This window comes from Dryobates pubescens, chromosome 20, assembly GCF_014839835.1.
Source record: "Dryobates pubescens isolate bDryPub1 chromosome 20, bDryPub1.pri, whole genome shotgun sequence".
Classification (NCBI taxonomy): domain Eukaryota; kingdom Metazoa; phylum Chordata; class Aves; order Piciformes; family Picidae; genus Dryobates; species Dryobates pubescens.
In genome coordinates, this window is record NC_071631.1 from 5,244,626 (window position 1) to 5,384,243 (window position 139,618).

A 139,618-nucleotide genomic window follows, 5' to 3' on the forward strand; every position below is an offset into this window, starting at 1 on the left:
ACTCCCCTGCTAAAACAGGGCACCCACAGCAGCTTACCCAGGATCACAATGGCCATAGGGATTTGGAATCTCTCCACAACCTCTCTGCCTGCTCCAGGGCTCCAGCACCCTCACACCAAAGACGTTTTCCCTCCTGTTCGAATGGAACCTCCTGAGTTCCAGTTTGTGCCCATTGCCTCTTGTCCTATCACTGGGCCCCATTGAAGAGTCTGGCCCCAGCCTCTTGCCCCTCACCCTTTAGCTCCTGCTGAGCATTGCTCAGATCCCTTCTGGGGCTGCTCTTCTCCAGACCAAATAGCCCCAAGGCTCTCAGCCTTTCCTCATCACTGAGATGCTCCAGGCCCCTCAGCATCTCTGTAGCCTCTCCTGGACCCTCTCCAGTAGTTCCCTGTCTGTCTTGAACTAGGGAGCCCAGAGCTGGACTCCAGATGTTGCCTCCCCAGGTCAGAGTAGAGGGGGTGGAGAACCTCCCTGGACCTGCTGGCCACACTGTTCTTCATCCACCCCAGAAGACCTCTGGCCTTCTTGGCCACAAGGGCACATTGCTAGCTCATGGAGAACCTTTACCCCAACACTCCCAAGTCCTTCTCTGTAAAGCTGCTTTCCACCAGGTCAAGGCCTCACCTGTACAAGTGCAGGGGGTTATTCCTCCCCAGGTGCATGGACCCTACATTTGCCTTTGAAGAACTTTATGAGGTTCCTCTCAGCCCAACTCTCCAGCCTGGCCAGGTTTGCAGGTGGAAGGATGCAGAGGATAGAGTGGTGCTGTGGCTGCTGGGTTTTGTACTCACCAAGAGCATTGGTGGCTGGGATGACCCAGTCCCCAGGTTTCAGCGCTGCCACACGACGCCCGACCTCCAGCACTTCCCCAACACCTTCATTCCCTCCTACTGCTGGCAGTGGGGGCAGGGTGGCGTAGGTCCCTGCCAGAATGTCAGAGGTGAGCTGCAGACTTCACCCTACCCCAGACCTCCCCATCCCAGGAGCCAGCTCCAAACCCTCTGAGACATCCCAGCAGGCGATTCCCATTGAAAATTAACACACACAAAGATGCCCCTGGTGCCTTACCTTGGATCATATTGATGTCAGCAGGATTGATGGGGGCTGCCAGCATCTTGACATGGACATCAGAGTCCCCCAGCTTGGCCAACTCAATGTCCTTTAATCTGAACATGGAGACACAAACTGCATTAATGGATTTGGCTGATGTCTGCTGCCCCTTGGCTGAAGCTGCAGAGGTGTCTGTGGCTCCTCCACACAGTCATAAGCACCAAATGAACTTCACCATGTGCCCCATCTCAGCTTCTTGCTGCAGCCTGGTCTCCTCCAATGAAACAGCACAATCACAGAATTAACCTTGCAAAAGACCTTAAGGATCATCCGGTCCAACCTATCACCCAACACCATCTAATCACCTAAACCATGGCACTAAATGCCTCATCCAGGCTCTTGTTAAACGCTTCCAGGGACAGTGACTCCACCACCTCCTTGGGCAGCCCATTCCAATGGCCAATCTATTTCTGTGAAGAATTTCCTCCTAACATCCAGCCTAAACTGCAAAACTGTTTTAGAATCATAGAATTGTCAGGGTTGGAAGGGACCTCAAGGATCTGCCAGTTCCAACCCCCCTGACAGGGTCACCTCACACTACAACAGGTTGCTCACAGCCACATCCAGCCTGGCCTTAAAACCCTCCAGGGATGAGGCTTCCACCACCTCCCTGGACAACCTGTGCCAGTCTCTCACCATCCTCATGGGGAAGAACTTCTTCCTAACATCCAATCTGAATCTACCCATTTCCATTTTTTTCCATTCCCCCTAGTCCTATCATTACCTGACACCCTAAAAGTCCCTCACCTGACCCATTTTCCCCCTTTTTCCCCTCAAACCCAGAGCACCTGGGCACTGTTGGAGTGTCCTCCTACCCCAGGTGTGGCCACTTGGCCCTCCCCACCCACTCCCCTATTTAATCCCCCCCTCAGGAAAGGCAGAAGCCCTAAGCTGAGCCCATCTGGGCTGGAGGATCCTCCTCTCATTGCTGGTGAGTGCCCATGGTGCACACTGGGTGATGGTGGTGGTGACAACAAAGGCCGGGGGGCCTGGTGGCCCCCTGGTTAGGTAGGAAGAGTGTTGCTGGCCACTCCAATATCATCCATGGGTTTTGGTTGGGCTTCCTTACTGGGACTGAGCTCCTCTGTGTGGTATCTTGGCTGGTTGAGAGTCTTGCCCCTGGCTCTGGGATGGCTGCAAAAATGGGGGTGGTAACTTCATCTTGGGGAGTTTTAATGTCTTATCTGTTCTCCAGATCTTTGATTTCTCCTTCAATCTATCTGGGTGAGATAGATTCCTCCCCTGGCACAATCTCAGGCCATGTCCTCTCCTTCTGTCACCTGATATGAGGGAGAAGAGACCAATCCCCACCTCACTGCAACCTCCTTTCAGGGAGTTGTGAGAGAGTCAGAAGGTCTCTTCTCCAGGATGAACAGCCCCAGTTCCCTCAGCTGCTCCTCCCCAGCCCTGTTCTCCAGATCCTTCCCCAGCTTTGTTGCACTTCTCTGAACCTGCCCCAGCACCTCAATGTTTTTCTTGTGGCGAGGAGCCCACTGATGAAGGAGTGACGCTAAAACCCAACCACCCAACGAAACCCTGGGTCACCACACAGACCACTGCCTGCAAATCTTAACAAATTCAGCAGGCTGTGCAAAAGAGATCCACTGATTCAGCTGCTGGTGGTGGGGGAGGGCAGGGTTTGTCCTGCCCTGCTTTGGTGTTATGGGAACTTGGGGTATTTTCAGAGAACTGCAAAAAGGAGAAATGCTGAAGCTCAAGACTGGTATTGCACAAGCAGAGGGGTGAGGGCAGCAAAGCTCAGGAGCCCTCAGAGGTGACAAGCACCACTGCACAATTAAACAGTCATAAGGAAAAACAACTCTCCACTCATACACACACACCCCACACACCCCTGTGGGGGTCTCTGGATGCCCCCAGATGATGGACTGCAACCTTCTGCATTTCCAGGGATGATCTGAGTTGGTGTCCCCACAACAGCAGTTCTCAACATCTCCTCACTTGAACTTCCCTCAATCCGACCTGGGGGTCATTGTTTCAAATGGGACATAAGGAACTATTTCTTCCTCAAAAGGGTTATGAAAGCCTGAAACTGTCTGCCCAGGGCAGTGGTGGAGTTCCCACTCCTGGAGTCAGAAAAGCCAGGGAGATGTGGTGCTGAGGGACAGGGTTTGGGGGTGACCCGGCAGTGCTGGGTTGGACTGGATTACCTTAAACGTCTCTTGCAACCAAAACGACTCTACGGTTGTCATTCCAGAAGCCAAACAACCCACCAACAGGGGACCTTGCCCTTGGAAACCTTTTTGGCTGTTTTAGATCCCCCGTTCTTGCTCCCCCTGCAATGCATCCCAGTATAGCCCTCGCAATGTTCCTCTCCGCACCAGCACCCCCAGTGTGCCCCCTTCCTGCCCCACCTCAATGCCCCACTCTGCACCAGTATCCTCCATTCCCGCAGCCCCCGCAATGTTGCTCTCCCCACCAGTACCCCCAGTATCCCCCATTCCCGCAGCCCCCGCAATGTTGCTCTCCCCACCAGTACCCCCAGTATCCCCCATTCCCGCAGCCCCCGCAATGTTGCTCTCCCCACCAGTACCCCCAGTATCCCCCATTCCCGCAGCCCCCGCAATGTTGCTCTCCCCACCAGTACCCCCCAGTATTCCCCATTCCCGCAGCCCCCGCAATGTTGCTCTCCCCACCAGTACCCCCAGTATCCCCCATTCCCGCAGCCCCCGCAATGTTGCTCTCCCCACCAGTACCCCCAGTATTCCCCATTCCCGCAGCCCCCGCAATGTTGCTCTCCCCACCAGTACCCCCAGTATCCCCCATTCCCGCAGCCCCTGCAATGTCCCCCTCCACACCAGCCCCCGCAGCGTCCCCCCTCTTACTGCACGACGCCCGCGGGCTCCCCGTGCCGCTCGTACACCAGCCCCAGAACGGGGCCCGGCGCCGAGCCCGAGCGTGCCCGCGCCGGGGGGGTCCGCGCCCCGCGCAGCACCCGCGCTGCCGCCCGCAGCATTTGGCTCCGCTCGGCCCAGTCCGGTCCCGCTCGGCGCTACCCGCTGAGCCCGCGCGGCCGCCGGCGGCGTCACGAGGGCAGCCCCGCCCCTTACCGGGTCGGTCCCGCCCCCCGCCACGTTGGCTCCGCCCCCCGCCCGTCTTAAGGCGGCTCCGGCACAGTGCGCACAGCTGCTGGGCGGAGTCTCTGCGCGGTGCGACCTGGTGGGGGTGTCTCGGCAGTACCGGAGTCTCGCTGCGGGGCTGGGCTATAGAATCATTGAATTGTTTCGTCTGGAAAAGACCTCCCAAGGACATTGAGTGCAGCCATCAAGCCAGCACCATGCCGTAAACCCATGTCCCCAGGCGCGATGGCCACACGTTTCTTGAACACCTCTAGGGATGGGGACTCCGCTGCCTTCCCGGGCAGCCTGTTCCAATCCCTGACCACTCTTGCAGCAAAGAAATTCATCCCAAGGCACTCAAAAGGGCATGGACCGTGCCTGTGTGATTATAGCAAAGGCAGCAGCAGCAGCAGCTCCGTGCCCACCTCTGCCAGACCAGACACCTCCGTGATGGGCACTGCAGCATCCTGTAGAGCCCAGGCAGCTGGGTCCTGGGATCCTGAGGCATCGTGGGGAGAACAACCCCAACTGATTTAGCCACCTCTCGAAGGCACTATGTGTGTGCTGTGGGCAGGGACAGCTCCACTGCAAACGTCCGCCGGAGGAGTGTTCAAAACAGCGCATCATGGAATCTGGGAATCCCAGCATGGTGTGGGTTGGAAGGAATCTCTGGAGATGATCCAGACCACCCCCCCCCGCTAAAGCAGGGCACCCACAGCAGCTTGCTCAGGAGCACAATGGCCAGGGGCGTTTGGAATCCCTCCAAACAAGGAGACTCCACAACCTCTCCGGGCAGCCTGCTTCAGGGCTCCAGCACCCTCACACCAAAAAAGTTTCTCCTCCTGTTCAGATGCAGCCTTCAGTCTGTGCCCACTGCCCTTTGTCCTGTCACTGGGCACCACTGACAAAAGTCTGGCCCCATCCTCTTGCTCCCCACCCTTCAGCTCTTGCTAAGCATTGATCAGATCCCCTCTGGGGCTGCTCTTCTCCAGGCTCAACAGCCCCAGGGCTCTCAGCCTTTCCTGCTCACAGAGATGCTCTAGGCCCCTCAGCATCTTCGCAGCCTCTCCTGGACTCTCTACAGCAGTTCTCTGTCTTTCTTGAACTGGGGAGCCCAGAACTGAGCCCAGTTCTGCAGCTGTGGCCTCCCTAGGTCAGAGTAGAGGGGGAGGAGAACCTCCCTGGACTTGCTGGCCACACTCTTAATGAGCCCTAGGAGTGCATTTGCCTTCTTGGCTGCAAGGGCACATTGCTGGCTTATGGGCAACTTTCTGTCCCCTAGCACTCCCAGATCCTTTTCCTCAGAGCTGCTTTCCAGCAGGTGCCTGTCATGAATGGTGAGAAAAAAATTCCTATTAGTAATTTAATTCAATGTTTTGTATAATTATCTTGAAGGAAAGGTCTCATTTATTCTTCCAATTAAGACTGATTAGATCAGAGGGAAAGAAGGGAGCGGAGATTCCTGCCTTACTGATCGACCTGTCACAGCAGAACAAACAGCAGCTTCTCCAAATCATTTCTTCTTTCATGTAGAGATCAGACCTCTCCAAATAGGTGGTGGGAGCAGCTCAATAAATCCTGCCTTGCTCATCACATCCATTTCTACATGCAATTAGCAGATTCCTTTCTTAAAGCCACCCCTCCCCTCACCAGCCTGGGAGCTTTTCTGGTCCCAAGGACCAGAGCACCAAGATTCTCAAGGGGAGAACCCTGCAGTGGTGCTGCTGCTGCTGCTGCTTGTGGGGTGGCCTCAGGGTGCACCAGGGAAGGTTTAGGTTGAACATGAGAAGAAATTTCTGCACAAAAGGCTTCTCAAACATTGGATTGACCTACTCAGGGATGTGGTTGAATCTCCCTCCCTGGGAGGGTTTAAAAGATGCAGAGATGTGGTGCTGAGGGACATGGTTTGTCATCAGTCTTGGTGGAATTAGATGGTGGCTAGTCTGGATGATCTTAAAAGTTGTTTTTCCAACTGAAACATTTCTGTGATTCTATGACAGGAGCCTGTGGCCAGATCCTGCACCTCCTGGAGACTTGGCTGTCCAGGGTTGGGATCAGGCTTCCTTACTTGCCTGCTCCCCAGCACTTGGCATTTTGGAGCCACTTGGTATTCAAAGGACAGACTAATTGGAGTGAGGCCATAGGAGGCCACAGCAATGCTGGGAGGGCTGGGACCTCTCTGCTGAGAGGCAAGACTGAGAGAGTTGGGGTTGCTCAGCCTGGAGAAGAGAAGGCTCCAGGGAGAACTGCTGGTGGGCTGTCAGGACTTCAAGAGGCCAATCAGAAAGCTGGGGACAGGCTTTTGAACAAGGCTTGTTGTGACAGGACAAGGGATGATGGTTTGAACTAAAAGAGGAAGATTCAGAGTAGAGAGAAGGAAGAGATTTTTAGCATTGAGGGTGATGAGAGCCTGTCCCAGGTTGCCCAGAGAGGAGGGAGATGCCCATCCCTGGAACCATTCCAGCTCAGGTCGTGTGGGGCTGTGAGCAGCCTGCTCTAGTTGCTGATGTCCCTGCTGACTGCAGAGGTCAAATTTCTCCCTGTGCTCCAGAGTTTTCACAGCGGGGGCAGCTGCAGGAGTGGGTTGGTTCTTGCTGGAGGATGCTCATGATGCTGGTGAGCCTGCATGCTGGAAGACAAGAGTGGGCACACTGCACTGTGTGACAAAGGGTTAATAACTCACCACAGCACCAAGCTGAGATGCTTTCCATACCCTTCCAAACGTATGCATCTGCAGAGCAGGGCTGGCAGACAATTTATGATTATTTTGTTAATGTTTCTCCTGTAACAAGCACAATTTCCTGGTGATTAATGACAGCTCCATATCCTGGAATTGCCTTTGTTGTTTTTTTTTTCTCCTTTTGGTTTGGAAGAGATGCATGAAAATTCACTTTGCAGTTGAAGGTTGAGGAGCAGGAGGGGAGAGGAGGAAGAAGAGACAGTTCCTCAGCACCTGGCGCCGTGATGGGTGCTGCAGCCAGGGGAAGGAGCGATGCTCCCCTCTGCTCCGAGCATCCCCGTTCTCGTTAAGGAGCTGTGATTTATCACAGCCATTGATTAAGTTGAGCTGTTCATACCTCCTTCATGGCTGGAAAGCAAAAGTGCTGCCAGTGAGGTGGGTTGGTTCTGGGAGGGAGGCTGGAGGGATCTGGGGCTGAGTGGGAGCAAGTACTCATGCCAACTGGGTGATAACAGGGTGACAGTTGCTGGGATTTTTGCCCCTAAAATACAGAATGCCAGAACAGTGGAGGTTGGAAGGGACCTCTGGAGATCATCCAGTCCAAACCCCCTGCAAAAGCACAGGCTGACCAGGATCTCAGCATCCAGGTGGGTTTGGAGTCTCTCCAGACAAGGAGACTCCACAACCTCTCTGGGCAGCCTGTTCCAGGGCTCCATCACCCTCACATCAAAAAAGTTTTCCCTCCTGTTCAGACAGAACCTCCTGGGTTCCAGTTTGTGCCCATTGCCCCTTGTCCAGTCACTGGGCACCACTGAAGAGTCTGGCCTCACCTTCTTGCCCCTCACCCTTTAACTCTTGCTGAGTATTGCTCAGATCCCCTCTCAGGCTGCTTTTCTCCCAGCTCAACATCCCCAGGGCTCTCAGCCTTTCCTCCTCACAGAGACACTCCAGGCCCCTCAGCAGCTTCATAGCCTCCACTGGACTCTCAAGAGCAGTTCCCTGTCTGTCTTGAACTGGGGAGCCCAGAGCTGGACCCAGTACTCCAGATGTGACCTCCCTAGGTCAGAGTAGAGGGAGAGGAGAACCTCCCTGGACCTGCTGGCCACACTCTTGATGCATCCCAGGAGGCTGGTTGCCTTATTGGCCACAAGGGCACACTGCTGGCTCATGGGCAACTTGCTGTCCCCCAGCACTCCCAGGTCCTTCTCTGTGGAGCAGGTCACCTCCTCACCTATACTGCTGCAGGGGTTGTTCCTCCCCAGGTGCAGGACCCTACACTATTCCTTACTGAGCTTCATGGAGTTCCTCTCAGCCCAACCTGGTCAGGTCAGAACCTCAAGCCCTGTTGAGGACAGAGAATTTATCCCTTGGCTTACAAGGATGAGTCAAGCCTGGTGGGTTCAGCCTGACCCCACAGCCTCCTGTGTGCTGCACTGCCTCCAGCTCTCCCAGCACTTAATCAAGTTAATGTGAAATTATTAATTAACTGCTTCTGAGATCGACAGGCTTTTTTAATTAAGGAGAATAATCATCTATTGCCTTTCCCCTTTTCGGGGGAGAAATTGAAGGTGTGTCTGCTTTGCTCTGCCATAATTAAGAAAGCTGAGGCTGGAGAGTTTGACTTGAAGGGGGGCTCCTTGGGGGAATCCTGGTGGTGGCATCTCAGTGTGGCACACAGATGTGGTTCAGGCTCTGCTAGATCTCCCAGAGACCCTGGGCTGGGATCCCAGGGCTTGGGATCCAACAGGACCAGGCTTGTAGAACGGTCTGCAAAAGAATTCCCTGTTTTCAGGCAGAGGCAAGGAAGTTTCAAAACACTCCGGGGAGGAAAGGTGGTCAATGGGCTGCACCATCCTACAGAGCACAGGGTTCTGGAGCTTTTCAGTGTTTGACCCCTCACTCCAAGGAGGAGATTGAGGGGCTGGAGCAGGTCCAGAGAAGGGCAATGAAGCTGGGGACGGGTCTGGAGAACAGGGATGGTGAGGAGCAGCTGAGGGAACTGGGGGTGTTGAGTGTGGAGAAGAAGATGCTGAGGGGAGACCTTATTGCTCTCTACAGCTCTCTGAAAGGAGGTTGGAGCCAGGTAGGGATTGGTCTCTTCTCTCAAAGAACAACTGACAGGACAAAAGGAAATGGCTTCAAGTTGCACCAGGGAAGGTTTAGATTGGACATGAGGAACAATTTCTTCCCCAGAAGGGTTGTCAAGCCCTGGAAGAGGCTGCCCAGGGCTGTGGTGGAGTCCCCATCCCTGGAGGGGTTTCAAAGCCATGGAGATGTGGTGCTGAGGGACATGGATGAGCACTGAGCTTGGTAGTTAGATAATGGTTGGGCTGGATGATCTTAAAAGTCTTTTCCAGCTTGAAACAATTCTATGATTCTGTGATTTAAATTGTTCCATTGTCAGGTAATTAAAAAGAAATAAATAGAAAGAAGCAGAACGTTGGGTGGCTGACGGGGAATGGATGAGTTCTGATCCTCTGCCAAGGAGATGAACAAGGAGGCTTCATCTTGAGCTGTAAATAAGGCAAGAGAGGGAGATGCTGAGAGGACCCAGCTGTGCTGCTGCCTGTGAGCTTGGCCATGAGCAGTGTAACCCCAGGACATCGACCTCACTTGGTCCTTGCTGGTGCTTTTCCCAGCAGTGCTTTCTCCTGTGCTGCTCCTCCGCGGGCTGTGCAATGGAGCTGGTCCATCCCTGGGCTCTCTGTGGGGATTAATGGAGGAAGCATCCTGCTTGGGGTATCTTTCTAGCTTGTGGGGCAGTGCAGCAGCTGGTCTCCCAGGCTCAAGTGTTTGGGGTTTGATGCTCATAGGATGGAGGAGGATTATGGCTGGGGGATGAGATGGCACTTCTGGGACTCATCGCTGTGACAGTGCCCAAAGGTGTCACTCCAGGGTGACTTGACAGGGAAGAGCTCTTGAAATATTGTGAAACCCAGGAGGTTCCATGCCAGGGTAAAGAAAAAAATTCTTCACTTTGAGGGTGCTGCAGCCCTGGGGCAGGCTGCCCAGAGAGGTTGTGGAGTTTCCTTGTCTGGAGAGATTCCAAACCCACCTGGCCATTGTGCTCCTGGGCAAGCTGCCCTGGGTGCCCTGCTTTAGCAGGGGGGATGGACTGGATGAGCCCCAGAGGCCCCTTCTAACCCTCACCATGCTGGGCTTTTGGGATTCTGTGCAATGATGCCCAAGTGAAAAAAAAAAAAAAAGGCACAGGACCAGCATCTTTTACCTTTTAAACTCTATTTTAACTTTTCTATTTCCCTCCTTGCATTTTCCCCTCTGCTGTGTTTCCATCCTGCTCCTGTTGGCTGCAGACCTGAAACGCTTCCAACATTGCAGGAAACCCTGAGCATGAACTGTCTTGTCTGGGGGAAGATCTGATCGATCTCTGGGGTTTGCCATTCAAAAGCTGGTTGGTTTTGTTTGTTCCTGTTCAGCTCAAAGGCTGACGAGCTCCTTTTGTTGGAAACTGCCGAGCAGGTCCTTTCTCCAACCGGCTTTGGAAAGCCACCAAACCGGAGCTGCTGATGCTCTGAGGAGGACAAACAAGTGGGGAAGGGGGGTGGGGAGGGGGGAGGAGAGATGACTCTTCCCCTGTGTATAAAATTGAATAAAACAAACCCAAACAAGCTGGAAAAACAAATGAATAATAATAATAAATAAATGCTAGATGCAATATTGTTCCCTCCTTTCCTTTCAGCTGGGTTTGAAAGAAAAGCTGCTCCATGCTCAGGCTCCAGCCTGTCAGCACCCAGAGATGATTATGAGAAATTTGAGCAATATCCAAACCCCAGGTCTGAAAAGAAATTACTTTTGCCATTTTGGTTGTGAGCAGAGACCCAACCCTCCTTCCCCCCTCCCCAGTCCCCCCCCCCTCCTTCCCTGGCTGATTTACATCCCTCCCTCAAACAAACAAACAAGCAAAACACCCTGGGGAAATACTGGAGGAGACAGCATGGAGAGTTTTGGTGTGGATCTGCTTGATTTTAATACATTCATTTTATTTGTTTGTTTATTTTTACCAAGGTCATTTTATTGCAAGGTTTAGGGATGGGCAAATCCATGCAGCTGGGATGGCCACTGCTCTGGGTTTAGCTCTGAGCTGATGGGCAGACAGGCAGTGGATGATGCTCTGGAATAAATTTTTGGCTTCAGAGCTATTTGTGAAAATCCCAGGAGCAAATATGGTGCTCCCAAGCAGCTCTGGAAGAGGGGAAGGGACAGATTCTGATTCTCATGTCCTCAGTAATGGGATTTTTACCCATTTTACATGGCACCACCAGGAGATGCTGGGTCTGGGACTACAGGGAAGCACAGTTATTTCCCCACTTCACCCCTAGCATCATGGAGGTCTTTCCAGGAATAAGAAAAGTGACAAAAGTGACCCAAAGTGAGATAAATAACCCAGAAAAGGTGCCACAGAGGAGACATTTGGGCTAAGCCTGCCTGGGTGTCAGCAAAGTGTTGTCCATAGGTGCAGCCCCAGGAGGATCTCAGTGTACCTGGAGGTGACGCCAATGGTGCTGGTTTCTGATGAGCCCCTGTAGATGTCACACTCCAGGTAGAACAGAAACAGGACGTTTTGGAAGGGAAGAATGACTCTGGGATGTGATTGGGGTCCCATCCCTGGAGATATTCAAAGTGAGGCTTGACAGGGCTCTGGGCAACCTGACCTAGTTGAGGATGCCCCTGCTGACTGCAGAGGGGGTTGGACTGGATGACCTTTGGAGGTCCCTTCCAAGCCAGACCATTCTATGATTCCATAATCTTGACAACACTGTTGGGATTTGACAGTTTGAAGTGGAGCTGCTGCCTCAGATCATTCCCTGACAGCCTGGGAGAGAGGATCCGGTGGTTTTGCATCCCTCTGATGAAATCCCTTTAAAATCCCTCTGAGGGGAATTTGTAGGCATGAAGAGGTCAATCTGAGCTGGCCAGGGCAGTGCTGCCCAGTGACAGGACAAGGGACAATGGGCACAAATTTGAACATAGGAAGTTCCATCTAAATATCTTTAATTTAAGGGTGACAGAGCACTGGAACAGGCTGCCCAGAGAGGTGGTGAAGTGTCCATCTCTGGGGCCATTCAGAATCTACCTGGGTGTGTTCCTGTGTGACCTTCTTTAGGTGATCCTGCCTTGGCAGAGGAACTGGATTCCATAATCTCCATAAGTCCCTTCCAGCCCCTACCATCCTGTGCTCCTGTGATCTGCAAGGCTGTGCCCTGCCAAAACATGCTGTTGAAGGAGCACCTGGGTGAGAATTTAGCTCCAGCCGCTGGGAATTGCTCCCTGGGCTTCCGAGTTCCCCACGGGAGAAACCCTAGCACCCTTTTGAGCACAAAGCAGGAAACGGGTTGGCAAAGAGGTCGGGGCTTAAATAACATCTCCTAACATTTTCCTGGCTATTTCCTCTGGGAGCTCTTGTTCTTTTCGTTGCATTGAGGAGGAATAGGGAGGTTTATTTGGACAGAAGACACAGAAGTTATTTCATCCTTTCAGGCTGTGATAACTCATCTAATAGCCCCATTATATCCGGCCACGGCACCGCGTCGGGCGTCTGACCGCTCGGGGCTGGAGGGACGGGGAGGAGAGCGTCGGGATGAGCTAATCTATTTTGTCTGTTAAGGAAGAAAAAGGGTTTCTGGCATCAGCAAAAGGCAGGTGATTTGAGAAAATAGCAGAGCCTCATTAGAGATGGAGGACTGGGTGGGGGTGTAATAGGTGGAGGCAAAGGAAAAGAAAGAGAGGAATGGAGGGGGAAGAGGGAGAGAGATTGGTGGAAAGGGAAAACGGGGAGGAGAGGGGGGAAATTCCAGAAGGTAAAAATGTAAGTAAGGAAATGGCTTCATTTGAATGTGGGCTGCTGGGGGTTGTGTCCCTGCAGCTCTGCAGGAGCCGTTTGCTCCCCGCCAGGCACTGCTGGGGGTGGTGCTCAGTGAGAGCGATGCCCGAGAAGATGCCAGCCCCACAGTCTGTGGGTTTAATGGGGGCAGTTAATGTGCTAGCAACAAAATGTGGTACTCTGAGAGTGAAGAGGTTTGATGTGGAAAGCCTTGGTCGGGGTGGAGGTGCTGGTTTAGGTGAGATCAGTGAGTGCTGCAGCTCCAGCCCGCAGGTGCTCCATCCCTCAATGCCTTTTTGCAGTGATAACCGAGAGAGAAAGACAAAACAAAATGCCAAAACCCCAATACAACCCCCAAAAAACCCTCTCCAAAGCACTGTTGACTCCTAAGAGCTTCAAAGCCCCAAGCCTCAGCCTGGAGGAACCCGAGAGATGTAGTGGGGCTGCAATGGCTGCGTTTGAAGCTGTTGTGACCAAACAGCCTGGAGCTGAAAACATTTATCCTTCGAATGGGAGGGACAGTTTCAGTCGAGACCATTTGCAATCATGGTGAGGTCTGTATTTTTCCTGCAAATGACTATACTTGAAGAGTGATTACTTCATTTTAACTCGATTGCTCCTGCAAGGAGCTCAGGGGCTGACGGCAGCAGGCAGACCGGGCAGGGGAAGGGCTGGCGGATTGTAGGTTCATCCTGCAGGGTGCTGAGCTACCTTTCAGCTGCTCAGGATGGAAGGAGATGCTTGAAGAATGATCAAGGATGGGATTTGCACCCTGGGAATGGGATGGAGCTTGGTCCTGATGGCTCCCTTCCCTTCCCTTCCCTTCCCTTCCCTTCCCTTCCCTTCCCTTCCCTTCCCTTCCCTTCCCTTCCCTTCCCTTCCCTTCCCTTCCCTTCCCTTCCCTTCCCTTCCCTTCCCTTCCCTTCCCTTCCCTTCCCTTCCCTTCCCTTCCCTTCCCTTCCCTTCCCCCTGCATCCTCTTCATGCATGCATACACCTCCTCCAACCATCCATGCCCACATTCCCTCCATGCATCCCCTCCCTGCAGACCACAGCTCAGCCATCCCAGGGCACTCCTCCAAGCCCCTTCCCCAGGGAAGGAGCCCCTGGGAGCTGGTAGCCACCCCACTCTGCCCTGGGCCAGTGCCAGCCCTTCTCTTGGAACAAGGCTCCTTTATGGAGCCCATGGCTCCTTCAGGTTCCTCTCATGCCAAATCCAAGCTGTGTCCCCAAGATGGGTGGCAGGGCAGGGGTGTCTTAATGATGCTCCTTAAGCAACAAAATGAATCCCAGAGCTCATGGGAGGAGGTTGCAGTTGGGATTTTCCCCCTTGTGGTTTGGGCTGTGGAGTGGTGGAGCAGGATGGGGACACACCAGGGCATTGAGGACGGTTTGGAGGCCATCTGCTGCCTGCCAAACCCCTCCTGTTAATTTTGATTTGCAGAGGTTGGTTTGGAAACATGATGTTGGAGTGTAAAGGCTGGTGGGAAGAGAGGTGTACCCATGAAAGGCTTGTAGGGCTAAAAAGCTCCATGTTTCCCCCCCACATCCAGGAAATACCTTGCTCCTGCTTGACCTCAGTGGATTTTTCACCCTAAACCAGGATGTTTCAGTTCAGCTGCTGGGAAAAAGCATCCCCATGTGCCCCACCCCTCTCGCCCCCTGTGCACAGCCTGCCTCCTGGGTGCTGCTTGACCTGGATCCTCTTGCCAGCAGGATTTTGGGGCTTTCTGGGGGGACCCTGCAGAGCCAGCCTGGTGCCAGCCCCCTCCTGCCTTTGCTGCCGCGTGGCTAAGCAGCTTAATTCCCTTACTGGGCTTTATTTTAACTGGATTGCAGGCCGCTGGGAGAGGATTTGTCAGGATCACTTCAGGCTTGGCGTGGGATAACACACTGCTGGTGCCAGCTACGGATGGGGACGCATCTGCACCCAGCTTGGGGCTGGCATGGATTGGAGGGAGGCGTCCATCACCTTCCTACTCCACCCCAAAATGGTCCTGGGTGCTGATCAGGGGTGTGTGACACATCCAGTTTGTCCCCAGAGCCTTGGGGATGCACACATCCCTGCCAGCAAGTACCACCATGGTGCTAACTTGGCTTGCTGGGAGTAACTGGAGTAGCACAGGGATGGGGGACACTGCCAGGGGCAGTGTTTGGGGCTGGCACTTTTAGGGTGATCCCAGTCCTGCTGAGGCCCTGCTCTGGGGACCTGCTGTGGCCTGGGAGGAGACAGAGAGGGGCTGTGCAGTGTCTCCAGGGCTGTGCTGTGTCCCTGGGTCAGTGCAGTGTCCCCAGGCTGTCCGCAGAGCCACCTGCCACCAGCAGATTCCTTCCCTCCAGTTTCACCAGTGCTGAAGCACTGGGTAGATGACACCTTACATGTGGAGCCACAAGGACAGGACTGTCCCTGGGGCAGGACCATGCTCTCGGGCTGGCCCAGACACAGACACCACCCAACATGACCATCACCCTGTGACCTTTTTCCCTTCCCTTCCTCCTCCCAGGAGTGGGGATGAAGGCCCTGTGAGCTGGGCTGTAACTTGCAGCTCTGATTCAGCCAGTGCCTCTGGGCTTTCCCAAGTGCCATTTCCAGCAAAGCCATTCCCATTCTGGGGAGCATCCACTGGGATTTACTCAGCAAAAAGCTCTTCCCCAGGACAAAACTCACCTCTGACATAGACTTTGAATGATCCCAGGGCTGGGATCCAAAGCAGTGACAGCCTTACTCCACCAATGGAAGCACTCTCGGTGTTCCCAGTCCTTCACCCATATGCCAAGAGCCAGAGCTGAGGTGGTTTGTCCTTCCTGGTATTCCCAACATGTTTCTTCAGGGCTGGATTTGATCTCCAATAAACAACTCAGCCTGATAGAACTGTTGAGGTTGGAAGAAACCTTTAAGATCCAACTGCTTGCCTGGAGCTCACAAACCCACCACTACTACTGAACCATGTCCCTCAGCACCACATCTACAGGGCTTTGAAACCCCTCCAGGGATGGGGACTCCACCACCTCCCTGGCCAGCCTGTTCCAGTGCCTGACAACCCTTGCTGGGAAGGAACTGTTCCTAATATCCAACCTGAGCCTCCTTCAGTGCAACTTGAGGCTGTTCCCTCTTGTCCTGCAGCTTGTGGCATGTGAGAAGAGACGAACCCCCACCTCACTCCAACCTCCTTTGAGGTAGCTGTAGAGAGCAATGAGGACTCCCCTCAGCCTCCTCTTCCTCCAGTTCCCTCAGCTGTTCCTCACAAGGCTCTTCACCAGCTTCACTGCTCTTCTCCAGACATGCTGCAGCACCTCAGTGTCCTTGGAGGGATGGGAAAAACCGCATGGCAGCATTCCTGGGATGAGGTGAAGCTGGAGGAAAGGTTTTGCCGCTGGCAGGTAGGTAGTGTCCCAGTTCCAGGGCTGGGAGCATCCCACTGGGTTCACAGGGCTCAGTGACAGCTGGGTGCTGTCCCTTGTACCCCTTTTCACCCCACTGGATGCTGCCTCGTCTGGCAGAAGAGATCTGCAGCATCCCAGGGTGCTGCTAATCCCAGAGCTGCTCATGACACGATTTGTGGTAAAGAAAATCCCAATATTCCCAGTGTCATTCCCTTCACCTCCCAACTTTTCCTTCATCCCCAGTATTCCCAGTATCATTTCCTCCACTTCCCACGTTTTCCTCCACCCAGGCAGTTTCCCAGCCCAGAGTGCAGCCGGGGCTGGGTGACCCAAGCACGGCTCACACCGGAAAGCTTCTAAGAAGCTCTCCCCACTCCCCTGTCTCCCCCTCCCTCGCCGCTCCTCAGCCCAAACCTTTGGGAAAACATTTTCCTTGCAGGAGCAGGGCCGGGGAGGATGTCGCTGAACAAGGCTCCTTTTCACGGCCGCTGGCACCGCCGCGGGGACACCAGCGGCTGCCAGCTCTTTGTGCCTCCTCCCTCCCCTGCGTCCTGCAATCCGCATGGGAAAAGGACGCAGCTTTTTCCTCCTTTTACACCCCTTTGGGTTTTTCCTCCCTTCGGCTTGCTCCCAGCTATGTCCTGCTCATCCCTCCCTCTGTCACCCCCTTCCCACCCCAGAGGACGCTGGCTTTGCTGGGTGTCACCAGGGTGCCACAGCCTTGTCCAGGTTTCCATCATCAACATCCTGCAGGAGAAGGCAACATGTCTCTGACCCTTGAGGACAACCACTGGGACACAGCAGCTCATGGCAGAAGACTTGGGGGGTCTTGGGGACTAAGGACCCCTCGGGATGGGCAGGATCCTCTTTCCCGAAGGGGTGGCAGAGCCTTTGTCCCCAGTGCCCAGCCCATGGGGACAACTGTATGCCCCCAGCTCTGGCCCACACAGCCCTCCATAAGGATGCTGGGGGGGCCTGGGTTGAGTTTCACACTCCCCCCTCCCCCCGGCCTCAGCTCTGTGAAGTGCTGCTGCAGCTCCACCCCTATTTCCCCCTCCCCATCTTCCTCCCAGTACCCACTCTGTAGCTGGGGAACACCCAGGCGTGGGGACCCCTCCTCCCAAACTGGGATCTCTGGGGAGGCCTCCTCCATAGCTGAGGACCCTTCTGCAGGCAGAGATTAACACACCACACCTCCCCTCCTCCCTGCCCCCTCCCAAATTCCTGCACCCGCTTGCAACTAGGGAGTCCTTCCCGCACCCTGGGACCCCCTTGCAACCCCTTGCAGCTGTGCCGCCCCCCCCCCCCCCCCCCCCCCGCAACCGGACACCACTGTGCAACACGGGGCTCCCCACTACAGCCGCACCTCCCCGTAAAACCGGAACCCCCGTTCAACCGGGGACCCCCTTGCAGCCGTGCCTCCCCTGTGCAACCGGGACGCCCCTCTAACCGAGGACCCTCCTGTAACAAGAGACCTCCATGCAGCCGCAGATCCCGGCGCAACCGGGACCGCTCTGCAACAGGACACCACTGTGTAACCGGGGACCCCCTTGCAGCCATGTACCCCCGCCGCAAACGGGAACTCTCCTACAGCCGCGCAACCGGGACGCCCGTACAACCCGGGACCCTTGTGCACCCGGGACCTCCCTGCAGCCAGCACCCTCTACCCCCGTGCAACCGGGACCCCCGTGCAAGCCACAACCCTCCTGTAACCCGGGCCCTCCGCGCAGCCGGAGACCACCGTACAACCAGGCACCCTACTGCACCCGTACACCCCACCTCCTCGCACCCTCCTCCTCACAACCCGGCCCCCGTTCCCTCGTCGCTAACCGCGCAGCCAGCACTCCTGAGCAGTCTCCCTCCACTCCCGCTTCTCCGGTCACCGGGAACCCCCTCCTATAGCCATACCCCCTCCTTCCCCGCACCCACCAGGACTCTTCCCCTCCCTCCTCCTCTTTCTTCTCACTTCACGACGGGAGGCGGGTGCAGGGGAAGGGGGGGCTAAAGATGCTTCAATGCTGCGTGTGCCGGCGGCGGCCGGCAGGGGGCGCCCTCGGCCTGCCCTCCGGTGTCCGGTGGCGGCGGCGGAGCCTCGCACGGCACTGACGTCAGGGCTGGAGCGGAGCTGCCGCTGCCGCGCGCTCGCCGCTTATTTGAGGCGCGGGGCGGGCGGGCGCGCGTGCCCCCGCCGCGCCGGAACCGCGGGCCCGCAGGCGGCGGCGGCCACGGCCCCGTCCCGGCCCCTCCCGCCGTTCCTTCCCCCCCACCCCGCCCCGCTCGCACCATGCGAAGCGCCCGGGCGCTGCTGCTCGCTCTCGCCCTCCGGGTTTACGCGTTGGATACCGAGACACCCGCCGGTAAGAACGGGAAAAGGAGAGGGAGTTGTGTGTGTGCTTGAGGCGAAGGGGTTTATTTCTTTGTGGGGTTTGCACCAGTGATGGGGCAAAGAGGGCTCCGGTAGTCCACGGTGTGTTTGGTGGCTCTTGCCTGTCCCGCCGCCGCCTCCGCGGTTTCCTCCGTTGAGACCGTCGAGTTCGGGACGCCGGTGGCCGGAGCTTACCGGAGCGCTCCACTGGATCCTCGTACCCCGAGTCTGCACGGCTGGAGCTCATCGCAGCCATGGCATCTCTCCCCGGTACCCAGTCTACCTTCGTTCTCCCCTCCCGCTGCATCCCCGGGAAGGAAAACTTAATCCCGGAGGTGGCGGCGGCGGCGACGACTTCGTTTGCAGAGAGAAGCCCTGCCCAGGGTTTAGTAGCTCGGGCGAGAAGCGACCGGGGGACCGGGTGCGCTGGGGAGCGGCAGACCGGGGAGCGCCGTCGGCAGCTCTGCCGTGCAGGAGGCGGTGCAGCCCTGCTGCAGCCCCGGGTGAGGACCGGCGGATCCGAGTTCTTGATTTACAAGCTCCCGTGTGTCCGGGCTGGAGGGGTTCGAGGACCCTTTGGGAGGAACAGGTGGTGACCGGGGCCGTTCTCCGGTTGCGGCGGCCCCCGTCACGGAGCTATAATTAGAGTTTCACCCACATCGATCCCGTCATATATATATATATATTTAACTTATTTTATTGATTTTTGAGCTTTTGTTCTGCTATTCCCTTGAGCACTTCAGCGCTAAGCTCTGTCCCTCCCTCACCCCCCCACCCCCCCGGGAAGGAGCATGGCCCCGACCCTGCAAGCAGGGGCTGAAGGCAGAAGGGAGGTTTGGGGGGGGGACAGCACACAACTCACTCCCCATTTCTTTCGGGAGAGGCAGGAGCAGGGTTTGAGTGCTGGGTGATTTGGGGGCTCTTGGGGGCTGCAAATGCCTTTTGCAAGGGAAACTGAGGCACAAAGGGAGGAAGGAGCTGGTGTTTTGCTCTGCGGGGGCCCCCAGTGCTGCAGCCCCCGGCTCCTGGGTGATGCTCTGGGCATTAACATTTTTTAAAATGTTGCTATAATTTTTTTTCCCTGGTTCTTGATTTTTTTTTTTTACCTGCACCTGGATGCAGTCCCTGTGTTGGTGCATTGATATTTTATTTTATTTTTCCCTGGGTAGTGGCTTCTCTCCAAAATTATAAATAGTGACACCCATCAGCAGAAAGCTCAATACAGCTGCCCCGGAGGGGGTGGGCGATAGATGGAGGGCTGGGTGGATGTGGGGATGCTGGATGGATGGATGGCTGGGGGGGAATATGAAGCAGCTGAGTCTCTCCATAGCTCATGTGAAGTGGGCTCGATGGGGAGGGAATGGGCTTGTATTCTACTGGCGTAACTGGAAGGGGCCGTACTGGGGTGGGGGCAATGCTGATCTGCGCCCCAAGCAGCCCTGTGCTTCAAGGCAGAGCAAGGAGGCAATGGGGAAACTGAGGCGCGCAGCCAGTTGAGGGGCTCTGAGTCCACACCTCCAGAGGAAGGAGATTGTGCACAGCCCCCCTCCCTCGCCTCGGGTGTCAGAGAAGGGGTCCTGAGCTGTGCTGCTCCCCAGTCCTCGGGTATCTGCCTTTCTCTGATGGCCATCAGGACTGAGCTGTCGCAGCCTGCGAGGGGCTAGAGGGGCACTGGTGGGGGTCCTGGTGCTGCTGCTGGTGCTGGGGTTGGGGGGACTTTTTGAGAAGACTCCCTCTTAAAAGCAAACCCTTTGCCTTCCATGGGCTTCCTTCCCTGCAAGATGACATTTGCAAGGAGCAGGATTGAGCCCACCGGGGTGTAAATCAGGGGTGTGTTTACTCCGGCGTTTGCCCGGGAGATGCAGAGCAGGCTCAGCTCCGTGATGCAGCCGCGGGGGCTGGATTTGGATGGAGACAAGGGGTCTGCTGCCAGCCCCCCCGGCTCCATTGCAGGCTGCTTTTTGGTTTTGTTTTTTTTGCATGAATCCTGCCGAGCGGATTTGCCTGGCTGTGGGGACATCACCCGGCTCGTCTCTGCCGGGCTCGGGGCTGTGCGGCAGCCGGGCTGTAAAAAAAGCTTTAAGCTGCTGCCTGTCACTGGAGACCCCGAAACCAGTGACAGGCAGGACCAGCTGCTTGTCTCGGTGGGTGTTTGGAGGATGAGCGGTTTTCTTGCTGCTCCTTGGCAAAGAAGGGTCCTAGTGTGATCCTTTCCATGAGTGGGAAAACTGAGGCACGGCATGGCTGGGACCACCAGACCTCGATGAGCTGGGAGTGAAGCTGGGAGCCCCAGTCGCAGCCTCCCCACCGGCTTGGGATACTCTTTGCTCTTTCCTGCAGCGGGCAAAGTTTTGCAGCTCATGAAGATTTCGCAGTGACTAAGCTGCTGGTGCCTGCCTGCGTTGGGCTTGTGAAGGAAGGTTCTTGCCGAGCCTTCAAGCTGAGCGGTTCCTTGTGCTCTTGTGGTGTCAGCTGGCTGTGATGGGGTCTTGCGAGTTGTCACCGGTGGGATTTGCCAACTCCATCTTTCCTCCTTGGGCTCTGCAATAAAGCACGGAGCCTTCCCCCTTGCTACAAGCCTGTGGCTGGGAGCGGGCTGGATCGTCGGGGGCTCCGGGCTGACTCATGGAGCCCCGGGCTTTGCAAACTCAGCTCTTTCCTCCTTCTTTTGCCTTCCCCTGCTACGACAAGGAGCAACTCTGCTCCTCTATTTTACCCACGCACCCCAAAACTGCAGCACTGAGTTGCTGTCCAGGTGCACCCCTGTGTCTCCGCCGCGCTCCGGGGCTGTTTTCCGGCAGTGGGGACCCCCGCGGCGGCAGCTGCCGGCGCTGCGTGGCACTCCTGCCATCATGATGCGGAAGCTGTTTGCGCTTGGGCTTGGCTGTCAGCAGCGATCCAGCAAAGAAAATATTTGGGTTTGCAGCTTCCACTTAGGAGCTTAGTGCCACCAAGGAGCCCCAGACGGCTTGGTGGCATCACTGATGGCGTCAGGATTGCTTTGGGGGGAGCTTTGCGAGGGGTCGTTGCTTGTTGTGTTGGCTGAACTCTTCGCCGGGGGCCAGGCAGGGAGGGCTGGGGCCACCCAAGGGACTTGTCACTCCGCCTCCCCCCTCGCAGGCTGGCAGGGGGTAGCACGGGTGACCCTGACCCCGCGGTGGCTGTGTTGTCTCGGGCGAGTGAATGGGAACCGCTGAGCAGACGCTGTCCCCAAGGCTGGGATTGGGGTCGGGGAGCGGAACAAAACCGCCTGGCGTCCCTCGGCCGTTAACCGCAGCGTCTCCTGGGGTCAGAGGGGGGATGCTCGGAGAAGGGGCAGGGAGAGAGGGATGCTGCATCTGTCATCCCAGTACAGGGCTTGGAGGGGGAGGGCAGGAGCTGAAGGCTGTCTTGGGGTGCTTCTGGGGACCAGGTCAGTGTTTTGTGCTGTCTGGGTGCTTGAGTGCCTGATCCTGCTCTTTGCCCGGGGTTATTTCCCTGCCTGTAGTGGCCGTGCCAGGGGATTTTTTTTCTACTCCTCACCCCACCTTCACCAAGCACATAACATGTTCAAGAGCTTTGCCTTTTCTTTGCCAGCTCGTTCCAGGCTCAGATTTTATTATTTCCCCCCTTGCCTGTTCTGTGGTGCCAAGGAAGGATCTTCCCCTTGCTTGCTCCTACCTGTGTGTTTTTAATGCCCTGGGAGTGCCATGTCCTTTCCCAGAGCTCCCAGACAGCGCAAACACCCCCCCCAGGCTCCTGTGCTGGGATGCTCCAGTAAATCCTGTTGATGTGCCCAAGCATGCTCAGGGCAGAGATTTCCTACTCCCAAGCCCTTGGCTATCCAGTGTGGCCTCTCCACGCACTGGAGCAGGGTGGATCTTCACCTTCTGCGGGGGTGAAGCAGAATTTAGGGATGCTCCAAGTGATGCTGATGCTCCTGGATGGACCTGTCCCTCCGGCTCTGGCTCCGCAGCTCTGCGGTGGAGGGTGGCAGTGCCTGTTTTTGCCCTCCACCAAGACTTGCAGTTGCATTGGTTTCATTTTACCCTCTTCTCCTTGCTCCAAAACTCCTGTTTCATGGTTGTTTGTTTTCCTCTGGGCGCTTGGACCTGCCCTGGCCTCGGGAACAGGGATCCTGGTGAGTCACCTCCTGGCCAGCGCCGTGCATTTTTCCTTTTGTTATCCAAACTGAGAGGAACCAGCCCCATTCCAGCTTCCCTGGGAGCTTTCCCAGAGCAGAGCCCGACACGAACAGGACCTCCAGGGGGAAGCAGGACGCCTCCTTGCAGACAAAGGCAGATGCTTGTTGGTGGCTTTGACCCCTGCCCTAGCTGTGACAGCATCCCTGCTCCCTAGTGATGTTGGTTTTTCCCCTGGTGCATCCGGGATGGAGCTTTTCCGTCGCATACAACCTCTGCAGAGGGGCCAAGAGTCTTGAGCGCCCCAAAACACCCTATAAAAATCCTCTCCTGGCTGCAATCTCCCCCGAGGGACTTGCTGCTGTGCTTTGGGCAAGTCGTGGAAGGGTTAAGATTGAGGGGTTGGTGAGGCAGAGGCAGGTAAATCCCTGCTGCATGCTCGGAGCTGGGAGGTAGCGCAGGCTCTGGAGAGCTTTATCAACACAGCCCTGCCATCTGCCTGCTTAAACCTCCATAAATAAGCTTTTTAATAATCTATTATTAACATGCACTATAATTGTCTTATTAGACATGTCTGGGAACCTTTAGTTACTGCGTGATTAAATGTCAAGATTCCCAAACCTCCTCCCCGACGACAGCTTGGGATTTGCTTTAGCTTTGCAGCATTCCCTGCATCCTGCTCTCCCGTTCCAGGCTGGAGACTTCTCACCTTGAACTTGGGGAAACTGAGGGTTCTGTTTTTTCCTCTCCAGACAAGGAGGGTTCCCAGCAATTAGCCCCTCCAGAGCTAATTGCCTCCTTGTTGGCAGCCTTAAAAATAAAGAAGTCCTGGCGATGGAGCTTTCGCTTTCCGCTGCAGGTGGCCTGGCAGAGGCTGCTGCTGCTGCTGCTGCTTTTCCCTGCGCCGGGCGGGATGCGGATGGGTGATGGGATGTGAGGGAGGGGGATGCCAGCTGGAGGGGTCCTGGGGACGTGGGACCTGCTCTTCCTCGCTGGATAAAGGGTGTTTTGGGGAGGAAGAGGAGGGCTGTGGAGCTGGTGGGTGCTGGAGGGACTTCCTAGCACGTTCTCAGGGCTGTTTTCTTTCCTGGGAGCAGCTTCTTCTACATCCTCTGCCTGGATCGAGAGCCAAAGTGCAGCTCTGCTCCAGCTGCTGGGAAGCAAAGGCGCTCGGAGCTTCTGCCTGTGGGGACAGCCCTGTCCCCACAAGCTGCTGCTGGCACTGAGGTGGAGGTGTCACACACCAGAGCTGGATCTGTGATTGTTTTTTTCAGTTGTGGGTGGTGTTGCTGTTGCTGGGCGGTTTTTAGCTGCAGCTCACCCCCTGGCCCCTTTCCTGCTTCTCCAGGTCCTGCCTGGAGTGTCACAGCCCTGGCCTGCTGGTCACAGCTCATCTTCTGTCCCCTTTTGTCGGACCTCAAACTCCAGTGCTGTGGCTCTGCTCACTGTGGAACGGCACAGCTCCTGCTCCCCCCTTGCTGGGGGCTGCAGGTATGTGTGGGGGCCACTTCTGTGAGGTGACCAACACCCCCCACCTCCCCCATCCCTGCTCTGTACCTGACAAACTTGCAGCTGGAAGGAGCCTCCTGACTGCCTTTGGCCATATATTTGTTGTTTCCTGACCTTTCTGTCCACAGAAGTGCTCCAGATGTTGAGGCAACAGGAGCTGGGTGAGGCTTGGTGGCTCCTGCACCTGGCTTCCCCTCCCCAGCATCCTGCACTGGGTCTGGGGGTCCCAGCTTGGCGGGGGGGGGGGGGCTGTGTGTGTGGTGTTACTGGATTGTTCCATTGCTGATACAGGGAGTGGGGACATGCTGCTTGCTCTGCATCCCACTGCACTCCCATTTACCTGCCCACCCTGGGGGGAGCTCTGCCCATGGGAAGAAGCCCCCACATCCCAGACAGGGGTGCAGTGGGGAGCAGAGCACTGCAGCCAGGGCTGTAGTTGTGTTGCAGCCAGAGCAGCTCTGACTATCTTGGTCATACACTGTTGGTTTTTTGGGGTTTGCTTTGACTTGCCTTGAAAAATCCTGGTGAATCACCCCAAACGGGGTCATTGTGCTGATGCAGCCCCTCCCTGGCTGTATGAAGCTGGCAGAGGGGCCATCCCTTCTCTCTCTGAGGCTGTGCTGAGTGCTGGGCTCTGCCCCAGTGTGGTACCCACTGGGTGCTGGGGACCCCCTCGCTGTGGGGAGCTTTGTGGATAAGCCAGCGAACTGCTTTGACTTGCTGGCCCTCTGCCATAGAGCAGAGCTTCTTGACATCGTTAAGTTGATCAGGATCATGGGATGCAGTGGCTGGCTGGGGATGCTCCAAGCTCTCCCAGGACAGGATGAGGGGACAGGGACACCGATGACCTGATGTGTCTTAACGAGGCCACTGTCCCCACGGCCACTCTGGATGTGGAGAGTGCCTTGGCAGCCCCTGGGCAGCTGAGCCTGGCGAGCGGCTTCCTGTGGAGACCTTCAGCCTAATTAACCCAATTAACCCAGCTGAGGATCAAGCACTGCTCTGGTCCAGCTAGCTTCACCCAGCAGTCAGACCATCAACTGCTGGATGGGTCACTGGGAAGAGGATGTCACCCAGAGGACAATGTCACCAGGAGGTCAGTGGCTAGTCTGGAAGAGGAGATGAAATGTTTCTGCTGCAGCTGAGCCCTCCCCCGGTGCCAGGGGCTCCTCTTTGGGGCACTGCCTGGGGGTCTTCCTGCTGTCCTACAGGAGCTGTGGAAGTGGCTTTTTCTCTGCTGGGCTGGAGGGGCTGGAGCATCGAGGCTGCTTGTGGAGAAATGGACTCTGGACAAGCTGCATTTCCTTGCTTGGATGGATTTGGAGGTGTCAGTGGAGCTGCTGGGGGTTTGGAGATACTCTGCAGGTCTCCTTGAGGGGCAGGCCCCTTCCTGACCTGTGCTGCATGGCCTTGGTGCCTCGATTCCCCCTTGAGCTGTGATGGTGGAGGCTTCAACAGCAAGATTTTGAAACCCAGGCAGCGAGTCCAGGCAGATCCACCAAAGGATGATGCCTCCTGAAGCCCTTTCCCTGCTGCTGGCAGCCCACCCATGAGGACAAGGACCTGTCATGGGGCAGGGCAGCCTCACACATCCTTGAGTGCCAGGTCCCAGGTCATGCAAAGCTCCAGCCCCCTTGGCAGGGGTTTGCTGCCCCACCAGCAGAGGCACTTCACACAGTGGTTAGCAGAGGAAGTATTCTTGGCATCATCCCTGGGCTGGTGGAATGAGCAGATCTGGGTGATCCCTGGTCACCACTGGGACATCTGGGGCTGTGCTTGCAGTGACAATGGCACACTTGCCTCCATACCTGATGGAGGTGGGTGCTGGAGCTTTCCAGTGGCCTTTTGGGGGAGGAGCAGCTCAGGGGTGACTTTTGAAGCCCTCCAGGTGTGGGGCAGGCTCTGCTCTCTCCTCACAGGGGTGGGGACATGGTGCAGGTTTGACCACTGCCCAGCCAGGTCTTTTCCCAAGGGCTCTCCAGTTTCTGCTTGGTTTTGGCTGTATTTTCAGCTGTCTGCTGAGTGATAACATCCATTGATTTTCTGCAGCCAGCAGTCAGCTGGCTTTCCATGGATTATAACAATATCAGCCTGAAGCAGCACACCTCCTCCTTGGGCTGGTTCTCTCCTCATTAGCTGAACTCTTTATTTAGTAGCTCACCTGGGCCCCTGTCTGGGGGGGTGCTGCTCACCATGCCCAGCTCCACACAGTGTTCTCAGTGCAAGGGGCCATCTCCTGCCTTTCTTCCTGTGGGATGGCTGAGCTCTGCTGCTTGGGGTGCTTTCAGGGATGGGAGCTGGGTCCTGACTGGGGCAGGAAGTGTGCAGGGAGGGGTTGCAGGGGTCTTGCAGAATCCCAGCATGGTGGGGTCTGGAAAGGACCTCTGAAGATCGAGTCCAGTCACCCAGCTAGAGTAGCTTCACCTAGAGACATCACACAGGGTCACAATGTTCAGGTGTGTTTGGAATCTCTCCACAGGAGGGGACTCCACAACCTCTCTGGGCAGCCTGCTCCAGGGCTCCAGCACCCTCACACCAAAGAAGTTTCTCCTCCTGGGTTCCAGTTTGTGCCCGTTGCACCTTGTCCTGTCACTGGGCATCACTGAGAGGAGTCTGGCCCCAGCCTCTTGCCCCTCACCCTTTAGCTCTTGCTGAGCATTGCTCAGATCCCCTCTGGGGCTGCTCTTCTCCAGGCTCAGCAGCCCCAAGGCTCTCAGCCTTTCCTCCTCACAGACATGCTCTGGGCCCCTGAGCATCTTAGTGGCCTCTGTTGGACTCCTTCCAGTAGTTCCATGTCCTTCTTAAACTGGGGAACCCACAACTGGACACAGTAGAGCCTGGAGCAGTGGGGTCTTCTGTGCTGAGAGCTGTTGGGGGGGGGTGTAATTTTGGGGGCTTCTGCAGGGGATGCTGCAGGTGAGTCCCTCTGCCCAGGGTGTGGCACTGCTCACTGCTTGGAAGCTGTTTTCCTTTTCCTGGAGCTGGATGGAGGGTCCTGAGCCTTCCTGTGGGGAATGTGTGGGTGGGTGCTGCATCCCAGGGGCCTGCTGAAAATCTAGCTTTGGAGGTGTGTGTTTCAGGCTCAGATGGAGGGCAACACCTGAATGGAGGGGGATGGATCCTAGACAGGGAGATTGGGGTGCTGCAGTGGGGCTGGGGAGCAGGTCCCCATGGGAACGACAAGGGAGGAGAGAAGGAAGGAGTTGGGATGCTTCATGGACTGTCTGTGAACCCATTCTGTACTCTGACTCTTATTGCTGGCTGTGAATCCATCCTGCATCCCTGCTGGCCAGCACCATCCACGGACCCATCCTGCATCCCTGCTGGCCAGCACCATCCACGGACCCATCCTGCATCCCTGCTGGCCAGCACCATCCACAGACCCATCCTGCATCCCTGCTGGCCAGCACCATCCACGGACCCATCCTGCATCCCTGCTGGCCAGCACCATCCACGGGTCCATCCTGCATCCCTGCTGGCCAGCACCATCCACGGACCCATCCTGCATCCCTGCTGGCCAGCACCATCCACGGACCCATCCTGCATCCCTGCTGGCCAGCACCATCAGTGTTTCTCATCCTGCATCCCTGTTGGCCAGCACTATCCATGGATCCATCCTGCATCCCTGATGCCAGCTGTGAGTTCATCCTGTGTGACCCAGCTCAGAGGTTTGGTGCTGGATGTGGCTTCAAACCCAGTGCTCCATGCACTGCCTCTGCCAGGTCTCAGCACCATGGTGCTCCTGCCTGCTCCCCTTTGGAGCTGGCGAGGGGCAGGGTGTGGGGGGGGAAGCTGCCTGCATCTCAGCTGAGGCTTTTATAGACCCTATGAAAATAGAGGCAGCAGGGAGGGACTTGGAGCAGCTTTGCAGAGAAAGAAAGGAAGTGTGCTGGGTTTCTTTGAGCGTTTGCAGAGCGAGCCCAGGGCCTCGCAGCCGGCGGCGGTGGAGGGCAGGTATTGAAAGCAATAAATAAGCTGTTGAGGAAAGGCAGCTGCAGGCTGCTGCTGGGACTCTGGATTTACAACCTGCCGTCCCCAAGTGCTGCCTGCTCTGAGACCTGCACCTGGGGACCTGAGGAAATGATCTCCCTGGTTAAATGAACCTCTGGGAGCGCTGGGGGGGTGCTGCTGGAGACCTTGAGAGGAGTTTGCTGGAGCTGCTGGATGTTGCAGGGGTGGATGGGAGGATGAATGTGGATGGATGCATGCACAGGCCAGCACTGGCCAGGAATGCTTGAGCCCAGCTGGGGGACAGGAAAAAACACATCTGCTGATGGATTTGTTTTTTCTGGGGGGGTTGTATCCTAAACTTTGCCTGGCTGAAGGGTGCCTGGCTTGGTCCAGCCCACTTTGCAGAACCATGATGTGGACCCCTTGTGCCCAGGACTCCTTTTTATTCCCCCCCAGAGGATTCTGGTGCCTTTAAACTCCTGGCTGATGCTGTTTCCCCACCATTTACCAGCAGAGGGTTTGGCTGAGCCCTTGCCTCTCAGTGCTGGCAGCGTGGTGATTGATTTGCCCACGTCACCACCTGAAAACCTCGCTGTCAGTCTTCCCACACTGCTTCTCCCGGCGCACCGGCAGGAGGATGACATCAACCTGGATTTTGCATTACACCCAGACGTGCTGCTGCTCTGCCCTGACCTTACTCCCTGCTCCTCTTCCTCCCACTCTGGTTTTTCCTGAGGGCTGGGAAGTGGATGCTGGGCACGGTGGGGACCTGTCACCAGCTGGTCTTGCCACGCGAGGGCTCTTAGGCGGCACAAGCAGCTCTGCTCTGTGCCTGGAAAGGCCATAAATAACCTGACTGAGCTGTGTCCCCGAGGCCACCAGTGCTGGCATGTGCTCCATCATGGGAGGGTGACCTCCAGGCACGCTTTGCTCCTGCATCCCTCACTCCTGAGAGGTGAGACCTGCAGGGAGAGAGCCTGGGGGAGACCGAAGGTTTCACCTGTCCTTATCCCCTGGTTTGGAAACTTGGCCATTCCCATGGCCCCCTTCCCCTGTGTCCTGGGGCAGCTTTCTCAGGCAAGGAGGCATCTCCATATCCTCAGGGATGCCCCAAAAGCAGCATTTCGCCCCCAAGGATCACAGTCCTGGTGTCTCTGTGTCCATGGGCATGCAGGGTGGATTGTCTTTAGCAGGGCCTTGGGGACCTGATGGTAATAAAGGAGCTGGGGGTGAGGGATGAGAAATGAGCTTTTTTCCCCTGCTCCTTTTTCCCCAATCTATTTCTGTCCCTTCCCCCTCCCCCCACCCCAAAGGAGCCAACTCCATAACCCAGGAGCTGTAATTGCACAGCGAGCGATCGATAGCAGCAGGGCAGAGGCTTCCAAAGACCTGCCTTGGTTTAGCTTCCTCTGGTGGCCAAGAGGCAGCCCTGACAATGTTGATTAAGTGCTGGCTGATTATTGAAACACTTGTGTTGCAGGTTAGTGGCCTCCTGGCCTGGGAGCTTGAGTCTGATCCTGTGCTGCAAGACCTCTCCCTGCCTAGATATAAAAAAAGGAGGAATGATGCTGGTCCTTCACCTGGGAGCACCATAGGCTGGATCCAGGCATTGTGCAGGGACAGGGCTTGGATGGGGTCTTAAATACACTCTGTTGTGGGGCTGAAACAACCCAGATTCTGCCCCACAGCATCACTGTAAAGCAGCTGGGGAACTGAAATGGTTGCACCCACTCTAGGGTGATGCAGCACCCTGGTCCCCTTTGGTGCTGATCCCCCACCAGGATCTGCTTTGGAGGGTGGGAGAGAAAGGGAGGTGCAGTTTGCAGCAGGATTTGCCCCAAGGAAGGACTTGGGCTGTCTGGATAGATTATTCCTCTTTTAAATACATCTTTGAATAGTGAGTTCAGTTTTGGGCCACTCACTGCAGGAAAGGGATTGAGTGTGTCCAGAGAAGGGCAATGAAGCTGGGGAAGGGTCTGGAGAACAGGGCTGGTGAGGAGCAGTTGAGGGAATTGGAGTTGTTTAGACTGGAGGAAAGGAGGCTGAGGAGAGACTTCATTGTTCTCTACAACTCCCTGAAAGGAGGTTGGAGCCAGGTGGGGGATGGTCTCCCTAGTAACAAGTGCTGGGATGAGAGGAAATGGCCTCAAGTTGCACCAGGGGAGGTTTAATTTGAACATCAGGAGACATTTCTTTTCCAAAAGGGTTGTCAAGGCCTGGCCCAGGCTGCCCAGGGCAGTGGTGGAGTCTCCATCCCTGGAGGTGTTGAAGAAATGTGTGGATATGGCCCTTTGGGAGATGGTTTAGTGGCCACGGTGGTGTTCATGGTGATGGTTGGACTTTTCCAACCAAAACCAATTCTCTGGAGACCTGCAGGTAAGAACCATAAAGAGCCTTTAACAGACCAAGTACAGACCCAACCCCAACAGAGACCTATTCCTACTGTAGCTGCTGGTAGATGCTTTTTGCTCTCTTAGTCCTGTGCTTTCCAAACACTGAGGTTATCAGACATAAGTGACTTATTATGCAAATCCTCTGTCTTAATATCTGGCTGCTCTCTCCCTGGAATTGCATTGGCCAAGCCCTGTGTGTTACTGGAGCTGCTAATGTTTACACATTAGCTTCTCTGGCTAATGTACAAGGCTTCAAGTTGCAAATTGATGTTTCTTACAGCTGAGCAAATTCTCTCTCTTTTTTTCCCCCCCCTCCCCCCTCCCCCCTTGCTATTAAATGCAATACTTAAAATGATTTGGGAGAAGCAAAAACAAATGACTGGTGAGAATTTTAATGGAGCTGCTTTCCATATTCTTCTAATCAGCTTTTATCAGGGCCAGGAAATCAAGGGATATTCTTTGGAAATTATTCTGTTTTGTAGAAGTGGGGAAATGGCAGGGAGCAGGGAAGGGGGGGTGAGGGGTGGGTTGTTGTCATCTCCAGTTTGTGATGTGCACAAAAACCTTGTAGGTGCCTCTTTGTGCTTGTGCCCTAACGTCAGCTGAGTGGGCAAAGTGAAGCTTGGGGATTTAGCTCCCCTTAGACAGGACTAGAAGAGGTTTTCCTGCTGTTGAGACTTAATTCCTGAGGTGTTTTGGCTTGGCTGTGGTGCTGCTGGTGTCCACTGGAGTGAGGTGGTTGGATGCTGTGATGCAGGGACCCACTCTGCTTCTTGCTTTTCCTGCTCAGTGCTTCGTCCCCCTGGACAAGTCCTGGACCCCTGTAGCATCATTCCCTGTGGAATCTGAGCTGCCCCCAATATAGCAATGGGATTTGTGATCCCTTATCCTTTAAAGACAGAATCCCAGATTGGTTTGGGTTCAAGAGACCTCTGAATCTCATCCAGTCCAATCCCCCTGCAGTCAGCAGGGACGTCTGCAACTAGAGCAGGTTGCTCAGAGCCTCTAACAGCCTGACCTGGAATGGTTCCAGGGATAGGGAATCTCCCATCCCTCTGAGCAGCCTGGCACAGGCTCTCCCCACCCTCAGTGTCAAACATTTCTTTCTGCCATCTACACTAAATCTCCCTCTTTTAGTTTTAAACCATCCCAGGGGACGATTCTGGGCTGTTGGTGTTATGGGACTGCAGCAGATTACCCCTGTGCCTCTGTTTCCTCATTTGCAGCAGTGCTGCCATTAACCAATTATCCTCTGGGAAGAACTTGATTCTTCAGTGCAGAAGAGGAGCATCTTTCCCATACATTGTAGAGGAGAGGTCTGGGGTCTGATAGTCCAGGCCTGTGTGACTGTGTGGCCTCTGGCTCCATCCCTGCTCCCAGGAAGCAGTGAAAACTCTGGATTTGGGAGAGAGGAATTCTGCTCACTGCCTTGCCCCATCTTGATGTGTTGGGATGTTGATGGTTATGGGTTGTAGCCCTCTTTTGCTGCACAGGGTGCTTGCATGCAACCACTTGGCTGCTGGGCTGAGGTAGCAGCATGTCCTAAGGGTACCTGAATCCTCATTTCCTGCTCATTACTTGGGATGAGGGGCAGGAGCTGCTGGAGGGGAAACAGAGATGAAAAATTCATCCTGAGTCCAGAAGGTCTCTTGTTTTAGCTTTCCTGCCCAGTTCCTGCAATGTGGGGCTGCTGACCCCAAGATACTGCACCCCACAGAGGACTGTGGGACTAATCCAGTCCTGGCTGAGCCAAGATGAGAGCAAAACGCTGTTTGTTTTTTTTCCCCCAACAATTTACTTTCTTTGTCCTGGGCACAGATTGCATGGGGTTGGAAGAGACCCTCAAAGGTCTTATCCAACCCTGCTGCAGTCAACTGGGACACCTCCAACTAGGGCCCCATTGAGTCTGATCTTTAATGTCTCCAGCACCCATCCTGAGTTCCATAGCTTGAGGAAGCCTGCACTTGGTAAATTTGGGTAGAAAGCCTTCATTTAGCAAGCCTTGCCACTTTTTGCTCTGTTGCTCTTGTGATATCCCCATCAGAGGCTGCCCTGCAGGGTCTGGGCTGTGTTGTTCCCCACCACGGGGTGCTGGAGTGGCCGATCGCATCCTGCGTGGTGCCTGGGTCACCCTTTAGCACTGAAACTTTTTCAAGGCTGCTCAATAAAAGAAGAGAGAAACCTGTGGAGCATGTCCCACGGTGCAGGAGGTTAAACAGCAAAGGTTTAAGTGTGTAATTAACTTTGAAGTGAGAGGAGCCCAGACGTGGCAGATGAAAGAGCGCTGGGCGGGCAGGCAGCCACATTCCTTGGTGACCATGGAGCTTTAATGAGCCAGCAGCCATTGTGCTGCCTTGGTTGGACTTTCTTTTCCTCCCTCTTCCTTGCAAATCTTTCATTCCCCTTCTCCCCTTTCCTCCTTTCCATCCCTGGGGATGAGGATGCTGGGTGGCAGCGGTACCCAGGAGGGATGCTGAGCAGAACTGGTGCTCATCTCCCTGGTGAAGCCCTGGTTGGTTAATCCAACTTCTCCCTTTCCTTTGTTTAGTAAGAAACATTTGGTCCACCTGATGTTTAACTCCACCTTGGTGCTCACCCCTCTGCCTGAGCATGTCCCAGTGCCACAGTGGTGCCCAGGAGGGATGCTGAGCAGCACTGGTGCCCAGCTCCCTGGCAAACTCCTCTGAACCACCTCAGCTTTTTATTTCTTCTGAAAAAATATCTTGGTCCACATGGTGTTTAACCCTTATGTTAGCACTTATCCCTTCTGCTTGGGCACACTGCAGAGCTGTGGAGGTGGCAGTGGTACCTGTGCTGGGGATACTGGGTGGCAGTGGTACCCAGGGAGGATGCTGAGCTGCTCTGGTCTCCCTGGGGAGCCTCTCAAACTGCTTTTTTTTTTTTGTTTTTCCTCTTTATTTTGAAACTCCTCCAGAGAGGAGGACTCCATCACTGCCCTGGGCAGCCTGGGCCAGGCCTTGACAACCCTTCTGGGGAAGAAATTGTTGCTCATGTCCAGCCTAAACCTCCCCATGTGCAGCTAGAGGCCATTTCCTCTCATCCTATCATTTGTTCCTTGGGAGAAGAGACCAACCCCCACCTGGCTCCAACCTCCTTTCAGGGAGTTGTAGAGAGCAAGAAGTTCTCCCCTCCGCTTCCTTTTCACCATCACTTCCCCAGCAGTATTTTTAGCTGCTCAAGCTCCAATCACACCTTCTGCACTCATCTCACTGCATGGAGCTGCTGTGACCCTGGCCTGAAGCCAGTGCAGGGCTGGGGGCTCCTTGATTCCATCTGCTGATTTTCAGGGCACACCCAGACCTGGAGCAGCCCCGGCTGACTCTGACAGCTCCCATCCTGCTGCTGTTAGCCTGCAGAATCGGTATAGCCATCCCTGTTGCTGCAGCTGAGTATTCCAGGTTGCAGTCTCCCTGCTCTCCTTTGTAAATATTTTGATGAAACACTAAGCTTTTGAGATCTGCTTTGGTTTTACCCCTTCTCACTTGCCACAGCTGCTGGGGCACCCACAGCCACCCACTCTGGAGCTGGGACCTTGGCATCTAAAAGCTCTGGTGTTCATTTTTATGCCACTATTGTGATGAGGAGGAAGAAGAACAAAGAACTGCTGGAGGAGAGTCCAGTGCAGGGCTGCTAAGATGCTACTGGAACATCTCTCATGTGAAAAGAGGCTGAGAGCTGGGGCTGGTTAGCCTGGAGAAGAGGCTCAGGGGGCATCTTATTAATGCTCACAAATATCTAAGGGGTGGGTGTCAGGAAGATGGGGCCAGACTCTTCTCTGTGGTCCTCAGGCAAACTTGAACATAGGAAGTTCCATCTAAACATGAGAAGGAACTTCTTTACTTTGAGGGTGGCAGAGCACTGGAACAGGCAGCTCACAGAGGTTGTGGAGTCTGTCTCTGAAGACTTTCAAGACCTGCCAGGCTGTGTTCCTGTGTGATCTGCCCTAGGTGATCCTGCTCTGGCAGGAGGGCTGGTCTTGATCTTCAGAGGTCCCTTCCAACCCCTACCATTCTGATTCTGTGAAGAAGAGGCTGGAGGTTGTTTCTCTCCAGCCCTACCCTTCAGTGAGGAGACATGGCACCAAAAGCATCCCAAAAGCTCCTGGAAACCAAAGCTCTGCAGAACTCTTGTTTTGTCCTCTCTACACAAATCACAGCCAGATCTGTTGGTGAGATGCAGCGACCTGTCGAGCCACCATCATTTCCTTCCCTGGATGGGAGGGAGGGAGGGAATGTTCAGGCTGGGAAAAGCCATAACAATAAACCTGTCCAAGGAGGCAGATGGATGGACTTGGCCAGCTGTGCCTCAGCCAGCAGAGTATCTACTCCACATAATTGCAATTTAAGCTTCTGGAGCCTGGGCATCATCTCAGAGGTGGACAAGGATCCAGCCTTGCTGTGCTGGAGCAGTGGGGAAAGTGAGGCACTGGACCAGTTGGTGCTGGGGATGGCAGTGGCATGTGGGTGGTAGAGATACAGCCCAGGAGGAGGAGGTGGTGGCAGTGATGTCTCTGCTGATGTTGTTAGTGGCTGGTAAGAGTTTATTCATAGGCTCAGAATGGTTTAGGTTGGAAGGGACCTTGAAGCTACTTAGTTCCAACCTACTGCCATGGGCAGGGACACCTCCCACCAGCCCAGGCTGTTCAAAGCCTCATCCAGCCTGGCCCCGAACACCTCCATGGATGGAGCAGCCACAGCCTCCCTGGACAACCTGTTCCAGCGTCTCCCCACCCTCACTGGAAAGAATTTCTTCCTCACCCCCCCCCGTCTCAATCCCCCCTCCTCAAGCCTCAATCCGTGCAGGAAAGGCTTTTCCTGGGGAAGCAGGGCTGTGCCAGCCTGAAATGCTGTTTGTCTCTGCTCTGGTTTCTCAGCCCCAGAAAGAGGGGGGGGGGGGGGGGGGGAACAAAAAAAAAGATCCCCAACACAGAACAAATTTCTTCTCCCAGAATATCCCATTTCAGCAGCTCTTGGAACGAAACACTTGGGCAAATCACTTGGCACTGGGGCCCTGACTGTGTTTTATTTGGAAATTCTCTCTCTCTCTTTTTTTTTTTTTCCCCCTTTGCCTTCCTGGAAATTTTTGACAGATTTGTGGTGGTGTTTTTTTTTTTTTTTTTTTCTTTTCTTGTCTTTTTTTTTTTCCCTCTCCTGTTAGGAAGCACAGCCAAATTTCAGACTCTAGAATCCAACATGTCCTGCGGTGGGAGCCAAGGCCCCGGGTCCGCCCGCGGGGGCCCAGCCGCACGTGGGCTGGGCAGGCTCCGCGCTTCGGGAAGGGCTTGAAGCAAGCTGTGAGGTCTCGCTGCCTCCAGGCGCCTGAACAGGAGGGGGATTTGCTTTGAGTTCCTTGAAAACGAGTTTCTGGTGATTCTGAGAGGGAACAAATGGAGCTGGGTGCACCCTCGTGCTGGAAAAATGAAGTGTAAAGGGGAGGAAGAGCCTCAAATAGCTTCTGACTTGTGAGGCGTTGGGGAGTGGAGAAGCACAGAGTCGTTTGGGTTGAGAAATGCTCCGAGAGCATTGAATCCGACCAGCCTCTAACTCTTACCAAGTCTGGGGCTAAACCATGGCCCTCAGCATCCCCTCTGCCTCTTTTAAACACCTCCAGGGATTCAGCTGCTCCCTGGGCAGCCTGTGCCAGTGGCTGAGAGCCCTGTCAGGGAAGGAGTTTCTTCTGATGTCCAGCCCAAACCTCCCCTGGTGCAATTTGAGGCTGCTCCTTCCTGTCCTGTCACTTGTTCCTTGGGAGAAGAGACCAACCCCCACTTGTTCCCAAACCTTTCAGGGAGTTGTGGAGAGCCAGAAGGTCTCCCCTTAGCCTCCTTTTCTTTAGCTGAACAACCCCAGGTCCCTCAGCTGCTCCTCTCCAGACCCTTCCTCAGCTTCATTGTCCTTCTCTGGACATGCTCCAGCACCTCAGTGTTCTTGGAGTGGCCAAAGCTGAAGGCAGTACTCGAGGTGTGGCCTCAGCAGTGCCCAGCCCATGGGGTCATTATTTTTCTGGGCATCTGAAGGGCTTTTTTTGCAGCCTTTGGACCCCTGCTTGCTGGAGCAAGGTCTTGGAGCATCCCCCAGCACAGAGCACAACTAGTGCCAGCAGCAGGCAGACCATTAACTGGCAAATCCCTGGGTGGCAGGGGAATTACTGGTGTAATTTGGGGATAACACAGGAAAAAATCCAGAGGGAATAATCCTCTGGCCCAGCTCTGCTTTCAGGCTGCTCCATTAGAGACCGGTTGCCTTTGTTGGTTCTGCTGGCTCAGGGTTTTGCCCTCCTCAGCCCAGGGGCTCCTGTTAATTAGCTTTGGTGGCCTGGCCCCTCTGATCCCCGGGCTTAAGGGAACAATGGGGCAGTGCTAATGAAGCATGGGCACAGGCAGGCCCTGAGCTGCTGGGGTGAGGGATGGTGGGGGCTGGCTGTGGGATGAGGGAGCTGGATGCAGGATTGGCTTGCTGGATGCAGGGTGGTTGTTGGGCTAATGATTTGACCTGATGATCTTAAAGGTTTTTTTTTCCAGCCTGAATGATCCTATGGGAGGGCTGGGAGGCAGGATGGAAGGGCTGGGTGTAGGATGAAGAGGCTGGCATATAGAATGAGGGAGCTGGATGCCGAATTGGGGGTCTGGATACAGGATGGTTGTTGGATTAATGGTTGGACTCAGTGATCTTAAAGGTCTTTTCCAGTCTAAACAATTCTGTGAGGGGGCTGGATGCAGGCTGGGGAGGTTGGATGTGAGACAGAGGGGCTGGATGTGGGATGAGAGGCTGGATGCGGGATAAGGGGAGCTGGATGCAGGATACAGTGCTGGATGTGGGTCTGGCTGGCATCTCAGTGTGCTGTCTCCATGTCACCTCTATGGGGACCAGTGACATCTTGCTCTTTATTCTGTGCTCAGCTAAGCACCTTGCTTCCACCCTTGCTCTTTGCAAAGGCTACAAACCAACTCCTGACCCCCAGGAGATAAATGAAAGGGCTCAGCAGTGCCATCCCACAGCTGGGGGGAGGGAGGGCAGTGATGCATTATTAGGGGGTGTGATTGCTGCAGGTTGTTGGAGGTCCTGGCTGAACCCTCTCTCTGCTGGGCCAGGCAGTGGATGGACCCCTGAGAGTTCAAAGTCAAACCAGGTGCAGGGCTGAGGGCAAAGCTGGATTTTTGCAGGAACCTTCTGGGGTCTTGCAGATCCCTCTTGTGTGATCACCTCAGCTGAGTACTTGTGTCTTGGGTGAAACCCCTGCTTTGGTGTCCAACCCCTGGGAAGCAAAGCTGGGAGCTGTATCCTGCTCCCATGGCTGAGACCTGCCACTGTGAGATGGGGGAGCTGAAGGAGAGAGCTGGGAGATTAGCAGCAGCCAGGACCGTGCCCTGCCTCACAGGTGCACATGGGGGGCTGCTGGAGGTCCCCTTGTGTTTGGGGGGACAGCACCCTATCCCAGCAGGGCCTGTCTGCAGGGTGTCAGTGGGGGCTCACTGGTCTCTCTCTATCTCCACAGCTGGCTGCACCTTCGAGGAGGACAGTGACCCCAACCAGTGTGAGTACAGCCAGGGGGAGGATGATGACTTCGAGTGGGAGCTCATCCGCAGCTACATGATGCCACACCTGACAGCTGACCTGCCCCACGGTGAGTCCTGCTCCTAAGGGGGCCCTGCCTGTCCCCTGCTGTCACAGAATTGTCAGGGTTGGAAGGAACCTCAAGGATCGTCCAGCTCCAACCCCCCTGCCATGGGCAGGGACACCTCACACTACAGCAGGTTGCTCACAGTCACATCCAGCCTGGCCTTAAAAGCATCCAGGGACGAGGCTTCCACCACCTCCCAGTCTCTCACCACCCTCATAGCTTCCCCTCTCCCATGGGACTGGCATGGCCACCATGCCTGGCTGGCATCTCAGGACTTTGCTCTCTCCTAGCTCCAGACCACGTTCTGCTGTGCCCACCTTGAGTTGTCCCTGTGCCTGTTTGCTCTGCAGGATGTTCCCGGCTCAGGGTGCTCCTTGTTTTTGGGACCACTGACTCTTGCCTGGCCCTGGGGCTCTGGCTCCTCCTGCCCACTGATAATGGGTGGATTCAGGAGAGCTGCTTTAGAGCTGGACAATAAAATGACTTAGTTTTGATTAAAACTTTATTAAAAGCTTTATAGCAAACTCTTTACTGCTCCATCAATCTGCCTCTGGCTGTTTGTCTTCTGCCTTGTTCGTGCCAGGGCTTAATTTGCCTTTTCCCCTCCACCAACTCTCCTCTTCTTTTACCTTCTGCCCCTTGCCATTGCCTTTTCCTTCCTTCCCCATCCCTGCTGGCATGTCCTGGGAACTGATAAGTGCAAAACAACCCTTAACCTGCTGACAGATCCCTGCTCCTCCCTTGATGACTTTCCAAATAATTGCTTTGAACTGAACTCTCCTAATTTGTGGGTCTCCTGGGGGGGGTGGGGGTTGCCTGGGGGCAGAGAGGAGAGAAGATGAGCTGGGGATTGAGGTGGCTCCTGATGGAGGGCTTTGAGCCTGTAATTACTTGGGTTTTCTGCTTAGTTTTCAGCTGTAATGTCAAAACTGATGGAGTTTGAAGCCTGGGGGCTTGCAGGGGGCTGAAGGGGTAGGGTGGAATGGGGCAGCTTGCTCTGCTTCAGGAAGGAATTGTAGACTTGGTGCAGCTGGAAGAGATCTTTAAGATCATGGAGTCCAACCTTCAACTGAAGACCACCATGGTCATTAAACCATGTCCCAAAGCACCCATCTACAAGATGGGGATTGAATGATGCAGAGCTGAAGAAACAAGCTCCAGAGATGCTGGGGAAGTGGATGTGGCCAGCTGAGATGGGATGCATCAACAGGACTCAGCCTCTGGGAAGAGCACCTGTCCCTAATGGTGACACCAAAGGGATGCTCATCCCCACGGATGCTCTGAGAGCAGGTCAGTGCTGTTGGTCTTGGGGCATCCAGCAGGTGCTGGGACCCCCTTTTTGTGCAGTTTTACCCTGATATGTGTGGGGAGCTGTGCAGAAAGCTCCTGCAGCCTTATCACCCCTCCTGGTCCCCCCCAGCAGCTCAGTGGATGAGGAGTATTTTGCAGCACCTCTCCAGGGAGCACTTTCCAAAGGAGTCTCGTGGTCTCAGATTAAAATGAGTTTTTGTTGGAGATCAGCCAGTTTCAGGGAGCGTAGGATTTATTGGAGCAGATGCTGGCTGCTGGCCACCCGCCTCTACCTTGCCATCCCTCTTTTCTTCTTGCTTTCTGTTCATTTTGTTTTCCTTTCTCACCTCTCTTCCTTTCTTGACTTGTCTCTTTTGCACCTAAAGGCGACGGGTGGGTCTCTCCCACCTTGCAGTCCTGATCTTTCCAGCTCTCTATTTCTGCAGGAGCTGTAGCAGGGAGGGAGCCAGGTAAGGCAGGCAGGAGGCTGCACCGTCCCTGTGTCTGCACCAGCATCATGGCATCACAGAATCACTAAGGCTGGAAAAGCCTTCTAAGGTCAGCAAGCTCAACCATCAACCCAGCACCACCATGGCCACTAAACCATAACCGGTGGTGGTGGCAGATCAGCTGTTGGTGATGGAACTCCTCGAGAAGGTTCTTGTCCTGGGGCTCGATGCAGAAGCAGGGAGTGGTTCCTCATTCCTGTACTGGCTCCATTGTGCCTGTTCCTGTCCAGCTTCTGCCCCCCTCAGCACCCCCAAGTCCTTCTCCTCAGAGGTGCTTTCTCTCCCCTCCTTCCCCAGCCTGCGCTGCCAGTGAGGATTGTTCCAGCCCAGGGGCAGGACCCTGCCCTCGCTCTTGTTGCACCTCATGAGGCTCCCCTGGGCACTGCCTCTGCAGCTTGTCCAGATGTTCAAATGTTCAGAAGATCCAGCAGAGGAGGAGGTGGAGGAGGCATCATCAGGGCTTCATCTTCCAGAGTGCTTTCCCAGAGGCAGATGCTGCTGTGCTCAGAGCTGGTCCCCTGGCACCTCTTGGCTGGCAGTGCCGCCTCCTCCTGTCATCCCTCCTTGTGCTGCCTTCTCACGCAGCTTCGATTGTTGGGTTGGGGTTTTTTTTTCCCTTAGTTTTATTTTTGTCTCTTGGTGGTTCTGTAGGAGGGAAAGACTTGGCGAGACAGAGAAGTGGAGGTGGGGGAGTGGGTGCTTCCCTCCTCGTCTTGCTGGGCTGTTTGGGGTTGTTCCCAGAGGGACGCAGGATTGGTGGGAAGGGCGTCGTGTGGGAAGAGCTGCTCCAAGCCAGGGAGAACATCCATGGGAGCTTGTTGCTGTCTAGTTCATGGCTAAGAAGGCTGTTGGAGTTATCCTGAAAGGCCTCACTGGAATCCCAAAGGAGGGCTGATGATCCCCAAAGTGGGAACATTTGGCTGGAGACCCCGCGTGAAGACTCTGCTGGGAGGGGTGTGAGGGTCTCTGTGCACAGCCCCCTCGGGCTGGTTCTGCAGCTCAACCCTCAGCTTCAGCTTTTGTGTAACAAAAGTGATGGAGAGCAGCTCTGTGGAAAAAGACCTGGGAGTCCTGGTAGACAACAGCATGACCATGAGCCAGCAATGTGCCCCTGGGGCCAAGCAGCCACTGGTGTCCTGGGGTACATCAAGAAGAGTGTGGCCAGCGGATCAAGGAAGGTTCTCCCCTTCCTCTACCCTGCCCGGATGAGGCCACATCTGAAGTATTTGGTCCAGTTTTGGGCTCCCCAGATAAAGAAGGACAGAGAACTGCTTGATAAGGTACATCAAAGGGCTACAAAGATGATTAGGGGACTGGAACATCTCTCTTACGATGAAAGGCTGAGGGGCTTGGGGCTGTGCAACCCCTTTGACCCTTGGCTGCACCCCTAAAGGATTGAAGGACCAGGGAGGAGCAAGTTGGTGACTTGTGGTGGGACTGTGGCCTGCAGGGTGGATGCAGGCTGCCACCCTTTTGTCACCAGCTGGCTCCAGGTGAGGTTGTGGTGCCACTGTGCTGGGGTGCATTAAAAAATAACAACCAAAAAAACCTGACTGAAACCCAAAAATGTCCTCTGCAAAAAAAGCCAAAACCAACAGAAGCTGCTGAGGGACTTGGTGTGGCTCTGGGCAGCCTGATCTAGTTGGAGGTGTCCTTGCTGACTGCAGGGAGGTTGGACAAGATGACCTTTGGGAGTCCCTTCTGACCCCATGCAATCTGTGAATCTGTGTTTAGAGGCTCCAGCCACCTCTGCAAGGAGCTGCCTGCTCCAGGACTGTGGGGATGCTTCAGTGTGGGATGCAGCAGCCCAGTGCAGGATGCAGCACCCCAACACGGAGACAAGTCCCTCCTGCATTAAAAATACCCCAACCTATACCCTGGGCTTGAAGCTGAAGCTGGGACCAGGCAGTTATGGGGGAGGAGGATATAATTAGCACACAAGCAAGTGGTGGGAGCTGCTTTTAACGATGCAGCAACACTGGGGAGAAAATTAAGGGGAGGGAAATAGCACATGGGGGAAGCCCTGCCAGAGGAGTGATACATGGGCACGTTGGCACCCGTTGGTGCCCGTGGGTCCCGGATGACCTTAGTGGATGTTCTCCATCTTCTAACACAACCCATCACAGGGGTAATTTTAGTCTTGCTCTTTTTATTCTGGTTCCCTGGCTTCTTGTTGTGACAAGGAAGGGAGGGAGAAGGAAAGGGCTGTGTTTGTCAGTGAGAGCCCAGCAGGTTGAGCAGGTGGAGGTGGCTTCTGGGAGGGTTGGTGTTTGCTCTCCCTGGCGTGGGGAGGGTTGGTATTTGCTCTCCGTGCCTCTGTCGCCTGGATCGAACGGAGCCCGTGATGTTAGAGCAGAAATGATTTTGCTGGGGGAAAAGAGAGGGGAAAAAAATAACAGAGAGAAGGAATATAGACGTGGTGCTATCCCCTCTGCCAATGAAATGTGCTCAACTCTGTGAAAATAAATTGTTATCCTTTTATTTCACCCCCAATATCTGCCTGGAGGCAGCATGGAGCAGCCACACGGTGACGATTCTGCTTTTTGGTGGTTTCTTTCTTCTCTCCCAGCTCCCACCCCTGAAGGATGCTCTGTGGTACCCTGCACTGCCTCCCCAGCTCATGCTGTGACCCCCTAGGTGTTTTTGGGGTCCTTTCAGGCCTTTTGGGGTCACCCCAGGTGCAGCTCCCAAATGCTGCTGCCTTCGTTAGGTTTTTCTCGGTGCTGAGAGTGGTGGGAGGGAGGTGCCTGGATTCCCTCAAATTAACCAGCGGTGAAAGCTATTAATAATTGAGTGCCTACTGTCAGGAAAACAAGGGGAGAGTGGGATGAATGGCCCAGCTTTCTTACTTACAGCTTCTGCTGTTATTAAAATGGAAGGGATATTAATGATCCCCTTGCCTTTGGAGATGGGGAAGATGCAGGAGGGAGGATGCAGGTTTGGTGGGGCAGCTTCCCACCCACCCACCCACCCTGTCTCTCTGGAGAAGCCCAGAACTGGACCCAGTATTGCAGATGTGACCTCTCTAGGGCAGAGTAGAGAGCTGACCACGCTCTTTCCTCTTCATGCACCCCAGAACACCATTCGCCTTCTTGCCCACAAGAGCTGGTTGCTGGCTCACAGACTGGTTGTTGCCCACCACCTGTGGAGCCAGGGGGGATTGTTCTCTGCTCTCTCTCCCCCCTGAATGTGAGCCAGCAGTGTGCCTAGGTGGCCAAGAAGGCCAATGGCATCCTGGCCTGGGGCAGAAATAGTGTGGCCATCAGGAGCAGCGAAGTCATTCTGCCCTGTACTCAGCACTGGTTAGACCACACCTTGAGTACTGTGTCCAGTTCTGGGCTCCTCGGTTTAAGAAGGTGAGATACTTGAACGTGTCCAGAGAAGGGCAACGAGGCTGGGAAGGGGTCTGCAGCACAAGGCTGGGGAGGGGTCTGGAGCAGAGCCCTGTGAGGAGAGGCTGAGGGAGCTGGGGTTGTTCAGTGTGGAGAAGAGGGGGCTTAGGGGAGACGTTATTTCTCCATACAACTACCTGAAGGGAGGTTGTAGCCAGGTGGGGGTTGGTTTCTTCTCCCAGGCAGCCAGTGTCAGAACAAGAGGACACGGTCTCAAACTGTGCCAGGGAAAGTTTAAGCTCAAGGTGAGGAGAAAGTTCTTCCCAGAAGGAGTAATTGGCCATTGGGATGTGCTGCCCAGGGAGGTGGAGATGTTCAAAAAAGGCTTGGATGTGGCCCTTGGAGCCATGGTCAGGAGGTGTTAGGTGATAGGTAATAGGTTGGACTTGATGATCTCTGAGGTCTTTTCCCACCGGGCTGATGCATTCTGTGGTTCCCCCTCGCGCCGCAGGCTCCTACCTGGTGGTGAACTCGTCGGCGCACGGCGCGGGGCAGCGAGCCCAGCTGCTGCTGGCGGCGCTGAGCGAGAACGACACTCACTGCCTGCAGTTCAGCTACTTCATGTACAGCCGCGACGGACACAGCCCCGGCACCCTCAGCGCCTACGTCCGCGTCACCGGCGCCCCGCTGGGCAGCGCCGTCTGGAATGCCTCCGGCTCCCACGGCCGCCAGTGGCACCAGGCTGAGCTGGCCGTCAGCTTGTTCTGGCCCAGCGAGTACCAGGTGAGTCGTGGAGTCAGCTCAGAGTGGTTTGGGTTGGAAGGGACCTCAGACATTGTCTGCTCCAACCTCCCCTCCATGGGCAAGGACACCTCCCAGCTAGGCTTGGCTGTTCGAGGTCTCATCCAGCCTGGCCATTGAGCACCCCGAGGGAGGAGGCATCCACAACGTCCCTGGGAAGCCAATTTCTGACTCTCACCACCCCTGTACTGAAGAACTTCTTCCTCAGCTCCAGTCTAACCCTGCTCTGCCTCAGCTTCAAACCATTCCCCCTTGTCCTATCTCTAGACATCCTCTTGGCAAGTCCCTTTGCAGCCTTCCTGGAGGAACCTTTCAGGCATCCCTTCAGGAAGGCTGTTCTAAGGTCCCCCTGGAGTCTTCTCTTCTCCAGGTTGAGTCCCAGCAGAGCCTCCCCTTGCCTGGCATAGATTTTCCTTTGGTCACCTGGACCCCCAGCAGTGGGTGACCCTCTGTTTGGTGCCACAGGTGCTCTTCGAGGCAGTGGTCTCCAGCGAGCGCAAAGGTTACCTTGGCTTGGATGACATTTTGCTGCTGAATTATCCCTGCTGTGAGTGTCAGGGGATGGGACCTGAGGCTGGGGGGTGGGCGGTGTGGGGGTGGGTGGTAATAGGTGCTGCTGAGTTGAGCTGAGCAGCAGGGTTTGGAGATGGTGTCCATTGGGATGGACCACTGGGGAGAGCTGATGGATCATAGAATTGTCAGGGTTGGAAGGGACCTCAAGGATCATCCAGCTCCAACCCCGCTGCCATGGGCAAGGACACCTCACACTACAGCGGGTTGCTCACAGCTACATCCAGCCTGGCCTTAAAAGCATCCAGGGATGAGGCTTCCACCACCTCCCTGGGCAACCTGTGCCAGTGTCTCACCACCCTCATAGTGAAGAACTTCTTCCTGATATCCAATCTCAATCTGCTCTTCTCTAGTTTGAAGCCATTGCCCCTCATCCTGTCACTGCAGGCCCCTGTAAACAGTCTCTCCCTGATTCTGGGCTCAGAATCCTGCTCAAGATGTTTGCTGTGGGCTTGCTGTGCAGGACAGGGATCCTGGCTAAGCCCTGAGGATGGGCACTGTACCCACCTGGAGCTCCGCTCCAGCACCTCAGCATCCCAGTGCAGCCTGGTGTCACCTGGGTGTCCTGTTGTCACTTGGGCTGGTGGAACTCCATCTCCTGGGTACTTTTGGGGCATCATCCCTGTGGGCTGTGGTAGGATGTTGACAGCAGTGCCCCTGTGTGTGTTCCCTGGCAGCCAAAGCACCACACTTCTCCCGCCTGGGCGATGTGGAGGTCAACGCAGGGCAGAATGCGACCTTCCAGTGCGTGGCTGCTGGCAAGGCTGCCGAGGCCGAGCGCTTCCTCATGCAGGTGAGCAGTGGCAGTGTGAAAGCAGCATCTCCCCCAGCAGCCCTGTGTGTCACTTTTGCAGTACCTCTGTGACTCTGTTTTGGGACAAAACCACAGTGGGCAGCAGGGAGAAGGGCAGCCCCTCCACGCTGCTATGCAGTTGCCGTTTGAGGACGTGTTTGGTAGATTTGGGTCATAGAGTCATAGAATTGTTTTGGTTGGAAGAGACCTTTCAGATGATCCAATCCAAAGGTTAACCCAGCACTGCCAGGTCACCACTGAACCGTGTCCTTCAACACCACCTCTCTGTGGCTTTGAAACCCCTCCAGGGATGGTGACTCCACCACTTCCCTGGGCAGCCTGGGCCAAGCCTTGACAACCCTCAAGGGGAAGAAATTGTTCCTCCTGTCCAACCTAAACCTCCCCTGGTGGAACTTGAGCCCATTTCCTGGCTTGGCCACAACTGGATTTAATTCCATTCCCTACCACTCTTTGGGGCCTACCAGCCAGCCAGTTTCTGACCCAGCAGAGTCCACACATCCAGTGCCATGCTGCGCCTGCTGGTGACATCTTCTCTCTCCCCACGGGGCAGAGGCAGAGTGGTGAGGTGGTCCCTGCTGCCTCTGTGAAGCACATCAGCCACCGGCGCTTCCTGGCCACCTTCCAGCTGGACGAGGTGTCCAAGGCGGAGCAGGACCTGTACCGCTGTGTCACTCAGTCCAGCCGGGGCTCAGGGGTCTCCAACTTTGCCGAGCTCATCGTGAAAGGTGGGTGACTTGCTGCTGCCTGCTGGGTTTCTGGGTTGGGCTATTTCTGCTCCCCTGTTTGCAGAGGAAGAGGAAGGTGAGGCCCTCGGGATGATGGGGTTGTAATGCATGGGTGGTTCAGCATAAAAGCAGGAGCCTGCCTTTCCTGGTGGCCTTTAGATCATTTGTGTTTGATTGCAGTAGGTGGGAGTTAATTAATGATGGTGAAACTGTGCAGCGCCATGCTGGGGCAGCCTCATACCTTACAAAGATAATTAAGGGTTGATCAGATGAAACCCTGCTGCAGCAGATAAAGCCTCAGTAAAAGAGATGGAGGGCATGGGCTGACCTGTAAAGGCTGAATGGTGCCCTCCATACTTTGGTGTCCATCCCCGTGTCCTCTGGGCAGGGCAGCTGAGTTTGTCCTGTGCTCTGCACTGGGAAACTGTTTGGTTTGGTTTGTTTGGAAGGAGATGTTGTGGTTGACTGCAGCTAGTGAAAACCAGAACAAAACACTGGGGAGCTGGGGATGTACCAGTGGCTCCAGGGCTGGGGATGCTGTGGAGCTGCTTCTGGAGGAGGATGCTCCACCTGCCCCCTCCTCTGCTCTCTTCCAGAGCCCCCCACACCCATTGCGCCCCCGCAGCTGCTCCGGGCTGGCTCCACCTACCTCATCATCCAGCTCAACACCAACTCCATCATCGGGGACGGCCCCATCGTGCGCAAGGAGATCGAGTACCGCATGACCTCGGGGCCCTGGTCGGAGGTGCACGCTGTCAACATGCAGACCTACAAGCTCTGGCACCTGGACCCCGACACGGAGTACGAGATCAGCGTCCTGCTCACCCGGCCTGGTGAGGGGGGCACCGGCAAACCAGGGCCTCCCCTCATCAGCCGCACCAAGTGTGCAGGTGAGTCACAGAGTCATGCAGCTCTTTGGGTTGGAAGGCAGATTGAAGGGCATCTGCTCCAGCTCCCCTGCATGGAGTCAGGATGGTGAGGGTTGGAGGGGACCTCTGGAAAGGTCCAACTCCCCCTGCTAAAGCAGGGCACCCACAGCAGCTTGCCCAGGAGCACAGTGGCCAGTTGGGCTTGGAATCTCTCCAGACAAGGAGACTCCAAAACCTCTCTGGGCAGCCTGCTCCAGGGCTCCAGCACCCTCACATCAAAGAATTTTCTACTCCTGTTCAGATGGAACCTCCTGGGTTCCATTCAGTGCCCAGTGCCCCTTATCCTGTCAGTGGGCACTGCTGACAAAGAGTCTGGACCTATCCTTTTGCCCTCCACCCTTTAGCTCTTGCCTCTGGGGCTGCTCTTCTCCAGGCTCAACAGCCCCAGGGCTCTCAGCCTTTCCTCCTCACAGAGATCCTCCAGGCCCCTCTCTGTGGCCTCCACTGCCCTCTCTCCAGTAGTTCTGTCTCACTTGAACTGGGAAGCCCAGAGCTTGACCCAATATTGTCTTTCCCAACCCCCCGAGACGCTGTGCTTCGTCACTCATCTCTCCTCACCTCTCTTCCCCCCGCAGAGCCCATGAGAGCCCCCAAGGGTTTGGCTTTCTCCGAAATCCAGTCCAGGCAGCTGACTCTGCAGTGGGAGCCTCTGGGCTACAACCTGACTCGCTGCCACACCTACAGCGTCTCGCTCTGCTACCGCTACCTGCTGGGCTCCGGCCACAACCAGACCTTCCGGGAGTGCGTCAAGATGGAGCGGAACGCCAACCACTACACCATCAAAAACCTCCTGCCCTACAAGAACATCCACGTCAAGCTCATCCTCTCCAACCCTGAGGGCCGCAAGGAAGGCAAGGAGGTGATATTCCAGACGGATGAGGATGGTGAGTCTCTGCAGGGAGCTGCTTTTGCCCTCCCCGCCCTGCCCCGTGCTGGTTTGAGCCTTAACTGGAGTTTAAAAACTCTAATGAGAGCAGATTGAGATTCCTTCCTCCTCCCTTTCCCTAGTAAGGAAAGGGGGAAAAAGGGGAAAAGCAAAAGAGGTAGGGAAAAGGGAAGGAGGTATGTCTATGAAAGAAATAGTTGAGCTCTGCACAACCCCTGAGCAGAAGCCTGCTATCAGATCTTCCTGAGTGGGACTCACCCCCATTTGGGACCCACTGCAGCATGCCACTCTTGTCCATGCACTGGGCATTGCTCCTGAGGCCTAGGCTGGAAAAAGCAAAACCTGCAGGGCTGGAGCAGAGCTTGGAGAGTCTTCAGGTCCAGCTTTCATCTCTGAAGCCTGAATTCAACACACTCTGCCCTGCACATCAGCCCTTGGAGCATCCCCAGATCTGAGCCTCCTGCCCTGGGGCAGGCAGCTTCATGCTCCTGGTGCTTTGTTCTCTAGCTGTAATGGTTCCAGCTGTTCTCACTCTGCTGGGGCTGCTCCAGCTGTTTTCTTAGGCAACATTAATACAGCAGCTCCAGATGTGGTTTTGCTGCACTCCTTCCAGCTCCTCTCCCCTGTGCTGTGATCTGCCAGGGCTTGTGGCTTCCCCTTGGGTTGAACTTGGGGCTGGATACATGTTTGGTCTTGGGTAGGATCAAGGACTGGGTATCTGCCTGTAGATATGTTGCAGGTCATGGAATCCCAGACTGGTTTGGGTGAGAAGAGTCCTTTAAAGGTTATCTTCTCCAACCCCCCCTGCAGTCAGCAGGGACATTGCAACTAGAGCAGGTTGCTCAGAGCCTCAACCAACCTGACCTGGGATAGTTCCAGGGATGTGGTATCTCCCACCTCTCTGGACCACCTGGGACAGGGTCTCACCACCCTCAGTGCTAAAAATTTCATTCTTCTCTGCAACCTAAATCTCCCTCTTTCAGTTTAAACCATCAGCTCCAGTCCTGTCACAACAGCCCCTGCTCAGAACTCTGCCCCAGCTTTCTTACAAGACCTTTTAAATGGTGAAAGGCCACCAGAAGATCTCCCTGAAGCCTTCTCTTCTCCAGGCTGAACAACCCCAGCTCTCTCAGCCTGGCCTCACAGCAGAGGGCTTCCAGCCCTCCCACTGTTACTGTGGCCTTGAGGACTGTTCCAACAGGTCCCTGTCTCTCCTGTGCTGAGGATTCCAGAGCTGGGTGCACACAGAGGTGTTCCTGCCCTAAAGGTTCCCCTGACTCTCCATGCATTTAATAAGTGCCTTGTGGGCACGTGTAGGACATGGTGCCTCTGATTGAATTAATTTGTAATCAAGTGGAAGTGGTGTCTGTGTGTGGTGGGAAGCATGCAGAAGGTGATCCCTCTCCCTCAGCCCCCTAATTAGAGCTGAACAGCATGCTGCTGGTGAGTCATGGTCTTTGCTGAGCCAACACCTCTTTTGTCTTTCTCATTGACCCCCTTGGGTCATGAAATCCGTGGTCAAGACATGAATATTGATCTGGGGGCCGTGGCTGGTTGTTACTGTTTGTGGTGATTATGGTTGCTGGTGTTAATTAGAGGGGAAGGTTGGGGCACATCAAGCCCATCTGCAGATGAGGATGGGATTGCTCTGCAGGGAGCACTGGCAGTGCCTCCTGAGGATGCTTCTGGCTCTGGGGGCCTTTGGGTTCTATGGGAAACTCAAATCTATTCCATTAGGGCAGAGTAGCTGGAAAGTTAACCAGCAGAAAAGGGCCTGGGGATGCTGGTTGACAGCTGTCTGAACACGAGCCAGCAGTGTGCCCAGGAGGCCAAAAAGGCCACCAGCATCCTGGCCTGGATCAGCAGGTTTGGCCAGCAGGAGTAGCAATGAGATTGTGCCTCTGCGTTGGGCACTGGTGAAGCCACACCTTGAATACTGGATTCAGTTTTGGGTGCTGGAGCAGGTCCAGAGAATGGCAACAAAGCTGGTGGAGGGTCTGGAGAACAGGGCTGGTGAGGAGCAGCTGAGGGAACTGGGCTTGTTCTACCTGGAGAAGAGGAGCGTGAGGAGAGACCTCACTGCTGTCTACAACTCCCTGGAAGGAGGTTGGAGTGAGGTGGGGATTGGCCTTTTCTCCCTAGTATCAGGTGACAGGATGAGAGGAGATGGTCTGAAATTGTGCCAGGAGAGGTTTAGGTTGGAGATTAGGAGAAATTTCTTTGCTGCAAGAGTGGTCAGGGATTGGAACAGGCTGCCAAGGGAGGTGGTGGACTCACTATGCCTGGAGGTGTTGAAGAAACACATGGACATGGCACTTGGGGACATGGTTTGATGGCCATGGTGGTGTTAGGTTGATGATTTGACTTTGTGAGTGCTTTTCCAAGCAAAACACTCCTATGATTCCATGAAAAGGGAATTGTTTTCTTTCCCCTCACTGGTGGATGCAGCTGTGCTTGGCCAGTGGTGGTACATGAGGACTTGCTGCTGTGCTTTCAGAAACTGGCTGCCACTTGTAGGCCCAGCAGCAACATCATCACCCTGGGAAGTGTCTTCCTGGGGTGCCACCAGCCCAGTCTGGTGGCATGTGCTGGAGCTGGATGACTTGATGGAGGGGACGTGGTGCCATGGTCACAGTGAAGAGCAGCTTCAGCCACCTGGAGTGGGTTCTTGGAGGGTCTCTCCTTCTAGCTGGGTTTCTTGGCTCATCCCAGCACATCCCCTTTCCTTCCCCAGTGCCTGGTGGCATTGCCTCAGAATCTCTCACCTTCACCCCTCTGGAGGACATGATATTCCTGAAGTGGGAGGAGCCAGTGGAGCCCAATGGCCTCATCACACAGTACGAGGTACACCCCGCTGTGGGGACAAGGGAGGGTCCCATCGAGGGGGATGCAGTGGGGGGGACCTTGGGCATCTGCTGCCCTCAAGCCTTTTGTTTGGAGCGTGGATCCAGCCTGTGTTCCTGCCCCTGCCAGCGGGGTCTGCCGCTGCTGGGAGTCCTGATTTTGGGTCACCAGTGTCATCCAGCAATGGCTTTTCCAATGACCCTTCTGCTTTGATGCACCCCAAAACCTGTCTGCCTTCCAGGCTTCACCACCGTCCTCTCCTCTGAAGCCATCCCTGTAACCCCTTCCTTGCCCAGATGCAGGCCCCGTCCCCTCTCCCGTGGCTGCTGGTGACGCTCTGCCCTGTCCCTGCAGATCAGCTACCAGAGCATCGAGTCCTCGGACCCGGCGGTCAACGTGCCCGGCCCGCGCCGCACCGTCTCCAAGCTGCGCAACGAGACCTACCACGTCTTCTCCAACCTCCACCCCGGCACCACCTACCTCTTCTCGGTCCGGGCCCGCACCGGCAAGGGCTTCGGCCAGACAGCCCTCACCGAGATCACCACCAACATCTCCGGTAGGCTCCTTCGGGCTCCCTGCCTGCTGCTCCCCTCTGCACAGCTTCCCTCTGGCAGTGCTGGAGTCTCTGGTGCTTTCCCGTGAGCTCTGGGGGCTGGACGCTGCTCTGGAAGGATGCTGGTGCTGGTGGCAGCCATGCCATCAGTGCCCCCAAATCTGGGAGGGAAAGAGGGTCCCATCAGTACACCCTGCTGTGGGGACAAGGGAGGGTCCCATCAGTACACCCTGCTGTGGGGACAAGGGAGGGTCCCATCAGTACACCCTGAGTCTGGGTCCCTGGCTGGGCAGTCTGACCAGCCCAGCACGTTGGGGTTGGTAATGAGTCTCCCTGCCAGTACTTGTGGCGGTTTGCCCTTGTCCATGGCTTTGCTGTTCACCACAGCAATGGGCTGAGATGAGCCTCGATGGGGCCACTGAAATGGCAAAGTCGCACAAGCCAGACCCCAGCGGCAGCTGGCAATGACTTGGGAACCACAGGGACATGCCAGGTGTGATGGGGATCCCCCACTTTGATATGGGGGTACTGCTGGGCTGCTTAGGGAGCGTTTCTGCCCTGGCTGTGGTGCTCATGCTCATTGTGAGAGGCAATTCAGAGTGGTGCTGTACCCAGGATGCATCTTGAGGCTGGAACATTTGGTCCTTCTGTGCCTGGATTCTGCTCTCATCTCCTCCCCTTGACCAGACCGGTGTTGACTGGTCAGGCACTGGAATAGGTTGCCCAAGGTGGTGGTGGAGTCACTGTCCACAGAGGTGTTTGAGAAACATGTGGCCATGGCCCTTGGGGACTTGGTTTGCTGGCCATCGTGGTCTTAGGTTGAAGGTTGGACTGGATCTTGGAGGTCTTTTCCAGCCAGGACAATTCTGTGGTTGCATGGTTGTGTGATGCCCCTCCTCAGCACACACCCAGGGGGCCTCTTTCTTCTATAGCTCTAACCCTTGCTCAAGACCTTGAGAGGGGTTTTGGTATTTGGAATGGTTTGCATGACACCCTCTGGTGATGCTTTGCCATGGGCAGGGCTGCTTGTTTCTCCCAGCAGAAAATGTGCAGCCCCAGGCAGATCCCCAGGGACCAGGACTCACCCCTGCTCCCTTTGCAGCTCCCACCTTTGACTACGGGGACATGCCCTCGCCGCTGGGCGAGTCGGAGAGCACCATCACCGTGCTGCTGCGGCCCGCGCAGGGCAGAGGGGCTCCCATCAGGTATGCTGGGGCTGAGTGAGGGTCAGACCCCTCCACAGGGCAGAGGGGCTCCCATCAGGTGGTGCTTGGGGCTGAGTGAGGAGCAGACCCCTCCACAGGGCAGAGGGGCTCCCATCAGGTGTGCTTGGGGCTGAGTGAGGAGCAGACCCCTCCACAGGGCAGAGGGGCTCCCATCAGGTGGTGCTTGGGGCTGAGTGAGGGTCAGACCCCTCCACAGGGCAGAGGGGCTCCCATCAGGTGTACTTGGGGCTGTGTGAAGAACTGCTCCCTCCCAGCTGGGGGGACACAGCATGGACGGTGGAGGTCAGGCACCCAGGGAAGGGCAGGACCATGCTGTTTCTAAAGCTAACCTGTGCCTGGCCCTCACCAGCACCTACCAGGTGATCGTGGAAGAGGAGCGGCCCCGGAAGCTGAAGCGGGAGCTGCCTGGCCAGGAGTGCTTCCCGGTGCCGCTCACCTTCGACGACGCCGTGTCCCGGGGCTCTGTCCACTACTTCGGGGCTGAGCTGCCTGCCAGCAGCCTCACTGAGGCCAAACCCTTCACTGTGGGGGACAACCAGACCTACAGTGGCTATTGGAACCCGCCTCTGGAGCCCAAGAAGGCCTATCTCATCTACTTCCAAGCCATGAGCAACCTCAAAGGGGTGAGTAGCTGGGGGACCCTGCTTCATCCGGTTGGGGGTTGTCTGGGGTCCCTGTTTGGACCAGGCTGGAGCCAGCTGGGGTCTTTTCTGGCAAGAAAAAGTGGGAGAACCCCTTGCTGGTGCTGAGGATGGAGGAGCCCAACATCCACCACTCACTGTGGTGCTGGCCAGGACTCTAACCAGCACCAGTGCTGGGGAGACCACCTTCCTGGGGCTGATCCTGGGGTGGAAAAGGACCATTTGGGCACAAGACCTGTCTCTGTGTTACTGAGAGCTGCTGCTGGCACAGAAGCTGCTGCAGGGAAGCTGCTGAGTTCCTTGGTTGTCCTCTCCCTGCCTGCTGCTCTCTATTCTCCTGGTGAACTGGGACAAGTGGTAGGACCACCAGGACCCCCTGAGGATGCTTCTCAGCTTCACCTGCTCCAACAGCTCCCATCCCATGCTGGGCAGGATGAGCTGTGAAGGTGAAGCAGCAGGACTGCTGCAGCATCCTCATCCTGCACAGCTCCATCTTTCCGGAAGGGTGCTGGGTTGTGAATTGGTTCCTCAGCTCTGGGATGGTTCACACCTCGCTGAGTTGTGATTAGAGCCCAGAGGGACAGGGAGGATCTGGGCTCTGGCCTCGCTTGGGCACTGCTGGATAATAGCTGGTGGTTTGAGGCTGGTTTAGAGCCTTCCTGCTGTGAGGCAATGGATTTGTCCTGGCTGCTGTCAGACATTGCAAGAAAGCTGGATGGTGGTTGTGCCAGATGGAGCGAGAAGCACAGGAAGCAAGAGCTGGTGACCTCGGGGAGAGCAGTGCTGGAGCTGGCTCTGCCCTGGGCAGGTTGCTGTCCAAGGGTGGATGGAGCAGCGTTGCCAGCCCAGTGTCCTGAGGGCCTGGAGGATGCTCAGGGAAGGAGGCAATCCAGCCAGAGCAGTGCTTTTTATTTTGCAACAGAAGTTGGATGCATGGAAAAATGGAAAATTTTAGCTGAACCCATCCCTAAAAATATGAATCCTTAAAACTGTTGGAAACCTGAGCTGGAAGGTCTTGTGGCAGCCTTGGCAGGGTGCACAGAGCATTGGAACTGGGGCTTGAAAACTTTGACTGATGAAAAATGACCTCATGAAGCTCTGAAGGATGACCTGGGAGTGTTTTGGCTGTATCTGGTGACCCACTGGTGACCTGCAGCTCTGCTGGGTCTCCTGGCTTCTTCCTTCGATGATGTTCAGCTTTACTATCTCCTCTGTGTCAGGAACCTTGGCTTAACCTGGTGGATGCTGGTTTGGGGCATGCTGGGGACAGTTCCTTCAGCAGCACCTCTAGGAACTCCTTCAGCTCAGCAGCACAAGTCATCTGCCAGCTCCTTCCGTGTGGGGGTCAAAGCATCAATGGACCAGCCTTGGGTCTGCCCAGCCTCTCTGGGAGCAGGGAACAGAGCCACAGGGATGTTCCTCCCACACTGATCCTCCTTTTTTCCCTCCGTAGGAGACTCGGCTGAACTGTGTCCGGATTGCTCGCAAAGGTGAGTCCTCCAGAACCCAGCTGGAGTGATCCCAAACAGGCTGAGGATCCCAGCCTGCAGCCACTCTGGTGGTCAGGGCCATGCTGGGGGGACATTGTTACCAGTGCTGCTGGTGGCTGGGGCAGGCATAATGGTTTCATAGACTCATAGAATTGCCTAGTTGGAAAAGATCTTAAGATCATTGATTCCAACCATAACCAGCCCCATCCCACCTCTTTATTCTTACTGTCCTTGACATCTAGGGATGGTGCTTAGGGATATGATATAGTAGTGGCCTTGGTAGGGTTGGATAATGGTTGGACTTGATGGTCTTAGAGGTCTTTTCCAGCCGTGGTGGTTCTGTGATTCTGTGTCTCCCATGGTTGAGTTTTTCCTCTATACTGTTGTGGCGGTGGTGGGAGGCTGGAGTTGGTGGTGCTGGAGGCTGAATCCAGGCATGGACAAGGTTAGGTTGGGCATGATGAAGGGTGGCACAAAGGGACCATCCTCCCTCATGGGACCTGAGAAAGAGACTTACCCATGGTTATAGCATGGCACTGGAGAGCCCTGTAACACCTCATCCCATGGGACAAATCCCGGTGTTTTCCTGCGTGGTGTTGCCAACCCCTTGGAGCTGTGCGTTGACCCTTCCTGCCTGTCCTTGTCCCCTGACAGCTGCCTGCAAAGAGACCAAACGTCCCTTGGAGGTGTCCCAGCACTCAGAGGAGATGGGCCTGATCCTGGGCATCTGTGCTGGAGGGCTCATCGTCCTGATCATCCTCCTGGGAGCCATCATCGTTGTCATTCGGAAGGGGTAAGGAGAGCTGCTGTCGGGGCTGGTGCCTCCCTCTGGCCCCTCCTCCCAGCTCAACGCTTCTCCACCACCCCAGTGCTAAGTGAGAGTTCCTGGTGCTGACACTGCTGTGCTGGGCAGGCTCCAAACCCCCCCTTGAGCTGTGCCTCTGTGTGCTTGTGCATCCCCCCAGGCATGGTGCCCTCCTCCTTCAGTGACACCAGGCATGGTCAGGAGGCACTGGGGATGCTGGGGACCAAGGAGCAAAGTCCAAGGGACATCCCTTTGCTGCTGGGGCTCTGGAACTTTGTGCTACTGTCCATCTCCCTTGCAGTTTTCAATCTTTTGCCTCTTCCTGCTGCTTCCTGGCTTTGTGCTGCTCTGTCAATACTTCATTGATGGAAATGCTTCTGACCAGGACCTCAGAGGGACCCTGGGCTGGTGCTGAGCCTGACAGTCTCCATCCTGTGAGCTTTCCCTCAGCTGGTGGACCTTGGGGTGTGCAGCCCTGATCCCCTCCGGATCAGAATTGCACAAATCAGCTTGATCATCACTGAGATGTTCTCTCTGGGCCTCCCTCCTGCATTGGCCAGCCCAGGGCTGGATCCAGCCACGTGAATGTTGCTGTCTGGGGTCTACTTGTGCTGGCAGCTACTGTTGGGATGGGTTGGGATGGGGCTGTGAGAGTTCCATTGCATCCTGCCAGCACTCCTGCAGACAGGGAGGAGGGAAAGGCATTTTCACTGTCACCCCTCTGCCAAGCCCTGCTGAGATGGCAGGGAGGGAGCAGACCCCTGGGAATGCTCAATTCTGGGGTGATGGTCAGAAAACAACTTCCATCTGTGGCTCTTGCCTGGAATGTGGTGCAGTGTGTCCTGCTGAAATACCTGGGCAGTCCAGCTGTTGTCCTGGGTCCAGGACTGGGCAGGGGGCTGCTGGTGGCTGCCCACCTTGGGGTGCAGGTGCTCAGACTGTCCTGCATCATCCTGAGCTTGTTTAAATGGGCAGCCACCAGTGACATGTGAGGGACCCCTGGCTGAGATTCTCCAGCCGACTCTCTGTGAGAGGCTGAAATTTGGGTGCACACTGGAGGGGAGGTTTTCCCAGGGCTGACAGTCTCTGGGGACCCCCTAAACTGCTCTCCCACCCTCTGCTTGCTGCCACAGCTGCAACCATGGCCATCAGGATGAGCTTTCACTCGGGCAGCTCAGTGGGGTGGGAGGGAGGAGGGTGAGGGCTTTTTGGGACACTCATCCCCAGGAGCGCTGGGGATGCGGCTGCTGCTTTTCAGTTGGACTCAGTGCCCTGGAAAGCTGCTTCTTACATGGGGCTGGAGGCTGTGTTGAGCTGAGCTGGGGGGGCTCTTAGAGCAGGGGAGAAAGGGCAGCCATTAAAAGCCTTCCCCATGCAGGGCTCAGGATGATGGGAGGAAAGAACGTGAATAGCTGGGGGGAGAGAAAAATAGCAGGGCACAGCCTCGGCCCTGTGTAAATCTGCAGAGCTCTTGATGGCTTTGTTCAGCCTGAAAGGTTCTTTGCTGCTGAACGCTGAGGAGTGAGGCTGGGAGATCCCTGCGAGGGCTGTGGCACTGCCTCGTGGCTGCCTGCCTGCTGCTGCCCAGCCATGTGGCATCAGATCTGTCCCTGACGTGATGTGGCCCTGGAGGTGTCCCTGCTGCCTGCAGGGCCGCTGGACAAGATAACCTTTGAGGGTCCCTTCCAACCTGATGCAGTCTGTGAACCTGGTGGAGCAAGGACCTGCAGTTCCTGGTGTGTTTTCAGAGTGGTGGTGTGGATGGGAAGCCACCAGCGTGGCTGCTCCATCCCCATTGCCAGTGCTGTGAGGCAGGAGGCAGAGCAGCTTGGCTTCAGCATCCCAGGCTGATCCTGCTGAAGGGCAAACCAGAGCCACAAATCAGAACCTGGTGTCAAGGGCCCTGAATTTGGGGCTGATGGGAAGCTGGGACAAGCTCATAAATCTCCTCTGGAGCGCTTTGCTGGTGGAAAAACACTGATGTGGTGGAGGGGAAATGCACCACCAGAATGTGCTCACCTCTTAAGAGCCGGTGCACTGCAAACGTGATGTCCTCACCCCATTTTCCACACTGGGCTTGCCTGGCCCCTGAGCAACTCCCTCCATTTTGGCCACATTTGCTCTTCAGGCTTTAACACCGTGCAATAACCTCTTGGATGAGGGTACCACGGCCACCAAGCTGGTTCTTGGGCTCTGCTGCTGGGACACCTGCTCCTGCCTGGAGTAAACAACCTCCAGATGTAAACAAGGACCCAGGTTTCCTTCTGGTGCATTTAATTGTCCAGCAGCTGAGCTATCCCTAATCCCCAACCAGCTCCCTCCATTTTAGCCACACTTACTCTGCAGGCTTTAGCACTGTGCAATAACCTCTTGGATGAGGGTACCACGGACAAACCACCCCCCGTGTGGGGACTCTGCGAGCTGGTGCTTTGGCTTGGGCACCCCGTGGGCAGCTCTGCTGCTGGGACACCAGCTCCTGCCTGGAGTAAACAACCTCCAGATGTAAACAAGGACCCAGGTTTCCTTCTGGTGCCTTTCATTTTCCAGCAGCTGAGTTGCCCCTAACCCCTCCCTGCGCTGGAGAAAAGCTGCTTATGCAATTTTTTGCTGTTCTCTTTGTTTGCACGCTGGCCAGGAGGAACTACTATTCTTATTCCTATTACCCGTAAGTAATTGTCATTCTCTGTCTCCTTCACCCTTCCTCCCCTCGCCCTGCTGCTCCAACAAGTCCTTTTCTCTGATGAGCACATTTTAAGGGCTTCTTTGGCTCGGGGATAATAAGGCTGCTGAGCCTGGGAGAGACTTAAAGGAGAAGGGTCGGTGACTCCGGGATGAATTCGGGATTTTGGCGGCAGCTCGCGGTGTCCTGGCCCCACTGAGATGCTGACATGGGCTCACATCTCCTCTTCAGCCTTCCTCTGGCTTAATCCCTGCTCAGGCTTCTGGGATGCTGCCTCAAAACCAAATCAGTCAGGGATTTTTTTTTTTTGGTCTAAATGTCTCGAATTTAGGGTGTGAGGTTCTGTCCCAGCAAGAGCTGCTGGGCTTTCCCTGCATCTTCGTTAGGTGCCTGGTGGGGGAGAAGCCCACCCTAGGTGCAGGGGGTGGGGAAAGCCTCCCTGGTGGGTGCTGAGCACATGTCAGTCAGGGGTCCAGCCTGTGCTTTGGGATGGATTTGGCTCCCAGGCGTGGGTTTAGAATCATGGAATGGTTTGGGTCGGAAGAGACCTTTAAGGGCATCCAGTCCAGCTCTCCTTGCCATCAGCAGGGATGTTGCAACTAGAGCAGGTTGCTCAGAGCCACAACCAACCTTCCCTGGGATGATTCCATGGATGGGGCCTCTCCCACCTCTCTGGAAAACCTGGGACAGAGTCTCACCACCCTCAGTGTCAACCATTTTTCCCTTCTCTCCAGTCTGAATCTGCCTCTTGTAGTTCAAACCATCACCACTTGTGCTGTCACAACAGGCCCTGCTCAAAAATCTGTCCCCAGTTTTCTGCTCAGCCTCTTTAAGCACTGAAAGGCTACCAGAAGGCCTCCCTGGCACCCTTCTGTTCTCCAGGCTGAACAAACCCAGCTCTCTTGACCTATTATCACAGCAGAGTCTATCTGGCCCTCTCATCCTTGCTGTGGCTTCTGGATCTGCTCCAAAGAAGGACAAAAATCTGATGAAGGTCTGGAGAACAAGTCTGATGAGTAGCTGAGGGAGCTGGGGTTGTTCAACCTGGAGAAAAAGAGGCTGAGAAGAGACCTTCTGGCTCTCTACAACTCCCTGAAAGGAGGTTGGAGCCAGGTAAGGGTTGGTATCTCCTCCCAAGGAACAAGGGAGAGGATTAGAGGAAGCGGTATCAAGCTGCCCCAGGGGAGGTTTAAGTTGAACATGAGGAATGATTTATTCCCCAAAAGGGTTCTCCAGCCCTAGCCCAGGCTGCCCAAGGCAGTGGTGCAATCCCCATCCCTGGAGGGGTTTCAAAGCCATGGAGATGTGGTTACAGATGTGGTGCTGAGGGCCATGTTTTAGTGGTGACCTGGCAGTGCTGGGTTAAGTCTTGGACTAGATGATCTGAAAGGTCTTTTCCAGCTTAAAGAATTCTGTGATTCCAACAGGTCCATGCCTTTCTTCTGCTTCTTGTACTGGTGCTGTACAGCACAGGGATGCTGGGGGGGTGTAGGAGGGTCAATGTTGCAGTGAGGAGGGATGGGGTGATAGGTGGGTAAGGCCTGAAGGAAAGGGAGTAGGGGGGAGCTGGGGCTGCCCTCTGCAGTGCCAGCTGGGCAGAGCCTCCACTTCCTCAAGGACCACTCCTGGATGTTCCTGGGCATTCTGGGGAGGGAACAGTGAAGATAAGCAGCTGGAGCTGCTGCAGCCAGCAAAGGCTGTGGGGCTGTGGCTGGCTTGGGGCACCAGAAAACCAAAGCTCAATATCAGAAATAATGCAACCTGCACCCCAGAATTATCCCAGCCTGGTAGCTCTGGGTGAGGGTTCTCACATCACTGTGAGGGCAGCCTTGCTTATGGCTGCTTCTTCCTCTTCCTCCCCTGCAGGAAGCCTGTCAACATGACCAAAGCCACCATTAACTACCGCCACGAGAAGACTCACATGATGAGTGCCATCGACAGGAGCTTCACCGACCAGAGCACGCTGCAGGAGGACGAGCGCCTGGGGCTGTCCTTCATGGACACCCACAACTACAGCCACAGGGGTAAGGCTGGGCAGCCCTGGCATCCTCCCCTCCCACCCAGAAGTACAGGATACAGAGTTAACCAGGTTGGAAAAGACCTTCAAGATCATCCAGTCCAACACCATCTAACCAACTATACCATGGCACTGAGCGCCTCATCCAGGCTCTTCTTAAATACCTCCAGGGATGGGGACTCCACCACCTCCCTGGGCAGCACATTCCAATGGCCAATCTCTCTTTCTGTGAAGAATTTCTTCCTACCATCTAGCCTAAACCTCCCCTGGCACAGCTTGAGTCTGGGTCCTCTCCTTCTGTCACTGGCTGCCTGGGAGAAGAGATCAACCCCCACCTGGCTACAACAGGTAGTTGTAGACCCAGCCACCACAAGCCCCCTCCCCCCCAATCCCTAAATATTCCAGAAACAGCAGAAATGCTTCTCCAAAGCTCAGGTGTTGCAGCTGTCATAACCTGGTGTGTGTGGCAGCTGCAGGGTTTTCCCTGTCCTGTCTGAACCTCCAAGGGCACTGAGCTCCTGAGTGTCTGTGGTAGCTTTATTGTCATCCAGGTTTAGCTGAAGGACAAATGCCTGTGGAGGCTTGAGCTGGGTCTTTGCACCTTGGCACTCAATGCAAAGATCTGAACTTGTGTCTGGGTGAGTCAAGGCCGTTTGTGGGCTCAAATGTTGGCTGCAGCCCCCCTGAAGCTGCTGGAACCCCAACTCTTCCTTATGCTGAGCTTGTGGCACGATGAATTGAGGCCATTTGTTGGCTCAAACATTGCCTGCAAGTCCCCTGGAGCTGAGTAGAATCCCAGCTCTTGCCTATGCTGAGGTTGGAAACTTCGCACAGGGCTTCACCCAGCACACCAGTACAGCTCAGCTCTGCTCCTTGACCTTGCAATGCAAATATCTGAGCTTGTGTCATGATGAGTTGAGGCTGTTTGTGGGCTCAGATGTTGCCTGCAGCCCCCTGAAGCTGCTGGTACCCCAACTCTTCCTTATACTGAGCTTGTGTCATGATGAGTTGAGGCTGTTTGTGGGCTCAAACATTGTCTGCAGCCCCCTGAAGCTGCTGGTACCCCAACTCCTCCCTGTGCTGAGGCTTGGAAGCTTTGCCCTGGGCTTCACCCAGCACACAGCTGCTGGAACCCCAGCTCCTCCCTGTGCAGAGGCTGGCAGCGTTGCCCTGGGCTTCCCCCGGCACACAGCTGCTGGAACCCCAACTCCTCCCTGTGCTGAGGCTGGCAGCGTTGCCCTGGGCTTCCCCCAGCCCCCCAGCAGGGCTCAGCTCCGCGGTGTTGCGCAGAGCCCTGGGCTCCCGAGGGTTAAAGAAGCAGGGTGTTGACACGGGAAGGAGCCTGATAATTTAACACCCACTGGAGCACGCATGGCTGCACTGATTTAGTTGTAGAATAACTGGCTGGATGCCCCAGTTTCCACCATATGCTAATAACATCTGCTACAGTAGCTCCAAGATGCTGCTTCCACACGGCTCGGCCCCACCGGCTGCCGGATGAATGTGCTCCCCGGCATTGTCTCGTGGATAATAGAAGCCCAGAGGGCAAACTTCTCCTCCTCCTAATACAGCCAGCCAGGGGGATTATTTCTCGGTTAATGTCCTTGAAAGGCTCAACGCCTGGTGGGTCTCTGAGTGGGGTGAGCTGGAGCTGCTGCTGCTGCTCCTGGGTTTCTTCAGGGAGAAGCAGGCTGAGGGGCTGGATCCTGCTCCTGCCCTCTTGTTTGTGCTGCGGCAGGATGCTCCTCAGCTGCTGGGTGGAGGGTGGAGGAGGAGATGTGGCTGGTGAAGGGCCTGGAGAACAGGGCTGGTGAGGAGTGGCTGAGGGAACTGGGGGTGTTCAGCCTGGAGAAGAGGAGGCTGAGGGAAGACCTTCTGGTTCTTGACGGCTTCCTGAAAGGAGGTTGGAGTCAGGTGGGGGTTGGTCTCTTCTTACAAGGATCAAGCAACAGGACAAGAGGAGATGACCTCAAGTTGCACCAGAGAAGGTTTAGGTAGCCCAGAAGGAACAATTTCTTCCCCAAAAGGGTTGTCAAATCCTGGCCCAGGCTGCCCAGGGCAGTGGTGGAGTTCCCATTCCTGGAAGCATTTAAAACCCATGGAGATGTGATGCTGAGGGACGTGGATTAGTGGTGACCTGGCAGTGCTGGGTTAATGGTTGCACTGGGTGATCTTAAAGGTCTCTTCAACCAAAGTGGTTCTATGATTCTCTGTGGGGAGCTTGGGCTCTGCCATAGCTGGGGACAACCTCTGCTGTGGCCACCCCCTGCCTGTAAGCATCATTAATTAGCAAAGATAAATGAAGGAGCTGCTACATCACTGCCTGGGGGCTGCTCCCTTCCATCCTCATGGCACCTTGCAGCCACCTGCAATTAATTTTTCCTTAAACCCAGTGGTCAGTGTGCCTGTCAGCCGTGCCATGGGGCATGGTGTCACCCTCCCAGGCTGTCCCCTTGCTTCAGCCATGTGTTGGCAGCCTGGAGGGGAGATGTTTCTGGATGCAAAGATTGGAACATCATCTCCTTGGGGGCTGTGACGCCTGATCGGTGTGTGTGGGGCACCCATGTTTGCAGGGGCAGCCAGGAGGGGCAGGCAGGGGTTGAGGAGCTGCTCTGAGCCTGGAAGCTTGGTGAGCAAGGTGAGAGAGGCGCTGTCTGGAAGCGTTGTTATGGGAAACAGCATCCAGGATGCACTATCTTGCAAAATTGCTTCCCAGCAGTGTGTGGACAGTGTTCCAGGCTGGATGCTGCAGGATCCTGCATGGCTTGGCAGCAGCAGAGAGCATCAGGTGTTGTGCAAACTCAGACAACAGCATCACATGGAATCCTGGCATCCCAGCATGTCTGGGGGGGATGAAAGGGACCTCAGGGGATCGTTCAGTCTAACCCCTGCTAAAGCAGGGGCAGCCAGAGGTGAGGGCTTTGCTCCTCTCTCAGCACCTGGTTCTGCCTCCTGTTGTGCAGGTGACCAGCGCAGCAGTGTGGTCAATGAGTCCAGCAGCCTGCTGGGGGGGTCCCCTCGCCGCCAGTGCGGCCGCAAAGGGTCCCCGTACCACACGGGGCAGCTCCATCCTGCCGTGCGCGTGGCCGATCTCCTCCAGCACATCAACCAGATGAAGACGGCAGAAGGCTACGGCTTCAAGCAGGAGTATGAGGTGAGAGCCTCTAGTGCTGGTGTCCTGGGGAGGCTGGGAGGTGGGATGGGCAAGGTGGCATGGGCTGAACCCATGTGCACGGAGAAAATGCTCCAGTCTCAATCTCCCCTTTTCCAGCTCAGAGCCGTTGCCCCTTGGCCTATTGCTCTGAGCCCTTGTCAAAAGTCCCTTCCGGACAGATAGGAGACATTAGACTCAGGAAGGAATTCTTGACAGTGAGGGTGGGTAGACACTGGCACAGGTTGCCCAGGGAGGCTGTGGCTGCCCCTCCCTGGAGGTGTTTGAGGCCAGGTTGGATGAGGCCTTGAGCAACCTGGGCTGGTGGGAGGTGTCCCTTCCCATGGCAGGGGGCTTGGAACTGCCTTTTCTTTAAGGCCCCTTCCAACCCAAACCATTCTGTGATTCCACAATGATGCCAGGGGGAGGAGGGAAGTCCCTTGCAAGAGCTGTTGGCTGCATCATGCCCATCCCAGCTGGCTGAGCCTGGCGTGCTTGTAACGTAGCTGTTCCTCGGCGCAGGGCAGCCAGCAGGGTTGATCTCTCCACTCCTCGGAGTCCCACAGGTCTGGCAACAGAAATTTCCCACTGAAATCCCTGTTTAGTGCTTTCCTTGTTTCAAGTGCAGGAGCTTTTATGTTGTTGTTGGGGTGGGGGTTTTTTTCACACACCCCCCCATCCGCCCCACCCTTCTTTCCTGTATTGGCCAACCCAGGGCTTTGCTCTGATCATTAGTGCTCCTTGAAAAGCTGCTGTATGTTCTTGGAACTAGTCATTTGAAAGCACTCAGATATTACAGGAGGGGAGAAAACATATAATTTCCTTCCACTTTCCTCCTCTTATGCCAATCTGGGAATGTTGCTGTTATTACACACAAACCTATTCTGTGCTGGGGAGAGAAAGGGACCGGGGAGGTTCAGAAAAAGACTCACAAGCAACCTTGGAAAAAATCAAAAATAAGAATCAAACCAAGCAGGCTGCAATTTGCTGGGAAATGGAGCGTTTTGTGGATGGAACAGAAGCATGGAGCTGGTACAGCGTGCTGTGGAGGTGGAGGGCCTGGGTTTTGGGGTAGAGGAATCACCCTGCCTGCCCTGCTTCCCAGGGAGCTTGTGGGACTGGGGACAGTCCTGCCACAGTCCTGCCCTCAGGTTGTGATGGCCATGCTTAACAGGAACCTGCAATTGTTGCTTGCAGGCCAGAAGGCAGCTGTGTGCTGGGCTGCATCACAAGCAGTGAGAGCAGCAGGGTGAGTGAGGTGATCCTGCCCCTCTGCTCTGCTCTGGTGAGACCTCACCTGGAGCACTGTGTCCAGTTCTGGTACCCCCAGGACAAAAAGGACATGAAACTGTTGGTCCAGAGGAGGCCACAAAGATGATCAGAGGGCTGGAGCACCTCTCCTGTGGGGACAGGCTGGGAGAGTTAGGGCTGTTCAGCCTGGAGAAGAGAAGACTCCAGGGAGACCTTAGAGCAGCCTTCCAGTTCAAGAAAGCCAGGAAGGAAGTTTTTAAAAGGGCTTGTAGTGACAGGATGAGGGACAATGGCTTTGAGCTGGAAGAAGGGAGATTGAGACTGGAAATTAGGGAGAAATTCTTGACAGTGAGGGTGGGGAGACACTGGAACAGGTTGCCCAGGGAGGCTGTGATGCCCCCTCCATGGAGGTGTTCAAGGCCAGGTTGGATGAGACCTTTGCCAACCTGGGCTGATGGGAGGTGTCCCTGCCCATGGCAGGTAGGTTTCAACTGAATGATCTTTTAGGTCCCTTCCAACCCAAACCATGCTGTGAATCTCTGACTGCTTTCCTTACAGAGTTTCTTTGAAGGCTGGGATGCTTCAAAGAAGAAAGACAAGACCAAAGGGCGACAGGATCATGTGTCCACATGTGAGTGACCTCAGCAAAGGCTTAGACACCCTGAGCACCCTTCTAAAAGGCTTTGGGGGCCTTTTTTTGGTAGGAGTGTGGTCTGTGGCAATGAATAAACTGCTTGGGTTGGTTGGTCAAGGGCAGCAGAAAGATCCTTGCTCAATGCAAGGATCTCAGCCTCAGAGCCCCTGTTGGGCATCAGACACCTGAACAAATAGGAGGGCTTGAGCTGGATGTCTCTTGAGGATGGAACATCTTGGGGTGATGAAATCCCCATGATATTCTGGGTGGTTCTGGAAGGCCCCAGATAACCAGGAGCATGTTTTCTTGTATAGACTTAGAAGAAGCTGCAGCTTGGGAGCTGCACCTTGGGAACTTCAGGATGAGTTTGTAGGACAGAAGATTGGGGAAGGGCTTGAGCCCAGCAGAGAGAGTGCTCCCCACCAGCTCCCTCCACAGTCAGGGCTGCTTTGCTCCCTGCTCTCCAGTGATGTTCTCACAGGGATGGAGACACCATCTTTGGAAAGACCTCCACCAGCTTCTGGTTATTGCTCCTGAATCATAGAATTATAGAATCAATAAGGTTGGAAAAGACCTCAAAGATCATCAAGTCCAACCGGTCACTCAAGACCTCATGACTACTAAACCATGGCTTCAAGTGCCACGTTCGATCCCTGTTTGAACACCTCCAGGGGCAGTGACCCCACATGTCCCACCAGCCTTCATTTTCAAGATTGCTGGTGCAAAACAATTGCAGATGGAGCCCTGGGGCACCCTGTCCTCACGCCCACCCCTCTGGGTGCTGATGGTCCCTTCTCCCTTTGCTCTCCAGATGACCGTCATCGTGTGAAGCTGCACCCACTGCTGGGCGACCCCAACTCAGACTACATCAATGCCAACTACATCGACGTGAGTGGGGACAGTGCCTGTCTCTGGGGGGGCTGGGCTGGGCCAGGAGCTTCCTCTGCACCCTCTGGTTTGTCAGGGTCTGCCCCTGAAGAACTAGCAGCATTTGGAGGAGCTGAGACAGCCCAGGATAGGCTGAACTGTGCAACCCTGAGATACTCCATGAGGAGCCCTGCCTGCTTTATGTTCATCAGCAATTTGTTTGCAGTCTCTCCCTTCTCTGCTCTGCTCTCTTCCTCCTTTCTCCTTCCCTTTTTCACCTTCTCTTCTCTCCTTGCCTGTGGTTATGGCTGTGGATCTCCCTCCTCCCTGGGTGAAGGATGCAGAGGTTGAGGGGCCAAGGGGGCTCACACTGGGATACCCCTGCCCCTGTTTGGGCATGTGAGTCTGGGTAGAGCTCAGCCCTGGTGTCCTCTGAGAGTGGTGTTCCCCAAGACCTATGTCCCCTGTCACCTCCAGCAATGGTGAGACCAGGGAAAGTGCAGGAAGGCTCCATTGGACACAGGGCTTGAGCATCTCCTGGAAGCAGCAGCAAGTCCCACTCTTCCCTGCCTTCCAGAGGATATCATCTGGCAGTGGTGGCCTGATGCCACCATGATGGTTTCCCTGTGCCTGGGAAGCATCCCCATGACTGTCCCCTGTCCCCATGTGTCTCTTCTCCCCTGTGGCTCTCCGTGACCTGCTTTGGGGCTGGACCTGCCCTAACCTGTCTCTTGAGCTGTGCCTCACTAATGTCTCTGTCTCTGATCTTTTTCTCTCACACCTGTGTCCTAACGGCATCGTTAAGATTCGGATTAACCGAGAAGTAAGTAGATGGGTCCCAGCTCCTCCCTCCTCTCTGCTCCCATCTCCTCCCAGGCACTGACCTGGGCAGCCTGCTGTGAAGTAGCATCAGGGAGAGGCAGGCTGGGAAAATGCATGGAGGAACTTGGATATTGTCCAGGAAAGGGGAAAGTGAGGTCTTCATGGCACATCCTCCTCAGGGTGATGGAGAGCAAGGCCCTCATGGTCAGAGGAGAGGTTGAATTCAGCCCACAAAGATCCCTCATTAAAGGACCTGCAGTGGATGGAGAAGCCACCATCACCTCTGTGTGTGTGGTGGGGTTGAACTCTGGTGGACCCATGGCCAAGTGGTGGTGGGACCCAGGTCCCTTTTGGCAGTGCTTTTTGAGCTGACACCTCCCTGTTCAGAGTTGGGAATGGCCCCAGTAAGCAGCTGGGATGAAGGAGGGGAGTGGGGCCATCGTTCAGCACCATGTGGCTGCTACAGGTGGCATTAATGGGATCTTACTGTGCTTGGCTGTGATGCTGATGGCAGCAGCAGGAGCTGGGGTCAGGCTGGTAGACCCCAACATGCCTGCAAGGTGGTGCTGGGGATTTGGGGAAGAGAACAGGAATGAGAGTTGGGTGTTATGTGAGCATCTCATGGGAGGTGCACCCTCCCAGGACAGGATGCACCAGTTGCAGAGTGGCTCCTGAGCCTTCTGCACTGGTGGGTAGTGCTGTGCCAGTGGCCAGGATCTGGCCCAGTGGCCAGGAGTTGCCATCAGGTGGCTGACTGGGCTCTGCCCTAGCTCTTGGGTGTTCCTGTGTCCCCCTAACTTGGGACTGACATCTTTGCTTCCCTTGCAGGGCTACCACAGGTCCAACCACTTCATAGCCACACAAGGTGAGTTGCCCCTTCCTCCTCTCTCTGCACTCCAGTGGTCCAGCAGCTCCCATCTGAGCAGCTGGCTTTCATTCCTGGTGGAATTTAACCTTGTATGGGCAAGAAAGGGAAGGAATGGGACCATTCAGGACCAGATGGGGTGGCAGCAATGCTGACCACCTCACACCCCTTCTGCTGCCCCAGGGCACTGTAAATTCTTGGGGCAAAAAGCTGTTCAAATGCTGTGGGGGTGTTGGTGCCACAGAGGCACGAGGGGCAATGAAGTGGCATCGTGGTGCTGCTGTGGCCAAGCTCCACCAGAGCTGCCCATCCACCCTTGGTGCCCTTTCCTCCATCCCCCAGGGCCCAAGCAGGAGATGGTCTACGACTTCTGGCGCATGGTGTGGCAGGAGCACTGCTCCAGCATTGTGATGATCACCAAGCTGGTGGAGGTGGGCCGGGTAAGGACTCCATCCTTCTCCTCCACACTCTGGTTCTACCAGAAGGCTACTCCACAGGGCCAAATCCATCCTGTCCTTGCAGGTGAAATGCTCCAAGTACTGGCCAGATGACTCTGAGATGTATGGGGACATCAAGATCACCCTGGTGAATTCGGAGACGCTGGCCGAGTACGCCGTGCGCACCTTCGCCCTCGAGAGGGTAGGGTCCTGTTCCTGCTCACACCTCCTGCCTGACCCTGCCCTGGCAGGCACAGAGCCCTCCCACCTTGGGTTCTCACCACCAGACACCCCTAACTGTAGCTATATTGGAATTTACCCATCCCCTGCTTATTTACCTCCTGGTGGGGTTTTCACCCTTGGTTGAGGTGCAGCTTCTGAACCTAGAGGATGCTGGCAGCTTCTCCCTTGGCCTGTTCCCTGGCTCCGTGTCCTCAGGGTTGGCCCCAGTTTGGTTTCTGCAGTGAGTGGGTGTTTGATTTCCATGTGAGCACCACATCACTGTGCCAGGGATGAAAGGTGCTTTTTGTCCTCTGGGTCAGAGCATGGGTTATGTGGCCATTACCCTCCAGAGTGGTACCTGGGAACAGAGATGGTGCTTTTTGCCCCTTAATCTATGGAATCCCAGCATGGTGGGGGTTAGAAGTGACCTCTGGAGATCATCCAGACCAAACCCCCTTCTTGAGCAAGGTCACCCACAACAGGTTGCCCAGGATCACAATGCCCAGGCAGGTTTGGCATCTCTCCAGAGAAGGAGGCTCCACAACCTCTCTGGGCAGCCTGCTCCAGGGCTCCAGGTCCCTCAAAGTAAAGAATTTTCTCCTTAAGTTCAAGTGCAACCTCCTGGATTCCAGTTTGTGGCCATTGTCCCTTGTTGTATCCCTGGGCACCACTGGGAAGAACCCAGCCTCATCATCATGACCCCCACCCTTTAGATGTTTACATGCATTGAGAAGATCTTCTCTCAGAAATGTGAAGTCACTGTCTGGTTATAGGGCAGGTAGCAAAGATGCTCATGGAATGAGGCCTGCAGCTGCTTCCACCTCTTCCTCTTCAGTTGTCTTTCAATCCACTTGCAGCCAAGGGGGAAGGAACTGTGGGGCTGCTGGAGCAGCCAAGCACTGTATGGTCCATCTGAGCTGGCACAACACTGGCCCCTACTACAGGAAGGATCTGGAGGTGCTGGAAAGTGTCCAGAGAAGGGCCGTGAGGATGAGCAGAGGGCTGGAGCTGCTCTGCTATGAGGACAGACTGAGAGAGTTGGGGCTGTTCAGTTTGGAGAAGAGAAGGCTCTGAGGAGACCTTCCAGTATCTGAAGGGGGCTACAGGAAAGCTGGGGAGGGACTTTTGAGGGTGTCAGGGAGTGATAGAACTGGGGGGGATGGAGCAAAACTAGAAATGGGTAGATTCAGATTGGATGTTAGGAAGAAGTTCTTCCCCATGAGGGTGGTGAGAGACTGGCACAGGTTGCCCAGGGAGGTGGTGGAAGCCTCCTGCCTGGATGTTTTTGGAGCCAGGCTGGATGTGGCTGTAGTGTGAGGTGTCCCTGGCCATGGCAGGGGGGTTGGAGCTGGCTGATCCTTGAGGTCCCTTCCAGCCCTGACAGTTCTGTGATTCTATGGTTCCTGAGAACAAGAGATGGTTTGGGTGGCTTTGGCCTCCTTGTGCATCCTCACTCCATCTCCACCTTCCCTTGCAGCGGGGCTACTCGGCCCGGCACGAGGTGAAGCAGTTCCACTTCATGTCGTGGCCTGAGCACGGAGTGCCCTACCACGCCACAGGGCTGCTGGCCTTCATCCGCAGGGTCAAGGCCTCCACGCCGCCCGACGCCGGCCCCGTCGTCATCCACTGCAGGTGCGTGCCCGGGGGTGGGGAGCAGCCTCCTCTGCCACGGGGTCTGGGGGGGATGTGGGTGGCCCTGGTGGGTGTCTCAGGTGGCTGCTCAGCCTCTGAGTGCTTGTGGAGGGGTTAAAAATCCGCCCCCCCCAACATAAAATTAGCCAGACCAGCTCAGCTGGAAGCAATTGGAGCTGTGCTCACAAGCAGAAATGAAATGCAATGAATATGTATAAACTACACCATGTTTACAATATCTTCAGGTATTTCCAATTTATAAACATCACAACAGCCCCCCTGGACAAAACACAGCATCACAGAATGAAGCAGGCTGGAAAAGGCCTTTGAGATCGTCGAGCCCAACCTATCACCCAACACCATCTCATCAACTAAACCATGGCACCAAGTGCCTCATCCAGGCTTATTTTAAACACTTCCAGGCACAGTGACTCCACCATCTCCCTGGGCAGCACATTCCAAAGGCCAATCTCTCTTTCTGTGAAGAATTTCTTCCTACCATCCAGCCTAAACCTCCCCTGGTGCAGCTTGAGACTGTGTCCTCTTGTTCTGTTGCTGGTTGCCTGGGAGAAGAGACCAAAACCCAGGGGAGCTGCTAGTAGCTTCCCCTTCCCTGCTCTCCTCCTTACCCCCCTGAAACTGCCTGAATCTGCCACAGTGCTGCAAAAAGCTCTGGGTGATGCAAAAAGCTCCAGATGATGCCAAAATACTCAGCAGGGAAATGTATAAGCTGGGTTTAATGAGGAAAGGCTGAGGCAGGGAAGGTGCTGAGGCTAATAGCAAGGGATTGGATGTTTCTCTGTGATAGAATCATAGAATTGTCAGGGTTGGAAGGGACCTCAAGGATCATCTAATTTCAACCCCCCTGCCATGGGCAGGGACACCTCACACTACAGCAGGTTGCTCACAGCCACATCCAGCCTGGCCTTAAAAACCTCCAGGGCTGAGGCTTCTACCAGTTCCCTAGGCAACCTGTGCCAATGTCTCACCACCCTCATGAGGAAGAACTTCTTCCAAACATCCAATCTGATGGCATCCAGCTGTAAAATGTCATCACTGAGCTCTGGACAGCAGGGCTGGAGGGGCTGTGGGTGGTCCAGGCAGGCGAGCAGGCAGCAGCACATTTGGGAGATGCCCCAGCACCTGTTACTGATGACACAGCACTGTCCCCGGGGGTGAGGGTGACATGGGATGGACAGGAAGCTCAACTGCTGCTGTTGGCAGGATCAGGATGTTTGGACTGGCTGAAGGAGGAGGGGTGGAGGGGTAGCAGTTCATTCACAGTGCAGTCCCCAGAAGGCTCAGCCACAGGGACACCAGAGCTGGGAGGCGACTGGTGGCACGTAGGGGTGGGAGCAGTGGCTTTCTGTCCCCTGAGCAGACCTTCCTACACCATGGGTTATTGGTTCTGCCTCCACTGGGCAAACAAGGAGGAGCTGATGAGTGGGAAGGAGTTACTTGATTTGATTTGTCCCTGTCAATTGCTTCATCAGTATTCATTCACCGGCGGCAGTGAGGGTGATTAGTGCCCGCAGCCTGTAATCACCCTTAATCACCAGCACTGATTCACCAGCCCCAGAAATGAGCCTTTCACTGGGAAAGCCTTGGGAGCAAAGGAGCAGGGGGAGGGCTCTGTTCCTGATGTGTTGGGGCGGGGGGAAAGGGGGCTTTGGCTGAGTCCAACCGCACCAGGGTTTGGGCTATCTGGCTGGATCAGGATCTAGAGCACAAGGCTTGTGAGGAGCACCTGAGGGACCTGAGGTTGTTCAGTGTGGAGAAGAGGAGGCTGAAGGGAGACCTTCTGGCTCTCTCTGACTCCCTGGAAGGAGGTTGGCGTGGGGTGGGGGTTGATCTCTTCTTCCTGATAAGAAGTGATATGACAAGAGGAAACAGCCTCAAGTTGCACCAGGGAAGGTTTAGGTTGGACATTAGGAAAAATGTCTTTCTTGCAAGGGTGGTCAGGCATTGGAACAGGCTGCCCAGGGAGGTGATGGAGTCACCATCCCCAGAGGTGTTGGAGAAACCTGTGGCCATGGCACTTTGGGACATGGTTTAATGGCCATGGTGGTGTTGGGTTGATGGTTGGACTTGATGATCTCAGAGATCTTTTCCAACCTCAATGTTTCTGTGATTCTTTTATTCTATTCTGTCTGGCTTCAGGCATCCTGCTAGGTACAACCTTGACCCAAGGGTCTGGGGCTGTTCAGAGCCCCTCTGCACTGGGAATGTCTCCTTGTGCTCTCAGGGCCTGGTGCTGAGCATCTTCCTCTTCTTTTTTTTGGGGTGGGATCCAGAGGAATGTGCTGCCCAGGGAGATGGTTTGGCTGCTGGTTTTGTTGCAAAAAAGGAGGTGTTTTGGTGTCTTAAAGCAAAAATGAACCTAGGCATGGGTGCCCAATCTCCCTCCTGGAGCCTGACCATCACACAGCCCCTGGGCTGGTGGTGGGGAGAGTGGTTTAAGGCAAAACCAGGCTATGGTTACAGAGGGGTGTGAGGTCCTGACAGCCCTGGATGGGAACTGTATGTGGAGCCCTTACTCACACAGACCTTGCTCCATGCCTGTTGATGTCTTGGGCTGCTTGTGGTTGCTGTGTGCACTGAGAATGTCTTTGCTGTGTGTTGCTCCTCCGTCCCCAGCGCTGGCACAGGCAGAACTGGCTGCTACATTGTCCTGGATGTTATGTTGGACATGGCTGAGTGTGAGGGTGTGGTGGACATCTACAACTGTGTGAAGACCTTGTGCTCACGGAGGATCAACATGATACAGACAGAGGTGAGGTGGTGCTGGAGACACGTGGGGCTGCTGCCAGCAGCAGGTGCTGGGGGCTCAGCCCTTTCCCCCCGTGGCCCCCATGACAGGAGCAGTATGTCTTCATTCACGATGCCATCCTGGAAGCCTGCCTGTGTGGGGAGACCAGCATCCCTGCCAGCGAGTTCAAGCCCACCTACAAGGAGATGGTGAGGATAGAGCCACAGAGCAACTCCTCACAGCTGCGGGAGGAGTTCCAGGTAAGCAGCTCCGAAACTCCTTCATCCCCACCCTGCGACGCTCCCTTGCTCCTCTCCCTCCTGATGCCCACTGTGGCAGAGGGGTTCTAGCCCTGGTGCAGGCAGGAAGGGAGCTAAGGGAGTCTGTACCTGCAGACCCTGAACTCGGTGACTCCTCACCTGGATGTGGAGGAGTGCAGCATTGCCCTGCTGCCCCGCAACCGGGAGAGGAACCGCAGCATGGACGTCCTGCCGCCAGACCGATGCCTTCCCTTCCTCATCTCCGTGGATGGAGACAGCAACAACTACATCAACGCGGCCTTAACTGATGTAAGAGGGCATCTGGGCTTGCCTTGGCTGCCTTCTCGTGGCAGGACCTCGTCTGGGCTGAAGTGATGACCTCCCTTTGCACAAGGGTGTAAAGGCTTTTGGTAGCTGTGTGCAGAGGGAGGAAGGGTTGGACCAGCACAGTGAGGGCCTTCAGCCCTTTCTCTTATGGAACAGCATCTTGCTTGTCTTGGAAGAGCTTTGAGCCTACTCTTGCAAGCTGCTCACAAAGAGTCTTCATTTATGTTGTAGGAGAATGGAGCACAGGAGGGATGGGAAGCTCTTGGAAGGGTTATGGAGTCATCAAATAGTTTGGATTGGAAGGGACCTTAAAGACCATCTAGCTCCAACCCCCCTGCCGTGGGCAAGGACACTTCCATTAGACCAGGGTGCCCAAGGCCCCTGCTTGGTAGCATTGAGCTCCTCTTCAGCACCCTGTTGTGCACCCTTCCACCTGTTCTCCTGGTGCAATTCAGAGGGCTCAAACTGGTTCTGAAGCCACTGTGAATCCCCTGGTGTGGTCAGAACTGACACCTGTGGTAGGAAAGCTATGTCCTACCTTTGATGACCCCACAGCAGAGCAGAGAGGACTCAATGGGCTCTGAGCCCACACTGAGCAATAGGTCATTTATCACCAAGCCCACTTTCCTCTCCTTGAAACTAGCTGGGTGCTTTGCATGGGCATTGCTGAGCCCCACCACACCCAGGGCACCTTCTCTGAACCCTCAGCACCAGAATGAGCCCAGCTATTTTCCCCCCATTGGGGGATTTGTCACTTTGTGCCTTTGTGCAGCTATCTTCTCCCTGGTACCTGCTCTTGCAGCAAAAAGCAGGTTGTGAGGTGGAGGTGGCTGCTGAGGAGCTGCACCCACTGGGCTGCAGGCTTTGGCAGCCTGGGGATGGGAGCTTTGTTTTCAGCTTGCTTGCTGTGTGCATATCCAGTTTATTTTTATACATCACTGAGCCTCCCTTCATCTCTGCTACAGGGCCAGGGGAAAAGAAAATAAGAGTTGGAAAAAGCCCTTTGGATGCAATTCTTGCTGAAGGGATAAAGCCCTTTTCCCTCTTTTTGGGAGAAACCCCTCAAAAGTCTCATTTATGAAGTACCAAAGTGGTTAGCTCAGTCAGTTTGTCCATCTGTCATCTGTGCTGCCCATCACTGGTGCTGAGTGCAGTGCCGGTGCTAGCCCTGCTCTGTGCCCACTGCTGTGCCCACCATTGCCAAGGGGCTGCAGGTGCCAAGGTTGCCTGGTCCATGCTCAATGAAACTTCCTTCACTTCACTTCTTACCCTTCCTGAGGGCAAGGAGCTCTCATCAAGAGCCAGGGGTCTCACTGCTGCCCCATGCACAGGTTCAATAAAGGTGTTGAAGGGTCTAGAGAACAGGTCTGCTGAGGAGCAGCTGAGGGAGCTGGAGTCGTTTAGTTTGGAGAAGAGGGGGCTGAGGGGAGACCTGACTCTCCAGAAGTCCTGAAAAGAGCTTGAAGCCAGGTGGAGGTTGGTCTCTTCTCCCTAGTAACAAGTGTCAGGATGAGAGGAAATGGCCTCAGGTTGCTCCAGGGGAGGTTTAGTTCGGAGATGAGGAAAAATTTCTTTCCTGCAGGAGTGGTCAGGGATTGGAACAGGCTGCCCAAGGGGGTGGTGGAGCCACCATCCCTGGAGCTGGTCAAAAAACATGTAGACATGGCACTTGGGGTCATGGTTTAATGGCCATGGTGCTGTCTGGTTTAGCTATGGACTTGATGATCTTAGAGGTCTTTTCCAGCCTTAATGATCCTGTGATTTCCATGAGCTGAATGAGGTTTGCAGCAGCCTGAGGACTCCTTGTTAGCAGAGAGTGGAGCTAATTCCTGGGCACAGAACGTTCTCAGCTCTGTTCCTGTATCTGAGGAGGCTTGAGCTAGGTCTGTTAATTTAAAAGTCTGATTGAGAAGGAGTTGAGCTGGGCTGTGGGCTCCCAGTCCCTTGGCAAGCTGGGTCAGAATGACCAAGGGGACAGAACTCATTCAAAGCACCAATGAGATGTACAGAACTTTTTTCTTTTCCTCCTCCCTTTCCTCTTGCTGTCTCTGAGGTCTTGCATTAGGAGATTTCCTCTTCTCCCCAAAATCCCACTGAGCTCAGGTCAGTGGTTGTCTCCTAGCTGCTCTTGGTACTCAGCAGTGTTGAGACACTGTGGGTGGAATGATGCTATGGGTGATGCTTTTACTCAGGGCCAGGGTGCAGAGCTGGGGGCTGGGGCCATCTGGCAGCCAGGACTTCTCATGTTCTTGGCTCAAAGGTGACATCATTTCCCTACTTAGTTCTGCAAAATACCCCTTGCAGTGAGAGCAGAGAGCTGGAGCTTTCATCCTGACCAAGGACAGGCATCACTTAGGCCTGTTCCTACAGCACCAGGGCATGGAGGGTCCAAGGCTGTGCCGGGGAAGCCAGCTCTGCTTAAGCATGGAGAAGATCTGGTTTGGTGCCACATATCTTCTGGCTGCACTGGGTTTTTGGGGTGTGACAGCAGTTAGCTCAGTGCTGTCTCCACGTGCTTAATGGTGCTTGTCCTTCCCTCTGCACAGAGCTACACCAAGAGCGCTGCCTTCATCGTCACCCTGCACCCGCTGCAGAACACCACCACCGACTTCTGGCGCCTGGTCTATGACTACGGCTGCACTTCCATCGTCATGCTCAACCAGCTCAACCAGTCCAACTCTGCCTGGGTGAGTGCTGCCAGCCCCACAGCAGCGCAGAATGTTGGGGTTGGAAGGGACCTCGAAGGATCATGTAGTCCAGCCGCCCCTGCCAGAGCAGCATCACTTAGAATAGGTTGCACAGGAAGGCATCCAGGCAGGTTTGGAGTGTCTCCAGAGAAGGAGACTCCACAACCTCTCTGGGCAGCCTGCTCCGGTGCTCTGGCACCCTCAGTGAAAAAGCTTTTCTTATACTCACGTGGAACCTCCTCTGCTCCACCTTGTACCTGTCACCTCTTGTCCTGTCACTGGGCAGCCCTGAGCAGAGCCTGGCTCCATCCTCCCGCCACTGCCCTGCACATCTTTATCAACATGAACGAGGTCATGCCTCAGGCTCCTCTGCTCCAAGCCCCAGCTCCCTCAGCCTCTCCTCCGCAGGGAGATGTTCCCCTGCCTTCAGTATCTTTGTGCCTCAGTTCTGGACTTTTGGAACCAGTTCCCTGAGGTCCTTCTTGGACTGAGTGGCCCAGAACTGGACACGGTATTCCAGACGTGGCCTCACCAGGGCAGAGCATAGAGGGAGGAGAACCTCCCTCATCCTGGTAGCCCTGCCCTACTCTGTCCTCACCACCTTGGCAGTGCTGCAGCCTGTGCCTTGCTCACTCAGCTCCTTCTCCTGGGAGAAGTCTGGGACTGGCTGCAGCAAAGAAGCAAACCAGCCTGGCTGTGTTGCATTGACATTGTTGTTGGCTTGGACATTGGCCTTGGTGTTTCCTTGGCACTGGTGCTGGCAATGATGTAGGCCTTGATGATGGCCTTTGCCTTGCTTTTGACATTGGTGTTGGGCACAGTGGTGGCATTGGTGTTGGCACTGTGTTGCTTTGCTGTGCCACAGTCTTTGCTGATGACCACAGGAAGACAGAAAGTTAGTGACAAGTGTAACCTTGTTGTGAAAGTCTGATTTTTATCCTCTTACAAGGGGGAAACCGAAGCACTGGAGCTGTCCCACATTCATCTTCCAAAGACACTGGTGGCTTGTGAATCCTGCTTTATAAACCACCCTGCTGCAAAGTGGCTGCCCTCTGGGTTTTATGGTGCAATGGGATGTGCTGAATTGGAGGGGACATGTTTTCTGTCACCCTAGAGAGAGGCAACAGAAGCTGGGGAGTTAAGGGCTATGCTCAGCCTCCCTCTCCTGGCGCACCACTTCCCAGATAGACACCTGGAAGGCCTTACTGCCACCAGAGTGGATATAAAAGTCAGCTGCAGGTCTGTAATGGTAATTCAATGAGGAAACATACTGGATCTTTACATAAAATTAGCATTATGGACTCCTAATGGATGTCTGGAGAAGACTTCATTAGCAGGCTTATGAGTTGAGATCAGATACTTGATGTAAATGACCCAAAACGCTCCCTGCAAGGATGCAGAGGGCTGCAGCCCTCAGCACTGACTGGTGTGAAACAAACTGGTGTTTATTTGTCTATATAACCATGCTGGATATGGACAGAGCTATGGAGTGAACCTTTAGAACCCAAACCAGGAAGCTCAATGATGTTCTATCAACCTTTTAAACTCCACCCTCTCTGCAGAACTGGTTCTGGTGTCCTCATCATGAGAAGGTCACAGAACTGTTGGAGAGAGTCCAGAAGATGGCCACAAAGATGATCCCCAAGGGCTGGGGCACCTCTGCTATGAGGATAGGCTGAGAGAGCTGGGGGTGTTCAGCCTGGAGAGGAGAAGGCTCTAGGGGGACCTTCTAGCTGCCTTCCAATACCTGAAGGGATCCTACAGGAAGGCTATGGAGGGACTTGGCATGAAGGTATCTAAGAGACAGGATGAGGGGGAATGGTTTGAAGCTGAGGGAGAATAGGATTAGACTGGAACTTAGGAAGAACAGGTCTGGTGTGGAGCAGCTGAGGGAACTGGGGTTGTTGATCATGGAGAAAAGGAGGCCAAGGGGAAACCTTCTGGCTCTCTACAACTCCCTGAAAGGTTGGACGCAGGGGTGGGTTGGTCTCTTCTCCCTTGTTTCAGGTGACAGAATGAGAGGAAATGGACTCAGATTGCACCAGGGGAGGTTTAGGTTGGATTTCAGCAAAAATGTCTTTACTGGAAGAGTGGTCAGGGATTGGAACAGGCTGTCCAGGGAGGTGGTGGAGTCACCATCCCTGGCAGGATCCAGAAAACCTGTGGCCATGGCACTCTGGGACGTGGTTTAATGGCTATGGTGGTGCTAGGTTGACAGTTGGACTCGATGATCTTAAAAGGTCTTTTCCAACCCAAACCAATTCTGTGATCCTATGTTTTTTCTTCATTACTCAGCCCTGCCTCCCTCTCTGGTCACCTATTCTTCAGGGGATGTCTGTGCTACAATATCAGCTGGGTCTTAAATGTTTACCAGTTTAGGACCAACAGGTAATAAATCAACCTTTACAGCAGGCAGCTCCAAAAGGTGACTTTGGAGGCTATATCCCTCACTTGAACTTCATTTCTCTGAAGGAAGTTTTAATATCCAAATTACAGCTGTGAGTCTGGAAGGCTGAGAGCTGCTGGAGATTTATGGCCTCTATTAATAACCAATTATTTCTCCGCCACGTTCGCCGTGCAGCGAGGCCCAAGCCGTTGGACAGCCTGGGATGCTAAATGCCCTGCTGAAGTCTGGTGACAAACATCATATATTTTGTGTCCATGCTGGTTTCCCAGCTGTCACCCTCTAAAAGCAGTCCTGTTCCTGCCCCACGCACTGAGCCAGCTGTCAGCGCCCTGCTGGAGGCCTGGAGGCCAAGCAGGATTTGCTTCCACAGGCTCCTCCTGGCCTGCAGGCTGGGGTTGTTCTCACTTGGTGGGATGCTGTGGGCTTGGGGGGAGTGGACTAGCAGCCCATGGTGCTGTTCATAGAATCCTTTAGGTTGAAAAAGACCTTTAAGGTCATCAACTCCAACTGTGAACCTAACACTGCCAGGTGCCTAACCATGTCCCTCAGCACCACATCTCCACAGCTTTGGAGCTCCTGCAGGGATGGGGACTCCACCACTGCCTTGGGCAGCCTGTTCCAGGGCTTGACAATCTTTTGGGGGAAGAAATTGTTCCTCATGTCCAACCTAAACCTCCCTTGGTGCAACTTGAGGCTGTTTGCTCTTGTCCTATCACTTGTTACTAAGGAGGAGAGACCAAGCCCCATGTGTCTCCAACCCCAATTCCCTCAGCTGCTCCTTACCAGCCCTGTTCTCCAGCTCCTTGATCAGCTTCAATGCCCTTCTTTGGACATGCTCCAGCACCTCAATGTCCTTCTTGGAATGAGGACGTTAAAACTGAGCCCAGTATTCAAGGTGTGGCCTCACCAGTGCCCAGTACAGGGGGACAATCACTGCCCTAGTCCTGTGGCCACACTGTTGCTGATCCAGGCCAGGATGCTGTTGACCACCTTGGCCACCTGGACACATGATGTGTCATGTTCAGCTGGCTGTCAACACCCCCAGGCCCTTTGTTACTGCTGATGGCAGAGCAGCTTCTGAAGCCAGTGGGGTCTGAAAGCAGACTTGGAGCAGCCAAGCCCTGCACCATCATTGTGCAGTACCAGACCTGAGCCTGCTCAGGCTGTCCTGCCTGTCCTGCAGCCTCCTGTACCAGCCAAGTCCATCTCCAGGAGCATCAGCTGTTGTGTTCATGCAGCAGGCAGAGGGCTATGTGGATGCTAGGGATGGATGTGACCTTTCAGCTTGATCCCTCAACAAGCTGAGGGATCCTCCATCCAGCAGTGTGAGTGAGGCCTGTGTGAGTAAGAGCATGGTGGGGCCAGCATCCTACCCTGGGACCAACTCCTGTGCCAGAAGACCCTCTTGGTATCCAGCACCCACCACTCCATGTTGCCTATGATCTGTGATGTCCCTTCCTCATGTTCCAGTCATGGTGAGCTGCACTTCTTCTCTCCACAGCCCTGTTTGCAGTACTGGCCTGAGCCAGGACTCCAGCAGTATGGTCCCATGGAGGTGGAGTATGTGTCTGGAGCAGCAGACGAGGACATCGTGTCCCGGCTCTTCCGAGTGCAGAACCTCACACGGGTGAGGAGCTCTCCTCTGGCTCCTTGCCAGGGAAGGGTGGGCTCAGGGGGCTCCATGCTTGTCTCTGTGTGTGTGTGTCCAGCTGCCACCCAAGCATCTCTCAGTGTGGAAGTCATGGCTGGGTGAGGTCACCTGCAGGGGGTGGATTGCTTTTGGGGAAGGACTGGGGCATCACCAAGAGCTTCTTCAAACGAGTGAAGAACTTCTTTGGAGAGCAGAAGGATGATGTGTCTGCAGTCCTAGAGCTTGTTGTTGCCTGGCCAGGGAATTCTCCATGCAAACTAACTGAATGGGGCTGTGGGTGCTGGTGTCTCCTTCAGCCTAATCCATCTCCTCCTGGCAAAATGGAGCCTATAAAATGCTCTTGGCTTCATCCAGCCTCTCTGGAGTTCACAGCTTCTTTCAAGATGTTGGATAACTCTGTAGGAAGACCTTTCTCATCCTGCCTGGAGGTCCAACTCTGCCTTGCCATGCATGTATCACAGCATGGAGACTCTCCACATGGGCACAGCAGCTCCCCTGGCACCAGCAGAGCCCTTTTGCTGAAGGGTGGGAAGATCTGCACAGGTTTTCACCTCTTGTCCTTCTTGCATTGACTCTTGACTGGTTCATCTTGCCCTTCAATGAAGAGAAACATGATGGAATAGAGGAGGAACAGGGATGGTGATGAAGAGCCTGGGAGGGTGCAGAGCTGTATGTGGGGTAAAAGCTGGTTTAGCTACAAAACCAGCTGTCAAGAGTTGGCAGCTGTGGAGACTTTAAATCTCCTGAGGGTTACTGAGAGGCTGAGGCCAATGTCCCAGTGAAGGTCCTTGAACAGATGGGACTTAGGGAGCTTGGGATAGGGTGCAAATGGCTTGGGTGATGGCCCAGCTGGTAAAGGTGCTTCAGTGTGGGAGCTGGGGCTGAAGGAGATAAATCCTGATTATCTGGACTCTGAACACAAAGAGGGCTTTGGGTTGTGCTCCTCATGGGAGCATCTGGCACGCCCTGGGTATCAGCACAGTGTCTTTCCCCACGTGTGCTGTGCTCTCAGGTGGCAGAACACACCCCACAGCGAGTTAAAATGCAGTGTGACTGAAAACCCTGGAGCTAAGAAGAGATTTCCCCAGGGAGCAGATCCCTGGAAGAGTGCTGGGAGGTGCAAGGAGATGCTTCTTGCCAAGCCCTGCTGGCTGGAGGGGAAGGAGGCGTTGGTGTGTGTCACAAGTCCTCCAGAGCTAGACAGAGCCTTCACCTGAGCTTCAAAATGTGTCCCAGAGCTTTCCTTCCTGGGCTGCCGGAGTTGTCTCCTGTTTTAACTCTGCTTATGTTTCATCTTCCGCCTCTGCCTTCCTGGCTTCCAGCTGGCAGCAAAACCTTGAGCCTGAGGAGGTCAACTCATCTCAGCCACGTCATCAGCCCACACTGGAGCTCCCAAAAAGGAGCAGGAAAGCTCTCACATGTCTGAGGCGTGCTGGGGTGGGCACCGTGTTCCGCCAGCACCCGTTCCCCGGGCAGAGCCACAGGAATTCCAGGTCCTGCTGGTTGGAGCAGGTCTGGTGCTTGCCCTGTTCCTCAGCCAGCTGAAATTGGGTGGACAGAACCCTCTAGAGCTGAAGATCCTTCATCTGATTCTGATCCCCACTTTCTCCTTCACTGCCTGCTCCCAATGTGAGTGCTGCTGAGCTCTGAGAAGCGGCTGGAGTGTGGGAGCTGTGGTTTCATCCCATCTGCTACTCCTGAAGCTCTGAGAACTTCTGAGCAAGAGCTCCACATCTGCCTGGCTAAAGCCTGGCCTCGTTTAGCTTTGTGGGTCCAATCCTCCTCCTGCAGCCTGCTAACCAGATTAGCCCTCAGAGCTAACCATATTACCAGGGTGTTAAGGTGCACCTCTACTGCCTCTGTGACTGGGCAGCTTCTCTAAAGCTTCCTGGTTTACAGCAAGCACAGCAGAACCACATCCTCTGGGATCTTCTGCATGCAGGACAAGGACGTGATGGAGAAGCCTTGGGGAGGCTCAAGGGTCTGGTAAAGGGTTTTGGGAGATAGAGAGACAGCCCAAGATGCTGTGAGTTAGGATAAACCCTGCCAGTGGAGCTTTCCCCCAGGCAGGATGAGGTTGTGGAACCAGTGTGGAGCTGAACCACCCAGCTTGGAGCACCAGGAAGGGGTTTTACTCTCTTGCTGTACTCTTGATGCTTCCAAACTCCTCTTGTCCTCCATCAAGCCTCCAGTGGAGGCAAATGAGGGCAGCCCATGGGGTCAGGCTGACGAGGTTTGCTTCTCTAGTTGCAGGAGGGGCACCTGATGGTCCGGCATTTCCAGTACCTCCGGTGGTCAGCCTACCGAGACACCCCAGACTCCAAGAAGTCCTTCCTGCACCTCCTGGCCCAAGTGGAGAGGTGGCAGAAGGAAAGTGGTGATGGCAGGACCGTGGTGCACTGCTTGTGAGTGTCTGCTGGAGGGGAGTGAGCTACTGTGTGGAGGGAGATGCCCCCAGCTCCCATCTCCACAGTTCCACCTGGAACTCCTCTAAAAAGCCCTCACCAGGGTGCCTTTGTCCCCAGATAGAATCATAGAATGGTTGTGGTTGGAAGAGACCTTTCAGATCATCCATTCCAACCATTAACCCAGCACTGCCAGGTCACCACTAAACCATGGCCCTCAGCACCGCATCTCTGCAGCTCTGGAACCCCTCCACGGCTGGAGACTCCACCACTGCCTTGGAAGTCTCTCCCACAACATGAGTTCTGGTCACCAGGTCAAGCCTCCCTGGTGTGATGGATGCTCATCACAGGTGACAGCTGCTAGCAGAACCCTGCCATTCACCCCAGCCCCCTTGCCTTGCAGCAGGGCTTGGCAGAGGTCCCGGTCCTGTCACCATGTCCCAGGAGTGGTCTCCTTGGCTGGAACCTAGCACGTTCCTAGGTTGGTGCAGACAGCAGGGAAGCCTTTAATCAAAAATTAATTACAGCCTTGTCTGCCTTCATTAGCCCAAGGGTAATTTGGGAACATGCTTTATGATCCACTGCCTTCAGGTTCTCTCTTCCTTTCCCCATCCCCTTTGCTGGGGTGGTGTGGGATGGCTTCAGGCCAGAACAGGGGACTGTAGCCAGTGAGCTGGAGGAGATGTGGGGTGGTTCTTCCAGGCAAGCACTACCCCACAGGTCATCAGCCCTGGGTCACCCTGCAGATGGGAAGAGGATGGTAGAGGGAGAGGATCACTTCCTCAAGGTCATGTGAGGAATCAGTCCATGGCAGGGCTGGACACTGAGCCCAGATATCCCAGATCCAGCCCCAATGAGCCAAAAAGGTGTTTTCATGCTCTGTGTGGCTCTTGTGAGGACCAGAGGGCAGGACCACAGCTTCTGCCACCACATGGGTCTGCCTCAGGTCCCCTGGTTTAGGAGGACTTTAGGGCTTGAGTTCCTCTTCCAGGACATCTCCTGGGATGCCCGGATGGATAGAGGAAGGGGGACTTCCAGGGAGCAGGAAGGTGCTCTGAATGCCATCCTCTCACCACCCAGCTGTGTGTTTCTCCCCCCAGGAACGGAGGTGGCCGGAGTGGCACCTTCTGTGCCTCCACCATGATCCTGGAGATGATCAAGTGCCACAACATGGCAGACGTCTTCTATGCTGCCAAGACCCTCCGCAACTACAAGCCAAATATGGTAGAGACCTTGGTAAGCACCAAACACTGCCAGGGTCCACCCTGGCTGCTGGTCCTTGTGCATCCCTCTGGCAGGGAGGAGAGGACATGGAGCATGCTGACCTCCCCAAATTTTCCATCCCAAATCCTTTGTAGCATGAGGGACTCAGAGGGCTGAAGCACCTCTGCTGTGAAGACAGGCTGGGGGAGTTTGGGTTCTTCAACATGGAGAAGAGAAGGCTCTGGGGAGATGTTAGAGCAGCCTTCCAGGATTTGAAGGGGGATACAGGAGAGATAGAGAGGGGCTTCTGATGAAGGAGAAGAGAAGGCTCTGGGGAGACCAGCCTTCCAGGATTTGAAGGGGCTACAGGAAAGCTAGAGAGGGGCTTCTGGTGGAGGTATGGAGTGACAGAACGAGAGGTAGTAGCCTCAAACTGGTTGGATTCAGGTGAAACATTAGGAAAAAATTGTTCTCCCTGAGGGTTGTGAGGCTCTGGAACAGGTTGTCCAGAGAAGCCCTGGAGGCTCCAAGCCTGGAAGTGCTCAAAGCCAGGTTGGATGAGTCCTTGAGCAACCCGGTCTAGTGGGAAGTGTCCCTGCCCATGGCAGGGGTGTTGGAACTGGATGATCTTTAAGGTCCCTTCCAACCCAAAGCAGTCTGTGATCAGCACTTCATGCAGATCATGACTTGGTGAGCACACCAGCACCATGCCTGGGGCTGGGGTGGACAGGGAAGAGAGGCAGCTCTTGAGATCAGCCTCCACTGAAGCTTGCCTTCATCTTGCTGTGCTGACATGCCCTTGGTGTTGGTGCTGGGCTTGTTGGGAAACTTTCCCAGGAGCACTGAAGCAGGTTGGCTTTCACTCATGAGATACCGTTGCAGCTTCCCAGAGTGTTTGTGTTGCTGAGAGCAGCTCCAAGGTGCAGTAAGGATCCTCCAAGGATGAGACAAATTCCTGTTAGAAATAGAAGAGGGAGTTGGATCTGGAGTGAAATTAAGGGGGGGACAAGCTGCTGGGGGTAGTGATGGAGCCAGGTTTCATGGTGGGGATGCTGGAGGTGGTGGTGGACCAGGGTGAGCAGCTTGTGCCCTGTCAGGACAGGGGATGGAGCAGGAGTGTCCCTGTCCCTGTGGTGGAGGAATCCAGGTGCCTCATAATGTTTTCAAAGCAATCATCCAGAAATGTTTACCCTGTTTAGATGATAAAATCCCTAAGTTGCAAGATGAAATGGCTTTGTGGAGGGGATGTGATTTGCATTAGGAATTAAAAGTGGAGGAGAAGGTGAGGGAGGGGATGGGGGGAGCAGGGGGAGGGATGCAGATAATGGAAAGCTGATGTGACAAGCATGAAGCCACCGAACCCATTGGGCTAAATTGCAAAGGTATTAAAACAACAACAACAACAACAAACCAACCCAAAAGGCCACATTTCCCATCAGGACACGAGCATTCTCCAGCCTCAAATGAACCTGAACCATCTATTCTGGGAATCCCAAGCTCCTGGAGTCACTGAGGGGTCAGATCCTTGCATGGTGTAAAGAGGCCCAGCCCAGTGGAGAGCAGCCAGTGCAGAGCCCTTCCCTGCTGCCCCTGTGTCTCCCCCCACTGCCTGCCTGGGGAGGGGATGTTGTTTTTATGTGATGCTAAATGGCAACAATCCCTTTTCTTAATCCAAAAAGCACTTTGTGCTTTTAATCTAAGCTCTCAGAGCCTCCTGGCTTTGAAGCCCTTCTCCCTCTCTGCCTTTTTCCCACCTGTGGTCCCCAAGCAGCTGCCCACCCACGCCAGGCCTAACAGGATTTTCCTGCTGGTGCTCAAGCTGCCATCCCTCTGCTGCTGCTGAGGGTTTGGGCAGGTGGTGTCCCCCCTCACCATGTCCCAGAGCTCACAGCAGCATCAGAAACCTGATCTGAGGAGTTTTTCCCCCTGCCCCACTCTGAGTGGTTTTGCTTTTTGGATGCTTGAAGGAGCTACATTTCATGGGGATGAATGGGCACTTCCCTCTCCAGCTTTCCTGTAGGTCCCCTTCAGGTGGTCTTCCAGTACCTGAAGAAGGCTGGAGGGGGACTGTTTCCAGGGGCTTGTAGCACTAGGACAAGGGGCAGTGGTGTGGAACTAGAGCAGGGTGGATTTAGGTTGGACATTAGGAAGGGCTTCTTTACCATGAGGGTGCTTTAACACTGGAACAGGTTGCCCAGGGCAAGGGATGAAGGTCCCATCCCTGGAGACATCCAAGGTCAGGCTTGATGGGACTCTGAGCAATCTGATGTAGTTGGGGATGTCCCTGCTTACTGCAGGGGGGTTGAACAAGGTGACCTTTAAGGGTCCCTTTCCACCTGATGCATTCTGTGATTCTAGGGTCTAAGCTCCCCTGTTTGATGTGCTGTGGATTGTACAAGGACAGAACAGCCCAAGAACAGGTCAGATAGAGGAGGACAAGGATGGAGGAGGCTACCTTCACAGACCACATTTCAGTGGTTTGAGGAATAAACCAGCAGCCAGCCATGCAGCTGGAGAGGAGCAGAGGGTGGGAAGATGCTGGCACTGTCCACAGCTATCTCAGGAAAGGGAGAGGATGGGAGAGCCCAGCCCAGCTGTGGGCTCAGGAAGAAGCTTTCCCACTCCCAGCCCTTGGCTCTGGCCCAGCCGTCACAGGCAGCTCAGGCTTTGCCCTCAGCACCAAAACACTCCTTTGTTTGGCATTTCCCTTGGAAAATGTGGATGTTGGGAAGGGAAAGCTCCTGAGGCTTCCCTTCACGCCTCTCCTCCCATGCAAAGCGAACACCCAGGCCACAATCTCTGCAGCAAGAGGATTTGTGCTGAGGAATGTCCTGGCAGCCGGGGCAGGGTGCCCCTGGCCAGCAGAGGCAGTGAGGCCAGGGCTCTCTCCTGAGCACATTCCCTGGGTGCAGCCTCCACTGAACTCACAAATAGAGAAACCTCTTGGATTCAGGGCTGGGGCTTTAGTTCAGACACTTCTGACCCCACAGTCCATTCATTGTTCCCATGGCTCTGCACTATCTGATGGTTAACAGAATGATAGAATGGTTTGGGTTGGGAGAGACCTTAAAGATCATCCAGTTCCACCCTCCCTGCCATGGGCAGAGACACCTCTCACTAAACTAAGTATCTCAAGGCGTTATCCAACCTGCCTTGAACACCTTCCAGGAGGGGCCATCCACAACCTCCCTGGGCAACCTGTTCCAGTGTCTCCTCACCCTTGTTGTAAAGAATTTCTTCCTAATCTCCAGTCTAAATGTCCTTGCTCTAGTTTCAATTCATTGCCCCTTGTCCTGTCGCTCCAAGTTCTTGTCAAAAGTCCCTCCCCAGCTCTCCTTTAGCCCCCTTCAGGTACCGGAAGGCTGTTCTAAGGTCTCCCTGGAGGCTTTTCATCTCCAGGCTGAACAGCTCCCAGCTGTCTCAGCCTGTCCCCATAGGGGTGGTGCTTCAGTCCTCTGATCATTTTCATGGCTCCCTCTGGACCTGCTCCAACAGATGGATGTCAGTCACTGTGGGGGTGTGGGGGGATTCCATGAGTCGAGTATCTTCTGGGGAGCCCCTCACTGGTGCTGCCTGGTTTGTAGCCTGGTGTAGGGAATAAGCTCTCTTCTCCTGGTGAGGGGATGTCACAGTGCCTGCCCTTCCTTCGGGGCAGCAGAAGTGCTACGTGCCCCCAAAGTGCAGAAGGTTTGGTGTGTGCAGTGCCTTTGGATCCAGGTGAAGGGCTCGTCCCCCTCCACAGCAGTGGGTGTTGTGTGCCAAAAGCAGAGGTTCCCCTGGCTGTTGCTTCAGCAGGAGTGTCAGGGAGCACAGGAGAGGGACAGCCCCCAGCAGCAGGTGACTTGTCCCCAGAACCCTTCCCAGGCTGCTCCTTAGGGCTGTCGAAGCCTAATTTGCCTGGAAAAGGGAAGCAGAACACCTGGGCTCACAACACCCTCTCTTCTCTCCAAACAGGAGCAGTATCACTTCTGCTATGACATAGCACTGGAATACCTGGAGTCCCTGGAGACCAGATAGCACCTCGCCAGGAGAGGGGCAGCAAGGGCTTGCGCAGGGCTGGTGCCAACCGCGCTTCGCGCTCGGACGTTGCGTTAGTGCTGGAGGAGAGGAGGGAACCAGCGCAGGAGCCGCCAGCAAAACACCAGCTGAAGGAAAACAGAAGGATGTTGGGGTGTGATGGCTGCTCCCCAGCTTCATCCTCCGCTCTCCAGCTTTCCTTCCTGCCTCCAGCCTGTCTGAGCAGCCACGGGTCGGATGCCGGGACTCGTCCTGTCCCTGCCTCGCTTTGGGTCGTGGCTGTGGGGTTGGTGTGCGCAGGATGAGGCCCCAAGGCGCTGCCTGGGCATCTCTAAAGCAGCTGGAGAGGAAGCCAGGGAGAGGAGGAGGAGGAGGGCAGAAGGAGCTGAGGCCATTTCCCAGCTGGGAAGGATGGATATTTGGAGAAGAGATGTTGCTTTCTGTACGTGGAATTAAAGCTGCTCTTCGAGGAGCCTGGATGGCTGCTGGCAAGTTTTGTCCTTGGTGAGGTCATTCTGAGCTGGAGCAAGACCCTGAGAGGAGCTCTTCAGTTTCTGCCTGTTCACACCATGAGTCTGATCTTTGCTTTTTGAGTTCTGTGAGTTCTTTGTGTACCCAGCCCCAGACAGAATGAGGATGAGGGATAGGAGATGGGGAGCTGGGGCTCAGTGGCTGCCTGGGCTCACTCTGTGGCACAGGGGACGCTGGGCACTTGGTGTCCCTCTGCAGGGAATCACCCAGACCCCTCCTGGTGCCTTTGCAAAGCATTTCAAGCACTGATTCTCCTCCATCTCCACACCACCTTCTCCATCTCCACACCACCTTCTCCATCTCCACACCACCTTCTCCATCTCCAATGAATTCCTCTTGGGCTGACCCAAAGTCACCATCCCACAGGTTTGTTTTTAACTCTTCCCTTGTGAATCACTGCACATGAGACACCTTTGGTGCCCTAAGCCAAAGTCCTTGAAGTTCAGGTCCATCCTATGTGTCTCCTGGATGCTGTCCCCAGGCAGTTGCCCATTGGTGCTGCTTGGCTTTTGCTGGGGTGGGTGGAGAGGGATGGTTGGGTTTGATGATGGCGTTGGCATGGGGTCAGCTGTTGCACTGCGTCAGGGCTGGGCACAAGGAGGTCCCCATGCCCCTGATGCCACCTGGGGACAAGCATATGGGGCCAGTGGTTGAAGGTACCTGATGCTGTTTGGCTTCATCCTGCTGCAGGTGGGTGTGAGATGTCACTTTTCTGATACTGTGCTAATTGCAGGGGGTTCTGCTCACAGCAGTCAAGCTGTGGGCAGGGTTTTCTCTCCCTGCAAATGGCCTCAGGAAAATGCAGCCAGAGGGATGCTTATCTGGGGTCTGCCTCAAACTGAGGGGAGGTTGCTTCTGTCTTGAGGGCCAGGCAGAACCCTTCACAGTCATTTCAAGGGTGGGAATGGAGGATAACAGATGAGGAAGTGTCCTCCACATGCTGCAGGTTGCATGTGGGCTCCCTCATCCTTCATCCCACCACCACACTTCATCTCTTCCCTATCCTTCATCCCTCTGCTATCCTCCATGCTCCCCCATCCTTCTGTGCCATTCCCCCAGGGCAGGGGAAGCTTCCCTGCCCTGCCAGCCCTGGACACTGGGCATCCCTCTTCCTGGGGAGTTGCCTTCAGATCCATACCGTGGCTGAAAGCTTTGGAAGTCACCATTTGACTGGACCAAACTGCAGCATGAAGGCTCTGGGGCCAAAAGAGCTGCTCCCTGGGTGAGCAAACCCAGGAGATGTTCCCAAGGGTGGAGCAGAGCAGCAAGATCAATCTGTGCCCTCTCTCCACCTCAGATGATATCCCACTTGCTGCCTTGCTAACACCTGGGGGTGGGGATCTCAGGAGCATCAGGAGGTTTTGCCCAGACACTTGGATTTCCCATGTGCTCACTTGAGTAATTCACATGGCCTGACAATAACTTATTCCAAGGGCTATACAACGTCTTTCCCCTTCCTCCCATCCCTGCTGTCTCACCCTGCTGCGTGTCCATGCTATCTCCTGACCAAGAAGGCTTTTTGCCCCACCAGAGCCTGCAAAGTGGTCCAGTTACAGCAGTAACTGGCAACAGGAGTACATGGCAGCACCAGCACTCACACTGCAAGCCTTGACTTGGAATAAATTAATGTCCATGTCCCACTCCCCATCTCTCTGTAGATGTGTCCATGCTGTCCTAGGGTCCTGCAGGGAGGGTGCTGTGTGGTGGATGCAGAGAGGTCTCAGGGTCCTGCAGGCAGATGCTGTGTGGTGGATGCAGGGAGGTCTTAGGGTCCTGCAGGCAGATGCTGTGTGGTGGATGCAGAGGTCTCAGGGTCCTGCAGGCAGATACTGTGTGGTGGATGCAGAGGTCTCAGGGTCCTGCAGGCAGATGCTGTGTGGTGGATGCAGGGAGGTCTCAGGGTCCTGCAGGCAGATGCTGTGTGGTGGATGCAGGGAGGTCTCAGGGTCCTGCAGGCAGATGCTGTGTGGTGGATGAAGGGAGGTCTCAGGGTCCTGCAGGCAGATGCTGTGTGGTGGATGCAGGGAGGTCCCAGGGTGCAGAAATTGTGTGGTTTTGTATGAAAATGGCTGAGCTGAGCCTTTGAAATTCCTGAGGGATGGGATGAGGCTGACACTGTCCAGCCCTGGAGCCTGGGGGGCATTGGAGGGATGCTGCTGTTTCATCCCAGGTGTACCAGGAGCCTGGGCCACCTGCATCCTCCCATGGTCCAGAGGGAGGGAGCATCCCCCAGTAAAGTGGTGGCAGAAAGACTTAAAACCATGAGAACTGAACCCCCATTTAGTCCCAAAGAGACAGCAGAGCCAGGAGGAGCTGTATATATGTTTTAAAAGCAAGATTATTTTTGGCTTTGATATCTCCTTGCTGGATGTCTCTGGGGTGGTTTGGTTTGTTTTTGGGGTGGGTTTTTTTTGGGGTGGGGGGGCGGGGAGAGGCATCTCTTGGGAAGGGCAGACTTTGGAAGCAAAGTGCTAGAAAAACCCCAAGCCACTGAGATGCTCCTCTGCTGTTGAGGTGAGGCCATTCTGTACATAGAAAGCTATATATAGAAATATCTAGAGAAACTATAAATACTGCTTTTGAGATGGATGATGTTTATTGGTATTACAGGTTGGAGTGCTGCTTTATTTTAGTTTTTTTTTTCTTCTTTTTAAAGGAAAAAACAAAAAAAAAAACCCAAACCCAAACCACCAACACCAAGAAAATAAAATTTCAAACCCAAGGGGAAAAAAAAATACCCAAACCAAACCCCAAACAAACAGCAAAATGGAACAGTTTTAGCTTATATGCAGAAGAAAGATCCCTGATCTCCCCCCCCCCCCCCCAAAATACAACTGGCAGCATCCATCCAAGAGCTTGCTGCCCAAGGGACTTGGTAGCAGCAGGTTGGTTTAGGAAGAGGTGTCCCTTGCCCCTGGCAGGGAGATGGCATCTAGAGGTTTAGGCTGGATGGTAGGAAGAAGTTCTTCCCAGAAAGAGAGGTTGGCCATTGGGATGTGCTGCCCAGGGAGGCGGTGGAGTCACCATCCCTGGAGGTGTTCAAAAAGAGCCTGGATGAGGCACTCGGTGCCGTGGTTTGGTTGATTAGATGGGGTTGGGTGAGAGGTTGGACTTGATGATCTCCAAGGTCTTTTTCCAACCTGGTTAGTTCTGTGCTCTGATCTTTAAGGTCCCTTCCAACTCAAACCCTTTCTGTGATTTCTGTGGGTCCCCCATGGAGGAGGTCGGTGTGGGACCGAGGGAGGGATGGTGGAGGAGGGAGACGGCCGGTGCGGACTGGACCACGCACATCCAGCTGTTGTTAATTGTTTCTTTAACTCTTTAATTATTATTCTTTTGGGCTTTCTTTCCTTTGAAGAAAATCAGTTGCATAAATAAATGTTCCAAATTCGTGATGGCCTCTGGATTGTTTCTTTCTGCTGGTGCTGAGCCAGGAGCCCTGGCTGGGAGCCCTGATGGAGGTACCCCCCCAGGTAGCTCCAAGAGAAGACCTCCAGTGTCACCTGTGGCTTGGTTCTCAAGGGAGAACATTTGCAAGGGCAGCTTCCAGGACTGCAAAACTATGGCACAGAGGAGACTGGGTTGCCTTGGGCTTGCTGAGCCTTGCTGTGGGGAGCTCTCAGCCCAGGAGCTGTGGAAGGAACAGTTTGACAAGCAGGACCAGGAAAGATTTTTACAGATTGTCTCCCTGTACTCAGCACTGGTGAGGCAACACCTCCAGTTCTGGGTTCAGTGTTCAGGGCCTCACTCCAAGAAGGACTTTGACAAGCTGGAGCAGGTCCAGAGAAGGGCAATGAGGCTAGGGAAGGGTCTGGAGAACAGGGCTGGGGAGGAGCAGCTGAGGGTACTGGGGGTGTTGAGCATGGAGAAAAGAAGACTGAGGGGAGACTTTCTGGCTCTCTACAACTGCCTCGAAGGAGGTTGGAGTGAGGTGGGGGTTGGTCTCTTCTTCCAAGGACCAAGTGATAAGGTGAGAGGAAATGGCCTCAAGTTGCCCCAGGGGAGGTTTAGGTTGGGCGTTAGAAACTTCTTCACTGCAAGGGTTCTCAAAGCCTGGCACAGGCTGCCTAGGGAGGGAGTTGAATCCCCATCCCTGGAGGTGTTTCAAAGAGGCAGAGATGTGGTGCTGAGGGCCATGGTTTAGCACCAGCCTTGGTAGAGTTAGAGACTGGTTGGACTTGGTGATCTTATGATTCTGTGACCAGGCAAGCCCTGCCAGCTAGCTCAGGGCTCAGACCTCCCTGTGGCACTTCTGCAGAGGTCAGATCTCCGCAACTCCATGCAAGACTTCTGGTGGAAGTTTCCCAGTGCTGGAACAGGTAGGTGTTCTGGAGGAAGATGAAGCTTCTTCAGTGCATTTCCCATCTGAGAGTGAAATGCTGTTGTCAGAAGAGCCTTCAGAAGAAGGAAGCTCCTGCATTGTCTGCTGTGATTTATTTATTACACAGCAGCCTTCAGTTAAATGTGTTGTGATATGAAACACTTCCAGTAACACTTGAGTCTTAATTTAATGGAGACCAAGGAGGGTGGTGGTGGTGGGGGGAAATCTAATTGACTTGTCAGGACTGGTTTTCATCTTTAATTAAGGTTGGTGCAGGATGTGGTAATTACGTTTTACTGATAAATAATAAAAAGGAGAATAATGCAAATTGAAATCAAGACCTGCACTTGGGAAGGGCTCTGGGTGTGAACATCACCCCTGGGCTGATGGAGCAGCTCTTGGCAGGGCTGTGTGGGGATGAGCTCATTGTTCTTAAGCCTTGTGGAGCTCATCCTGGAGGCCAGGGACACCTCAGTCGGTGGCAGTGCCCCAGGTGTTGGGGCACAAGCAGGGCTGGCTCCTGCAGCCTCCAGTTCCTGCTGTGAGGAGTTTGGGGCTGTTTGGGGACACTGGGCCACGGCTGGGGAGGAGCTCCATGCCAGAGCAGCTTCCCTGCAAAGCTGTAGCCCCCAAACCATCAGCGATGTCCCACTGCTACCTCCTCCTGTCTCTTCTCACCTGCTCTCTGTGGTGTGTGCAGAAAATATCCAATCCTGAAACCAGACCAAACTGGGAAGCTGCTGATGAAATGCTCGCTGAAAAATAAGAAAAGGAGCCTTTGGCAAGGTGGTTGTGTGGCTCTGAGCAGCAGGATTCCCTGGTTCCCACCCAGCCCCAGGGCACACACCAGGGCCCAGCTTGGTGGCTCATCCATCCAGAGATGCTTTTGATGTCTGGAGACACATCTGGAGTACTGGCTCCAGTTCTGGGCTCCCCAGATCAAGAGAGACAGGGAACTGCTGGAGAGAGTCCAGGGGAGGTGATTTAGGGACTGGAGCATCTCTGTGAGGAGCAAAGGCTGAGAGCCCTGGGGCTGTTGAGCCTGGAGAAGAGCAGCCCCAGAGGGGATCTGAGCAATGCTCAGCAATGCTAAAGGGTGGGGGGCAAGAGGCTGGGGCCAGACTCTTGTCAGCGGTGCCCAGGGACAGGACAAGGGGCAGTGGGCACAAACTAGAACTCCTCTGAAGTGGAGGAGAAAATTCTTTGGCTGCTGGAGCCCTGGAGCAGGCTGCCCAGAGAGGTTGTGGAGTCTCCTTGTCTGGAGAGATTGCAACCCTGCCCCTGGCCATTGTGATCCTGGGCAAGCTGCTGTGGGTGCCCTGCTTTAGCAGGGGGTTGGACTGGATGATCTCCAGAGGTCCCTTCCAACCCACACCATGCTGGCATTCTGTGATTTCTTGGGTGCCTGGTGACCCTCCCTGCCGGAGCTGGAGCCTCGCTCCTTCCCGAGCTGTATTTCAGCCACAGCTCATTGGGCACTCACTGTCACCAGCTGCTAATGATGACAAAACCTTTCCCCTGGTTTTATGGAAGCCATCACTCCATCTGCTGGGCTGTAATGAAGACAGAACCTGCAGCTGCTCCCATCAGGGACCGTGAGTTGCCCCTTCTCCAACGTGCCCTGTTAAGGTAAAGCAAGAGCTGTTTCTGCAGGAACAGGAGTGGTGGTGACTGGCTTTGGTGGCCCTCTGAGACCCTGGGCAGCTGGGTGGCATCACTTTCCTGCCTTGCTTCATCCCTGCAGCATCTCAAAGAGACTTGGACAGCCCAGGAAAGCCAACAAGTAACTGGCACTGTTCTGCCGACCAGAAGTCCAGGTCCCCATCCTGTGGAGATGTCCCATGGAGATTTCCCTTCTGTCCCAGCTATGGTTCATCAGCTTGTCCTGGTGAGTGGTGTGTTGGGGGCTGGCCTAGGGATGGGGAGGAGGTGAAACAAGACACGTCTTCTCCTGGTCTGCAGAGCCAAGAGAGCCTTGGCATGGCCACAGGTGCCTCTGCCAGGCGTGGAGGGATTAGAGCTGCTCAGAGGCAGCACTTTGCATTTCAATAACTAATCCAAATATGCCCTCCCGTGCCCAGTGTTTGGCCCTTGGGAGTCACTCACCAAGTCAAGGCCTCCTTTGTGCTGTTATCTCAGCACACATGCCCCAACAGAGCTGGCAGCACTTTCCCAAAGCCAATGCCATGGTATTGCTGGAGGTGACCAGGATATTCTTGTTCCCTTCGCAGCCCTGTTCCCTAATCCAGGCTGACAGCGCTGGGTGTGCTGAGGGAGTCTGGTCACCTACCCAGTTGTAGCTTGAGGCCATCCCCTCTTGTTCTATCACTAATTATCTGTGAGAAGAGACCAGCACCAACCTCTCTGCCTCTCTACAACTTCCTTTCATGTAGTTGTAGACAGCCATAAGGTCTCCCCTCAGCCTCCTCTTTTCCAAACTAACCATCCCCAGCTCCCTCAGTCACTCCTCATCAGATTTATTCTCCAGACCCTTCACAGCTTCCTTGCCCTCCTCTGCACTGGCTCCAGCACCTCCACATCTCTCTTGAATTGAGGTGCTCCAAAGTGGACACAACACTTGAGGTGTGGCCTCTCCAGAGCTGAGTACCAGAGGACAATCACCTCCCTGCTCCTGCTGGACACAGCATTTCTAATCCCTGCCAGGATGCCACTGGCTTTCTTGGCCACCTGGGCACACTGCTGGCTCCTATTCAGCTGCTTGCCCATTAGCACCCCCAGATCCCTTTCTGCCAGACAGCTTTCCAGCCACACTTCCCCAAGGCTATAGAGTTGCTTGGGGTTGTTGTGAGCCAAATGCAGGACCTGGCATTTGAATCACAGAATCATAGAATCAGTAAGGTTGGAAAAGACCTCAAAGATCATCAAGTCCAACCTGTCACCACAGACCTCATGACTAGACCATGGCACCAAGTGCCAGGTCCAATCCCCTCTTGAACACCTCCAGGGACGGTGACTCCACCACCTCCCTGGGCAGCACATTCCAATGGCGAACGACTCTCTCTGTGAAGAACTGGTGGGGGGGGAGGGCTGGAGGTGTTGGTGGGGGTGTGTGTGTTGGTTTATAATTCATTTAAGTAACCTTAATGGTGCTGTAATCTACATGCTGCTGGTGTCACCTCCAAGTGTTCCAATCAAAAGGCTCAATGGGAAGGATTTGTGCTCCGACATAAATATTTCCTCGCGGTGTGCAAAATATCTAATCATGTATTTATCCTTAAGCACTTCCAAAAAGTCAACATAATTATTCCAGTCCCATTAAGTTTAATTTGCAGTAAATTATGCATTTAGCTTTAAGTTGGAGTTGCTGGGGTTTTACAGTCAAGATAAAGCGCTCGCTATTTATAAAGCGGTAAATCCAGGGCGGGCGTCAAAACACAAACGGCTTGGACAAGAAAAGCCTGCTTGGGAAGGTTGGGCAGGGTGTCAAATAAGGAGGCTAATAACAAGTAAATAAAGAAATAGATAGATAGATAGAATCTGGAGAGTCAGTGTCTGATCACAGATGTGTGATCAGACATCAGATGTCAGGGAGAAGCTCTTTCCCCGTGAGGCTGGCGAGAGACTGGCACAGGTTGCCCAGGGAGGTGGTGGAAGCCTCATCCCTGGAGATGTTCAAGGCCAGGCTGGATGTGCTGCTTCCTGCTTGTCTGCCTGGACTACCCACAGCCCCTCCAGCCCTGCTGTCCCCAGCCCAATGATGACATTTTACAGCTGGATGCCATCGGATTGGATGTTAGGATGAAGTTCTTCACCATGAAGGTGGTGAGAGACTGGCACAGGTTGCCCGGGGGAACTGGTAGTAGCCTCAGCCCTGGAGGTTTTTGCAGCCAGGGTGGATGTGGCTGTGAGCAACCTGCTGTAGTGTGAGGTGGCACGTGGTGCCATGGTCTCGTCATGAGGTCTGGGTGACAGGTTGGACTTGATGATCTTTGAGGTCTCTTCCAACCTTGGTGATACTGTGATACTGTGTCCCTGCCCATGGCAGAAGGCTTGGACCTGGATGATCCTTGAGGTCTCTTCCAACCTTGACAATTCTATGACTCTGTGATTCTTTGTGTGTTGGCTGGATGGTGGTGCTCAGAGAGCTCTAGTCAGTGGCTCAGTGTTCTTTCACAGGACCCTCAAAGGTCATCTTGTCCAACCCCCCTGCAGGCAGCAGGGACACCTCCAACTAGATCAGGCTGCCCAGAGGTGCATCGAGTGTGACTTTGAATGTCTCCAGGGGTGGAGCCTCAACCATATCCCTGGGCAACCTGTTCCAGTATTTCACCACCTTCATTGTGCAGAACTTCCTCCTGATGTCCAACCTAAATCTGCCCTGATCCAGTTTCAAACCATTGCCCCTTGTCCTCTCACCACAGGCCCTTCTGAGCAGTCCCTCCCCAGCCTTTCTGCAGGTCCCCTTCAGATACTGAAATGCAGCTCTAAGGTGTCCCTGGAGCCCTCTCTTCTCCAGGCTGAACAGCCCCAACTCTCTCAACCTGTTTCACAGTTCATCTGTTTACCATCTTTGTCAGTGATCTGGGCAGTGGGATTGAAGCACCCTCAGCACATCTGCAGATGACATCTATCATGCCAGGCATGTTATTCCCCCATGGTGGGGTGGGAGGTGAAGCAAAACTCTCCATCCATCAACCAGCTGAGCCCTCCTCCCCACCTCCTCAGCACCCCCCACCCCTCAGCTGCCACTGGCAGTGATTTTTCTCCTCCTTACGCCAAGCCCTGAAACTTTTCCACTGCCACTCCAGCAGAAGCTTCTCGCCTCTCCCCCGGGGTGCCAGAGCTGTTTTGTTTTCTAATTTGGGACATGAAAGGCAGCACCACCTCCTTGGCACCCGATGGGCTGAGTGCTTTGCTCCCTAGACCTTGAACACCCCCCTGGTTAGAGCTCCACGGGTGGCTTTGGAGGCTTGGATTTGAACTTGGCTGCTCAGCCCCCGCTGCGTGGGCTCCTGCTGGCAGAGCAATTGGCCTCTGGTGGAACAGCACCAGAGCAGCTCAGGCATCCTGCCCCAGCGCTGCTGAGTGATCAGCTCCCACCACTCCTCCCTGGATGCTGTTAGAAAAGAAGGGGCTGGGGAGCAGCTCATCCCTGTCTGCTCTGTGGGACACCTGACGTAGTTTGAGAGTTGCACCCTGGGACAGGATAAGGGGCAATGGATATAAACTCCAGCACAGGAGGTTCCACCTCAACATGAGGAGAAGCTTCTTCACTGTGAGGGTCACACAGCACTGGAGCAGGCTGCCCAGAGAGGCTGTGGAGTCTCCTTCTCTGGAGACTTTCAAGCCCCATCTGGATGTGCTCCTGTGCGACCTGTGCAGGAGTCTATGGTCCTGCTCTGGCAGGGGGGTTTGGACTCAATCCTTCCAAACCCTAACATCCTCTGATCCTGTGATCTGTGACCCCCAGCCCTAAGAAGCTGTGGAGAAGCGGGGATGGATGAAGAGCTGAGCCCAGCCAAGATGAAATGCTGCATCCAAGGTCAGGAAGCAGGTCAGTGAAACAGCCAAGAGTTATACACTGTGGGTTTGAGGTGATCTTCAGACTGCAGTGCAATGCCAAGGGATGTGCCTACCACCAAATGATATCCCCCATTTTGCTTCCTCTTCCCTGAGAGCTTTCAGAGACCATTAAGAGAAACAAGAGGTGTTTGCAAGGTTAAGAGACTCAGTGTCTAAACTTACCATAAAGGTTTGCAGTAATTTACAGCTGTAGGCAGCAAGTGCTCTTCATGGGGGGATGGGAAATGCAATTTAAGAGAAGAGAAATAAATAAGAAGCTGCCACAGCTAACACACTCTGATTTAATCCCCAGCCCACGAGAAAGATTTATTCCTTTATCTGACAGTTTGATCACTTCAGGAATCCCATAGGTCAACACATATCTGCTGTTATTATCTCTGGGCTGTTTCCACCGAGATGCACAGGGAGGATTTGTTAAAGAAATGAACCCAAGAGGGGTGCTGAGAGGAGGGTAATGGATGGGACCCCCAGAGACCTTTGTCAAGGGAGATAACCCAAGTGATGCTTCTACACAGTGGTCTGTGTGGGTTGAGCTGAGCTGTGGCTGGGAGGGAATCCTCGTGGGATTCAAGGAAACCTGGGGGGTTTCAAGGGAAACTTGAACCCAAATGTCTGCTTGGAAATAGAGAGGAGGAAGATATGGTGCATGGGGTGTGTGGGGGTGTCTGTGCAGATGGAGCAGCCCCTGCCCACCCTCCCTGTGCCACAGTGGGGTGACCTACCCTGGAACAGCCCCCATGTGTCTGGCTGTGGGATGATACTGCTGGCTTGACTCAGTGCCTGCTGCCACCCTGGGGGCGCATTGCCACCTGCAGCCCATGCTCCTCTAGGGGAGCTTCCTCATGTGCTGATGCCTCTTACCCCGTTGAATCTGGTAGGTGAAAGTCTGGTTACTGGTGGTCTTCTGAGGTCAGAAGGGCCAAATTCCTTTGTGAAAGGGGAATCTGCTCCCTGCCATGGGGCTGAGCCCTGCCTGGGGGCGGGGGGGGGAGGGGTTGGTGGCTCCTGCTGCCTTCAGCAGGGATGAGCAGACAAGGAGGAGGGCACAATTTGTACCCTCACATGCAAAGAGGCACTTGGGAAAGGGAAATTTGATCCCAAGTGGTGGACAAGCCCAGACTGCAGTATGGAGGGACCATATGGGGCTGGTATTAGGCACCCAGAACAGCTGTAAATCCTCTTGTGGGGCAGGCAAGAGCTGCCCAGCCTGTCAGAACCCAGAGAGGCTCCTAAGGAGCCTGAAGGCTGAAAATCATTAAGTCATTAACCTCCATTATCCAGGACAGGTGTTTCCTAGGTGATAGCAGTGAAGGAAGGTGAGATCTCATGGCCAAGGCATGTTCATATGCAGACCCCTGGCAAGTGAGGAGCTTTTGGGTTGGCGGAGCCTGGTAGCTGTCATCCCCCCTCTCCCTTTCACCCTGCTTGGCCTTGGGCTCCTCCTGTGCACCCCTAAAACACTTGTCTCTTCTTCTGTGCTTATTGTGCATCCAAACTGGGCTCAGACTGCTGGTTACATAGCCCAGTGGCACACTCCTTCACTACATGAGGGGAGAAACTGGACAAGAATGGGGTTTCTTATGAACCACTGCCAGAAGGACCTTTCTTCCCCTTCTGTCTTGCACAGCTCCAACTTTGCAGCTGCAGCACATTCAGGAGATATCAAAGAGACCCTCTGGGGCATTTGGATTCATAGATTCACAGATTCACAGAATGGTTTGGGTTGGAAGGGCCCTTAAATACCTTCCAGTTCCAACCCCCCTGCCATGGGCAGGGACCCCTCCCACCAGCCCAGGCTGCTTAAGGGCTCTCCAGGGAGGGGACATCCACAGCCTCCCTGGGCAACCTGTTCTAGTGTCTCCCCACCCTCACTGTCAAGAATTTCTTCCTAATCTCCAGTCTAAATCTGCCCTCCTCAAGCTTCAATCCATTGCCTCTCATCCCTTCACCCCAAGCCCTTGTCAAAAGTCCTTCCCCAGCTGTCTTGTAGCCCCTCTCAGGCACTGGAAGGCTGCTCTAAGGTTTCTCTGGAGCCTTCTCCTATTTGTTTCCCCACTTGGGTTTTCTCTGTGCATTAACCATTCCCCATCTTCCCTTGCTGGTTAATAACTGCAGAGTGTGCCTTTTGCTGTCGGATTTGCCTGGGAATGGCACCAGAAAGCCACAGGGAAACTCTCCTACGCAATCAGGCACGTAGCCACAGAGACATATGTGGAGGGAAAGGCAGCCTGAACAACAAACAGCCGGGATGCAGAGACATAAACAGACACAAATAAACAGCCTCACACCCCCCAGCAAGCCTGAAATGTGGCCACACCAGGCGGGTTCTTCAGCCAGCCTGGGAGGAGATGCTCAGACACAGAAATATCATCCAATCAGAGAACTATTTGGGCTGGAAAAGACCTTTAAGAGCTTCCAGTCCAACCATTCTCTAGCTCTACCAAGGCTGGTACTAAACCATGGCCCTCAGCACCACATCTCTGCCTCTTTGAAATACCTCCAGGGCTGGGGATTCAACCACCTCGCTGGGGAGCCTGTTCTAGTGTTTGAGAATCCTTTCAGTGAAGAAGTTTCTTCTAATCTTCTTCTGATACTAGGAAAAATTTCTTCACTGCAAGAGTGGTCAGGCATTGGAACAGGCTGCCCAGGGAGGTGGTGGAGTCACCATCCCCAGAGGTGTTAAAACCCCAACGTGGCACTCTGGGACATGGTTTAATGGCCATGGTGGTGTTCAGCTGATGGTTGGACTTGGTGTTCTCAGAGGTCTTTTCCAACCAAAACAGTTAATAGAATCATAGAATGGTTTGGGTTGGAATGGACCTTAAAGATCATTCAGCTCCAATCCCTCTGCCATGGGCAGGGACACCTCCCACCAGCCCAGGTTGCTCAAGCCCCATCCAGCCTGGCCTCGAACACCTCCAGGGAGGGGACATCCACAGCCTCCCTGGGCAGCCTGTTCCAGTGCCTCATCACCCTCACTGCCAAGAATTTCTTCCCAATCTCCAGTCTCAATCTCTTGCAGAATTCTATGACAATGTCCAACCTAAACCTCCCCTGGTGCAACCTGAGGTCATTTTCTGTTGTCCTATTGCTTGTTGCTAAGGAGAAGAGCCCAGCAGCTGCCTCACCACAGCCTCCTTTCAGGCTGTGCTTGCACACACAGGTTCCTTCCACTTCCATGCTCCTCCAGCAGAGGCAAGGCTGGGGCACAGCTATCTTCAACTGCCTTAACCACTCAGGGACGGTGCTGCCCTGTAGACAGAGCTTTGGGCAAAGGTCTCTCTTGGGTTGAGTTTCTGTGGCTGAAATGAAATGTGCTGCTGAGATCCGGCAGCTGAAGTTGTTTGCATCTGGACTTTGCCCAATTTTGTGGCTTTCATGGGCTTTTTTCAGTCAGTGAAGGGCTGGCTGATGACTGCACGAGGGTGGGCAGAAAACTGTTGGCCAAGGGAAGGATGCGAGCTGGGTAGACGGAAGCCTCATTAGCAGCGTTGCCTTAATTAACTAGAGGAAGGAGTTGAGGGCTGCGTTTTTCAGTGGGAAACTGTTTTGTTTTTCTCCAGACCCAAGGTTTTTCCTGCATTAACTAACCAGCTAGCAACAGCCTCGCTGGCCTCTGCATGCCATGCCAAGAGGGGAAGGTGCTTGGCTTGGCTCCAGGAGGAATGAATTTGCATGGAAAAGCCTGCCCGGGGCTCCTCCCTGGGATGATATCCTGGAGTGGGAGAGGGGTGGCTTTGGGCTCTACCCTGCCCATGAGAGCTGGGCTTTGCTTTAGCTGAGAGTGGCAGGGCAGGAAGCTGGGGGGGGGGCAAAAATGTGACTTTGTTTTGCAGGGAAAAGAGCTCAAAAATGCTGAAAGTCCCTGAGAAGGAGGAGGCAAAGCCAGGAAAAGAGAAGTTGCTGCTTTTCTTTCTTTCTTTTCTTTTTTCCCTCCCCTTTTTGTCCCTTTCTGTAATTTCAGACATTTCCTTTGAGGAGCTCACAGAACTTCTTGTTGACATTGGCTCTTCAGGCAAGAGTGAGGTTTGCGTCAGACCACAAAGTATTTTTCAATCCAAATAAAAGGCAGCATCAAAAGGGCAACAAACACTGCACTGTGAGTCTTGAAACCTGAGCTTTTCTTGCCCTTTTTTTCCCCCCCCCCCATGGCATTCCCTCACCCCAAACCTCCAAATGTTGCAAAGCTTGGAGTTTGATTCCAGTGGAGTTTCAACGATGGGTTTCTGTGGGGCTGTTGCCCCTTACCCAGTCCCACCATGCTTGTGCCTCCTCACTGCAGAATCACAGAATGGTCTGGCTTGGAAGGGACCTTGAAGGCCATCTAGTCCAACCCCACTGCCATAGGCAGGGACATTTCCTATTGAAACAGATTGCTCAAAGCCCCATCCAGGCTGGCCTTGAACCCAGGCTGAGAGAGTTGGGGTGGTTTAGCCTGGAGAAGGGAAGGCTCCAGGGAGACCTTCTGGGGACCTTTCAGTGCTTAAAGGAGCTGAACAGAAAGGTGGGGACAGACTCTTGAGTAGGGCCTGTTGTGACAGGACAAGGAGTGATGGTTTGAAACGAAAAGAGGGAGATTCAGACTGGAGACTTTTAAAGCTGAGGGTGGTAAAAGCCTGTCCCAGGTTGCCCAGAGAGGTGGGAGATGTCCCATCCCTGGAACCATCCCAGGTCAGGTCTTTTGGGGCTCTGAGCAACCTGCTCTAGCTGCAGATGTCCCTGCTGACTGCAGGGAGGTTGGACTGGATGACCTTTGAAGGTCCCTTCCCACCCAAACCAGTCTGGGATTCTGTGATTTTGTTGTCAGGGCTGAGCTGAGCCCCAGCCTGGCTGCTCAGTGCTCTTGGGCTGCAAGCAAAGTTGCAGGTGAGACCATGGTAACCCTGCAAGGAGTGGAGCAAGGCTGGAGGAGGAAACTCTTCACTCTGCAGCATTGAAAGCCTGCCAGTTGCCTCTATTATGTTCTTTGTTGATGTTTACTCTGATGTGGAGCCAACACTGCCAGCTATAGCCCTTACAGCTGTGCTGCTTGTTCTACCAGGCTGTGTCTCTCTGTGCAGATGCCACAGGGCACAGCCAGGCTGATGGCTCATGGCCAGCATAAAGCCATGAACCTCCCAAACTGACCAGTGCTGAATTTTGCCTTGACCTTCACATTCCTGCTCCCCAGATTGCTAAACCTACCACGAGCAGTGCTTTGCTGGCAGGTGCCAAGGCTTGCAACCAAGCAAAACATGGCACTGCTGGCCAAATGTGCTGGAGCCTTGCTGGAGGGGAGCAGACCCTGGGCAAGAACCTCTTGAGGTTCAACAAGGCCAAGTACAAGCTGCACCTGGGTCAGGGCAATCCCTGGTATCAATATGGGCTGGGGATGAGAGGCTGGAAAGCAGCCCTGCAGAGAAGGACTGGGAGTATTGGGGGGTGAAAAGCTGGACATGAGCTGGCACTGTGTGCTCCCAGCCCCAGCCTGTCCTGGGCTGATCCCCAGCAGCGGGGGCAGGGAGGGGATTCTGTCCCTCTGCTCTGCTCTGTAGAAATGTTTGATGCTGAGAGTGGTGAGAGCCTGGCCCAGGTTGCCTAGAGAGGTGAGACATGCCCCATCCCTGGAACCGTCACAGGTCAGGTTGTTTAGGGCTCTGAGCAGCCTGCTCTCGTTGCAATGTCCCTGCTGACTGCAGGGTGACCTTTAAAGTTTTCTTCCAAACCATTCCATGAAACCTCAGCACAGCCTTGGGGATTGGCTGGTCAGGTTTGGAAGCTGTGTGGATCAGAGGTGGCTGTGCTGATCACAGATGGCTCTGTTTCAGCACTTAACTTGTTCCCCAGCTCAGGGTCTGTGCTCTCTCACAAGGAATTCTGCTGCAGCTGCTCTGGCAGGGTAAGTATGGGTGCTCTCTGTGGGGGCCCTGACCATTTATGAGCAATGAGCAGTTCTTGGAGGTCAGGAATAGGCCAGGACTGAATTATAGCTCTTTCTCTGCTCATGCTATCATCTGCTAATTGCAAGGGATGGAGGTGGCCTCTTCAAAGTCCACCCATGGGGCGATACTTGCAGAGGTGCCCCACTGGGCAGGAAAGTGCTTGTGCAATCCAGCCAAGGAAGTGAAATTCAGGAAGTGCTCCAGGAGGAGGAGGAGGAGGAAGGAGGACTTGAGTGCTTGTGTGTAGGGCAGCAGGAGGGCTGATTTTGATTATGGTTGGGAACCTTGGGTCAGTTTTACTCTATCTCTTGTTTGCCCTCCTTGCCTCTCGGGCTGTCTGTGGGGCACCTTGCCACTTTGCACTGAACACAGTCAGCAGCACAGCAAAAGGAAAAGAAAAGGACAAAAATTGTTGAAAATGCTGAATAAATATTGTCAGAGTGCTCCCAGTATCCCACTGCCCAGTGCAGTGCTGGCTGGGCTCCTCTGTGCTCCCTTGGCACAGCAAGAGCCACGTGAACCCAGCTCACTGCTCTCGGGCTGGATGTGCCCAGGAGATGCTCTGCTCCTGACAGAGGGTTTGGGGTCCCTCACCTGTGTTTAGCAGCACCCTGTGATGAGGGGATGCATCTCAGGAGGGAAAGCTCTTTGCAGAGTGAGGGTTTGGCTCTTTGCTCCATGCTGTGTCCCACCACCTGAGGCTGCACTTGGTGAGGGGACACTTTGGGGCTGTGCAATTAGCAGCGAGCAGCAGGCTGGGCTGCAGCACCAGAAGGTGCCTGGGCACTCACCCAGAGCTGGGACTCACTGCTGAGCATTTCATTAAAATCCAAGGAAATTAACTTATTTTTAAAACTGGCGTTGGAGGCGTGGGCAGCTCCCATCTGAGACACCTCTGCTGATGCCAGGGAACAGCTTGCATGGGATGTGTTTGCATGCCCTGCCTGCAGCCCTGCCTGCTTTGCCTGGGGATATGTGTGGGGGCAGCCCGGCTCCATTTCTCACCACCCTGTCCCGCTGCCACTGAGCTGAGCTGGCCAGGAAACGCCTGTGGCATGTAGGGGAGGTGAGGCCATCGTCCCAGGTCTCCAACAGCAGCAGCAGAAAAGCAAGACAAAAGGAGAGAGAAAGGCAAGGTGAGCATGAAGTGTCCTCCATGGCAAGGGACTAGTGGAGACCACTGCGTCCCAGTTAGCTGTCTGCCCACCCCCCCTAGGACAGGACTAGGGGGAATGGAGCAAAACTAGAAATGGGTAGATTCAGACTGGATGTTAGGAAGAAGTTCTTCCCCATGAGGGTGGTGAGAGACTGGCATAGGTTGCCCAGGGAGGTGGTGGAAGCCTCACCCCTGGAGGTCTTTAAGGCCAGGCTGGATGTGGCTCTGAGCAACCTGATCTAGCGTGAAGTGTCCCTGCCATGGCAGAGGGCTTGGATGATCCTGGATGGTCCTTGAGGTCCCTTCCAATCCTAACAATTCTATGATTCTAACCCTATGGATCCACCTGCATCCATCCTCAGGCACTGGCCTCCTCCCTCCGAGACTCTTCCTTTCTGTCAGCTGTCTCTGCTCCATCGTGGTGTGAGATGTCCAACACCGAGCAACCTGCTCCAGTGAGAGGTGTCCCTGCTTTCCAAAGGAGAAAAAGTCCAATCCTTCAGGTTTCAGGGCTGAGAGCCCTGGGGCTGGTGAGCCTGGAGAAGAGCAGCCTGAGACAGGATCTGATCAACGCTCAGCAAGAGCTAAAGGATGGGGAGCAAGAGGATGAGGCCAGACTCTTGTCAGTGGTGCCCAATGACAGGACAAGGGACAGTGGGCACTGATTGGAACCCAGGAGGTTCCATCTGGAGATGAGGAGAAACCTCTTTGGTGTGAAGGTGCAGGAGCCCTGGAGCAGGCTGCCCAGAAAGGTTGTGGAGTCTCCTTGTCTGGAGAGAGTCCAAATGTGGATATTGTGCTCCTGGGCAAGCTGCTGTGGCTGCCCTGCTTTAGCAGGGGAGTTTGACTGGATGATCTCCAGAGGTCCTTTCCAACCCCCACCGTGCTGGGATTAGGGAATTCCTGGGCCTTTCCATGTCACTCAGACCAGATATCCTGACAGCCACATCCCTACCAGCAGCAGTGGGGCTGGGGCAGGAGCTGGGGCTGGGCAGGATGGGATCTGAGCCTCGGCACAGGGTCAGGCGGTGCTGGGGGGGTGACAGAAGGGCTTAATGAGGGTTTGAAAGAAACATCTTGTAAACTTTGGAGCAAAGGAGCTGCAGTTTGATGTGAACATGTTTGCTTGGCAGGGGCTGGCCGGGCCCCCGCTGCTGCTGCTGGTTTACTGGCGCTAATTAGGCAGATTTCCATCCTGCCAGTCACAGACACTGCTCCTGGAGCTGGTGCCACTGGTGAGCCCCTGTCTGCACTGGCATCCTGCTGTGGGTGCTGGAAGGGGTCAGTGTCCTCCCCCTGGTCCTGGTTGGCAATGGTTCATGTTCTGGGGGCAGCCCAGGCCTAAGAGGAGCCTCCTGAGAGGGTGACCTGGCCCAAGCCCAGCTCAGAGACGTGTGTCCTGCATGGTGCCTGTCCCAGTGTCCAGACTGCTGCTACTGCTGCTCCTGGAGAATTCCCCAAACCCTTGGGAACCCTCAATGGCTCCCCTGGGCAGACACCAGCACCCAGCTTTGTACAGAGCACCCAGGTTAGCTCAGAACACCCTGGGCTTTCAGTAGGGGGTGACAAAGAGCAGGGAGCACTTCAAAACCTCTAGAAGATGAGGATGAATCCTGCTCCCAGTGGAACTTTCCTCTGTACTTGGCGCTGGTGGGGCTGCACCTCGAGTACTGGGTTCAGTTTTGGGCCACTCACTCCAAGAAGGACATTGAGGTGCTGGAGGAGATCCAGAGAAGGGCAACAAAGATGATGAAGGGTCTGGAGGAGAGCAGCTGAGGGAACTGGGGGTGTTAACACAGCCTGGAGAAAAGAAAGCTGAGGGGAGACCTCATTGCTCTCTACAGCTCCCTGAAAGGAGGTTGAAGCCAGGTGGGGGTTGGTCTCTTCTCCCTAGTATCAGGTGATAGAATGAGAGGAAATGACCTGAAATTGTGCCAGGGGAGGCTTAAGCTGGATATTAGGAAAACATTTTTTACTGCAAGAGTGGTCAGGGATTGGAACCGGCTGCTCAGGGAGGTGGTGGAGTCCCCATCCCTGGAGGTGTTGAAGAAATGTGTGGCCATGGCACTCTGGGACATGGTTGCATGGCCATGGTGGTGTTGGATTGATGGTTAGACTCAATGATCTTGGAGGTCTTTTCCAACTGAAACACTTCCATGATTCCATGAATCATTTTGTGTGCACTTTCTCTTCCCTTGCAACCATCTGCTTCTTTTGAAGCTTGATAAATATTTCCTTTCCCCTGCTGTCTCCCCCCTTCCCTCCTCCTCCTGGACGATGTCTTGCAATAACCCAAACATCTGCACTAGCCTCTCCTCCCACCCCCAGGCACTTTCTGGTTCTGTTTTCTCCTGGCACAGCTTCAGTCCTGCAGTGGCTCTTGGGAGCCGAGCTGGGGCAGGGAGGGATGCCAGTGCTGACCTGCCTGTCCCACATCTGTGCCCAAAGCTGGGGCAGCTCTTTCCCTGCTGCCTCCTCACACTTGCTGCAGTCACTGGTGGAATCCACCTCCTGTGTTGAAGGCTTGCTGGGAGACAGATCCCTGGGACAGGTCTCTCTTAATCCATTATGGTGTCATTAAAAGGGAAAATGTTTGCTCCCAGGACCCTCAAATGGCCTTTTAAAACTACAGTAAAAATGTAATTACTGGCTCACAGAGCAGTTTCACCTTTTCCTGATGCTAACCTGCAAGCCTCTGTTTCCTCACAACTGGCAGCAGATCTGTAGAGATGCTCCTGATTCACAAACTGGGTAGTGTGGCCAGTAGGAGCAGGGAAGTGATCTTACCCCTGTACTGGGCACTGGGGAGGCTGCAAGTCAAGTACTGGGTTCAGTTTTGAGGCCCTCACTCCAAGAAGGACCTTGAGGGGCTGGAGCAGGTCCAGAGAAGGGCAACAAAGCTGGGGAATGGTCTGGAGAGCAGGGCTGAGGAGGAGCAGCTGAGGGAGCTGGGATTGTTCAGCCTGGAGAAAAGGAGGCTGAGGTGAGACCTTCTGGCTCTCTACAACCCCCTGAAAGGAGGTTGGAGCCAGGTGGGGGTTAGTCTCTTCTCCCAGGTAACAAGCAGTAGGGCAAGAGGAAAATGCCTCAAGGGAGGTTTTGATTGGCTATTAGGAAAAATTTCTTTACTGAAATGGTCATCAGGCACTGGAAGAGGCTGCCCAGAGAAGGGATGCAGTCACCTTCCCTGGAGGTGTTTGAAAGACGTTTGGATGAGGAGCTTAGGGACATGGTCTAACAACTGTGTACAGGGAGATGTTAGGCTGTAGCTGGACTCGATGATCTTGAGCTCTTTTCCAACCAGGTGCCTCTGTGATTCTATGAACAGCCCAAATTTGGCTGCTGGGGAGGTCCTCTACTGCCTCTGGGGTTGTTAGGGATATGCTGCTGCTCTGATGGAGCAGAGGAGTGTTTTACAGGATGCTACAGGTGAAAACGGTGGTGTCTAAGAAAACATCCATCTTGCCCAAACATCAGGGATGTTGTGGCTCCCTGAGCTTGGATCCCATTCCCTTTGAGATGCTCAGGCTTGATCCAGGCTGGAAATAATCCCCTGTGGAGAGGTTCAGCAGTTTGGATCCCATTCCCTTTGAGATGCTCAGGCTCGATCCAGGCTGGAAATAATCCCCTGTGGACAGGTTCAGCCCAAGCTGGCAGATGGGATTTGGAGACAGCCTCCATCCAAGCAGCCCTTGTACCTCGTGGGTGCCAGCATATGCCCCCCATCTGGGGCCTCCTGGAGCTATACAGATGCAGAAGGACAAGCCTGAGGCCGCGTCAATCTTCCCCAGCCCAGAGAACCCTGGGGCGCTGTTGTCATCACTGTTGTGCCTCCATTTGTCACCGTGGTGTGGTGTGGGCAGCAGCAGGGCCAGCTCAGGGGGGTGCATATTCCCATGGGTATGTCAGACACGTTCCAGAAACAGAGGCAGCGTCAGGATGTCATCCACACAATTCTCTTTTCACATCAGTGACTGCTCCTGAAGACAGATTGCTCTGCTGGGGTTGTTTTCTTGTCTCTTTAGCTACAAATTCTCATTTTAGGGATGGTGCTCTCAGTCAGGCTGAAAGCTCCTCCTGGACCACATCTCTCCTCTTGCTCCAGCCCAGTTCCTGCTCAGCTCCTTCAGAAACCTCTCCGTGCCTTTTGCAGTTGGAAGCTATCCCACATGGGAAAACCTCAAACCTTGAGCTTGTCTGCCTTGGAGAGCTGGCTCCTGGGTGGTTTGTGGGATCCCCACGCTCTGGGGCAGAGCTGGGGGTGCATTTCCTGCCCCCCATCCCCTTCTCCCTCTTAACCTTCCTGGAGGGCAGACGTTCTACACACAGACATCTCTCTGCCTGTCAGCTACGCAGCATCCAGCGAGCGACTCCTTCCCCACTGAGAGCATTTAATTGCCTTTAATTACCCCTGACTTGTTTTTAATTGCTCCCCAACAACACATCCTGATTAGGGAAGGAGGAGTGTGTTCTGTTACAGCTGCAACACCCTGAACTTTTCTCCCCCCAGTTCTGAAGGCGTGCATTTTTCGTGCGAGATGCTGCGGTTTGTGTCTGCCCTCCCCAGGCAGCGCTTGCTGGGAGCAGCTCTTCAGCCTCAGAGGGGCTGGGGGTCGTTGTTCCGGTTTATGATGGCAAAACAGGGATTGGGAAGAAGGCAGAGGTGAACCATCTGACATGCCACCCCAGGCACTACAGAGTCACAGAATTATTGGGGCTGGAAAAGACCTCTGAGATCATCAAGTCCAGCCTAGGACCTAGCACCATCACATCAGTTAGACCATGGCACCAACTGCCACATCCAGGCCTTTCTTAAAGACTTCCAGTGATGGTGACTCCACCACCTCCCTGGGCAGTCCATCCCAGTGCCTAATCAGCCTTTCTGTGAGGAAATGCTTCCTAATATCTAACCTAAACCTTCATACCATGGCCTCTTGTCCTGTCTCAAGTTGCCTAGGGGAAGAGCCTGACCCCCAGCTGACTACAACTTCCTTTTAAGTACTTGTAGAGAGGGATAAGGTCCCTTCTAAGTCTCCTCTTCTCCATGCTGAATGACCCCAGCTCCTTCAGCCTTTCCTCATATGACTTTCTACACCAGGATCTGTCACTCCTTAGCTCTATCCTGCCCAACCTGCCTTGGTCTAGGCCCTTCTGCCCTCTCAGGCTTTCTGCCCTACAGTTGTGGCTTTGCTCATTTCCCTCCATGCAGGATGAAATCAAACTGCATCGAATTTCAGCTGTCAGAAAGAGGAAAAAAAACACAACCCAAACCTCAATTATAATGGCAAAGTCTCTTAGACCATGGAATAATCTCACAGGGGAGGTGGTGGGAGTTTGCCTTCATCAGTCATTTACATCTGGGCTCGAGGGAAACATCAGGAAACAGAAATCCTGGAAGAAGCTCTATAAATATGAGAGCACTTAGGGGATGAGGGGCTCTTACTCTGGAGGATGTTTGACCTTGGCTTGCTTCTTGTGTATCCTGAGATGCTAAGGGCACACTCACAAGTGGGATAGCCACTTCTAACGAGGCTCCACTCTGTAATGAGAAGATGACATTTCTTACATGCTCTCAGGTAGTGTTTAAAGCAAACCAGGCTGATTGGGGCTGTCAGCCTGCCTGTGAGTTAACCAGGCCTGGTAGCACTCAGCTTTTATTTAGTTAGTTTTAAATGGAAAGCCAACAGTTAGAAACTGAAGCTCTGAAGCTGCTTTTTAGCTGCTGCTGTTTATTGCTGAGCTGGTGCGCAGCCGCTCACTTCTCTTGCAGCCGTGCAAACACAGCTCCTGCATTGCTCCCCATGGAGCAGCCTTTGGATGGTGGAGGTGGATTCAGCAGAGGCTGGTATCCCCAGGATCCTTATTCCCAAGATCAGGTGATAGAAGGAGAGGAAATGGCCTGAAATTGTGCCAGGGGAGGGTTAGCTTGGAGATGAGGAAAAATTTCTTTGCTGCAAGAGTGGTCAGGGACAGGCACAGGCTGCCCAGGGAGGTGGTGGAGTCGCCATGCCTGAGCCATTTTGCCACAGATAAAGCCTCCCCTGCACTCATCATGTTGTTAAGTTTCCCCAGCATGAGTGTTTTGCATCTGGGTGCTCATCAGGATTTCATGGTTATTAACTGGTTAATAATTAAACAGCAGCATGTGTTGCCATGTCAGCAGTTTGCCCTCCAGACTTGAGCTGCCCTGGGACTTGCTGCTGTTTGCACTCCAAGACCTCAAAACATCAGGGTGGTTCCCAAGACATCCAAGAAGCCAAGCACAGGGATGTGTGTGGAGCTGCTGGGTTTAATCCTGGCTCTGATTCCCAGATTAGGGATGGATATTAGGGTCTCTAGGCTCATCCTGCCCTTATAAGCACCTACACAGCTGTCCTTGGACTGTCCTCAGCCCAGGCCATGGCATCTGGAAGAAGCTTCTCTTTGATCTCCAGGTTTCCTGTTGCTTTCCTTCTCTTCTCCAGACACATATCCTTGGCACTGCTGTTGCTGGGCTGCAGAGAAGAGGATTTGAGGCTTCAGTGCTCTCTCAGCTGGGATGCTTTGGAGATGAAAAAGCAGAAGAAATTCCTTCCTGCAAGATGGCACTGCTCCTGGCCAAAGAAGTTCAGACCTGGGTGTTTATTGGAGGTGCTGCTCTCAATCTCCTCCTCCTGCACCTCCATCTCCTCCTCTGGATCTGCTGGAGCAGCTGGAGGAGGTAACAAAGATGTTCAAAGGGCTGGAGCACCTCTTCCATGAAGCAACTGAAGCAGTTGGGTCTCTTCAGCTTGGAGAAGAGAAGGCTCTGGGGAGACATTATAGCGGTCTTCCAATGCCTGAAGAAGGCTACAGGAGAGCTGGGGAGGGACAGTTGATAAGGGCTTGTGGTGACAGGATGTTTGAAACTAAAGCAGGGGGGAGTTAGGTTGGACACTGGGAAGAAGCTCCTACTGTGAGAATGGTGAGAATGGGAACAGGTTGCCCAGGGAAGCTGCTGATGCCTCATCCCTGGGAGTGTTTAAGACCACATAGGATGGGGCCTTGAGCAACCTGCTTTAGGGGGAGGTGTCCCTGCCCATGGCAGGGGGGTTGGAACTGGATGATCTTTAAGGTCCCCTCCACCTCAAGCCATTCTGTGATGCTGTGCAGGCTCTTGTGGTGCTGCTCCCAGTTTACACCAGTGCTAAGCCTGTACTGGGACCTGCTGCACCTCCAGCACAAAGCTGCTTAAACTTAGCCACACACCAGGGGGAGAGGCCCCCTGCCAGCCCAGCCTGGTTGGTGAGAGCAAGGGGAGCAGGATTCAGGCAAAGCAGTGGGAAATCCACTTACAGGAAGGACAATTAGTGTTAATAGCACCTGAAATCGATAGCAGCACCAACAGATCCATGTTTAACAAGCTGCCTGGAGAAGGTGAATGCAGCATCCAGAGATTAATAAAGCAGGTAAGTGTGCTCTTCAGAGAGGTGCCACTGGAAGGTGCATTAAGGAAAGTGCTGGTACAAAGACAATTTGGGCAGGGGAGAGAGAGCTTCCCAGCTGGAAAAAGTGGTGGTGAAGCAGAGGTCAGCAAACCTTCCAGAGAACACCTTGGGTTAGGACTGCTAAAAAACCAACATCAGTGTTCTTAGGGCAAAGCTTGTGAGCATTTGAGCTATGAGGAACAGCTAACACATTGTGGGCCACTCAAAGGTGGTGACAATTATGAGGGGACATCCTATACCAGGGGGGAGTAATGTGGCTTTGTGTGGCTTGAGCAAGGCATGGAGCAGATGGGTGCTGGGATGTCTGCTGATTCCTGTCCAGCAAGAGCACCTCAGCTGAGATATGTGTTGATGTCCCCATGGCAGGCAGCCTTGTCCCTGTATTTTAGGGTGTTCTGGAGCTATCACAGTATCACCAAGGTTGGAAGAGACCCCAAGGATCACCGAGTCCAACCTGTCTCCACAGACCTCATGACTAGACCATGGCACCAAGTGCCACATCCAATCTCCTCTTGAGCTATGAGGGTGCTGGGATGTCTGTTGATTGCTGTCCAGCAAGAAGACCTCAGCTGGAACATGTGTTGATGTCCCCATGGCAGGTAGCTTTGTCCCTATATTTTAGAGTGTTCTGGAGCTACATGGGTGCTGGGAGGTCTGCTGATTGCTGTCCAGCAAGAAGACCTCAGCTGGGATATGTGTTGATGTCCCCATGGCAGGCAGCCTTGTCCCTATATTTTAGGGTGTTCTGGAGCTACATGGGTGCTGGGAGGTCTGCTGATTGCTGTCCAGCAAGAAGACCTCAGCTGGGATATGTGTTGATGTCCCCATGGCAGGCAGCCTTGTCCCTATATTTTAGGGTGTTCTGGAGCTACATGGGTGCTGGGAGGTCTGCTGATTGCTGTCCAGCAAGAAGACCTCAGCTGGAACATGTGTTGATGTCCCCATGGCAGGCAGCCTTGTCCCTGTATTTTAGGGTGTTCTGGAGCTACAACATTACATCCAAACCCTTGCTCCTCAGGCTGATGGATCTCAGTGTGTGGGAGATGATGTACACGAGAGCAGAACATGGAGACAAAAGCCAGGAGGCACAAACCTCCCTGCAGGAGTGGTTGTTGATTGGTGTGGTTTGCAGACAGCCAGAAAAGTCTGCTGTCAGCTCCGTGCCCTTGGGAACCCTCTGTTATCTCTGTGGTTTTCATGTCTTAGTGTCATCAGGCTTGTAGGAGAGACAGAGCTGATATGATTAAGAGGCAGCTCATCTCTCAGCCTCCTCTTGGCAGGCTCTGAACAAATTGGGAGCTCAAATCAGGTTTATCTGGCAGCACGGGCACTGAAAGTGTTCTCCATCACGGGAGCCTTCAATTGGTCTTTTAGCCTTTCCTTCCCTTTTCCCAATGCCTTTCCTTCCCTTTTCCCAATGCCTTTCCCTTTCTTCATGCTGCTTATCCAACTTTTCTTGGGCCTGATATTTAACATGTCACTTACCCCCACCCAGGGAGAGTCAATTTTCCTTCCAACTCCATTAGAAAGCTTGTAATAAAACTCGAAAAAGGCTGGATAATAGGGCTAGTTAGCAGCATTAAATTAATTAGATATGGAGAGATGAGTCTAGGGGGTTTCTTAATGCAGTTTAGTTTTATGAGTTGTTCTTGCCAGGCTCTTCTGGTTGCTCAGATGTCCTTCAATGTGTGCTGCAGAGGGACTGCCGCGTCAGGCAACGTGCTGAAACCAGGATGCTCGTGACGGGTGGTGTGTCCTGAGAGCATGTTCAACATCTGCATTGCTGCTTCTGCTGCATCTGAAGGTGGTGAGGGACTAAAATGAGAGCCCTGGTGCTGGAAACCAAACCAGGGATCACAGGATATCATAGAATCAATAAGGTTGGAAAAGCCCTCAAAGATCATCAAGTCCAACCTGTCACCCAAGACCTCATGACTGCTAAACCATGGCACCAAGTGCCACGTCCAGTCCCCTCTTGACTCCACCACCTCCCTGGGCAGCACATCCCAATGGCTAACAACTCTCTCTGGGAAGAACTTTCTTCTCAACTCTGGCCTAAACCTCCCCTGGCACAGCTTGAGATTGTGTCTTCTTGTTCTGGTGCTGGTTGCCTGGCAGAAGAGACCAACCCCCTCCTGGCTACAACCTCCCTTCAGGTAGTTGTAGAGAGCAATAAGGTCTCCCCTGAGCCTCCTCTTTTCCAGGCTAAGCAACCCCAGCTCCCTCAGCCTCTCCTCCCAGGGCTGTGCTCCAGACCTCTCCCCAGCCTTGTTGCCCTTCTCTGGACACGTTCAAGTATCTCAATGTCCTTCTTAAATTGAGGAGCCCAGAACTGGCCACAGTCCTCAAGGTGTGGCCTAACCAGTGCTGAGTAAAGGGGCACAGTGACCTCCCTGCTGGTTGGGGTTGGAAGGGACCTCTGAAAAATCATTGAGTCCAACCCCCCTGCCAAGAGCAGGACCACAGAAGACCCAGGCTGCACAGAAATGCATCCAGATACGTCTTGAAAGTCTCCAGGGGAGACTCCACAGCCTCTCTGGGGAGCCTGTTCCACTGCTCAGTCAAGCTATCAGATTAGTCAAACAAGATGCTAGGAGGTGGGAGAATGTCAGGCTTGGGAGAAAGCAAAACAATAAAAGAGAGGAAGTAACAAATCCTAGGATCTTAAACAGTCCCTGAACCCCTGAGTAAGATGATAATATGTCCTGGAAAGCTACCAAAAAGGAGGTAAGGAAAAGATCAGCACAAGACATGGCTTCAAGAGAGATTTTTTCCTTGGCTGAGAGTGGCATCCAGCAGAGCTGCCAAGGCTACAGCATTTACATGGGGTGTGGGTGGAGCTGGCCTGCTGACATCTGCTGCACAGACCCAGGGCTCTGGGGGCTGCTTCAGCAACAGCCACTTTTACTGGGAGACAGCCAAGCTGCTGCAGCACAGGGGATCACAAATCCATGGATGTGGGTAATGGGGCAAAATTGCTTCTGGACAGCTTCTGCCAAGCAGGGCTCTCCATGGGCTGCTTCCAATTCATTCACTGAGGGAATCTGATTCTTTGGCCCAAGACCTTCCTGGTGAAGGGTTTGGAGCACAAGTCTGCTGAGGAGTGGCTGAGGGAGCTGGGATTATTTAGTCTGGAGAATAGGAGGCTGAGGAGAGACCTTTTCATTCTCTAACAGCTCCCTGAAAGGAGGTTGGAGCCAGGTGGGGGTTGGCAACAAGTGATAGAACAAGAGGATATGGCTTCAAGTTGCACCAGAGCACAGTAAGAAAACTAACTTCACTGCAAGAGTGTTCAGGCATTGGAACAGGCTGCCCAGGGGGGTGGTGGAGTCACCATCCCTGGAGGTGTTTGGAAAGTGTGTAGACATGGCACTGTGGGACATGGTTTAGTGGCCAGGGTGGTGCTGGGCTGGCAGTGATCTTAGAGATCTTTTCCAGCCTTAACTGATCCGCTTACTGCTCCCAGAGACCTGCTGCAGGCAGCAGTGGAGGCAGGGCAGCCACATCCAGGTGCTGCAGCTGCCAAGGCAGAGCCACAGAAGCAGGACACCCCTCCCTCCCTCCCTGAGCAGAGGCAAGCCCTTTTGTTCTGCACCGTGGTTACAGGAGATCAGAGAAGCTGGGAGACAAGCTCTTGTGCTGATTCCTGCTCTCAGGGTAACTCCAGTGCTGCAGCTTTCATCTTGCAGGAGTACATCTGCCTGAGGTCTGGATCCATCCTCCTGTGCAAGCACACAGGCTGCCGAGGGGGCTGCTCCACCCTGCAAATGCTTTATCATTATTCAGGTTGTGTGTATCCCACAATCCCAGACTCCTGGTTGGAGAAGGCCTGAAGATCATCGAGTCCAACCATAACAACATCTCCCTGTGCCCAACTCTCAGACCATGTCCCTAAGCTCCTCATCCAAATGTATTTTAAACACCTCCAGGGATGGTGACTCCACCACTTCCACGAGCAGCCTGGTCCAGTGCCCAATGATCCTTTTGGTGAAGAAATTGTTTCTAGCATTCAATCTAAACCTCCTCTGGTGCAGCCTGAGGCCATTTGCTCTCATCCTGTCTGGGAGAAGAGGCCAACCCCTGCCTGGCTCCAGGCTGCTTTCCAGTAGCTGTAAATGTGCACAGCGAGGCAGACTCTCCAGCACACAAACCCTTTCCCTCTGTTTTGCTGTCTCAAGGCATTCAAACCACAGATTCAAACCACTTGAGGAGTCTCTTGCTAGAGCCCCAGTGGAGCTATCACTATATGGTAACCCCCCTGCCTTTTCTCAGCAGCCTGGGTGTGATGGGCAAAGGAGGGCAAACATCTCCTTCAGATGGTCCTCCTCTAGGTCAGGGCAGAAGCTTATTTGAGCTCAGAGCTGTTGTCACTCCTCTGCCTGGCTGGTTGCTGTGTTCTTGAGGTTTCAAGCTTTCTTGTTCAGCAGCTTTAACCAAATTTGCTCAGAAAATTAGAAAATTGCTGTGTGTATATCCAAGGCACTTCTCTTGTCAGCTCTGATTTAGTGCCTGAGATCAGAGGGAAAAATCAGGTAAGATTATCTGGTAATCATCCTCCCAGACACCTGGGACCCAGAGCAGCCCTCAGAGGAGCTGTTTTTCTTTGGGTTTTTTGGCTGTGGGGCAGGGGGTTAGTGGTGAATGCTATTGCCTGGGGGTCAGAGAGGACAATTGGGAAAGGAAGAGCAGAAAGAGGAGCCAGGGCCACTTTGGTGTAAGCTGCCCAAGCTAGAGGAGTTACTACACGGTGCAAAGCATCTGCTCCTGGTTTCCAGCTAGGTCGTAGAAGTGGTGAGTGCTTGTTTGAAGAGTGTGAAGCTAGCATAGATTGCTGAAGAAACTGCTTCTCATAGCCAACAGCTCTGGGACACAATCTTCAGATGGTGCCTGATGCCTTAGTGGGGTCTGCAACGGGCTGAGAAGATGAAACTGGGGTCTGAAGTCTTTCAGTCACTCCCTGTTTACACACACACCGTGGCAGCTCCACCTGCTCCTGCCCAAGCCTCTTTGGGGTAAGCTGGCAGGGAAGGGAGGAACAGTTTGCTGCAAAGGAATCCCATCAGCTTTATTGTTTAATATTCAGAGCACTTGAGACCAAAGACTAAAGCCAGCAGGAGTCCTGAGCTTGCCCAGCCTCCTGTCAGTGGTTTTCTGGCAGGTTGGCAGATGGAGGAGGTCAGTGTGTCAGGACAGAGCTGTTGCTGAAGTGGTGACTGTCTGCATCTCCACGGGTGACTTCTGTGGGAATTTTGTGTTGATGACTCTGCCCCAGTGAGGCTACAGCTGTCCAGTTCTGGGCTCCCCAGCTCAAGAGAGACAGAAAAACACTGGAGAGAGTCCAGTGGAGGCTACTAAATTGACTGGAGCAGCTCTGTGAGGAGGAAAAGCTGAGGGCCCTGGGGCTTTTCAGCCTGGAGAAGAGCAGCCCCAGAGGGGATCAGAGCAATGCTCAGCAAGAGCAAGAAGCTGGGGCCAGACTCTTGTCAGTGGTGCCGAGTGACAGGACAAGGGACAATGGGCACTGATTGGAACCCAGGAGGTTCCATCTGAACAGGAGGAGAAACTTCTTTGTTGTGAGGGTTCTGGAGCCCTGGAGCAGGCTGCCAGGAGAGGTTGTGGAGTCTCTTTCTGTGGAGAGATTCCAACCCTCTCTGGCCATTGTGCTCCTGGGCACGTTGCTGTGGGTGCCCTGCTTTAGCAGGGGGAGTTGGACTGGATGATCTCCAGAGGTCCCTCCCAACCCCCACCATGCAGGGATTGTGTGATGTACCTTTTGGGCCATACACTCCTGCTCACAGGAACAAATGCAGCCACGGGTGTGTTGGCCTCAGGAGAACCAGACCTCGTTCAGACTCCTCTGCCTGCTGTTGTTGGGTGCTGCTGTGCAGAGACTGGAGCTGTCTCCCCTTGGCTGCTGCAGGAGTGCCTGGGAAGGTGTTTGCTGCTCTTGAGTGGAGAAAAGTGGAGAAAATAATTTGAAATATCCATGTGCCACATATGCTTTATTTTGAGGAGCAGGCAATAGCCCTGCATCCCCAAATGAAATATTGAATTTTAAGGGAGATGCAAACAAGTACAAATGAGAAATGTCTGTAATCATAAAGAAAGCATTTGCTCAAATTAAATTGGAATGAGCTGCTGTCCAGGCTGGAGACAGAAATGTCAGCAGAGCTCTGAAGGGGGAGGTTGAATACTTAGGTGACCAGATACATTCATTGTTTCCTTCCCATTAATGCCAGTGGCAGTACTAGGGGGGAAGAAAACATAAAAAATCAAATTGCCTGACAACACTTCAGAAGTGAATTAAGCCCAATCCTTGCACAGCTCTCCTTAGCTTCTATCTCAGCAAGAATGGAGGCTTGAGCAGGCTCCCACCCAGAGGAAGAAGGGTGGGGATGGAGGAATTAATTTTGCTGAGCAGAAATAATGTGGCTAATGTCATAAGAATCATTAAAAGGACAAGTGAGATTGGTCTGGCCCTTGGAGCAATCAATCTGGCCCATTGTCCACTTGGATTGGGGTTTGATGGCAATGGCTGCTCACTGGGTTGGATGTGTCTGTGGTTCACATCATCACCTGCCTCAGAGCCAGAGGGATTCAAATCAGGCCACGAGCAGGAGCAGGGAGTTTGTGGCAGGTTTGTGTTTGGGGAAGTGTTGATGTGGCTGATCTGTGCATGTGAGCATCCTGCAGTGTTCAGCTGAATGTCTCTGGCTGCTCCAGTGGAGATTGCCCAAACCCACCTCATCCAGAGCCTGTCGAGTTGATGCAAAGCCTCCAATGAACCAAATGGGCTTTGGGCTGAGGCTGCTGTGCAGACAACAGACTCTTTGCAGTGGTGCCCTGTGAGCAGGCTGCCCAGAGAGGCTGTGGAGTCTCCTTCACTGGAGGAGACCTTGAGGTGCAGGTGCAGGTGCAGGTCCAGAGAAGGGTAACAAAGCTGGTGAGGGGTCTGGAGAACAGGGCTGGTGAGGAGCAGCTGAGGGGACTGGGGGTGTTCAGCCTCAAGAAAAGGAGGCTGAGGGGAGACCTTCTGGTTCTCTACAACTGCCTGAAAGGAGGTTGCAGCCAGGTGGGGTTGGTCTCTTTCAAGAAGCAAATTACAGGGCAAGAGGAATTTGCCTCAGGTTGGGCCAGGGGAGGTTTAGAGACTTGTTCACTGCAAGGGTTCTCAAAGACTGGAACAGGCTCCTAGGGAGGTGGTTGAATGCCCATCCCTGGAGGTGTTCCAAAGAGGCAGAGAGGTGGTGCTGAGGGCCACAGTTTGGAACCAGCCTCAGCAGGCTGAGAGAGTGGTTGGACCGGACGAGCTGAAAGGTCTTTTCCAACCAAAGTGATTCTCTGACTCTCTCAGCCCCTGGAGGAGCTGCCTTTGCAGCTGGGACCAGTGTCCCAGCGTGGCACACTTCTGTCCATCACCAGACAGCTCATTTCCATTTTTTTCTCCAACCAGAGGAAAGCACAGAGGTGGAAAAAAACCAAACCAAACCCAAACCCCAAGCAAGCAAGCAAGCAAACCTCAAGTCAGTGATTTCAGTCAATTAAACTACAGCCTCCTGGGTCTGTTGCTTTTGGATTTATTTTTTAGGGTGGTTGTGGTTTTTTTTTGGTTAATTTATTTTATTTTATATTCTTGTAAATGAGTCTTGCAGGGTCTTGGAGCACTTACCACAGGGAGTGACAATCACAATCCGCTGCCTCGCCTCTCCCCATGCTGCCTCTCCACAGGAGCTCAAGAAATCTTAACATCCCATCAAAAGCTAATTACATTCTGACACACCAATTGGAGACATCAAGAGATGGGGGAAGGAGGGGCGGGGTGGGAGGGGGGAGAAGAGAGCAGCTTACATAATGGTTTTAAAAATACATGGAGCATGCTGGAGATGAAGCTGCTGTGGAGCACCGGCAGCTCGGAGCAGCAGAGGGAGAAGGGCAATGGGAGGGAGCTGTAATGGGATTTGTGCTGGGAAGCCACTCCAGGTTGTAGGTGCAAGGTCTGAGCTGAGCATCTCAGCTTTGCTTTCAAACACTGCAGCTCGTTTTGAAGGGAAGGCTGTCCCCAGCCTTCCCCTCTTGGGTTGCTTTCTACCTCATGGGATCAGGGCAACACTGGAGCAAATCACAGAATGGTTTGGGTTGGAAGGGACCTTAAAGATCCTCTAGTGCCACCCCCCCTGTTGGAAGGGACCTTAAAGATCCTCTAATGCCAACCCCCCTGTTGGAAGGGACCTTAAAGATCCTCTAATGCCAGCCCCCCTGTTGGAAGGGACCTTAAAGATCCTCTAATGCCAGCCCCCCTGTTGGAAGGGACCTTAAAGATCCTCTAGTGCCAACCCCCCCTGTTGGAAGGGACTTTAAAGATCCTCTAGTGCCAACCCCCCCTGTTGGAAGGGACTTTAAAGATCCTCTTTTAAAGATCCTCTAGTGCCAACCCCCCCTGTTGGAAGGGACCTTAAAGATCCTCTAGTGCCAACCTCCCTAGTGTAGGCAGGGACAGCATATGGGGTGGTGGTTGTCTTCTTGTCCTTTGGAAACCCCCTCCAGGTCCCAGTCATGGAATGGTAGGGGTTGGAAGGGAACTCTGGAGATCATCAAGTCCAGCCCACCTGCCAAAGCAGGGTCAGCTAGGACAGGCCACACAGGAACACACCCAGAGAGGCTTTAAAGTCTCTAGAGAAGGACATAACCCTTTGGCTGTCTGCAGCCCCCCATGGAGAAGGGAGAGAGCTATGGGCAAGGTGAGATGAGGAGTCAGAGAGTAAGGTGGGCAGAAAGATCCACCCAGGGCTGTTCACTGCAAAGCTGCAAACTGCTAAGGGCTGGAAGTGACTTTTCAGGCAGTGCCCCTATGGAGTTATCCTCTTCTTTCATCTTTCCCAAGGGGTTTCCTGGTGGCCATTCCTGAGGACAGGACACTGGATGAGATGAAAGGGATGCACTTGAGCCTGGACCTGGAGGTTGTGGTGGTGAGATGGTGAAACACTGAGTTACCTTGGACTGTTCAGGCTTTCTTCTGGTCTGCAGTGCTATGACCCCAACCCTAAAACCTGCTGAGAGGTGGCAGACTCCCACAGGCTGGAGACTTTGCATGTCAGCAGCTCTTGAGGTCCCTGGGACAGTGAGATTTACCTAGCAAGCCTCTGGAAACAAATACTCTGCTCTTTGTCCTCAAACTGCTGGAGAATCCCCCAAGCCCTTTGGGCTCTGGAGGACTGAATTGGGGCCAGAGCCACCCAGCCTCTGGCAGCCAGCAGAGAGGGCTGTGGGGCTGCACTGCTGAGCCCACATCACCTCACCCTGGTGCTGGCTTCTGAATGGAGCTGACCACCTTCCCTAGGAGCAAAGTAATCCTTTCACAATGTTATTGGCTGGGCACAGCAGCGTGGCAGGAGGGCTGTGGCTGACCAGGCAGCAAATTAACTGCAATTTCATTACCTAATAATTTATATATGATGCCTGTGTATTTTGGCAAGACACCTTCATTAATAGAAGATGGCCTCTGTCCACTGACTGTTTACATTGCTGCTCTCCCAGGGACCCCACGTGATGCTTCCCTCTTGAGTGACCTTCATGAAAGAGAGAAAAGTGCTCCTGCTTTCCCTTCAGCTTTAGAATGAAGTTGGTTCCCTTCTGCTTTGCAAGGATTCAGTCCCCTGGATTTAAAACCCTAAAGGCTTCAGATTCCCTCTGCACTGGGGGTGCAGAGGGAGCCCTATGAGGAGAGGCTGAGGGAGCTGGGGGTGTTTAACCTGGAGAAGAGGAGGCTCAGGGGAGACCTTCTTACTCTCCACAACTACCTGAAGGGAGGTTGTAGCCAGGTGGGGGTTGGTCTCTTCTCTCAGGCAACCAGAACAAGAGGACATAGTCTCAAGCTGTGCCAGGGGAAGTTTAGGCTGGAGGTGAGGAGAAAGTTCTTCCCAGAAAGAGGAATTGGCCATTGGAATGTGCTGCCCAGGGAGGTGGTGGAGTCACCATCACTGGAGGTGTTCAAAAAAGGGCTTAGATGTGGCCCTTGGAGCCATGGTTTAGTTGTCAGGAGGTGTTAGGTAATAGGTTGGACTTGATGATCTCTGAGGTCTTTTCCAACCTGGTTGATTCTATGATTCTAAATCAGGACTCAATCCCTGTCTGTGATTGATGTTTACAAGGCTGCTGGGCAGCACAGGGAAGATGGCAAAGTGTGGCCCCCACCTCTTGGGTTTAGTGTCCCCAAAGTGCAGGACAAGAGGGTGGTATTGGTGGGTAAGTGTCAGCACTCATGTATGATGCCAACCAAGAGCAACAGGCAACATGTGCCTGCTAGAAAAGGACCTGGGGTGCTGGTTGATAGTGGCTGAAGATGAGCCAACACATGCCCAGGTGTCCAAGGTGGCCACCAGCATCCTGGCCACTGCCAATGGTGTAGCCAGCAGAACCAGGACAGTGATTGTGCCTCTGTACTGGGCACTGGTGAGGCCACACCTGGAATCCTGGGTTCAGTTTTGGGCCCCTCACTCCAAGAAGGACATTGAGGGCCTGGAGCAGGTCCAGAGGAGGGCAATGAAGCTGTTGAAGGGTCTGTAGAACAGAGCTGGGGAGGGGTGACTGAGGGTCCTGGAGTCTGGAGAAAATGAGGCTGAGGGGAGATCTCATTGCTCTCTACAAGAACCTGAAAGGAGGCTGGAGTGTAGTGGGGATGGATGTTTGAGCAGTGCAAAGCATAGCAGAAAGTCACCTGCCATGTCCTGTGAGAGAGTGAGGAGAAAGCCTTTATGCTTGACTTTGGCCTCTTGTCCCCAGCATCTCTGATGCTCTGCTTTTGCTGTCAGCCAGCCTGATGTTCCCTTTTGCAGTGTTATCTGTCCTCATGTGGGGACAATTGCAGCAACAGAGAGACCTGCTGGCTCCTCAGGTTGCCTGAGACTAAGCTTCTTTTGAGGTTGTTCTTAGCTGAAGAAAACAAAGGCTCATTAAATCCATTTCTGAGCTCTGGTGATGTGGAGAGGTGACATCAGGGATGTGACTCACAAAACCCCAGCAGAAAAGCAGCATCCAGGAGGGCAGGTTGGTCCTTTGTGCTGCTGGGAGAGGGGAGGAAGGAGGTGGCACCCTGCAGCCCTCGCAGGCGTCTGGAGGCAGGGGCTGTGCCAGGGGAGCAGACACCCATCCCCATCTCCTTGGTGCCCTGCTCCCAGCTGGGCAGCCTAGGGAAAAGCTCTGCTGTAGGTGCAGGAGCTGGTGGGGGTTCACCTCCTGTCATGAGGCTGGGAGCCCATCTTGCCACTCTGTTTTCATTGCTTTGTGACTGCTGCAAGTTGGTGGAGTCCCCATCCCTGGAGGGGTTTCAGAGCTGTGTGGGTGTGGTGTTGAGGACATGGGTTAGTAGTGGCCTGGCAGTGCTGGGTTAAGGGTTGGATTTGATCTTAGAGGTCTCTTGCAACCCCAACAATAACATAATTCTATGATTCTAAGCTTGAGTCTACCTCCAGGTGCCAAAACTTCCCACATCTGCTGCCATCCCTCGCCCTGCATGCAGCAGGGATGGCACTGTTGGTTCTGGGCATTGGTGATGGCTCCTTCTGTTACCCAGCCCAGCCTGGAGAGAGCTTGCTGGTAAAGGAAGTTCTCATATTTGCAACCCTCATGTCATGGATCCATACCTCAGGCAGCCATGGATGGTATGATCCAAGCTCTCTGTGCCCTGGGGACCTCCATGCTGCCTGGTGGTTGTTGCCTGTAGATAAGGGTTAAACATCATGGTGGTTTCCTTATTGTGCATCAGGCAGGGGCACCAAGCCTGGCTGGGAATTTGTCAGCCCTCACTAGGGAAGGGTAAAGCCTCCAAGGAGTGACAGGCAGGGACAAGTTGTTTCCCATCCCATCCTCCCTCTCTGATTGATTTGCAGAGCAGTATCAGCCAGTTGAGTATCTCCATTTCCTAGTGCTGGAGGACTGCATTGAAAGCCTCTCCTGGAGAGATAAGGGTGCTCCAGAGCACCACAGCAGCAGCAGTGCCAACTGGCACAGGATATGGGAATGAGGGCTTTAGAGCCAGCCCAGCTGCCAGTGTGCCCTGGCCTCACCCGGCTGCCAAGGCTTTTGTCACCCTGTGCTGCCAGGAGGACCCTTATGGTCCCAGGAGGGCTGTGTCCTCCAGAGATGAAGCATCTCAACCTCACTGCACAACAGGATCAATTTCCTTGCTCTGAGCATGTCCTTCCCTTCCTTTTAATTAAAGCTGAGAGGAGCGAGGGTGTTGTGAGGCAGAGGGGGCGAAGCAGCAGAGTTTGACTCATGGTCTCATTTCAGAGGGTGATGAGGGGCAGTCAGGTCTGGGGAGGTTGTTGTGCAGCTCCTGTGCTGGTTTATGCTCTTTAAAAGACACAGTATCCTCCAGAACTTCCATCAAAAGATGCTGCAATGACCGATGGTGTTACCTGGGCACTGCCTGTGCTACCCTGAGCCCAGGACTCGGACTGATGTTCAAAGTCAGCTGCTCTGCCTCATGCCCCAGTGGTGCCCAGCACCGGTTCCTGGCTGGTATCTGCTGGGTAAATAAAATACAAACCCTGGCTCAGCCATGCTGTCACCATGAGCATCGTTTTAGGGTCTTGTCTGCTCTTTTGGAGCAGTGTGACCTGCACCCAGTGAGGGGAGGAGAGGCTTTGCCTTGGGTCAGCAATAATTCTGCTGTACAGCTCGCTGGGTGACCAGCTGCTCTCTGCTCTTCTGCAGCACCACTTGCTTTCAATTATTTAACACCAACAGAAAGAGAGGATTAAACCAAAGCCAAAATCCAGCAACTCAAAATCGACAGCTTTCTTGAGCAGGAGAACCCTTTGATGTCTCCAAAAGGGCCCTTAATGGGCATCTGGATGCCCCAGGTCATAGAATCATAGAATCAATAAGGTTGGAAAAGACCTCAAAGATCATCAAGTCCAACCTGTCCCAGCCTTTCCTACCCTTTCTGCCTCTACCATTCTCTGCCCCACGGTAGGAGCTGGTGGGTGCTTCCTAGGCATGGGTTGGATGAGTTTGGTCCTTCTCTCACAGGATGCTTCTCTGCATCCACCTCTATATCTCTCTGGGGCTGGTTGCCTGGAGAAGAGAAGGCTGAGAGGGGATCTGAGCAATGGTTACAGAGAGCTGAGGGGTGGGGGGTAAGAAGGGTCCAGGCTCATGTCAGTGGTGTCCTGTGCAGTTCTCTGCTGTCAAGTTGTGTTGCAAATCACTGACAAGCAGCACAGGAAGTTTTGCAGCAGAATTGATGATGATGTGAAGCAGAATGGATGCTGATGTAAAGCTTGGAACTGGAGCTGGAGAGGACTGGAAATTTCTGATGGTCTCTGAGGAGATGAAAAGGGAGAACTGCATGCAGTTCTCTGCCTGCAGGTTGTGTTGCAAATCACTGACAAGCAGCACAGAAAGTTTTGCAGCAGAACTGATGATGATGTGAAGCTTGGAACTGGAACCCTCCTGGTGAGTTGGAGAGGGCTGGAAATTGCTGCTGGTCTCTGAGGAGATGAAGGGGGAGAGCTGCATGCAGCTCTCTGCCTGCAAGTTATGTGTTGCAAATCACTGACAAGCAGCACAGAAAGTTTTGCAGCAGGATTGATGATGATGTGAAGCTTGGAGCTGGAACCCTCCTGGTGAGTTGGAGAGGGCTGGAAATTGCTGGTGATCTCTTGGTGTCAGGTGTCTCATTTCTAATAAATAAATACAGAAAATACACCCCAGACAGATGCTGTCAGATAGCAGGAGTCATCAAGCAGAGAGCTCCCTCGGAATTTGGTATTTTAGGTCAGCAGGCTTTAACTTATTGGAAACTGCAGGCAGATAAATATCAAGGACTCTCTGAGTCAGAGCCGCGGCGTACCGGAGCCATCCAGTTGCTCATGTGGGGGTTTGAGTCAGTGTGTAAATGAATAAATGAAGTGCAGAACGGCGCAAAAGCCACTTCCAAAATTTCCCATGAAATTAAAAAGTAAACCTTCAGTTGTTTTCCTTCGTCGCCCATGAATATCAAAGGCAGGCAGGGAGCTGCGCCGGTGAGCCCGGGCGCTGGCTTCAGAGAGCCCGCACGGCTCCTGCCTGGAAAGGGCAAGGACTCATTTGCAGCAGTTGAAATGGAAATGTCGAAATCCCACTTTGTCGCCCTCGGTCCCGCAGGGTTGGAAATGAAACAGGGCGGCAGAAGTGCTGCTGGATGCGCTAAGGTGATCTACGGCCCCTTACCCCCCGGCATCGGTAAACGTGAGCGTTCAGACGGGGAGGGGGTGTGTGTGTGTGTGTGTTTAAAACCTGATCTGCAGAGCTCTGCTCGTCTAATGGGAGAGGGGAAAGGGGACTGCCCAGCCTCTTCACTCTGCCCTGGCTAACCAGCCTGGCTCAAACCCCAGAGCCCAAATCCTCCCGCTGAAAGGCTTGTGGCTGGCCCCCTCCCCTCTGAACCACAGCTCCTGCTGGCACTAATTCCACTGACGTCAGCTCCCACGTCCCCAGCAGAGAATTTGCTCCTCAGAATTATTCCAAGCAATTGTTTAGTGAATAATTCTGGATAATGAAAATGCAGAGGGGAGGAATTGGAAAGTTGTTTGCTGTCAGTTCACAAAAGAGGAGAAATGGAGGAATTTATCATGTCAATGGCTGCCCCATGAATTATTCACTCGCTCCACAAACAAAACCAAAAATCCTTTTCCCCCCAGACCCCCACCCCATCCGAGATGAAGTTCTCCAGCTTTGTTTTAATGTGTTTTTGATGTGCTGGTTGCTGATAATGACCCTGCCAGCTCCCACATGTTGAGTTACACATCCTAGGCACAAGGCTGGAGTCCTGCTGCTTGAGGGGAGGTCGTCCCCGAAGCCGTGAGGGGAAGTAAAACAGCAGCGAGAAATCCAGGAATGGTGCCAGGGAAGCTATAAACAAGTGGGAAGGCTATTAACAGTGTAGAACCTGATGCTGCTACACCAATAATGGGAGGAGACTGTGCATCAACAAGGGACATTAGAGCAAGGTTTTACTGGCTCTGTGCTCCTAAGCATCCATTTGGCAGCAGGAAGAGAAATGCCTTTGAAAAGAGGTTGATGGAGGGAGGTAGAAGAAATACTCTGTGGCAGAAGATGGAAGGTGAAGCAGGGTGGGACAAATTGAATATGAGGCTGAACATGAGCCAGCAGTGTGCAGAGGTAGCCAAGAAGGCCACCAGCATCCTGGTTTGGGTCAGCAAGAGTGTGGCCAGCAGGACCAAAGCAGTGATTGACCCCTGTACTCAGCACTGCTGAGGCCACACCTTGAGCACTGAGCTCTGTTTTGGGGCCCTCACTCCAGGAAGGACATTGAGGGGATGGAGCAGGTCCAGAGAAGGGCAACAAAGCTGGGGAAGGGTTTGGAGAGCAGGGCTGGTGAGGAGCAGCTGAGGGAGCTGGTGTCATCCAGCCTGGAGAAAAGGAGGCTGAGGGGAGACCTCATTGTTCTCCACAACCCCTTGAAAGGAGGTCAGAGTGAGGTGGGGGGTGGTCTCTTCTCCCAAGGAACAAGTGACAGGACAAGAGGAAAGAGCCTCAAGTTGACCCAGGGTAAGTTTAGGTTGGACATTAGAAGAAACTGCTTTACTGAAAGGGTTGTAAAACCCTGGAACAGGCTCCTCAGGGAGGTGGTTGAATCCCTGTCCCTGGAGGTGTTGAAAAGCCACAGAGTTGTGGTGCTGAGAGCTTAGCTCTAGATTTGGTAGCATTAGGTACTGGTTGGAGTGGATGATCTTAAAGGTATTGTCCAACCAAAACGAACCTGTGAGTGGTTGTTTTCAGGTTGTCTGTACTCAGAGCTGGACAGAGCTGGCTTGAGCCTATAAACCAATCTCTTTGGCTCAGGGCAGCACCAACCCTGATGCACATCAGTGCTGAACCTGTGCTTAACTGCATGCATCTGGATGGGTGAGCTGAGAGCCTGGAGCACTTCACTCACAGCTGGGGCTGGGGAAGTAATCCAGGGAGCGGATAAGTGGTGATGAGGAGCATGTGTTTATTTTTCTCACTCTACTATTTAAACTCCCATTGATTTAGCTAAAGGTGCTATTTAACACCCCACTTAAGTTACTATGGTAAGAAATAGCCACACAGGGGCTTTCAGGATGTTCACTGAATCGGTTTGAAACCTCAACCAGAAAGTGGTAACGTTTCCTGGAAGAGGCAAAGTCTTACTCTCACTTTCAGAAACCAGCAGTGCTAAAGTAAAGCTGGCTTTCAAACAAGCTCAGCTCACAATGCTGAGGTGAGTTCTCACCAAAGACATTTGAGGTGCAGAAATAAGGCCAGGAGGATAACAAGCAACAAAACCAGATAATCATCTGTCACCAACTTTCATACTCACGTTTCTCTTAAGATCATAGAATCACAGAATTGTTTGGGTTGGAAAAGACCTCTAAGAGTCCAACCATCAACCCAACACCACCATGGCCATTAAACCATGTCCCCAAGTGCCATGTCCACACCTTTTTTGAACACCTCCAGGGATAGTTACTCCAGCACCTCCCTGGGCAGCCTGTTCTAATGCCTGAGCAGCCTTTCAGTAAAGAAATTTTCCCTCATATCCAATCTAAACCTCCCCTGAGGCCATTTCCTCTTGTTCTACCACTAATCTCTCTCAGAGCTGCTCTCTGTATGAGCTTGCTGTGAGATGTTGCTCCTGCCCCACGGCCTAGGCAGAAGAGAATTGAAGGGTTGTAAAGGGACAGGACCAAAAAGCAGCTCTGAGAAGCTCTGCACAGCATTCTGCAGTTTCTCTCATGCCCAGGCTGTGGAGGAGATGCTTCCCTGCATGAAGAGCAGAGGTGACTCCAGCACTGGGATTCCTCCTGCTGAGTAAGTCAGGAGAAACCCAGTTGTACCCATCATTAATTCAGAGAGCAGGGGAGTGCAGTGTGGTTTTGCAAATGGAATAGACTCTCCTATGTGGTTACAAACTGTGGGAGAGGTGGTGTGGCTCCCTGGTGACTCTGGCTATTGCTGGGTGGATGTTAGGTCACAGTGAGGGGGGAAATGTTGCCAGGGAGGTGTTGCTTGTAAGCAGCTATTGATCTTCTGAGATACTGCAGAAAGCAGCTGGCTGAAGCATCACACTCCCTTCTGGTTTCTCTTTTGGTGTTGCCCATGGCTCAGTGGAAGGAGCCACATGTGGGGGTGAATTAAACGCTGGGAAATCAGGATTCATGAGGGTTCTCATCCTTGGGGAGAAAGATGAGGAGACTCAGTCTGGCAGTCCCTGGACAGGTAAATTTCAGCCTTTTTTCCTTCCAGAGGAGTGTGTGTGAGCAGGGCCAGGTTGGAGGATGCAGACAAACCAGTTTTGCAATCACAGCCTGGGCTGAAATCAGCTGTGCAGGCTCTGCACAGGCAGGAGGAAAGGCTGTTTGTTAATGGTCCCATTGGCTCTGTCCTACTTAGCAGCACCCAGGAGCGAACATCCGGAATCTGGAAAGAAAAGCCACAGGGTGCCTGGTTTCCAAGAAGTTTTTTCTTTGTTTGGTCAATGGCTTGGCCTTAGGCTCAGGTAGGAGCTGCTGGAATGGTTGGGTTGGGATGGGCCGTCAGAGCTCATTCAGACCAAGCCCCCTGCGGTCAGTAGGGACAGCTGCAACTAGAGCAGGTTGCTCAGAGCCTCGAACAGCCTGACCTGGAATGGTTTCAGGAATGGGACACCTCCCACCTCTCTGGGCATCCTGGGACAGGATCTCACTCTCTACAGCTCCCCACAAGGAGCCAGGTGGGAGTTGGTCCCAAGAACGAGTGATAAGAAATGGCCTCAAGTTGCACCAGGGAAGGTTTTGGTTGGGCAGTAGAAGAAGTTTCTTTGCTGAAAAGGCTCTCAAAGACTGGCCCAGGCTGCCCAGGGAGGTGGTTGAATTGCCATCCCTAAAGGTGTTTAAAAGGCACACACATGTGGTGCTGAGGGCCCTGGTTTAGCACCAGACTTGCTAGAGTTAGAGAATGGTTGGACTGGGTGACCCTAAAGGGCTTTTCCAGACAAAATGATTCTGTGAGTCTAATTTGGGAACGTGTTGGCTATTTGGGGTCAATCTGTCTCATGGATCAGTGTGTCTGGATCAGGCAGAGGAGAGCTGCTGTGGCTGGTGGTGCACATGGGGCTAGATGGTGCCAAGTACACACTGAGGGTTAGAAGTCAGAGGGATGAGCTGATTTTGCAGGGGGGCTCCCTTTTCTTTCCCCCCATTTCACCACAGCAGCCTGCAGAGCCCTTCATCGGTCCCCTTACAAGCAGTTGCCTGTGCAGGGATTGATTCCAGAGGAGCACACAGCGAATGCATTTCCGAAAGGAAAGGCTCTGTATCCACAGGGCAGTCTGTGTCCCTCTCCCCTCCACCCCCCCTGGCTAGGTGAGCCTGAGCTTTTCAAGCCATTTGCATGCAGCCCTGAAGGCCTTGAGGAGATGCCAGCGGGGACAGGGCTCCTGCTTCTCCCCGCGTGTAGATGGAAGGATAAAACGACAGATGTCTTTCATTAAACATCTCCAGAACGAGCTGTTCAGGAGGCAATATGTATTCAGACGCCATCAATATTTCATAAAGCCGTAATAGATGTTATCATAGATCCTCCATCCAATATTTATTGCGCCGTAATTACCGATCCATCGCAGCGAGCCCTCTCCAGCCACCCTCCCCAGCCACCCTCCCTTCCCTGTCCTCCTCTCTCCCTCCTCCTCACCCCCCCCCCCCCCCCGCGTTTCACACTTCTTTAGGAGACACTCACCCAGGTACTCAGGATTTAAATGAAGTGCAAAGCCGGTGGCACAATAAATCTGAAAGGAGTTTGAAGCTGTTTGTTACTCCAGGCTGCTTTCAGGCCCCGACGCTAATGAAACAAATCTGTTTGCAGAAGGCGTTTTTATGGAAGGGTTGCAGAGTGACTTGGCTCGGTGTAAATCTCTGGGTTGAGGCCATTAGGAAACGTTTAAGCTGCAAGGGAGGCTCTGGGCTGTGTCCCCGAGTCTGGGGGTGTTGGAAAGCAAAGACCTAAAATTAGCAGCGTGGAAAACGCTGAATCCTTTTGGGAGTCTGCTGCTAGGTCAGCACAGGTAGGAGAGGCTGGAGAGCAGCTGGAACTGGATGGTTCCCTCCTTGACCCCACCAGTGCCTCACTGAGCATTCTGAGCAACTGTTGTGTTCTAGGGGAAAGTGAAGAATCCTTTTGGGAGTTTGCTGCTAGGTCAACACAGACAGGAGGGGCTGGAGATCAGCTGGAGCTGGATCGTTCCCTCCCTGACCCCACCAGCGTCTCACTGAGCATTCTGAGCCTCTCTGGTGCTTCCAGGGGAAAACAATGAAACCTTTTGGGAAAACAATGAATCCTTTTGGGAGTCTGCTGCTAGGTCAGCACAGGTAGAGAGGCTGGAGACCAGCTGGAGCTGGATGGTTCCTTCCCTGACCCCACCAGTGTCTCACTGAGCATTCTGAGCCTCTCTGGTGCTTCCAAGGGAAAACAATGGATCCTTTTGGGAGTCTGCTGCTAGGTCAGCACAGGTAGAGAGGCTGGAGACCAGCTGGAGCTAGACCATTCCCTCCCTGACCCCACCAGTGTCTCACTGAGCATTCTGAGCAACTGTTGTGTTCTAGGTGGAAATGAAGAATCCTTTTGGGAGTCTGCTGCTAGGTCAACACATGTAGGAGAAGCTGGAGATCAGCTGGAGCTGGATCATTCCCTCCCTGACCCCACCAGTGTCTCACTGAGCATTCTGAGCAACTGTGATGCTCCAGGGATGCTTCCAGAGGAAAATGATGATTTCTTTTGGGAATCTGCTGCTAGGTTAACACAGTTAGGAGAGACTGGAGCATGGCTGGAGCTGGATCATTCCTTCCCTGAGCCCACCAGCATCCCACTGAGCTTTCTGAACAACTCTGCTGCTTGCATGGGAAAATTAGGAAATCTTTTGGGAATCTGCTGCTAAGTCAAGACAGGTGGGAGAGACTGGAGATCAACTGGAGCTAGACCATTCCCTCCCTGACCACACCAGCATCCCATTTAGCTTTCTGAGCCACAGTGATGCTTCAAGGGGAGCTCTTCAGGGAAAAGTTTGGATCTGCAAGATTTGTAGTTGAGATTTTCAAAGGAATCCAGTGGATGGAATTTTATAGCTGGTGTCACCCAGGAGGTCAGAGCCCTGGCTGTGATAATCCTTTCTGCCCTCAAAGCCCATCAGTCTAAGGGAAGGCAGTGGTCACCTTCTACACTTACTCTTATGTTGGTCAGACTTCTCAAAAGCATTTGGCTTCCTATCACAGGACATCCTAATGGATAAAGTGGAGCCATTCAACATCAACATGGTGCACCTTAAATAAATGGGGTTTGTAATTGGCTTCCAAATGGAGTCCTCAAAGGAGATTCCTCACCAGAAAGCTTTGTTTCTCTTGGAGACACTAAATGGCAGGTCTTGACCCTCTTCCATTTAATGTCCCCAGCAATGAGCCAAGGCAAAAAGAGAAGAATCTGTTAAACCCTCATTGATAAATGGTGAAAGTGACACAAAGGCTGGGGAAGAAAAGCAACCCTTGCAGAGCCCCCAGTTAATGATGCAGAGCCTTGGGTTTGTTTGGCAGCCCTGGGTCAAGTAAACAGAGCATTTCTGTATGGTCAGATGTCAGAGCATTCATCTCACTTCACTGAGGCTATCTAAATGTTAGCTATGTGGGGTCCACTTCTAGTCCAGGAAGGATGGAGGCACTTCCAGAGCATGAATTATTCGTTGTACTTTAGGTATCCCTCAGAGAGGCTTGAACCAGCTCTGGACAGCCTCTGCTTCTCTACTGACAGTGGAGACAGCTCAGAGGAGTAGCTTAGAACACAAAACTCCTAGATGGCTGAAGCTGGGGAAGGAATGAGGGTGGTGACATTGTGGAATAGGTTGCCCAGGGAGGTTGTGGATGCCTCCTCCCTTGGTGTGTACAAGGCCAGCTGCCACTGAGCAGCTGAGTCTAGCTGAGAGATATCCCTGTCCACGCAGGGAGGTTGGAGTAGATGATCTCTAAGGTCCCTTCCAACTTCAGCCATTCTATGAGTCTATGAAGGGAGTCCAACTGTGGAGCCAGGGAATGCAGAGAATAATTGCAGGGCTGGTTAATTGATGAGTCAGGAAAGCCCTGGGGAGACAGTGGGTCAGTGATGACCCTCCAGCCAGCTTTGTACAGGAAGGTTTTTGTTACCCCTGTACTTGGCACAGGCTCCACAGTTCCAAAAGGGTGTGGAAATATTGGAGGAAATTCAAAGAAGAGCCAGAAAAAGGTTAATGGTCAGGAAATCCCAACCTTTGGAGGGCAAATCAGGGGGTGTGGTAAGTGGAATTTAGCAAAGAGAGGGCAGGAGCTGGCTGCTGGCCCCATGACACCTGCACATCCTGGAGAGCTGCACAACATAGCTGGGAGAAGCTGCACAAGCATCAGTGTCTGGGTGACTTTGCCAGGTCAGCCCAAGCCCAGGAGCAAGGTGGTGGTTTTTTCAGCAGGGAAGGAAGTGATTTGGTCATGTTGCTGGATTTCTCCTCACTGGATGTTTTGGAAGCAATTAACTCCAAAACATCCTTTTTGTGTATGTGTGTGTCCAGGGTTATGTGATGCATCCCAGTGTGTTCCTCACAGGGTTTTAAACAGGGTCATGAACCTGTAGGAAATGGCTAAGAAACACCTTCCTTACCAGAATTCTATCGTCTCTTCAGGCTCATGGGGCCCTGAGGGGAAGCAGGCCATAAGGAATGTGTGCATGTGTGTGCAGGGGGAGGGATGGTTTTATTTTAGGATGTGCAAGAAATGTTAGCCTAAAGGCTCACAGCAGTCTCAAAATGTGGAGGAAAAGTGAGATAAGAGCCTTGCCTTCAAAATAATGCTACCATGAAGAGGCTGGAAGAGGTTAGGGGATGTGGGAGAGGCTGGAGGTGCTGGAGAAAAGAAGGTCTGGGTAGGACCAGAATTCCAGAGGAGGTAGGAGATTGGGTGTGGAATGGGCTAGGGGATGTGGGAGAGGCTGGAGGTGCTGGAGAAGAGGAAGTCTGGACAGGGGTCGAGATTGAACCAACATCCCAGATAGGGTGGGACACTGGGTGTGGAATGGATTGGAGGACTTGGGAGAGGCCAAAATGCTGGAGTAGAAGAGGTCTGGACTGGGTTCTGAGTGGGACCAGCATCCCAGACAGTATGGAACACTGAGTGTAGAATGGGTTAGGGGGCCCAGGAGAGCCTGGAGGTTCTGGAAAAGAGAAGGTCTGGGCTGGAGTCTGGACTGGCTCAACATCCCTGAGAAGGTGTGAGCAAGGGGCACTCTCTTGTCTCCACCGCATGCCTTTAAAACAACAACCTAAAGCCAAGCATCACTCTGTAAACAAATGAGGGTTTTAGCTTTGATTCTCCATGAATCACCAGGGCTGTTTTCACTTTGGAGAGCAGGGTGAGGGCTGGAGCCTAATGAGCTGCTTTGTGGGGCAGGCAGGGAACATTTTGATTCGACTCTTTCGGGCCCCCTGAGCCCCCAGGTTTGACTTTGAGTTTCTGCGAGACAGAAAACATTTGCTGATGTAAGGCAACCTGAAATAACGAGGCAAGCTTGGGGGCTGCTGACACTTGAATAAATCCAAATGTCCTGGTATTTGGTTAAACCTGAATCTGAATATTTGTGTATGTTTTTTACAACATTTGCTTGCCTCAGGGAGCAATTTGTGGAGCTGAAATAATCCGAGAGCTTTTTTTTTCCTCTTTCCCCCCTCCCTGCCTGGTATTTCCACCCTCCAGGAAGTGAAAAAGCCTTGAGAAGATTGGATCATGCATTATTTTTACCCTCCCAAATAGTTCCCAGATGCACAGAGCTCAAGCTGTGAAAAATGCACAATGCAAGCCCTCAGCCTGCGCTGGGCTGGGGAAATGCCAGGCTGGAAGCTGAGCCTGGACCATTCGTCTCGCAGAGAAAACCTCCACGGGGCCCCAGCTGGGAGTGCATCACCTTGAGGTGTCTTGGCAGAAACATGACCTCACTTTCCCCACCTCCACAGACACAGAATTTGTTCAGTTAGAAAAGATCTTCAAGATCATCGAGTCCCCAGCACCACCATGGCCATTAAACCCTGGCCCAAAGTGCTGTGTCCACATAGGCTTTGAACACCTCCGGAGATGGTGACTCCACCACTTCCCTGGGCAGCCTCTTCCAATGCCTGACTAATCTTTCAGGAAAGACATTTTTTCCCCAATATCCAACCTAAACCTCCCCTGGTGCAACTTGAGGCCATTTCCTCTTGTCCTATCATTTATTACTTGGCAGAAGGGACTGACCCCCACCTGGCTCAAACCATCTTTCAGGGAGTTGTAGAGAGCCAGAAGGCCTCCCTTCAGCCTTTTTTTTTTTGCCAGGCTGAAGAGCCCCACATCCCTCAGCTGCTCCTCACAGGACTTGTAGTCAGGCATTGGAACAGGTGCCCAGGGAAGTGGTGGAGTCATCCTCCCTGGAGGTGTTGAAAAGACAGCTGGACATGGTTTGAAGGCCATGGTGCTGTTGGGGTGATGGTTGGACTCAGTGATCTTAGAGGTCCTTTCCAACTGAAACAATTATATGATTGTATGTCTGGGGAAAGTGGGGTCATGCCTCTGCCCAGACACCTCGAGGTGATGCTGGGGCCCCAGTGAAGTTTTATCCATGGGATGAATGGTCCAGGCTCAGCTCCCCTGGTACCCTCTCTCTACTGTTTGCATCACCCACTATCTACTGGATCCATCACCCTCTCTCTACTGCTCAATCACCCACTCTCTCCTGGATCCATCATCCTCTCTCTACTGGATCCATCACCCTCTCTCTGCTGGATCCATCACCCACTCTCTACTGTCTATATCACCCACTCTCTACTGGATCCATCACCCTCCCTCTGCATTGCTGCAGGGGGAAGCTGCAGGCACTTTGGTTCCTTTGAGCAGAATTTCAGATTTCAGAGCAAACCTGGCTTCCTGACAGCTTGGCTCCCTCAGCTTGCTGTGTGTAACACACAACCTCCTGAACACCACACATGGTGTCTTTAGCTGCTGAATGTACTCCGGTGAGGACTGCCAAGGCAGCTCCTCTGTTGACATAGCATTTGCATGACAAATTGGTGCATTTGGAGCCCCAAATAGGATGCTTCTGCAAGCTATATGTCTAGACTTTTACAAGCTACCAGCAGTAGAGTGTCTTCACTCCTTAGAAAATGTAGCCCCACGTCATGCCCAGGGAGAGAATGAATGATCCTTTCCTCCAGGAGGAGAGCAGAGACTCATGGCTTGTCTCCATCAGGGAGTCAGATGGTGTAGCTCTCCTGAAATAAATTCTTGGCTAGACATTTTCCTTGGACAAAAAAAAATGAGTTTGTTTTCCCCCTCAGAGCAACTTTTCTTGTTTGGGTAAGATTGGAAATGGTGTTTTATCCCCTAGGCAAAGGTTGTGGGAGCACACAATCATTTTGGATTGGAATAGACCTTTAAGATCATCGAGCCCAACCGTTAACTGGCACTGCCAGGTCACCACTAAGCCATGGCCCTCAGCACCACATCTTTGAAACCTCTCCAGGGATGGTGAATCCCCCACTGCCCTAGGCAGCCTGGGCCAGGGCTTCACAACCCTTTTGGGGAAGAAATTGTTCATAATGGTCAACCTAAACCTCCCCTGGGGCAACTTGAGGCCATTTCTTCTTGCCCTATCACCTGTTACTTGGGGGAAAAGAACAACCCCCACCTGGCTGCAGCCTCTTTTCAGGGAGTTGTAGAGAGCAATGAGGTCTCCCCTCAGCCTCCTTTTCTCCAGGCTGAACATCCCCAGTTCCCTCAGCTGCTCCTCACCAGCTCTGTTCTCCAGACCCTTCACCAGCTTCATTGCCCTTCTCTGGACCAGCTCTAGCACCTCAATATCCTTCTTGGAATGAGGGCCCCAAAACTGAGCTCAGTATTGGAGACGTTGCCTCATCAGTGCCCAGTGCAGAGGTTTCCCTAGGGGCCTGTGTGATTGTTCCCCAGACAGTCTTGCTGCAAGGAGTCTGCAGCTGGTGGCTCTGATGTGGGCAAACCTTTCCATGGGAGCAGAGCCAGCCTGCATCCCTTGGATCTCAAATCCTCTCTTTGACTCCTCCAGAGTTCTTCTTCTGGCATCATGTGTCTGTGTGTCTGTCTGCACCCTCTTTTACTTTTTGGAGATGGCAGATGCTGCTCTGCTGTTTGGCAGCCTGCAACAAGCACGTTCCCCTCTCTCCAAGCCCTGCTCGATGCGGCACAGTGACCTCCCGGCTCCTCCTCAGCTCAGCCTGGCTGTCACACAGCTCCCCGGGAAGCTTCCAGCCCTTTGAAAACCGAAGGCTGCTATCTCCAAGTCTAATCTGACACATTTCCAGCCAGGGGGAAGCATTTATTACATTAGACAAGTTGCTGCAGCTCTCAGGTTGGGAATTGCACTTATTTGCCATAATAATGGTGTAAAGTCCTCTTCCTTTTATTGTGTTATCTCCCTTTAATCACGCAGAGACGCTCCCCAGTAATTTTAATCAAAGGCTCAAGCATCACTTATCTGAAGACTAATGACTCAACTCAATGAGAGGAGAAACTTTGAAGAGCTTGCAGTTGAGCTGGGAGGAGCAAAAAAAAAAAGGAGGGGAGGTTGTTTGAAACCTTTATTATTTCCTCCCCCCCTCCCCCCCTCTTCCTTTTAGGTGCATCATTATTTCCCCTGATTTTAGCTGGAGAACCTTTGTGTGTCTGGTGAGCAGGCATGAGCTGAGTCTTGCTGCTTCTCCTGAACGTGCTGTGTTTAGACAGGTGGCTGGGAGAGGACTTTCAGAGGGAAGGTATTCCTCTTGCAAAAGGCTGGTGTGCTCACAATTGTTCTGCTTTACAGAGGAAAATGGCAGCTTGCCTGAATCTTCCCTTCCCCCCCCCCCCCCAGCCACAGAAACATTCAGGTTGGAAGAGACCCTCAGGATCACCAAGTCCAACCCAGAACCCTACACTACAAGGTTCACCCCTAAACCATAGCCCCAAGCACCACGTCCAAACCACCTCTGAAGACATTACAGAGTGTTAGGGGTTGGAAGGGACCTCTGCAGATCATCAACTCCAACTCCCCTGCATGAGCAGGTTCACCTAGAGCAGGTCACACAGGAACACATCCAGGCAGGTTTTGAGCATCTCCACAGAAGGAGGCCCCACAACCTCTCTGGGCAACCTGCTCCAGGGCTCTGTTACCCTCACAGTGAAAAAGATTTTCCTTATGTTCATGTGGAACCTCCTCTGCTCCAGTTTGCAGCTGTTGCCCCTTGTCTCCAGACTCTGCCCCAGCTTTTCTGCCCTCCTCTGGATCTGCTCCAGCTCTTCAATGTCCTCAATGACCTCAGTGGAGTGAGTGACCCAAAACTGAATATGGTAGTCAAAGTGTGGCCTCACCAGTGCTGAGCACAAGGGGACAATCAATTCCCTTCTCCTGCTGGCCACATTATTTTTGATACAGGCTGGGATGCTGTTGGCCTTCTTGGCCACCTGGGCACATTGCTGGCTCCTATTAAGATTGGAAAAGCCCTTTAAGGTCATCAAGCCCAAGCGTTATCCAACTCTTTCCATCTGGCACAAAAGCTCAGCTGGCTCAAAGAGAACCTGTTGTCCCCCAATGCTTGCAGCTTCTTCTCCACAGAGCTGCTTTCCAGCAGGTCAGCTCCTCACATGTACTGGTGCATGAGCCCAGAAAAGCTCCAAATCCAGTTTCAGAGAGAGCCAGAACAGAGCCATAATGCCAGAAACCAGCTACACCCCCAATCTGCTTCAAGATCAACAACTCATTAATGTCCCCACAATTCATTAAGGAGGCTTTCAGCCTCCCATGCCAATTTCCTGTGGAGCTGGGCATCCTCCCCAGTTCCCACAGCTTTCCCTGGGCT

General features: G+C 53.9%; 2 protein-coding genes across 5 annotated transcripts in view; one reads left to right on the forward strand and one right to left on the reverse strand.

The window, feature by feature from the left end:
• The window catches only part of MECR (mitochondrial trans-2-enoyl-CoA reductase), a 7,901-nt gene extending 3,789 nt beyond the window's left edge, over positions 1-4,112 (reverse strand). Inside the window, exons 1-3 of the mRNA XM_054171040.1 lie at positions 3,954-4,112; positions 1,069-1,166; positions 792-923 (exon numbers count right to left, since the gene is read on the reverse strand). Of these exons, the coding sequence (XP_054027015.1) occupies positions 792-923; positions 1,069-1,166; positions 3,954-4,084 (361 nt within the window). The 5' untranslated portion in view covers positions 4,085-4,112. The remainder of the gene's footprint in view (positions 1-791; positions 924-1,068; positions 1,167-3,953) is intronic.
• Positions 4,113-18,284: 14,172 nt separating this feature from the next.
• On the forward strand, positions 18,285-90,701 carry PTPRU (protein tyrosine phosphatase receptor type U). Of its 4 annotated transcripts, XM_054170333.1 has the most exons (32): positions 18,285-18,449; positions 37,947-38,075; positions 43,715-43,986; positions 44,470-44,551; positions 45,252-45,367; positions 45,939-46,113; positions 46,710-47,003; positions 47,618-47,926; positions 50,663-50,772; positions 51,127-51,328; positions 52,428-52,530; positions 52,901-53,174; positions 54,646-54,682; positions 55,337-55,475; positions 58,123-58,152; positions 60,034-60,191; positions 63,148-63,338; positions 65,145-65,217; positions 66,032-66,108; positions 66,893-66,910; positions 67,738-67,774; positions 68,117-68,214; positions 68,297-68,413; positions 69,911-70,065; positions 72,703-72,838; positions 72,925-73,074; positions 73,210-73,383; positions 75,948-76,088; positions 79,997-80,122; positions 82,394-82,551; positions 83,652-83,787; positions 87,709-90,701. In XM_054170333.1, the coding sequence occupies exons 1-32, from the start codon at positions 18,377-18,379 to the stop codon at positions 87,769-87,771; spliced, it is 4,353 nt and encodes a 1,450-aa protein (XP_054026308.1). In that variant the 5' UTR covers positions 18,285-18,376; the 3' UTR covers positions 87,772-90,701. The 4 variants fall into 4 exon arrangements, with proteins under 4 accessions (XP_054026308.1, XP_054026309.1, XP_054026310.1 ...); XM_054170334.1 differs by lacking the exon at positions 66,893-66,910; XM_054170335.1 differs by lacking the exon at positions 58,123-58,152.
• The last annotated feature ends 48,917 nt before the right edge of the window (positions 90,702-139,618 follow it).

Bases quoted from the DNA above. Each gene is read 5' to 3' on its own strand.
- PTPRU (XM_054170333.1), top strand. From the start codon at position 18,377: ATGCGAAGCGCCCGGGCGCTGCTGCTCGCTCTCGCCCTCCGGGTTTAC. The intron at 47,927-50,662 runs GTGAGTCTCTGC...TTCCTTCCCCAG, and splicing joins ATTCCAGACGGATGAGGATG to TGCCTGGTGGCATTGCCTCA. The intron at 68,215-68,296 runs GTAAGGACTCCA...CTGTCCTTGCAG, and splicing joins AGCTGGTGGAGGTGGGCCGG to GTGAAATGCTCCAAGTACTG.